Source organism: Hibiscus syriacus, unplaced genomic scaffold (assembly GCF_006381635.1).
Source record: "Hibiscus syriacus cultivar Baekdansim isolate YM2019G1 unplaced genomic scaffold, ASM638163v2 tig00110503_pilon, whole genome shotgun sequence".
In the NCBI taxonomy this organism is placed as follows: Eukaryota; Viridiplantae; Streptophyta; class Magnoliopsida; order Malvales; family Malvaceae; genus Hibiscus; species Hibiscus syriacus.
Window position 1 is genome coordinate 6,059,299 of NW_024062764.1, and position 144,179 is coordinate 6,203,477.

Genomic DNA, 144,179 nt, shown 5'->3' on the forward strand with positions numbered 1-144,179 from the left:
GAGCAAGAAGTCTAGCCTTGTTTCTCACTATATTACCACTCTCATCAAGCTTATTCCTAAATACCCATCTAGTACCTACAGTAGATTTATTACTAGGCCTTTCAACTAATGTCCATACTTTACTTCTCTCAAATTGATTTAACTCTTCTTGCATAGCCATAATCCAATGTTCATCATTTAATGCTTCTTTAATATTCTTAGGCTCTATGCATGAGATAAATGCAACATAATTACAAATACTTCTAAGAGAAGATCGAGTTGTTACCCCTTTTGATGGATCACCTATAATTTCACCATCCTTGACATAGTTGTACTCTCTTGGATAAGATACTTCCCTTTCTTCAATGGTTGGATTCTCAAGAGGATCATGAGTTTCCTCATTTTTTCGTTTCTTCTTTTGATGATGGTTCTCCAACGTTATGTCTAACGTCATTTGTATTTATAACACCTACATCATCATTCACACAAGAATCCTTCCTCGGAAGGGGATTATTATCGAAAACAACATGTATAGACTCTTCTTCCTTCTTCAACTAAAGTTCTTTTATTAAATACACGATAGGCTTTAGAATTTAAGGAATAAGCCAAAAAAATTCCTTCATCACTTTTATCATCAAATTTGCCAAGGTTTTCTTTACCGTTGTTTAAAACAAAACATTTACATCCAAAAGGATGAAAATAACTAATGTTAGGCTTTTTATTTTTGAAAATTTCATATGGAGTTTTCTTTAAAATTGACCTAATCATTACTCGATTTACAATATAACAAGCGGTATTTGTGGCTTCCACCCAAAAATATTTTGGCAAATTATTTTCACAAAGCATGGTTCTAGCTATTTCTTCTAAAGTTCGATTTTTCCTCTCAACAACTCCATTTTGTTGAGGGGTTCTAGGTGCTGAAAAATTATGGCTAATACCGTTAGAGTTACAAAATTCAGTAAATCCAAGATTTTCAAATTCAGTTCCATGATTGCTCCTAACACTAGTTATAGAGTAACCTTTTTCATTTTGGATTACTTTTGAAAACGTGATGAATTGTTCTAATGCTTCATCTTTAGTATTTAAAAATAGAACCCAAGTATATCTAGAATAGTCATCTACCAAGACAAATGCATATTGTTTTCCACCCAAGCTAGTAGTTCTAGTTGGCCCAAAAAGATCTAAATGGATCAGTTGTAAAACTCTACTAGTTTATACATCAATAATGGATTTAAAAGAAACTCGCTTTTGTTTTCCTTTAGCACAAGCATCACAGATTTTATCATTATCAAATTTAAGCTTAGGCAACCCTCTTACTAGGTCTCCTTGAATTAACCGTTGCAAAACACTCATACTAGCATGTCCTAGTCTCCTATGCCATAACCAACTATCATGTTCATCCTTAGCAACTAGGCATAAATTTGTCATATCAAAAGAATCTAAATGCACCATGTATATGTTTCCTATTCTATGACCAACAAGCATAATCCGATTAGATGCAATGTCAATGACTTTACAACCATTAATTTCAAATAAGACATTGAATCCTTTATCGCATAGTTGACTAATACTCAATAGATTATGCTTTAATCCATTCACATATAAAACATTTTTAATTTGTATGGAAGAGGTATTACCTATTGTACAAATACCTTCAATGTGACCTTTTGAATTGTCTCCAAAAGTCATTTCTCCTCCATTTTTGGCGTTAAGCTCAATGAACTGGCTTTTGTCTCCGGTCATGTGTCTTGAGCATCCACTATCAAGGTGCCATGAATTTGAATTTGTTTCCCGTGCCTTGTAGAAATACTCATTTCCCTACAAACATAGATTAATTTTTGATTTTTGGTACCCAAATTCTTTTGGGTCCATATTCATTAGTTTCAAAAATCCTAGTCCCCTTAGGTATCCATTTGTGTAGGATATTTTTATCTTTAGTAGTAATGAGTTCTTTAGGAACCCACATACTTCTAACGATTTTTCTATTAGAGGTTCTTTGGGGACCTCTATGATTGTAGTTTCTAAAACTTTTTCTAACAAAGTTGGATTTTGAATTTCCACCTTTTTCAAAATGTTTTGTTCCAACTTTATCAAAAGAAGTTTTAAGATCATCAATTTTCTTTTGATGATCATCATTGATCTTTGAAAGTAAATTTTGCAAATCTAAATTTTTCTTTTCAAACTCTTCTAGTTTGATTTGCAAATCTTTGATTTTACTTTCAAGATCGTTGTTGGTTTTGGATATGAGTTTGTTTTCATTTTTCAATTTTGAAACATCATTTTTATATTTTAAAAATAATTTCTCATAATCCAAAGCCAACCCATTATATTCCTCTAATAACTTATCATAGGATAAATCATCAAAATCGGATGAGTTAGAGGTTACCTTAGAATCTTCCCCAAATGCCATCAAGCACAAGTTAGCTACTTCTTGTTCCTCCTCATCGGAACTTTCTTCATCGCTCCATGTAGCCATATGAGCCTTGTGCTTATTCTTTGATTGACCCTTTTTCTTTAATTGTGGGCAATCATATTTGACATGCCCTGGCTTTTTGCATTCATAGCAAATGATTGGGTCCTTCTCTTTCGGTTCATTTTTGAGGCCTTCATTTCGTTTGAATTTTCTTCCTCGATAAGGTCTCATCATTTTTCTGAACCGTTTGGCAAACAATGCCATTTCCTCGTCATCGTCATCGTTATTCGAATCACTCTCATCTTTTGTGGATTTGAAAGCAACTCCAATGTTTTTCTTCTTCTCCTTCTCCTTTGGTGTCTCGTCAATCTTGTCGAGGTCCACCTCATCTTCGAGCATCATTTCATGAGTGAGGAGTGACCCAATTAGCTCTTCAAGAGTTAAGGACGTTAAGTCCTTAGACTCGATGATTGCCGTCTTATTTGATTACCACAATTTTGGGAGGGAGTAGACTAACTTCCTCACAAGCTTTTCATTTAAAATGATCTCTCCATATGATTTGAGACCATTGACAATCGTTGAAAATCTATTCGTCATAGCTTTGATATCTTCATTTGGTTTCATCCTGAAATTTTCATAGCTATGCGTTAGAATACTAATTTTAGATTTCTTTACCTCATCGGTACCTTCATGAGTGACTTGAAGTTTGTCCCATATTTCTTTGGCGGTTGTACATGATGAAACTCTTCCGTATTCATCTGGTCCAAGAGCACAAAAAATGATAACATTCTTGTCTCTCCTTCACTCCACAACCTTGGATGAATGAGAGGTTTGATGTATCATTCTTCTACAGCATTCCATGCTCTCATGTCACTTGCTTGAATGAAATACATCATTCTATTCTTCTAATAGGCATAGTTAGCTCCATTGAAGAAAGGAGGCTTGTTGACGGGCATCGAGTCGAGACCGGAGTCGAAGTTTGAAGCGGAGGCCATTGATGACTTTGATTATCGATGTAACTCTTCCCGAATCGACTCAAGAGGTGATTAAACCTTCAAATGAGTTAGGCTCTGATGCCAATTGTTGAGTTAATCGATTGACGAAATTGGCCAAGAGGGGGGTGAATTGGCAATTAAAAATTTGGTGTAAGCTTTTGCAGAAAATTGAAAGAAATTGCACAACGATTTAGAGTGGTTCGACTTTATCAACCAAAGTCTACGTCCACTACCTTAGCTATCCACACTAAGGATTTTCCAACAAATTCACTAATTTGTTCTTTCTTTTGAGGCCAAAGAGATAACCTTACAACTCCCTCAAGAATATACCCCAATTCTTGAGAACACTCTTTTCTCAAAGAAAAATACAAATTTACAAACTTACAAGAAAAACCTCACAAGGCAAATATGTTTTCACAATTCTAGAACAAAGAAAGAACACTCAAGAATAAATACAATTGAGCACAATAAGTGTTCTTGAAAGCAAAATGAATATTGAATGAAAAATAGGCTTAAAATGCTCAAACTTGAAGTTTGATGCTTTCTCTTTGATTCTCTCTTGATTCTAATTGCTTGATGTTTCTTGTTATTGATCAATGGCTTCTAAGCTTGCTTAAATACACCTTGAATCACTTCTGAACGTTGGGGATAATTAGAGAAAATAATAAAGCCGTTTTAGTGTGAAAATAATTAATAAAACAGTTTGGAGCGTGGGGGGAATCGGTACCCCCTATGGGGAATATGTTCCCTAAGTATAAAATTCAAATATTTTGACCGTTATACAAGGGGGGAATCGGTACCCCCTGGGGGGAATCGATTCCCGAGCATACTGGAATTCTCGGAGCCAAACCATTCGGGGGGAATCGGTACCCCCTTGGGGGGAATCGGTTCCCTCTGAGCAATCTAGAATTTTTGGCTTTGAAATGGTTCGAAATACTTTGTAAAATTATTTTGAAATTGTTTTAAGATTAAAATTTAATTTTACACTTTGAGTAAGGATTAAAAATGATCTTTGAAAGATTTGGAGTAATGTTTTGATATTCGAATAATTCTATCGAATATACTTAGAAAAACATTTGGAAAATCTTAAAATTCATTTAACTTAATTTGTTATATCGAAATATCAAAATGTTTTCAACAAAACCCTATTCTTGATGACCTCAATCTAGGCATAGTGGCACCGGAGATACAAGCCACTCATTTCGAACTTAAACCGGTGATGTTTAATATGCTGAACTCTATTGGCCAATTTGGTGGTACACCCAATGAAGATGCTAGGCAGCATGTGCGTGCTTTCCTTGAAGTATACGATTCATTTCGACAACAAGAAGTACATGAAGATGTGCTCAAACTGAAGCTTTTTCCTTACTCCCTACGTGATAGAGCAAGAGCTTGGCTCAGCGGAGTTCCTTCTGGCTCAATGGAGTCATGGGCAGATTTATGCAAGAGTTTCCTACTCCGATATAATTCGCCCAATATGAATACATAGCTTCGGAATGACATCACGAGTTTCCACCTAGGAGATGATGAATCAATGTACGAATGCTAAGATAGGTACAAAAGTCTACTTCGCAAATGTGTTAACCATGGATTTCACGATTGGACGCAAGTGGTGATGTTTTACAATGGAGTCAACGCACCAAATCTAATGATACTAGATGCCTCAGCAAATTTCACCTTACTAGACAAATCACCCAATGAAGCTTTTGGCATCCTCGACAGGATAACAAATAATGATTATCAATTTCCAAGTGCAAGATTGGGAACTGGCAGAAAAACATCAATAGTATATGAATTAGAAGGTAAGGATTCGGTAGCAGCTCAACTTTTAGCCATAACCAATATGTTGACAAATTTGCAACGTCCTAATGAGGTAAGAGAAGTCAAGGTGACCAATAATGTATGCCTATTTTGTCACAGCCATCATCATGAGAGTGAATGTCCTGAAAACCATGAGTAAACCAATTTTGTTGGCAACTACAATTGGAACAATAATAACCCCTATTCGAACACGTACAATCCTGGTTGGAGACATCACCCAAATTTTTCAAGGAGTAATAAAGGGAATAGTAACAATCAAGCCACAAATTACAGGCCACAACAAACTAATTCTGACCATCAACATTTTTAGAATAAGCATCATCAGCAGCCCTGGCAGAATAATAAAGGTATAACTTCTTCCTCCAACACTAATTCAAATACTAATTCCTTGGAGTTATCATTGTAGGCATTCATGGCCTCGACAAAAGATTTCATGGCTTCCACAAAAACCTTGATGCATGAACATTTTGCAATAATTAAAAATCAAAGAAATTTGCTACAAAGCCAAGCAACGATTTTGCAAAGCCATAGTTCATCTCTCAGAGCGTTGGAGAATCAAGTGGGACAAATTGCTACGACATTACATTCTCGCCCACATGGAAATCTCCCTAGTGATACTGAAGTCACTAAGCATCATAGGAAGGAGTAATGCAATGTACATATGCTAAGGAGTGTAAAATAAGTCGACCAAGATGACAAGTTTGGGGGAGAACACCTGAACAATCCTCGCCAAGGTGTAACACAACTGGATGATCAATCCAAGAATGTTGATCGATATGAAGTGCCTGAAGAGAAGGAATGAAGTTAAGGCTCAGAAGAGCATCGAACGGATAATAAAAAATTCATGGTCAAGGCCAGCGATTACTCAGCACCATTAGCAGTCGATGTGAGACCTCTACCACCGTTCCCTCAACGGTTGAAGAAGCATGATGATGAAATCCAGTTCAAGAAATTTGTTGATGTTCTGGATCATTTGTATATTAATGTGCCCTTACTTGAATCCATCAAGCAAATGCCTTCCTACGCCAAGTATCTTAAGGAAATTGTTATAAAGAAAAGGAAGGTAGAACGTGTCGCCACGACAACATAAATCTATTCAGCAGTAAGCAAACTCCCACCAAAATAAAAAGACCCTAGCAGTTTTATAATACCATGTTTGATTGGTAATGACTTTATAGGACAAGCTCTTATTGATTTGGGATCAAGTGTAAACTTGATACCAAAATCCATATTTATGAAGCTGGACGGATATCACGCCCATCCCACCTCGGTCATCATACAGTTGGTTGATCGGTCTTTTGTGCGACCCAACAGCAGAATATAAGATGTCATAGTAAAGGTGGATAAATTCATATTTCCAGTTGATTTTCTCATCCTGGATTACGAAGCCGATGAAAACACACCAATCATTTTGGGAAGCTCATTCTAGCCACCGGGAGAATCCTCATAGATTGTGAAAAGGGAGAATTCACCATGAAAGTAGGCGAGTAAAGCGTCACTATCAATATATTCAACTCTATGAAATACGTGGACGATTCAGAGGAATGTCAATGCATTAACAAAATTGAAGAAAAGGAAATCCTTGGACGAGGTGAATCCCTAAGGCTCGATGAATACAATACTTTGTACCATGAACCCACAACCGAGATACATGAAGTAGAAAACTTTGGCCCAGACGAACTATTTTAAGAAGACGATCTTGAAAATCATCGCCTCGACAACAGAAATCTGAGCAATGAACACCCAGAAAATGATACCAATATAAGATGCGGTGGAAAGACAAGGGACCAATCAAAACTTCTTCATAACAAATCAGGTATGAAATTTGAACCCTTAGAATATGAAGAAGTTAAATCTCATGAGTCATCTTCACAACATGCACCGAAATTGGAACTTAAAACTTTGCCATCACATTTGAAATATGCTTATCTAGGAGTTGATGAAACCCTACCAGTGATAATTTCTGCCAACCTAACCTTTGAACAGGAGAGTAGTTTGTTGAATGTTTTGTCACAGCACAAGAAAGCTATAGGATGGACGATGGCAGACTTAAAAGGAATTAGTCTGACCATATGCATGCACAAAATCAATCTCGAAGATAGCCACAACACCTCGGTGGAACCCCAAAGACGACTCAACCTGATCATAAAGAAGGTAGTCATGAAGGAAATTATAAAATGGCTGGATGCGGGAGTAATTTATCCTATATCCGATAGTTCATGGGTTAACCCGGTGCAATGCGTACCAAAGAAAGGAGGTGTGACCGTGGTTAAAAGCGAGCATGACGAGCTCCTCACCACAAGAACAATCACGGGATAACGCATATATATGGATTACATGAAGCTCAACAAAGCCACAAAGAATGATCATTTTCCCCTCCATTTTATCGACCAAATGTTGGATAGATTAGCGGGAAAAATATTTTACTGTTTCCTTGATGGATACTCGGGTATAACCAAATTGCCATAGCACCCGAGGACCAAGAAAAAACAACTTTCACGTGTCCGTATGGTACCTATGCATTTAGACGAATGTCGTTTGGACTGTGTAATGCTCCATCTACATTCCAAAGATGCATAATGGCAATCTTTTCGGATATGGTGGAAGAGTGCATGGAAATATTTATGGACGACTTCTCCGTTTCGGGTGATGATTTTGACCGATGTCTTGACAATTTATCCAAGGTGTTGAAACGTTGTGAAGAAGTCAACCTAGTACTGAATTGGGAAAAATGCCATTTTATGGTAACAGAAGGAATAATGTTGGGTCACAAAATTTCATGCCATGGCATCGAAGTCGACAAAGCCAAGGTTGATGAAATTGCAAATATTCCCCCACCTATTAATGTGCGAGGTGTACATAGTTTCCTTGGATATGCAGGCTTCTACAGGCGGTTCATAAAAAACTTTTCACAAATTTCTAAACCCTTATGTCTTTTTCTTCAACAAAATCATCCATTTGAATTTACTAATGATTGTTTGCATGCTTTCACAGATTTGAAGAAGAAGAAGCTTTCGGTAGCACCAATTGTTATCCCACCAGACTAGAATAAACCATTTGAGCTCATGTGCGATGCTAGTAACTATGCAGTCGGAGCGGTGCTAGGGCAACGAAAAAGTAAAATCTCTCATGTTATCTACTATGCAAGTCGTACTCTTAATGATGCACAGGTTAACTATACCACCACTGAAAAAGAACTCTTAGCAGTAGTATTTGCATTCGATAAGTTTAGGCCATATCTAATAGGCACTAAGGTAATTGTGCACACAGATCACTCTGCCATTAAATATCTGATTAATAAAAAAGATGCAAGACCTAGACTAATTCGGTGGATAATACTATTGTAATAATTTGATTTAGAGATCAAGGATAGAAAAGGTATAAAAAATCAAGTGGCAGACCATTTGTCTAGGCTAGATAACAAACATGATTGTCCTGACATCACAGAAATTAAAGAAGATTTCCCTGACGAGAAAATATTATTTGTCACGGTTGCGCCATGGTATGCTGACATTGTTAACTCTCTTTTTAGTGGTATTGTTCCTCATGATTTATCTAGCCAGGGCAGAAAGAGGTTTCGACATGATATGAGACATTACTACTGGGATGAATCGTTTCTATTCAAGCAATGCAGAGACTAAATAATCCGAAGATGCATTCCAGAAGAAGAGCAGCAAGATATCCTACATCAATTCCACTCGTCTCCATATGGAGGGCATTTTGGTGGAATGATAATAGCAGCAAAAGTGCTTCAGTCTGGATTTTATTGTCCAACCCCGTTCAAAGATGCGCATGAATTATACAAGTCATGTGATAGATGTCAACGAACAAGAAACATCTCGAAACGGCATAAGATTCCATGGTAAAATATTCTGGAAATCGAACTATTCGACGTATGGGGAATAGACTTCATGGGACCATTTTCCATATCTTTTGGGGATTTGTACATCCTCTTGGCAGTAGACTATGTATCAAAGTGGGTTGAAGCCATTGCTACACCTAAAAATGATTCCAAGATGATGTTAAAATTTTTGCACAAAAATATATTCACTCGATTTGGAACACCACGAGCTATCATCAGCGATGAAGACACTCATTTCGATAATAAATTGATTGCCAAGGCACTAAAATATAGAGTACGACATAGGATTGCTATGGCGTATCACCCTCAAACGAATGGACAAGTCGAAGTGTCTAACTGGGAAATTAAACAGATCCTTGAGAAAGTGTTCAATCCAAGTCGAAAAGACTAGTCGCCAAAGCTAGATGAAGCATTATGGGCTTATCGCACAACATTTAAGACACCGTTGGGAATGTCACCATTCAAATTGGTCTATGGAAAGGAATTTCATCTGTCGGTTGAACTCGAACATAAAGCCTACTGGGTCATCAAGAAGCTAAACATGAATGCTCAACTTGCTGGAGAAAGAAGACTTTTAGAGCTTAACGAGATGGATGAATTCAGAGCACATGCATACAAGAATGCCCGCTTATACAAGGAGAAAACAAAACGATGGCATGACAGAAAAATATTACAGAGGCAATTTTATTCTGGACAACAAGTTATGCTCTACAATTCACGCCTTAAGTTATTCCCAGGCAAGCTGAAATCAAGATGGTCAGGACCGTTTATCGTTCACCAAGTCTATGACAATAGAGCAATTGAAATTCAAAACCAAAACGATGGTTTCATCTTCAAGGTGAACGGACAGAGACTCAAGGAGTACAAAGAGCCCCAGTCATGCACGACAAATTGGCATCGTTGGCACATGATGCCCAAGAGTTTGCTCTATTTTCTTAAACAAAATTTCGTTGCCTAGGTAACAAAAATTTAAATTTTGTATATAAATAAGTTAAGTTATTTTCTACTTTAATCCGTTTTATTTTATTATTTTCTTCTTTCTTATTGTAGGCAAGCAAGGAACATGTCGCAGCATGGGGAGTTGAAGCATGCATGAAAGAAAAAACCCTAGGGTACATGGTTTTGGACGCAGAATAAAAAGGGAAAGAAATCTTTTCTCCCCCTTTATGTCCAATCATATATTTCTTATTTAATGAGAAATATTTTCCCCACCATGAAAGGACTAAATTATCCCGAAACCACCCATTACTTTCCAAAAAAACAAACTGTTTAATAACTTCTTCTTCTTCATCGTGCCTCAACCTCTCATCACTAAGAAAGAAAAAATGTTATTCTCTTCCCATTGTCACCATTGATATTAACCAAAAAAAATGGTAAGAACAAGGAAAGCCCCAGCCCCAACACAGAGTTTCGAACGTTTCCAAACAGCCGAAGCAGAAGCAGAAGCACGCTTCAAAATTTTTCAGAAACGTCAAGTCTATTTGGAAGATGGATTCGTCTTTCCCACCGAGGAAGAGGAGTCGTTTGGACTGGAGGTGATGGACGTGATAAAGAAACATGACTGAGAGAAGTTTCCTCGCAATCCCAAAGCCGTAGCACCGACGATGGTACGATAATTCTATGCCCATCTCGAGGATCCGTCTAACCACATAGTTTATGTTCGAGGAAAGCTTATTCGATTTTCCCCCTCTGCACTCAACCGATACTTTAAGTTGGGAAAAGTGGAGGAGCAGTACAAGCGATTTGTGGAAGAGGCCGATTAAGAAACATACAGCGGCGTACTGCAGGATCTATGCTTTGGGTGGGCCAAGTTTGAAGGAAAGACCCCCATGAGGAAGAGAGTTGATCGCCGAGCCCTAAAACCAAATGTAAAGTTATAGAACCACTTCCTCAAGGGCAAGCGTATGCCCACGTCTCACAACACCACTTTCCTCGTGAAGAGATTGATGCTCCTGCACTCGATCATTTACAGGAGGAAGATCAACATGGGTGAAATTATCTTCGAGTAGATCCATGAATGTTCCAAGAGGAGCCGAGGTAATCTATTGTTTACAAATCTGATAACCACACTGTGCAAGAAGAAGAAGGTTCTTGAGGATCACTTCGAGGATTACATTAAACCAAAAGAGGGTATTACCAAGAAAAAGGTCACTGAGCTGATGAGTTTCAATGACGATGACCCACAGGAAGGTTTGGAACGAGGAGCAAAAATGGTTGCCACTGCTAAAATGGCCGTTGTGGTCATGCACACTCGAGAAATGTGTGAAAAGATCGGTTGCCTGAAGAACCACATAGAAATTTACTTCGAGTATGTCAAGGCTAGGGACATGCAACTCAACGCATTCTTCAAGGAGTTGCTCCCAAACAAAAATATCAGACTATCGACCTTCCCCGCTGTTATCAGACGGGAGCACATTCCATGCCTCGACATCACATGCACCTCCAGACGTTCCCCCAAAAGTACCCGTTGATGTGCCACCACTAGCAACTCAAGTACCACCTGTATCAGAGGAAGGCCAAGGCGACACAGAAGAATTCCTTAGCTCACCATCATTCTCAACCACCGAAAGCAGTGATGATACTCCACCCCACTTCTTCACTGATGAAGATTTCACACCAGAACCGAAGTAACCTGAGCATGATCCTATTCAGTCCCCTATTCGACCAACATCGCCAGTCCCAACAGCAGCTACTAGTCCAACACCAGTCCCAACACAACCAACTCCTACGACCGAGCAATCTAGTCCAGCACAAGCCTCGTCCAGTAAGAAGCACTACAAGAGAACCGCAGGTCGTATACTTCAGCCATCTCCCTCGCCAACTGCAGTAGACTCTGGGCTTGATTATTGTTAGGAATGAATTAGGGATGCCCAATGATGAATGCAAAATTTTATTGCCTAGGCTAGAATTATTGTTAAGATTGTCTAAAGAAGAGAACCAACCCTAGGCTTGATTCCTTGAAATGTATAAACACGATTGTAGGTTGTTTTTGCTCTAGGTAATCTGTAAAATTTTTAGGAAAGAACTTTCTATTTGTCGAGACTTCAAAAATATTCTAAGGGTAAAGTGAAAACTCTCTAGTGTTTAAAAACTTGAAAACTCGAAAATACGAAGGGACACTCCTCTGTGCAAAGGCATGAACAAAAAAAACTCCAAAAGAAATTAAGAGTAGCCAAGGTATATTAGTGAATGAAAGTAGTCACATGATGACTTTGCCCGACTATCTTGGGGGTGGAAGGTATGCTCCCTTTCACCTAGAGTGTGGAACGGTAGGTGTGATGAGTTGACTCCCCTATAAAAAAATGAATAAAGAGAATAAAAGTTGATAAATAACTAGGAGTATAAACTAAGCCTGATGAATAATTTGTTACCTTGAAAAACCAGGAGTGCTTACTTTAAGTTTTCTAATTACCTCTATGCATAGACTGGTTACAATCACGCACACAAAATAGCAAGGGATCCCGACTAGGGAATAAACTTGACTGATATGAATGTCAACATGTTGAGGCCAAACAATTTTTGCTGAGGGCTGAAATCTCAAACCATGTGATTTTCTTAAAACTGCTTTGCCATGACAATTTTAATTCTCTTCTAGCTGTTATCCATTGCTTGAGGATAAGCAATAGCTTAAATTTGGGGTTGTGATAACTCCGTAAAAAGACTTAATTCCTACTCTTTTCACTTAAGTTATTGCTCATCTAAACAAAGTAGGCACTGCATTTTTAGTTGCATTTAGTTGCATATAGGTTATATTAGCCTGTGGTAGATAAAGTTTTGCTTAGGCAAGATTTATTTGGTTTGACTGATGCTGCTGAAGAGAAAGGGTTGTTTGGGTTGTGTTTGTGCAGGAATCCTACAGAGGAAGAACATTTCAGTCGTGACAATGAAAAAGTGCAAAGGCCATCAGAATAGATGAGAACGTGAAGAGCAGATTTATCTCGTCGAGGCAAGATTTATTTGAGAAATTCTGAAGCAGGTGTGGCAAAACCGCCTATGTCACTCGTCAGCTGGATGACCTACTTTACGTGCAAGCAAGCCTCAATTATTCTGACAACCGCAAGCCACCTTTCCTTTTTAAGTATGGGCAATTAATAAAGGCTAGTTAAGGAAACTCTAAAAGTAGACAAAGACCTAGGAGATCTTTCCTTATAAATAACTAGCCGTAGCCGCAAAAAAAGAAGGCAAGAAAGAAGAGATAAGAGCTTTACCTAAGGCGTGAGCAAGCAACTGCAGTGCTTTCCCACTGTCTACCCACTAACTTTCCTTGGTGTCCTCCATAGCTAGATGATAGTAGAGCGGTGATCAGGCCTCGAGAGAGGGTGATCACCAAGGCAGGCACAGTGCTGATTAAGATTGTCGCGACAGAGCCCCCAGTTTTGGGAGTCGTTCTTTCTTTTTTTTAACTCTTATTTTATTTGGGGTTATATTAAACGTTAAATCTTGGATGATCTTTGATAGCACCATGAATGCTTTACTTGCTGTTAAACTTTGTTTTGCCTAAACAATATTTTTATGTTTATGAATGACAAATTATGTTTCGCTTATGACTGTTTTGCTCATAGTTTAAATATTTTACCTTAGCACTGTAAGAGCATCGAGAGATAGCCTTAGGTTTTGGTAAAACATGTCTTGGCACTGTAAGAGCATCGAGAGATAACCTTTTAACTAGATAAGTGGTTCTTAAATTCGAGAGAATTAAGATAGATCAACGTGAGCAATGGAATGAATCCAAGATGGTGAAGTTCTAACTTGTTTGCCTTAGAGATAAGGAGTGAGTTTCAAACGATTAAAAGGGATAGATGCTAGAGTAGGAGAGACTATGTCTATAGTTAACGCCGAGAGGTATTGTTGTAGCAACATTATAATAATCAAGTAATCCTGTCGGGCAGCTTTAGTGAGTCATAATAATTCATTCTAAACTGAGAATAATTGGTGTCAAGACAATAGTTTAGCATAAGTGCTCTGTAACACGTTTGAATATGTGAGGTTGTTTGCATTATATTTAAACCACCACTTGTTTTGTTTTATCAGTTTGTATAGTAAGTTTGCCTCGACCAAATTTTCTGAAATCATTGAATCATTTTTCTTAGTTCATTAATATTAGTTCTTGGGATAATACTTAGTAGGACTTAGCTTGTTCAATCCCTGTGGAGACGATACTCACTCACTACTATATTACTTGCATCGATTGTGTGTACTTGCACAGATTTGCTTGTCTTAGCATATACATTTACAAGCGATCAAAAAGTATTTATGTGGGAATCATATTTTTGGTGAGAAGTTTGTGTTAAAAGCTATAAAGCGATAAAGTTCAGTATTGAAATTGGATAACTGGATCGAACCATAATTTTAAAAAAATTTGAAGGATGTTATAATATGGTTGGAAATATTATTCTCGTATTTTAGATTAAATAAATTTAGCTCAGAACAGTGGAATTTTTAGATTTGATCGAATAGTGGAAAAATAGCGACTAAAATGCAATTTTTTTTAAATTGCATGGCCAAAGTGAAAAATCAAAGCCAAGTTGATTTATATTTGACCAAGGAATATTTTAATGGAGAATATGACAATTGCATTTGGTAATTATTAAGGTTCATTAATGGTAAAAATGGAATTTCTTAAGAATTGAATTTTAAATTCAAATATATTAGTTAAATGCCAATTGTATTAGCTATTAAATACTAGAAAAATCAAGATAAGCAACATATTTTCATCCATTTCTCTTCATTTCGCCGAAACATAGCTACCAAGGCAAGATTTTATTTTTTATTTTTGAAGTCATACACTTGATTTTTAGATTAAGCTATTAGATAGAGAATTAATCTACATGAAATTCTCTATCATTTGGTATAAACATTGCATGGTGAAGATGCTTGTGTATTGAGATTGAAAGTTAGGGTTTATGTAGGGTTTTATGGTTTTGAAGAACTGATTAAGGATTTTTATGTTTTTGATGTTGGAGATTGATTTTCAAGCTTTTGTGATGTTTAAAATCAATTGTAGAGTGATCTAAAGTATTCGATTATACCTAAGGTTTTAAGAGATTGGTTGATTTTGGTTCAATTTGATGTTGTGATGTTTAGTATAGCATGAATTTGAAGTAAGGAAGTTGAATTCATGCTTGGAATTGAAAAAAAAAATTGCCCTAAAGTATTGCATAGATTCGGCCACTAGGGAAATTTAGGGGAAAATATTGAAAAATTTCCTATGGTCTAAAATGAATATTAGAAGTGTTCTATGTGATTTGGAGATCAATTTGGAAGCTTGAATAAAAAAAGGGCTAATATAAAAGTTTTGATAATTGTGGGACATTATTGCAAGAATATGATATTTGGAAGGTTTAATGCTGATTTTTAATAATTTAAATACTGAAAATTTAAGTTTCAAAGTTGATTGGAACAAAATTGCAAGTTTGGTAAAGTTGAAGGTGGAATTCGAAAGGTCTCACTAATATAGGGACTTGATTATAAGTTTTTAAATGTTGGAGTATTGTTTTGAGTATTTTATTAAGGTTCTGGAAATTTTATGTAATAAATGGGAAATGATCATAATGGTGAAGAGCTATTATGAATTTAATGAAAAAGTTGAGGTGAATTTTAGAAAGAATTCAAAATTGGTGGCTTAATTATGTATTTAGCAAATGTTAAAAAGTTGATGGTGAAATAAATATTCATGAAATTTAGTAAGTGTTTGTGAGAGGTTTGAATTTATGATGGGAGTATAATTTAGTTATATCGATTAAGTATTGATTTTCAATTTTATAGACTTTTATATTTTTAAGTTTAGATTATATTAGTTCTATACTAACATATAGTTTGAATAGGTTATGTTATTATAAAACGTTGTCATATCACAATAAGTCTAGCGATTCGAAATAAAAGGGAAAAGCACGTGATTAGAAGTATCTCGTAAAAGGTTCGGTAGTGAGAAAAAGGTGAGTGCAGTTTATTTATTTAATTATTATGATCGAGGACGACTTGCGATAAGTCAACCTCATATTATTTTCCAATATGATTTATAAAGTTTAATTATGGAATATTTTCATAATATTTTATGTCAGCTTTGTGGATGATTTAGGGTATGATATTCATTACAATGAATTTTAAACTTTTACAGTTATCAGAAGTTGATTTATAAATGATTTTATTGTGGTATATAAGCCCATTGTATGTTGCATTGAGAGTTGTAGGTACATTTGACATGTCATTAGTTGAGTACTTTTTAGTTATCAGATATCAGTTCAGCTATGGTACATTCGTGTACCTTATGATCAGCACTGTTGGTGCACATGTTATGATCGCACTGAAGTGCATCATATCTCAGTTTTAGTTATGAGTGTCATTGTGATGTGCCTAGTACGCACTTTACTCACGTACCTTATGCTCTTATAAATATGCATTGGGCTATGAAAATGAATATGAACGTTTTGTATAGTTTTCATTTGACAGAAAGCATGTTATTATTAACTTATCAGATATTGTTTATCAGAATTTAATGAGTTCATGAAATAAGATGAATTTCAGTTTACAGTGAGAAAATTGACTTGGATATGTTGGTTTGTCAGTTTAATGTTTTATTTAAAAAAAAAATTATATTTATGACATTTTCATGTTTTTTCTCACCTTAGCTTATTACTGTCTCAATAAATTATACTTAGCGTGTGATGATTTTCATGCATAGGTTCTAATAGTGATAAGAACGAGCAATGAGGAGCCTACCAAACATCTTTTTGAAAATCATACTTATCATCAATATCAGTAAGACATCTATGATATTACTTTTGACTTTTAATGGCATGTATAATTATAACAGTAATTTATTTTTCATATTTACTTTTAATTGGTCTGTAATCACGGGCGAACCTTATAGGTTGCCTGGGGTATCCCAGGCAACCCCTCAAAATTGTAACTTAGTGTTAATTTTTTCCCAGGCAATCCCTCAAAATTGTAACTTAGTGTTAATTTTTTCTATTTTTTAATTAATATAATTGCTACCCCTAATATTACTCCAGGCAACCCCTCAAAATTGTAACTTAGTGTTAATATTTTCTATTTTTTTAATTAATACAATTGCTACCCCTAATATTATGTGTAAATGTTACTCTTTATTATAGGAAAAATTAATATCCTATTTAAAATTAAAAAAAAAGATCAAGCCCAAAAAACAAACCTTAAGCCATGAATCAAGCACCTATTTTCAGTTTTGTGGGAATTGGGATTTGGGATACGGCAATTGGCAACATATTAGAAAGGCTATGAAAACTAAAAACCTCGATTGAATATTAGAAGGGTAAACCGCCGACAAGGGTTGAGGGCTGTGGTCTTGTGGAAACTCAACCCATCTTGGAAAGGCAAGGCTGCAAGGGCTGCCTCACTGCCTTCCTGTGCGATTGAACTTTGAAGGGGAAGCCGATTGAACTTTGAACTTTTGAAGACAACAAGTTGAACTTTGAACTTTTTACCTTTTTCTCCAAATATACAAATGAGACAAGTATGTGTACTTTCTTTTATCTTAATTTATTCTTTACATTAATGATTTTATTATCTTTCTCACTTTGTCTTCTTTCATTCATATTTAATTTTTTCATGTTTAACAATAAAGGTAGTAAACTGTATATAATATTGCTTTGTTATTTGAAATTGATTAATTCATTAAAATTAGGTTTTTTTGGTTTGATGTATTAAAATTAGGATATTACAGTAAAGTAGTAATTCATAGTTTATAATTATTATATGTTGAATTTTTAATATTTTAATCATTTTATTTATTGAAATATTTAATTGTAGGGTTCTATTGGTAACTATTTTAAAAGGAAATTAGATGTTGGTGATGATGGAAGTAGTGAAGAATCTTCTAAAAGAAATAGCTCAAATGAAGTTCCACAAAGACCACAACCTACCATTGTGTCACCTACTCCCATGGCTTCCATTCCAACAACTATTAATATGAATGATCTTCTTTCGGATCCGGCGGATAGACCAAAAATTACATCTTATCATCCAAATCAAAAAGATGAAATAAGAAGGGCATATTGGATTAAAGGACCATGTCAACCAAGGGGTCATACTTTTCCATCAAAAAAGATAGGTCCTAAGCTAAGATGCTTTATCGTTGAATGGTTTGATGAATTTGATTGGTTAGAGTATAGCATAAAGGAGGACAAAGCTTATTGTTTATGTTGCTACTTATTTGGAGATATTGTAGGACAACAAGGTGGGATAGATGCATTTGTGACGGAAGGATTTAGCACTTGGAGTAAAAAGAAATCGTTATATGCTCATGTAGGTAATGTTGATAGTTTACACAACAAAGCATGACAAAAGTGTGAAAATCTAGTGAAAAAAATCAATCTATTAGTGATGCTCTTCATAAGCAAACTGAACATGAGAAGAGTAATTATGAAATTCGATTACGTGCTACAATTGTCACTTGTAGATTTTTGTTGGAAAATAAGTTACCGTTTCGTGGCCATGATGAGTCGGATGACTCCATTTCCAAAGGGCTTTTCATTAAAACATTATCTTTGATTAGAGAACACAATGAGAGTATTTATAATGTTACCTTAGAAAAGGCTCCGAAGAACGATAAATTGACATCTCCAAAGATTCAAAAAGATATTGTTGAATGTTTTTCAAAAGAAATAATAAAGTCCATTTGTGATGAAATTGGAAAGGATGTGTTTGCCATATTAGTTGACGAGTCTAGTGATGTATCTAAAAAGGAGCAAATGGCTATGGTTTTGAGATATGTTGATAGACTTGGAGTTGTTAAGGAGAGATTTATTGGAGTTGTTCACGTGACGGATACATCTTCTTTGACTCTTAAAGCTGCCATTGATTCCGTATTTACTGACAATAAATTAAGCATGGCTCAGGTAATATGTCATATTTATTTGATTTATATTTTAATTATTTAATTGAATCTTTATTTTTATATATTAAATCTTTTATCTATTATTTGAAATAGGTAAGAGGGCAAGGTTATGATGGAGCAAGTAATATGTGTGGTGAGTTTAACGGTTTGAAAGCATTGATCTTAAGAGATAATAAGTCAGCATATTATGTACATTGTTTTGCTCACCAACTTCAATTAGTGATCGTGGCGGTTGCAAAGAATCATGATGGTGCTCATGAATTCTTTGAGCAAGTAGCTTTGGTGGTTAATGTGGTTTGTGCTTCCTGCAAAAGAAAGGATATCATACGAGAGAGCTACAAAAAGAGATTGCAAATGGAAATTGGTATTGGTGAAACTGAAACCGGAAGAGGGTTGAATCAAGAGCTTTCTCTAATTCGAGCAGGAGATACAAGATGGGGTTCCCATTATAAAACAATCATAAGTTTGATGAATTTGTTTCCTGAAGTTATTGAGGTGCTTAAATATGTTGAAGAGGACGGCTCAACTTTATCTAACCGAAATCAAGCGTACGGTATTTTATCATATTTTAAAACACTTTATTTTGTGTTTTATTTACACTTGATGTTGGAGATTTTAGGTCTCACAGATACCTTGTCAAGACATCTTCAAAGAAAAGATCAAGATATTTTGGAAGCGGCTTCATTGGTAAGAGCAACAAAGAAATCATTGCAAACTTTAAGAAATGACGGGTTTGGTTCAATTTTAAAGAAAGTATATTCTTTTTATCAAAAACATAGCATTGAAACTTTGGATATGTCAGAATATTATGTTACTCCAAGAAACCGTAGGACCAAGATTACTAATCAGCATCATTTTGAGGTTGAGATTTTTAACACGGTTTTGGATATGCAAATTCAAGAATTTGGGGATCGATTTAGTGAGGTAAGCACCGAATTGCTAGAAAATATGGCGGCTTTAAGTCCTTCTGATTCATTTTCTAAGTTTGATAAATCAAAGTTGTTGAAGTTAAGTGAGATGTACCCAGATGATTTTAGCGATTCAGAAAGGACATATCTTCTTGGTCAACTTGATATCTACTATCACTCTTTGCTACATGATGACAGATTTGCTAACTTGAATGGAATTGCCGACCTTTCTCGCTTGATGGTGGAAATAGGGAAACATCGTTCTTTTCCTTTGGTCTATAGGTTATTAAAGTTAGTTTTGGTTCTGCCGGTTGCAACTGCAACGGTTGAAAGATGTTTTTCTGCAATGAAGCTTTTAAAGACAGACTTGCGCAACAAAATGAGTGACGATTTTATGAATCATGCCCTGATTTGCGCAATAGAAAAAGAAGCACTTTTAGATGTTAAGATTGAAAGTGTAATCAATCGCTTTCAAAAAATGAAAACACGAAAAGGTCAACTTTAGAATGTAATTTTTGGACATTTTATTATATTTATAGATATCGTAGTTTTTAAAAAAAAATTATAAAAGTTTTTGTGCAACCCCTGAACTTTTATCTTGGGTCTGCCACTGTCTGTAATAGTAGACTATGACCATTTTATTTTGCTTAGTTTAGTTTTATCAGTATTTATGTATGAGTAGAATATATATATATATATTAAATGACTTATGAAAATACACAACATTTTAATCACTATTTGACAAATAGATTTATTTTCTACGACAAAGTATTAATTTATAAATTAGGATATTCGAAAAATAGTTTTAAAGTATAATAAAAGTGTTTTAAAAATGGAAAAAAAATTAAGCATTTCAGTTCAGTGAATGTTTTTTTAAGTTGATGTGATATCTATGATTCATATTTCGAGACGTATACGGGTTATGTGTATTACATTAACGTTCAGTTGAGAATATTGTCAATTTTTTAACAGAAAACGAGTTTGAAACATAATGAATAGTTGAGTGATCATTTTGTAACTTTTAATAGTTGAGGGACTCAACAAAGCAACACTCTATAGTCGAATGATCATTTTATAACTTTTAATAGTCGAGAGTCTTAATAGAGCAATACCCTATAATTGATGGACCATTTGTGTATTGAACCCTAAAATTAATATATACTTTTAGAAAAAAAATATTCCTTTGATATATACACTTAGAACAAAATTCTTAAGTTGGTACGTAGTATTTAAAAATTATGGAAGTCATGACTCGTATCACTTAACTCTTAATGATATGATCATTTTGATCGATCAATATTATATTAATAATTTATTTGTGTGTTGAGCTAGTTAATAGGTATGGACTTGAATTTTTTTTTATCGAATTCAAGTATCAATTTGAGATTAAAAATATTCGGATACCAATTTTATATATCAATCTGTATAAGAAGCCATCAAATAAAAACATACCATAAAGGGAAAAAAGGGTCAGATTATATGTGTACATGTACTATGTATAAAGTTGTGAATTTAGTACACATGTTTTAATTTTATCAATTTTAGTCCTAGTAATTTTTTTAGAACTTGAGTTTCCAATCTTGTTTAAACTAAAATAGAGACCATATAATTAAATTAGGACTTAAAATTTTCAAATTAGAGAATATGAACTAAATTTACAACTAACATATAATATAAGAACTAGTGTCATAATTTAATAAAATTTACAATAATTATCAGAATCAGAATCGAAATCGAAATCTCAAAATACAAAAAGAAAATGGACTAAGAATAACCAAATTAGTAAATTTTAACCTAAAGAAAACCAAACAAATAGAGCCCAATGGTAGAGAACAAACGGACCAATAATAAAGTCCAATTTGATGTAGATTTTTTATATATATTTTTTATTAAAAATTTATTTCCGCCTACCATAGTTTCATAAGTTTAAATTCGTCCCCTAAAATTTTACAAATTCATGTTCTTTCCTTATAACTTAAAATTTTACATCAATCCTATGGTTATTGATATCTTCGTTGTGATGGATTGGGCTTGTAAGGGCATCTTATTCCGGATGATGATATGGGCGCGAGGGAGGGGAATTAAAATTTGTGTTACGACTTGATGTTTAAATCGACAAAGATAAGAATATTAGATAGATTAGGAGAAGAAGAAATCGATGATCGAGACGAGAGTCATACTTGAAGATTTATACTTAACGTTCGGTTTGTTCGAAGGGTTATTCAACTTACCATCATTGATTGTCTGTCCGACTATATAGATAAGTTGGCATATTTGATATGATTAATGGTCAATTTATTAACAAGAATGTTATATCTTTATAACTATTTCTTGTGTTAGATGATTTAACTCTCAATTTAGTTGAATATATATATATATATATATGGCATGATCCGTTTATACTATGTAAAACTAATAAGTTTTACACTAATTTATAGTCATTAGATTTAAATAAATAAATGGATAAGATTTAATTAAAATTAGTTCAAAGTTTTCAAAAATAATTTGAAGTCCATTAAACTAGAATTTGAGCACAAAACTAATTTTCTGGGTACGTAGTACTGATACTGTTCTTACAGTATCGATACTACATGAACAATACCGATATTGTTCACGTGGTATCGATACCAAAGGTAAGAGAAGTATCGATACTCTCTAGGTAGTATCGATACTACCAATTGTTTTTCATATAGCTCAAATTTCATAATGCAAAATAAGTACTGATACTCAAAGGAGTATTGATACTACTTTACATAGTAATGTCGATACCATGAGCATAGTATCGATACTGGTCAAGCCCAACAGCTAGTTGATTTAAAAATTATAAAGGAAGTACCGATACTCATTAAAGGAGTATCGATACTCCCTGTCCTGAGCAATTTTATTTTACAGAAAAATATTTCTCAACAGCTCCAAATCATCCCTAATGGCTAGAAACAGCCACAAACTCATTCCAACTTATAAAAACAAGTTGAAGACACTTCAAGAAGGTTGGAACACCTATCCAAGCAATCCACATCAAGAGAAAAACTCTTTCACTCTTTATTTTTCCTTTTCTCTTATACATATTTGTGTTTTGAGCTTTATTGCAAATCTTTTATTTGTTTTTAGTGAGCCTAAATTCTTGTAAACGCCCTACCTTAGATAGGTTTTCTTGTTTTCATCTTTTTACCTTGTAAAAGGGGATTGGTTCTAGCTAAGCATGTGAAAAACTAGGGATTGTTAAGGTTATCTTTTGATCCTGTAAAAAGAAAGAACAAATTAGTGAATTTGTTAGAAAATCCTTAGTGAATAGCTAAAGTAGTGGATGTAGACTTGGTTGAGAAGTCGAACCACTATAAATACTTGTGTCAGTTGTCTATCTTTCTAATCTCTTTACTCCCTAATCTCAAAAACCAATTCAACCTCTCTTGGCAATTATTCAGTTGTTCAATTGAGTTTCATCGACAATCCCCAACAATTTATTTATTTAATTATTTACATGCATTCCTTATAAAAAAACATGAAAATAATTTATGGAGGGTTACATGGAAGTAGTGCCAAGATCATCCATTCACATTCTACTTCATCTTCGTTATGGATAAGAAATTAGAAGCAATAGAGAAGTCTCAAGGCAATTTACGATATCAAAAACGAGATAAGTTAACCGCACTGCAGCAGAATACGAGAAATCAATGATTAAATTCCCAACAAGAAGTATTGAGTCAAATGACTGAAGTGTTGGTTGCAATGGCTATTAGCAAAGAGAAAACGTCTGTCGAAAGACATCGGTGTTATTACATTGACTCACCAAGGTTGGCAAACCACCCAGAGGAATCATATTTGAATGAGGGGAAGAGTTTCGCTAATCCCGAGCAATTTAGAAGAAAACTTAAGCAGTTAGAAAGATTGGTTGAAGCGATGGAAATTTATGAGGCTTCCCACAAGAATCTAGACGCAAGAGAGCTCAGCCTAGTCCCCGACTTGATCATCCCACATGAGTTTAGAGTACTTGGTTTTGAAAAATATGATGGTACTAGTTGTCCTTTGATCCATATGAAGATGTTTTATAGGAAGATGAAATGATACTTGAATGATGATAATTTGTTGATTCATTACTTCCATGGCAGTCTTACTGGATCGGATGTGATATGATATAACTGCTTGGGTAAAGAACAAATTAAGTCATGGGTCAATTTGGCTAATACCTTTCTAGAGCAATATAAATATGTCAAAGACTTGGCTCCAAATTGTCAAGATCTCCAAGAAATGAAGATGGAAGCTACTGAAAGATTTAAAAAGTATTCATTAAAATGGAGGGGCACAGAAGCTCAGGCACAATCTCCTATGCCGAAGTAAGAAATATCATACATGTTCCATAGAACTCTTCCAGCCCCTTTCTTTGAGTTAATGCTTGCAAATTTAACAGAGGATTTTAAAGATCTTGTGACAAATAGAGTGTTAATACAATATGCGATTACCAAAGGAAACTTGAAGGTCAACTCCAAATACTCAACCAACCAAAATTGGGTGAACGAATGTCATTTTCAGAGCCATCACAATCATAAAAGAAAAGAGTCAACTAGTTACCTGAATCAACCAAAGAAAGTCCCCTAAGTAAGAAAAACTCTAGAGGTGTTCCAAACACCCATATCAGATTTATTCCCCCATTTGATTAAAGGCCGATGCCTTACTCCGAGATTGATGAAATTAATGGAAAACCCTTATGGTCATATCAATGATGAAATAAGTGTTTTTGATTTCCACATGGGAGCACCTGGGCATTTTATAGGGAAATTTGGTCCATTGATGAAAGAGATAGAGATGCTCGTCAACATTGAGGCGTTAACTTGAGAATTGGTCGAACAGTGGATGGCTAACTCAAATGGGGCATCAAAGCGCTAGACGGAGCATTCGATTAAAGCAAGTGCCCTAACATCAAATGGACGACAAGGAGCAATCTGGGATTATTATATGAATCAGTTGCTTGTCCTATGTGGGGATTAGTTGCACTTTGCATGAAAGCAAAATGATTTGTTTGAATATGTTTTTATGTCTTTCTTTGTTTTTAGGACATTTTTTAAAATTCTAATTGAATAAACATTACTCCTTTCAGACTATGGGCAATGAAACAAATTCATTTTTTGAGTTCAATGAATATAATAGACTATTCTTATAGTCATTGACAAGAGATAAGATTGAACCATTGCAAAAATAATAATCCTAATTACACTTCAGAGATTACACCCGAATGGTACACCTATCTTCTTGTAGGATTGAACCTTCTCCTCGTGTGATAAGAGGTACAAAGACAAGACATTGAGGTATGTATAGGGGCTGACAAAATGAAGTAACTTTCGCGTATGAAGTTGTGAAACTAATTAGACTACACTTGTATTGAGGACGTTCGATGACAACCATACTCTTTTCATATGGAATGATGGAGTATATAAATTTAGTTTAGGTCAATTGCTTGGAAATTGAGCTTTAAGGATGAAATTTCCTGACTTTCACTAACACCCAAACTATAACAAATTCTTCTTGACGAGCTCAAGAAATCTTAAAATCAAAAACTCAGGGAAATATTGAAAACCAATCTTAACTTTGTTGGGGGCACTCCGCTGAAAGTATTAAGCTGCTAATCTTCAGAGGTAATGTCTGAAGCAGCTATGGAGGTAATGTTTGAGCTTTATGAAGTGAGTTCCATTCGAGTTGTCAAGTCAAATACTTTCTGACACTTGAATCCTCTAATTAGGGGTATTCCTCTAAAGTAATGGGCTATATCAAGAGCCCTAACTTTATGAATAGGTTTACATTCAGATCATGATACTAGTCTCTATGTGTAGAGATAAATCTCCTAACAAAATCAAAGTGAATACAATAACACCAAACTTAATGAAGTATAATTTAAAGAAAGGCAGTAAGGCCTAAAGTAAATGTGAATTGAAAAGAGTTTCAATGAAAGGTGGATTAAGGGATTTGAGAAACATTTGTTATAGTTAACTTCACACAAGCACTTGAGAACTTTGTTTTTAGACCGATATTTCGATACTGCCTTTACTAAAGAAGTCTTTAAAGCTTGGACAAATGGATGATTTCAGAGAATCGAAATGGAAGTCTTCTAAAAGGTCTAACAATTTAATATGCTAGTTTCTTCATTTTGTCTGCATTCGATTATAATGCTAAGTCAAGATAGGGGGCATGTCATGATGCTTGTGAAGTCTAAGGAAAGAATGATGTCTTGATGATTGAAACCTCAAAAAAATAAGAAGCCAAACTAAAGCCAACCCGTTGATCTTAACACTTGTAAAAAGGCTATGATTTTTGAAACAAGATAAAATTCTTGATTTACTTGATATTCATTGAACTATTGATTTGTTTTAATTGTGAGCCTAAAGCGAGGGGCAATATTTTGCTTTCTAAAATTCTTTATTTCTTATAAATTCCAAAAATAGAAGAAAGAAAACAATATTTCCAAACATAACAATCTCTAGAGAACGAAAGAGGTACTTGAAGTTGATAAGGCTCATTCTGCCTCAAACGACGGGGTGGGACAATAAGCAAAAAACCAAGTCAAGTAAAATAAGCTATGCAAGAGTAATGAAGACAATCTTTGATTTTCAAACGAAAAAGCCTGAAAGGCCAAAAGACTCAAGATCACACTTCTCACAAGTGAGCCTCACCACTTGAAATGCCAGGGACAAAAGATGAAACAAGAAGAGCTCATCCTAGAAAGTAAATCACTCATGCTTTAGTTGGCAAAAGAGCCCAGAAAAAACAACTCTGATATAACAATTAAGTTAGTAACAGAAAGGGCATCATGACTATATACCGGACCATAACAAGAATTCAAGAAAGAAAACAATTCTTCAAGACATGGTATAGAGAGGATCTGATGACATATAATGATCAGATTGCTCCCCATAACATGCAAGCCTAAATTTCTTACTTAAATCGAAGGTTTGATTTTTATTTAAACCGAGCCCAAACTCCTTCCATTCCACACTAAAACTTTTTGAAATTCAGGGAAACAAGGCCATCTCATCCCACTAAAGCTCGAATCCCGAAATACCGACTCCGACAAGGCTAGGACTCTGATGACAACCTTATGACCGAGATAAACAAGCCAAAATTTTTATTTTTCGTCTTTTTAAAAAAACGCACATGCACCCAAATTAAAAAGATGGAAAATACCTTAAAACATTTTGGTATTGTGTTCCTTTTTTTGTATTGATTTGTTTCTTGGGTTTAAAACACCCATGTTTAGGGATGGACATGGGTAGGGTTTCGACCAACCGACCCGGCCCAAAAATTTTACGTCCTTCACCCGACCTAACTTTTTGAGATAAAATTTGAACCCGATCCGACCCTACCCGAAATAATAAAAAATATTATTTTTATTCAATAAAAGTAGTGATTTAATTGAAAAAAATAATATATAAAGGGGTACTATTATAATTATTCCTAAATATTTAAGGTAAAATTATATATTTTTCGGGTCGGGTCGGGTTAGGTATTTTTACCCTAAACCCGAATCTGACCCGTCTTGAACATCACCTTTAAAAAATCTCCCCGACCCGAACCTGATTTTTTTTAAAAAAAAATCCCGACCCAATCGGGTTCGGGTCTCATGCCCATCCCTACCCATGTTGTTAAAATAAAAATGGAAATCTAAAGTTTTGTTGTTTTCCTTTTGTTGTGGTCGAAAATGGAAACGAGGAGTGGTTCGGCTCGATAATCGGCGACGCGACTCGACTAGGGTGAAGTGCAGCAACGCGATGACATGGCTCGGCTAGGTGAATCCGACAGTTGGGATAAAGGGGAGGGAATTAGGGTTTTAGGGCTTGATGGGCTTTAGGGTTTTTCTAATTCGGTTTAATTATTTGTACATAATAACAATAATTTGGTGATTATGCATATGAATAGTCGAATGATTATTTTATATTTTTTAATAATCGGGTAATTATTTTATAACTTTAGCTATGAGACTCAATAAAGTAATGCCCTATAATCTTAGGATTATTTGTATTCTTTACCCTTAACTTTTGGATAAACTACGTATTTAATATTTAAACTATCAATTTTAGTCTATTTTAGTACATAAACTTTAATTTTTTTTTAAAATCATACCTAACATTTAGTTTTTATTTCATTTTAGTGCTCATTCCTTAAAAACTTAACGTGTTTATTATTTAAACTATCAATTTTGGTCCGTTTTAGTACTTAAATTTTTAATTTTTTCAAAACTTAACGCTAACTTTTGAACGGGGTATTAAAATGAAACAAAAACTAAAAATTTTAACGACAAGATGCGAAAATGAAACAAAAACTTAACATCATGTATGTTTTTGAAAAAAAAATAGAAGTTTAGGTACTAAAACTGATAGTTTAAGTAATAAGGTGTAATTTACTCTCCAACTTTTTTTAATCAAACAATTATCAATTTAGCTTAGGATTGATGAAATGTCATTTAAAAATAATTACATAAACCAACCAAATGATTTGGAAAGTTTGAAAACAAAATTATTGTGGAGAAAAATAAAAGAAACAAAGCTGAAAGAGAGGGAGAAGGAGACTTAGGAATGAAAAGAGGAAGAGTTGGACCGATAATTTGGGCAAGAAACCAGTGAGAAAATTTTATATTTTTAGTAAACTAAAGATTTGGAATATAACCAACGATAATAATCAAATTCACAAGCTTTTAGCATATAATTCATTTAATTTTCATCTCAGACAAACTCCCAAAATCTGAAACCTCTCAGATATAGTGGTCTCCTCTTATTTTTTCCACTTTTTTTCTCACTAATCTGTGCTTAAAACTTGGCTAAGCTTAAGGATTTGTTCTCTTTGACTTGCCAAGATTTTGGATATCTTTTATTTTGTTTATTTATAATGGAACATTGTGGATTTTCTTGTGTGATATAAAAATCTCTTTTTTAGCTTTGGGTGTTTCTCTAAATGCTATATGCATTCTTGGGTTTTCCTTTGAATCCATAATTTTCTCCGGAAAATTTGTGTTTGAATCATATATGGAAGGTAGTGAAAACAATGGCTCAAGAGGAGCAAATTACTAATAGTGATAGTAATAGCAATAGTGGTAGTGGGAACAATATTATTGATAGATTCTCCAAGAAACAAAGGCCTAATGGCTCAACTTGAGAAGATTAGGATTGAAGAACAACAAAAGGAAGATGGTTCGATTTCGCCTTGTTCGAAATCACCTGTTGTGATTTCACCGCCGAGTGATACTTCGGCACCGACACCGGTGTCGTGTTTTCCTTTGCCTGTCCCAAATTCGATGTTTAGAACGTATTTTTCCATGAAGAACACCGATGTTTTCGGTACTGCAAACACTGTTCCATTGAGCTGAAATGGCGGCGGTAACAGTCTGAATAAATTGTGGGGTTCTTGTGATTGTGAGTATAATAGCATTGAGAGAGAGTGTTCTGTGTTGGATCCTGGTTTGAGTTTGCCTGGCTTGATGCAAAAGGCACCTTCTCCGATGGTAAGAATTATCGATTTCGTGTCGTTGTGATCGGTACATTGCTGCCATTGGTGATAGATTAAAGAATTGGGGAATTGATGAATGCAGGTGAATTTTTCAGCAAGAACTTCATCAACATCTGTATTGAATTTTCAGATGGAGCCCCCTTCAAACCAAAGCCATTATGGAAATTGTACACCTTATTGCCTGAAGATGACAAGTACATATGCTCAATTTGCCTTCTAATGTTCGAAAATGTATAGCTTTTTCGATATTCGTTTGGGATTTGTATTTAGCACCTGCAATCGATTCTCTTATTCTTAGACTACACAGTGAATATCCTATAGGGGAATGATTTATGCTGGGATTCGAACTTTAAATTTGTAGGACCCCTCTTTAGTGTGTGAATTTGGTTACAATATATTGTAGGTGGTTAGCATGAACCAATTGATCCTGCGATAAACTTATCCTCGAAATGTAGTATCGAATAGGCCCGGGATTTGTATTTAGCATCTACAGTCTATTCCCTTATTCTTATATTACTCGGTTAAACTTATCATATAAGGGAAATATTTATGTTAGGATACGAACTTTCAATTTGTCGGATACCAATTTTTTATAAGTGATTGCATGAACCGATTGAGCTAAGTTTCTTGTTCGATTAGGAATGCATTATTCTCTCTCTTTTAGACCTTTGATGTTGTGTAAATTTGGTTACAATAAACTGTAGGTGGTTGGCATGAAGAGATCGTATCCTTTCTCTCCAGATAATGCTCCAGCTTCCCCTATCTACAGCAAGTATCCTCCCACTTTTCATTCTATCAATGGACAAGTCGAAGCGGCTTCAAGTAGAAATGGTAGCGCATTCAATTTCGAACCCGGCACCCTGAGTTTCAGGTTCGATCGAGGTTTCGGATTCAAATCCCGACTTCACTTTCTCTAAGTTCCTTTCCCCATTTTTTATGTTTTATTTTTGCATCGTTTTTCAGTGAAGGACCTTCATGTTCAACCTCAAATGTGGAATAAAGGTCCAAGAGAAGCATCAAACAAAATGGGGTCTCTGATGGAGATTTTTCTCACACTATCACCTCCAACAACCACGCCGATGTGTTCGAGCTCAAAATTCAAGCACCCTTCATCGATTTTATCCTATTACAATTGTGAATTGCCCGACCTCGAATCATTAGCCTATCAGGTGAGCTTAAACAACAGGTTACAATCTATGTTTTTCCGTTAAGTCTTATTTGTTTTTATGTTTCCTCTTCATTTGCTCATGTATTATCTCGTGAACGTGTGAAGGCAAGCTTCGAAGATCCGATTGTCCAGCGGCAGTCGTATCGACCTTATTACAGCTTCATACCACCAGCACTGGTGCAAATCGACAGAGCAAACACAATATCCATGACCAATTGTAAAAGTGAAGTAGGACATGCTGATCTCGATTTGAAGCTATGAATGTCATTTTTCTCGGTACAGAAGATGCCACGGTTCGAGAAAATGAATAGCGTTGCAAATGTCGAAATTCGAAATTCAGATGATATTAGATTTTCACAGTAGGATTACATGAACCGATGAAGCTATACGTGGGCTGTGAAGCCATGTGATGTTTAAAAGGAGAGATCAAATTCTCTTGTGCCTTAAAGTTTCCCTTGTACGATTGAGCTTCAAAACAACTCATTTATATTTGTTGTGTTAATGTGTAAATCAATTCAATAAATCACATGATCTCATTAAGAAATCAAATATAAAATTATAAATAATTATTTATATGGACCTTTTGAGTAACCTTATAGATTAAAAGAATGCTTAATGGTTACTTTTACACCTATAGTAAACCAAATTTATCATTTTCGCTTCTATGATTTTTTTGCAACAATATAACTCTTGAAATTGTTTACGATGTTCATTCTAACCCTCGAAATCTGTTAGTCAATTTTTAGATCAACTAATATTATTGTTATGGCTTAACGATAACGTGATCTTTATTAAATAAATAATAAAATATTTAAAATATTTACTAAATACAATGATTGAAAAAATCCCAAAAAAAATTGATCTAATCTCTTAATCTAACTAAAATAAATAATAAAATTTTAATCATTGTATTTAATAAATATTTTAACCTAATCCCGTAATCCACATACGCAAAAGACTCACAGTTCTGTTAGTCAAAACGGTCAACGGACTTCGAGGGTTTAATCGATGCAAAAAGAAAACCATAGGGGCGAAAATGATATAAACGTGGGCAACCATGAAAAGAAATGCTCTTACAAGAAAAGGCAAGGTCAAACACAGTTCCATCCCACAGCTGAAGGAACCTAAATATTATGAACATTTGAAAGATAATCTGAAACAACTCCAAAACTTCGAGCCCGAAAATCGCACTGCTTAAGAAGAGTATATATCAATGTATTCGCGAAATGCAAAAGAATGCAACAAAATAACAAACACCACAATGACAAACCTCCATACGAATATATATTATTATGTGATGGCCATGAGAAAACATACAGTACCCAGAGCTGCAGTAACCTTGGATGATATTTACATGGTATGTAGGTTAGCTTCTTCCCAGGAGAAACAAAATTTGGGGAAGCAATTCGAGTAGGAAACAAATTAATGACCCTTCCAGTCGAGTATGCCTCGGGAGAAGATATGATATACGGTAATGCTCCTTCCTTGGTACTGTAAAAAAACCGAAATCATTCCGAAGGCTGCTTAGTCATTGAGAGAGAGACTATAAGAGAGCAGAGGCACAACGTATCGAATTTACAGTGAAAAGAAACTTCTTTGCTAGAATCTATAGGAACCATCACTCCATCTCTGTAAACGAATTCTGGATCCAAATCGGCTTGTATGTTTGGAGAAGTGGTTCCTACAGAGTGACAGCTACATTGTGTTGGAATAACTAAACCATCTTCTGAGCTTTTGCAACAGCATCTACTCCATTCCGGACAGTTTGATAAGTTACCATGATTTTCATTTCTCAGGTTTTCATCAAATTTATTGCTGCTACATCCAGTACCATAAACTTTCCTGACAGTTGAAAGAAGATCCATAGACAGTAATGCAACTGTATCATAAATATCATCTACTGTCCAATAGTCATCACCTAATTTCCATTCCTTGCACAGAAGCTTTTGCATCAAACCAAGGAGGGTATGTAGGCAGCCAGAGCAGCAGCGGTAAAAGCATGTAGTTTCGGGTTCAGCTGGAAGAGCAGTTCCATTCGAAACGAAATCGGGATATTTTCCTTGTTCATGATCATCAGGCTTGCCAAGTTCAGGTGTGATAGTGGTCTCAATTTCAGAAGCATTAATGCGGCTGCAAGTTTTCCCAGAACCAGAGAACGTTACACTGTCTAGTTCATCTGAACTACAAAATCCATTCTCAGAAAGAACATTTTTGCTCGGTGCGAATCCGTTACACTGTTTTGAAGACCGAGGATCTCCCACAAGCATAGGATTTCCAGTATTTACTGAACCACTTGGTCTGGGCATTGTCCTGTTATGCTCATCTACACAAAGCTGATCATTGGCCAAAGAACGGTTACGATGCTCCAGTGAAATAGTATTATCACAGAGACTTGCACTCACTACATCTTCTTCCACCGCAGCAACTTCTACCTTGTGACTAGGAACACATTCATCAACCATCTTGTTCAAGTCAATGGAATCTTTATTTTGAGCTGTTAATTCTCTCTCAACCATTCGACTTCTAGTACTTTCTGATGCATGCAGACTATTTGTCGCATTCTGCTCATCTACACAAGCAGTTGGTTGGTTGGCTGGAGAAGAATTAAGATGCTCCTCTGAAATGGTATTACCACTGATGCCTATCCCCTGCCCCTGCACAGCTTCTTCGAGAAGTTCAACTTTTTCTTCGTTGTCATCCTTCTTGCTTAAATCAATGAAATCAGTATTTTGCACAGCAGATTCCTTGGTGTTTACACCTGGACCTTTGGATTCAGGGCAACTTCTTGATCTATCCATATCATTCACACATGTAGAATAACTACCTTGAGATCCGAAAGCATTGGGACTTGCTGCTTTTATTTGAAGATCTTGATCTAAACTGCAAATGAATCAAATCTTTTGTTAGACTATATATGAACCCGTATATATGAACCCCAAACATACAAGTGTAACAAGATTAGTGTACCTCTGCAGCGAATAAACCCAGTTGTTAACCATATCTTCCAAATAAGCAACTTGAGACAGAATATGAACATACTGATATCTATCTTTTCCGCTGTTAACTTTAGCATTAATCCACCCAACTAGTAGCTCAAGAACCTTCCGCACCTCGGAGGAAACTTCTCTAAGTGATGCATATAAGCCTTTGTATGCTGTTAAACCAACTGCAACCAGACCTCTGACCAAACCAAATTTCTCTTTGCTTTTAGTGTTGCTGGAGCCACATGCAACCGTTGCCTTGTCAGGTGAGTTGGTGGCACGAATGATACAAGAGTTGAATGGCCAGCCCTTCCAGGGGCCACCAATTTCTGCAGAAGGACCCACTTTAAGTTTTGATGTCACCCAGCAAAGCTCTGCAAAATGCGGACATCGCAAAATTTGATAGCCAAATGAAGATATTGCCAGCATCAAGTTTGGTTTGCCCTTCAAATTTCTAATGTTGGCTGGTGGTGCCACCTCTGCCGGCACTGTGATGAACAAATCACCACAAGATTGTGAACCAACTTCACGAGCCAAATCATGAGATGTGTTATCAGTTTCTGCAGCTGCAGGGGTTTGGACAGAATTTTTTCTTTTGGAATCTTCATGGACGTGAGACTTTTGATGAATTAAATGAACAAAATATTGAAGGATATCCCTTGATAGCTCTGCAGCAGATAGTTTGATAACCATATCATGGTTGAAACTCTTGCCGAGATGCACTGTAAATCTTGGTACTGTGTGCCCTAATGTAGTTCTCTGACTGCAATTTGGTAGATCACTCTTAAAAAATTCCCTTACTCTATTGGGGAGTTCCATGTGGGGAACTTCTGAAGTAGCCTGCTTGCAGATGAGAAGCATTAAGATTTAGACATGCTTCAAAGAGATGATAAACAAGAGAAAGGGTCGGAGGGACAGAGAAATGTATGTTAAGCGAAAAATCTGATTGAATAAGGATCATACTGAAATACCAACACATTTATAACAATTGACTTGCCAATGTCATAAATCAAGTGAAAGGAACACGGCATGAAGTTTCAAGCCCCATGTTCCGAGTCTGTGTTTTAGTTTTAATCAGTCAATCCATCCATGTCATTTTTAGAGAAAAAAGAAGCTATACCCTATTGCTTTCTCAAATGAAAGTAAGTCAACTGTCAAACTGAAGAAATTTTACTTGATAGAAAGTAAGTCAGAAAAGTGCAAAGCAACCCAAGGAACTCTTGAAGAAAATAGAAATAAAAATCAGATATCCAACAAAGCAAAAACTACGTTCATTCCAAAGCTCCACAGGTAGAGCGTAGCTACTCAAGCAAAAAAATAAATTATTAAATCTTGAAAAGAAATCAAGTAATAAAAATAACTCGTACCAAGATTATCAAGGATGTAGAAGCACAAATAGATTCCACATGCTCAACAAATGAGCTCCAGGTATGTGAGACACTTTGGACAGCATTTGTACCCTCTACTGTTTCTGCAAACTCAGATTGCTGCTCCTTTCCAACAAGTTGAGGATCTTCCTCCATCGGTGCTTGATCTAACACTGAATATGAATTGCTCTCCTCGGAAACTTGATTAATGGTCTCTACAGCCCACAAATCTATTCTTGGCATAAACACTACACTTGATCCCATGCTTGCACATTTCACTGACATTGAATTTCAATAGTTAGCAAGGATTTCCCAACGAGTTAGATCAAGTAACCCTTTAGTCTAACATTCACAAAAGAGGTTTCTAAGGTTAAAACACATGGCGTGAAAAGATAGAATAAAAGCAGAAAGCATGACGCAAGAAGCTGAATATTGTCATACATGCTCAGGAAATCCCTTACAAGCCAATCCACTATCTGTTACAAGAGGAAAAGAATAATAAAGAAATATTCCTATTACAGAATCACTAAGCAGCCTAAACCACGATCCAAGGAGCATACAAGGAAAAAAGGTGGGGAAACACATGTAAAAGGCAGAGGTCAGCATCACATAGAATATCCCAGGTTAGTTAAAAAGTTAACAGGTGGTACCAAAGAACTAATACTGCCTAGAACATAATGATAAAGTACGAAAAACATACTCAAAATTTCAGTTACTCCTTGAATTAAGTCACCATGCCCTTCTTGTGCAATTGTAGCTAAATCGACTTTTTGTATTTCAACATTCCCAACAAAACAGTGAAGAAGACAAGAAGCAAGATGCTTTTGGCCAGACCTTGGACAGCCAGCAATTAATATTCGAAAACCCATTTTCCTTTTTGAAGTCAAATAAGTATTTTGTGACAAACTAGAACTGCCATTACGCAATATTGGATGTTCAAACTTGCCAACCTCATCACTAACATCACCTACAAAAGCATCATAATTCTGTCCAACTAGCATCCCAGCACATGATAGCCTTCTCTCTATCTGTTTGATAACCTCTCCTTCCTGAAGAAGATCCCGAACATGCAACCACCAATGATCCTTGGACAGTCTCTTTTCATGCAATGTGGATACAATCACACTCTCGATCACACCACAAGCTTTAGAAAGAACTGGTGGCAACCAGAGGCGCTCATCCAAATGAAGAGAAACAAGCAAAGTGGATAATGGTTCTAACAAACAAGGAATGAGATGCGCAGGAAGAGGAGAGGCAACTAAATCTTGAGCAGCCATTCCAGCTTCTCGACGTGAGCAAGGAGGTGGAGAACATGACAAAGCTTCCACCCAATCCCTTTCCTCAACTCTGACAGTAGGAAGAGGAACACGTTTAGCACCCGGAGTTTTCTCTTCGGCAGCAGACAAAATTTCGTGCAAAGGAAAATTCCTCTTCAGGGCAATAACAGCTGCTTGAGTACAAAGGGCCTGTAAATCTGCACCAGCAAACCCTACAGTCTTTCTTGCAACCCATTTCAGCATAGATCCAGTAACTGGTTTCGGCCATTTTTTAGTATGAAGTTCAAGGATTGCAGCCCTGTCTTCCATTGATGGCAGTGGAAAATAAATCTCTCGGTCAAATCTTCCAGGCCTCCTCAATGCAGGATCAACAGAATCAGGGCGATTAGTTGCACCTATCACCACCACTGAGCCCCGAGACTTTAAACCATCCAACAGAGCAAGCAGTGTGGACACAACTGAACTATGTGTCTGATCTTGCTGCCTTGTCCGTCTAGGTGCTAAGCCATCTATCTCATCAAAAAATATTATTGAAGGTTGACACCTCTCAGCAACCTGGAACAAGAGCCTCAGCTGACGTTCAGCATCACCAACATATTTCCCTAAACAATCAGCACCTTTGCGGGCAAAATATGCAATCCGCTTATCCCCACGAGCACAAGCACCAATCAATGCTCGCACTACAAGAGTTTTACCTGTTCCAGGATATCCATGCAAAAGGACACCTCTTGGTGGTGTAAGGCCCAGATTATCAAAGAACTCAGGATACAACAGTGGTAAGATAACAACTTCCTTCATGCACCGGACAACATCCTGCAAACCAGCAACTGATTCCCAACCCTCAAAAGATTTCCCACCATCAGACTCTGAGCCTCCAATATAGACAGGTGCTATTCTTAGCAAGTCTCGATGAAGTCTCTTGCCCTCTCGTTTCAAGAACTCTTCATCCTCACCACAATGCTCCAACCATTTTTCTTCTGCTTCAATATCCTTTCGCCATGCATCATTTGATACCTTCCTCATTTCCAACTTCATTTTCTTAGCTTTCATTTTCCTTATCTTGGCTAGATATTGAATTCCTTGAGGTTGAAAGAGATGTCGATGATCAGTGCAAGCTATGAGAAATTTACGATGATCAAAGACACAACCATTAGACCTTGCACAAGGCTGCAAAAAATAGAATGTCAACAATAAGAAAGTAACATGAGCATCTTCATATTTCTCCAACAAAAATTGAAGCAGGGGAATCCAGGAGGATGTATTAAAGGGGACTTCTTTGAACAAAAGATACCAAGACACATACCAAGTGGTATGTTTTAGGACACCGGTCAACACGACATCCAATTGTTGCTCCTGGCCTCCCACATCTGGTGCATTTTAATGCTCTTCCTCTACAAAGGGCTGCTCTAACATTTTTTAAGTGGCCCAAGCCAGCAAAATAAACCTACAAAAAGGAACATCAGAAAATGGGGATATGCATACGTACAGAAAGGTGAATGTTGTTAAAAGGGGAAGATTCAAGAAAGAAACATTAAATGGACAAGAAGCTATTGTAAAAGACCATGACAATGTTGTATCAAAAGCCAAAGCAAGCTACAGGACCAATAGTGGATTCCAAAATGCTTACAGAATCCTATAGCAGACCGAGTAGGAAACAATTATTGATAAAATAAGCACTATATGTGTAAATGCATACATATATTGGTAGGAGTGGAATCATATCACATACAAGCTCACCAATATCAGGAATAAGTTAAGCTAATAAGAGGGGAGAAATAAGGCTCACCTCAGGACTCCATACAGCACACTGTTGATGAACCCAGATTTGAGCAATTCCATAACGATCATTTATAGGACCCAGGAGACGACCAAGCCACCCAGGTTCATCCCCAAACCCATCCCAAATGTCATAGTTAGGTTCCTCAGAAGCTGAAGAGCTGTATGTTTCGTTTTCACTATCACCTGCATCATGAACCAGCTTCTTTGGGGGTCTGCCGTCAGTTGCACCACCACACAAACCACACCTTCTGCCTTGTTTGATTCGTGCCTTGCTAATTGTCTCAGGAGTAGCTTGATTTGACTCCTCTACCTTCATATCTTTATCAGAAACCTCCAACAATCCATTATCTTTTGCATCATGAATACCACCATCTTCAACTTCCTCTGGAACATTATATACTTCTACAACATCCTCTCTGTTTGCTCCTCCATCCTCACATTCCAACTGTTGATCTTGTTTTTCCCTTGGCTCCACTCTTTCAATTGATTCAGTTACCTTAGCATTTTCAAGGCCAATGCAACCCTCCTCGGACTGCATACAATTTGAAACTTCTCTATCTTCTTCTTCAACCGTATTAACCAGATTTTGATCCAACCTCTTATTTAAGTGACTGATTTCACTCTCCAGAACAGGAACATTCTCGGCAGCCTCATCCTCCCTACGATTTTCATGACTTGTTTCACTTTCTAAAACAGGCTCACCATCCACTTTTCCATCACCTTTAATTTCTTCTTTTTCCAACTCTCTTTCTTCTTCCATGAGACAGATCTCAACCTTATCTTTACTCTCTGAACCACTCGCTGCCTTAACCCTCCCCAGCCTCTTGTATGTGACAATCATAATTTTCCCATCATTCATTTCACCCTCCTCTTTCTCTTTGTCTTCCTCCTCCTCTTCGTCGTCCTCCTCTTCTTCTTCTTCCTCCTCCTCTTCTTGAACCTCCTCCTCCTTTTCGTCCTCCTCTTCTTGATCCTCCTCCTCTTCATCCTCATTCTCACCTATATCCTTAAAGAGCTTCCTCTTACTCGAAAAATCTCTCTCCTCAACCTTCGCTCTAAAACTCGATTTCCTTCTCCTTGTCCTCAGCCTTGATGTCCAACTCCCCAGAGTCTGTACCTCCCTAGTCCATTCCTCCTCCTCCTTCTTCACACTTCCTAAAGACCTCTTCCCCGGACCGGACCTCCCATTCTTCCCAACCTTCCGCCTCTTCTTCGGCGGCATAGGCGACACATCCAAAACAACAGGCGCTCTCCTGACCCGAGAGCTCCTACGGAGCTCCAAGTCCACACTCTCCGACCCATCAGCACCATCCCCCTTATTCCCTTCTCCATGGTTCCTATTATACTCGTCCTCACATATTGCATCTAGTCTCTTACGCTTCGTTTGAAGCCTAGCACCCGTTTTTTTCCCAGAATCCCTCCGTTTCGATGAAGAAACCGAGGTCGGCGTTAATTGCATGACCAAAACTTCCCCCACAAATAATATGAACAAAAAAATTATTGATCGAAGAGATATAAACAAATGGGCATTCAACTAATAATCCATATCCCAGTTTTTCCTCTCAATTGGGTGCTTCAATAAAACAATGATACTTGAAGATAGATACAAATCGTTGGAACTCGGTACTTAACTCACCAGGGGATACGCGGAATCGGACCGTTCCGATTTGGAAATCGAAAAGGAAGCGAAACCCACTAACTAAAATCGCTTATAAATCAATTGAGGAGATTAAAAAGAAGAAGTTGCGTTTAGAGTTTGCTTCAGAGTTTTTGGGGTTCCTTTTTTCTTAAGGTGAAGGAGACTTAGGGCTATCAGGTTTTAAGAAAAATATACCGAGACATTTTATTAAGTAAATTAATAACATCCACGCGCATGGGAAGAGCGTGATTTAATAAAATTTAATTCGAAAAAATAAGATTGGGCTGTTGAGTTGGTGGGGTCAAATTCAAAGTATATAAATACGTATAAAAACTATATCAAGGTATAAAATCACCGATGCATCGAGAGAGTGCTTTGAATTTTTAAATTTTCTTATATTTTATATTTTTTATTAATTATTTAATTTTATATCCTAAAATTTTTAATATAACTTTTAAAATTTATACACCATGACACATTTATGTGTCTATGCATGTATAAAATTAGATAAATACATCAATATATATATAGGTTATTATCCACTTATATATTATAAAACATAATTTTATATGTTTCTTTTACATTTTTTACAAGTAAAAATGGATAATTTTCTTTTGATTAAACTAAGGTGATTACAAAATAGCATATGTTCTACACATTCTTAATCATTTGACAATGACCACTCAATTATTTTGTTGTAGTTATTGATGCTCAAACTCGTAACCTATAAGAATAACCCTAAACCCTTTAACCACTAAGATAAGTTGGTTTATACTAAAAAAAATAGATAATCGTGATTAAAATTTGGATTAACTACATTATTGATCATTTATTTTGTGTTTTGTCTATGTTTCCTCACCGACTTCAATTGATTTGAAAAAACACAATATATGAACACTTTTGTTTTCATTTATTTAAGATGTGGTTACCATGAGTTAATTGCTGATAAATAGTTTGGTATAATCACACATTTGGTATATGTTATTTGCATATTCTTTCAAATTAGTCTTACTTTTAATAAATTAAAATAAAATTAATCTTCCAATCGAATAATACCATGTGTCACTAGTGCCACTAATAATTAATTTTTTTTTAAATTGAGTTAATAATAAAATATATTTAATAATTTAATATAAAAAATATTTTGTACTTAATATATATATTATGAAGTTAAGTATTTATACACTAAGAAAGATAAAACCCTAGCCACTCTTTCACTCCTCTCTCATTTTTTTCTTGCAATTTGAGCTATTTTCTGTAGATCAAATCAATTTTTTTCTTTGATTTTGTTTAGCTAACGACAACACCAGTTTTGATACTGATTGTCGATCGTCGGTTGTCTTTTCTCTTTCTTTTTTTAGTTTTTATGAATAATTATGTCTTTATGATATGTTTATTTATGCCTTTGTAGCACGTTTATATATGTTTTTTAGCAGTTTTCAAATTTTTGGCAATTTTTTTGTTTAATTTTTTTTGGGGTTGGATTTGACATTGCCATGACTGATCAAGATGTCACTTATTTGTTATCATGTTGATCTTCCCTACTTTGGACCCTCGGATTAATTAGGATACGCGTTTTGCATTCGTGGATAGTTTTCTCATGTTGCTTGACTCTGATTTGCAATTTATCAGTGGTCTTTCAATAGCTTCATCCCCTTTTGTAGTTTGTTTGTTGATTCAGTCATATTTGTTCATATCTTTATTTTGTTCGAGTATTTTGGTTAAGTTTTTTAACCTTTCCTTCTTTGGTCCTTATATGATCTAGGTGACTAGTTTTTGTATCATAGGTTATAGGAAAATGTCCTAATTATAATTTAGTTTACGCTTACAGTTATACTTGTAAATCTTCATTGTAATTTTAGATATTTTCTACTTTTAATAAAACTAGCGGCTTTCTATAAAAAAAAAGTATTTATACACTAAGATATATATATATATATTGTGTTGTCTATTTTAAATTAAGCATTGGCTTTGACTAAATGGTTTTGATACATGCTTGATTTCCCAAGAGAGCCAAGTTTAAATCTCCCATTTGGCTTTGCTTTGTTTCTATTTTCAATTAGGAGTGTCACCCTCTAATTGGTAGAAAAATAAATATATTAAATTAAAATAAATTAAGATAAACCTAAATCCTCAAATCGAATGGTGACACGTGGCACTCGTGACACATGACATCATTCGATTGGATGGTTAAATTTATTCCAATTCATTAAAAATATACTAAATTGAGAGAATATGTAAATAACAGAAATCCAATATGTGATCATATATTTTCGATATTTCCCTATAACATTGAAACTAGTCACTTTATATCGTATAAGAACTATATGGAAAACAGCTAAAAGACTCGAACAAAAAAAGTTATACAAGCAAATTTGATTGCTTCGGCAAGTGAACCACAAAAAGAGAAGTAGTTATTGAAAGACCATCGAGTATCATAAATCAGTGACAAACGTCATGAGAAACTATCCACGAAATCAAAATCACATATCTAAATTCAATCTCAAGGTTCATAACAAGGAATGTCAACAAGATTACAAATATATGTCATATTAATCAGTCGTAGCATCGTCAAATATCACTCTGAGAAAACATAAATAAAAGAACGATAAAGAAAACGAAAAACGTGACACAAAGACATATATTGTACCGGTTGTTTTCATATTGTACCAATATCAAATATTTTAAGTTTTATTCTAATGAACTCATTAAGTGATCTTAGTTGTTAAATGAAATATTATTCTCCCTGGAAGTGATAGATTCAAGTAATTACATACGATTATTTAATTAATATGATTAGATTGTTTCGATCAAATTCATTTAATATTTTATCTACAGCAAAACTTATGGGCATGTATCAATTCATACAATATTTTTATTATATTTTTATCCACTAAGATTATTTAATTTGATGAATTAAATAAAAAGAAAAATATTTATAAATGAAAATAATATAAAAGTTTATATCACAAAATTAGAGTAAGAAGATTGAAATATAATTTTTACAAGTGATAAAACAACCATAATCTATACCTTGATCAAATAAGAGTGGGACATACGCGCTCCATTGGCGAGTGGGAATGTTCGTAAAATTGGTGGGTTTTCATTTATCCCCAAATTTTGCTACCAAAAAGGCAGAAGTTGCCGCCAAAAATGTTGGACTTGTTTTTGATAGATTTTATATAATTTTTTTTGGGGAAATTGCCAAATTTTTGGGACATATATAATCCTTTGAAACACATAGAAAATATATGTAAATTGAGTTTTTATTCTATTGATATTATTGTTGTTATAATTAGGGACAGTTCAAGAGTAGAGATGATTATACGTTGAATCAAATTTTTAATTTACCCAAACTCGATGAGTATAACATCTCTTAATCTATCACTCAACTTGATTTGCCCATGTTTAGAGAAACTTAAATCAACTCGAAATACCACCTGACGCAAATATATATGTATAATTCTTATTTTTATTCGATAAAAGAAAGACCTAATTAAAAAAGTAAAAGAAAGAATATTATAACAATTTTTTTAAAATATATAAAAATAAAGGGTAAAACACTCAAATGGTTCCATGACTATAGGGTATTGTTTTATTAAGTCCCTCGACTATTAAAAGTTACGAAATGATCATCCAACTATTCATTATGTTCAAAGTCATCATTTTTTCGTGTAAAATATTGGCAGTCATCTAAGATGAATGTTAACATGATGACTGAGATAAGATATTCGTTTAAGATTTCGATATCAGATTTTATCATATTAAAATCACTAGGTTAACGTTCAACTCGGAATATTGTTGTTTTTTTAATGAAAAAAGATGAGTTTGAAACATAATGAATAGTCGGATGACCATTTTGTAACTTCTAATTGTCAAGGGACTCAACAAATAACACTCTATACTCAGAGGACTATTTTGTAATTTTTAATAATTGAGAAATGTAATAAAATAGTATTCTATAGTCGATGGACCATTTGTGTTATTTACCCAAAGATAAATATATCATTATTCTCCTGTCATATATTTCTCATCGTCCTTAATGGAGAGTGCTCGTATTCACATTTATTTTATTTAACTGAAACACATTCAATTTAAAGATTTGAAGAACAAAATCATTAAATTTGATTTCACGGATTAAATAACATCAATTCAGTTGATAAAAAATAAAATTACAAAAATAATAATATCTTTAAAAATTATAATAAAAAAATCGTTAACAAAATACAAAATTACTGAAACGCCATTCACATTTGGTATTTTCACTTTGAATTTGGACTCCTACTCGGTATTAAAACATTCATCAACAATATCATTATTCCTTAAATTTGTATGGTTTCTGCCTTAATCAGAATTGTTTAGCAAATCCCAAACTATTTTCCACTAAACAAACTGAAAAATGTGAAAAAAATTGATAAAAAATCATTCTTCGATAGTAAATTATAATATATGACAATAAAATTTAACCTCTGAATTCTATCGATTCGATAATTCTCTACATTAAGAAGGGGAATAGTGGAAGTTCCCAACATGTAATATCCAACTCAAGGAGAACTTGAAACACCTTCTTTTTGAATGCTCAATCGATATGATTCTCGTCGAAATTCGAGATTCGTCTCAGCTGCAATTCTCGTAACCGTACCGTCTATAAACATATGCTGTTTATGTTACTTGAACTCATCATTTCTAAGGCACGGAAAAACATTGGGACTTATGTAGAACTGCAGAAGAGAAAACGACGATTCCGAACTTTATTTTTACTCAATGTTTGAAAGCTACTCTAACCATCATCAATCTGCATATATAGAAGTTTAATTTGCTCGATTCGGGCTTCGACATCATTAACAACATTGTAGATATCCGTTTTTGTCCGGGTCGAAATTATTTTTTTATTATTTTATTTTATTTTACAGATTAAAAGTGACCCAATGGTCCAACCAAAACAAGCCTTACAGCAGGCCCAAATTACAAAATCCTAATGGCACATCATGTTAGTACATTCACTAACCTTAACTTAGGGTTAGCCAGCTACTGCCGCCGCCGCCGCCAAGAAAGAGAGCCACTACCGCTAGAACACTCGTTCGGTTTCTCTCGCCGCCTTTAATGTCGCGCTGCCGCCATTTTAGCCGAATCACCCCTGTTTCAAAATCATATCAGAAAAATAAAAAAAATGTCAACAAATCAAGCCTAATCCCAGAAAATTCGAGGCATTCAAAGCCCCGATTTTCCTCACCTGTTGCCCACACTCCTATCCCTACAACCTTGTCCCTATTCTCACCAAACCACAAGCATGCATCAACCATAAAAGAGAAAGAGAAGAACATATCAAGGGGGTTTTAGTTCGAAATGGGGTTTGAAAAAAGAAAAGAAAAAATAGAGTAAAAAATTTTTGAACCAAAAGGAGAGGAAAAAAGGAGTTTTACCACTTGAGTTCGAACACCTTCACTTCGCCGGAGACGAGATGACCTTCTGGGCACCAAAGGTAGCCCTTCTCTCTTTCGGGTTTTATTATTTGGGGAGTGAGAGGAGTCGAAGTAAAATTTTGAGCACTCGTTTTGAATCAAGGTTTTAAGGGAAATGGTAAATGGGGATCATCAGCTCCTCGCCGGGGCCGGCCATGGGTGATCGGAGAAGTTATTTCTTCTCTCGGTCAAGAGAGGAAAAATGAAAAAAGAGGGAGAAAAGAGAGTGAAGGCGGAGGGGAAGGAGAAATGAAATGAAAATAGGGGTAACCAAATGCTATAATAGGGTATATATCCCATCCAAAACGACGTCGTTTTGGAAGCTAGGTTTTCCTGAAACTAGCGCGTGGGCTAACCACACAAGGGGTCATCCGAATTTTGTAAATTAGCAATTTGGTCATTGAATGTAAACTTTGCTTAGTGGCTTTTGAACTTTGAATTTTGTTGGCTTTATTACCTTATATGTAGTTGATGTTATTTGGGTAAACTACTTGAGTAGTGTCTTAAGTTTTTGAAGTTGCATTTTAGTCCATATTTAGATTTTTGTGTTTCTAATTTTCCCTACTCATTTTGTGCGTGTTATATTTCAATCTTCATGTTAATTTTATGGATTATTTCTATATTTAGTCCATGTTATTTTATACTCTTTGCCTTTCGGCCCTTTATGCTTGGTTATTTTATGTTTATGTTTTTACACTTTGATACTCTGATCATTGTTATGTTTACATTCTTGACAAAGAAATTCTTTATTTTAGGGCCTATCATGTTCATACTCTTGCATTTAAATCCCTTTTATTCAGTATCGGCATACAGAATTTGCTTCATGTATATCTGCTTTGGGTGTTGTTTAAAATATAAATATTTGTATATTGCATGATATTTTATACCTTTGGTGATTCTATTTTGAACGATTAAGCATATGTATCCATATATATAAATATATGTATATTATATGTGTTGCGTTTTAATGTTATATTTTTTATTACTTAATATGTCAATATGTCCCATGTTTTATGCAACCTTTTTTTATATATGTAATAAAATATTAATTTATGTATATGTTAATGTATGCCATTTTATTAAGGATGAGATTATGTATGTTATTTTATTTAGCATGTGTTATACTATATGTATATATGCATTAATTATATTTATTATATATGTCCCTCCCGTATATATTATATTATATCTACGTATATATATGTTAAAGTGTTTATTTCCTTTGTATGTTCATATTAAAATACGTATGTATATTGCATATATGTGTGTATAGTTTTCATGTACTTTTTTTGATGTTATATTAAATATTAATTTTTAAAATACCATTTGTATATTACATATAAATATGTATGTAAATATATTTGTTCGTACAAATAGGTCTAGGGTTTAATTTGAATCAATTTGTATGATATCTTTATAAGCATTACTTGGATTCGAATCAAATAATGGGACTAAAGGTAATATCTTTTTATATTAAGTTCACCGTAAGTGATTGTCTTAACGAATAAGATGGCACTTCCAAAGGCTTAAAATAAAAGGGTACTCTATCAAGCAAAACAAATAAAATTGATTTCATTTAAAATTTGGGATTGAGAAAAATATTATGTTCTTTTAGTTAAATTCACCGAGAAAAGACTATTAGATCGGATCTAAGGTCCAGTCTCGACGTCTTTAAATAATTGAACATCCTTATTCTCATCAAAGGTTGGTAAAATAATTAATTAATCGTATTTGTTTGATATATGTATTTAATTTTCGTCTTATTTTGTATGCATTTAAATGAGATCTCAAAATAAATTATATTAGAACATATAAGTTTTATTGCAATGACAATTAATTAATTAATTTGGTACCGATTTAAGGCGTTGTGGAGTTGTTAATTCTTTCCCACGTGTCGTAACCGGTTTTCGCTCGAGCATGAATATTCCTTGGCGGAAAAGTATATAAATGAATAAATAGTTTTTAATGAAATGTTTTGGAGTCGCCATCGGCCTTTTGGGTTAGGTAGGTCGAATACCTAAAAATTATCTTTTAAAAGAGTTTTTAAGAAAAAACTATTTAAAAGATAAATTGGTCTGCGTATAACCAAAAATTCGTTCTTTTTAATAATAAAAAGGGATTCGTGGTCGGTTACGTTTGGAGAAGGATTAGCACCCCCACAATGCCCAAAATTGGTACCCGTCGATTATAAATTTCTCTAATAATAGAATTTAAGAATTCGAATATAAATTTAATTTGTATCCTCTTATTACAGATTTATTCGCATAATTTTAAAGAAAAACATATATTATATATTTTTTATAAATTACTAATAAAGTATTTAATTATTTAAAAATATCAGAAAATGACATCTAGTTGCTTTAAGACAACTCATTTCTTTAATATTAAAAAATAAATAAATATTAAAAAATATGATAATTTTTCCTAAAAAATAATTTAAATAAAACTAGATTAAATATAATATTTTATTTATTTAAAAATATCATAAAATGACATCTAGTTAATTTAAGACATCCATTTTCTTAATATTTAAAAAATATATGAATATATTATTATTTAATCAAATATATATGTATATGACTAAAATGAAAATAATAATAAGATAATAATTAAAGTAATAATTTAAATATATTGAAATTAAAAGGGTAATAAAAAAGTAAATTTTAGAAAGCAATTAAAAAATGACTAAAATAGAGAAAATTAAAACTATAAGATTAAATTACAAAATATAAAAATTAATGTAAATAATTTGAAATATCATAAAGTATAAGTATTCACAGTATAATTCAACCACAAATATTAATACGAGGTTAAAATAAAATTAATTAAAATTATAAGGGACTAAACATGGTATTTACCTTAATTATTATATATAATGTTAATGACTAAATTATAAATAAAATAAAATTGAAAAGCCGAATTAAAACATATAGAAATTGATTTCAGTGACCAACTTGTAAAGTTACAGACTTGGAGGGACTGTGGAAAGGGTTTTTTTCACGTTGGAAATTACACATGCACTCCTCCCCCAAAACGACGTCGTTTAGGGAGGGTATTAATACCCGTTTAACCGGCCCCTTTTGGGCCATATTTCTCATTTTTCCTTTTTTTTCTCTCTCTCTAAGAGGGAGAGATGAACATTCTCTCCTCATTCTCTCTAGAAAGCTCCCACCAGAGGGAGTTCCAGACATCGGTCGGCGGCCGTATATCGGCATTTTCTACCGCCGTAACTAAAATTTTTATCCAAATCGAAGCCCGGTACTCCCTTGTCTCAAATATGGCCTCCCTTTTACCTAAATATCCCTAGATAACTCTAGATCTAAAAGAAACCTGTAATACCCCAAAAATTTAGGCAATGACCAAAATGAAAATTTGGAAAGTTTGATGGTCAAAGTAGAAAATTTGGAAAAAGTTTAGGGAATTAAGTGATAATTTCCTAAAAAGAATTTTATTCCATAAACAGATGATTTACTCTTGAGAATGGAGTTTTTATAGAAATCATATTTTTTTTGGATTTGGAATTTTGGTAAAGAAAAATTAAAAAGGGTCAAAGCCGGTAAGAAAATCGGTATTTCAGATCGAATTGGAATTTTACAAAAATTTGAAGGATGTTATAAAATGGTTGGAAATATTATTTTAATATTTTGGATCAGAGAAATTTGGTTTGGAATTGTGCAAATTTTCAGATTTAATCGAAACAGTGGAATTTAGTGACTAAAATGCATTTTTTGGAAATTCAAGGGGAAATTCGGAAATAAAAGTCAAAATAATTCATGTTTAACTTTGTAATATGATAAGGATTAGATGGCTTGGTTTTATGGTGATTATAGAGATTCATTAATGGCAAAAATGGAATTTCCTATGGTGTTGGATAAAAAAATTATATGATATATTATTAAGCATGTGTTAGATCTATTATATCATAAAATATCAATCATGGAAGAGCAATTTCAGCTTCTTCTTCATCCAAGACCGACACCCCCAAGCTTGCAAGGTAGGTATTCTTGTTTTGAATTTTGAAGCAATCTTGTTGAGAGTTAGACTTCGGTGTGATTAGGAAAAATGTTATACGTTTAATTCTCTACATTTTGACATGAATATTACTAGAGTTTCATGTTCAAGTTCATCTTGAGTTGATGAAGGGGATTTTGATTCTTGTGTTTTATGGTTTTGAAGAATTAAGTGATTTTAAAGAATTGATTGTAAGAATTGATGAAGAACCTAAGAATGAAGTTAAAGAAAACGGTTTGGATTTTGAATCTGACAGTAGGTTCGAATATTCACCAGAAATTATATAAAAATAATTGAGAGTTTATTTTTATATATTTCTGTTCATATATCGATCTAGTTTCGTTTAAAACAAACGGGGATCAATTTTAAGGTGTATTCAAAAATATATGAATTTTTAACCAAGGAAAGGTCAGAAAAATCGAACAACAGATTCTGCAAAACAGATTCTGTTGATCAACTTTGAAAATTTACCATAAATTGTACAAAATGAATTAGAAAGATTTATTTATATGGATATATTCATATCCGAGTCTAGTTTTCAATGGAATAAACATAATTAAATTACAGTGTGTATATGAATACATAATACTGATTCTTTAATGGTAGTGCGAGTTGTCTGAATTCTGGAAAATTGATGGGTTATTGTATAAGTGTTGTATAATTGATGTATTGTGCTGGAAATTGTTGTTTGGGAATTGAAATGAGTGTTAGATGTGAAATATGATTATTTTTGGAAGTTTGAAAAGATTTATGGTTTAAGTACAACATTTGTAGAGTTGGAGTACTTAAAGATAATTATGATTTTGTAAAAGCACTTGAATGGAAATAGTCAATGCTGGAATTATTGGTATTAAGAATTTAAGTGGTAAAATGGTGAAGGACCATTTTGAGTAAATTGAAAAAGTTAGTTCCAATATTAAAAAGAATTAATAAGTGTTAAAGTATTTGGTGGTGAATAGTTTGAAGTATGTTATGGAATTATTTTGGGATATGTTTATGTTAGTACAATACTAACATATATATCATTATGAATTTGTAATTTGTACAAATTATGATTGATTTGCGATTGAAGCAAATCAAAAGGGTTTATTGTGGAACAATAGTGAGGATCATATTTTGGCAAATTTATAAAGTGTCAAGGTGAGTGCAATACATGCATGAAATTATACATGGATGTTTTATACACCATCAGGAAGACTTGCGATAAGTCGACCTTGTTTATATCGGCATGATTTTATATCATTTTTATAAATTGACATTGATATGTCAGAGCATGAAATTAAAATGCATTGATCATGAAAAAATGTGATATTTTACCATGAATGTTTTCAGGTATGAACTGCCCAATGTTAAATTTGATAATATACTTTGCTATGGATGGATCGAATAAAATAGACTATATGCCCAATTAAGTCATTGAGGGACAGGGTATAGTTGGCATGCCATAGAGTATAGCAGCTGCAGGTTTATAATACACTTCGGTGTATATGGTGGGCACAACCTTATGTGTAGCACTACGGTACAAATATTTCTCGAATACCGAGGGTCCTCAAGATTTAATATTGGGATATTGACTATGGATTATGTTTTATTGGTTAATAAATGGTAACCATGCAAATAAGCTTATGAGCTTACGAAATAATGGCAAGTATATTGGAAAAATAAGCTTACGAGCTTATGGAATTTAAATGGTAAGTATTTTGGTAAAATAAGCTTACGAGCTTATGGGATAAATGGTAAGAGATTTTATATTATTTTGATCATGGTAAAATATTGGATATGTTAGTAAAATGATTTTATGGAAATTTGATTTTTGATATTAAAAATCATGCATGAATTGTATTGCACTGTTAAATGTTTTAATTACCTCACTAAGTTTATACTTAGCGTGTGATGATTTTCACTCGTAGGTAAAAAGCCAATAGTGGATTATAGAGTTCAAAGTGACATCAAGCATCGAGAGGTATATTTCAATATCAGTAAGACATCCTAAGATGGAATTTGATTTTAGATAGTGGCATGTAATTTGAAAATGTTCAATTTATTTGTTGAATAAATTTTGGAAATTTTTATAGTGATGAAATGTTAATTTTTATGAATTTATATGTAATTTCGGGAGTTACTGTAGCGTATCGATGCATAATATTAATTCGATGTTTTGATGTATCGATGCACTGTTCACGTTACTGTAGCGCATCGATGAACTGTTCATCACTATTCATAAAAATCTTTTGTTTTAAATTTATTATAATGAAACAAAATTTATATGATATGATATTTTTATAATATCAATTACCATTTTAAAGAGAATAAATTTTAAATCACCTTTTGAATTGGGAAAATGGTTTTTTGAAATACGAGTGACATCCTTAATCTGTATAGGTATAAATATACGGGTTATGGGTGTTACAAAACCAAAGGTTTTTGCCTTCGACGTTTTTGGTTTTCCGACTTCACATGGAGACTCCGATGACCGTGGTAAGTCTTCTATTCTTTTCCTCTTTGTTTTTCTTTTGGAATGGTTGCTGCTTGTTGTGTGGTTGTTTTTTGTCGATTGTGGGTCTTGATGTTGTTGTGGTTCTTACTCCTTTCCTTTTATTTTCTTCTTCTCTGCAGGGAATGGCCATTTATAGGCCTCATCGATGTGGCTCTCGGACCAGTCACAAGGGTGGAAGCCTCGGTGAGTTACCAAAGCTATGCTGGTAACTCACCATAGGGCATCAACGTGTGTGGCTTTGTGGCGCTTCTAGAGGTTTCTGGCGAGACGTCATGGCAACGGGGCTTTGACAGTGGCAGTGGCAGCGAAGGCGACGGTCGCGTGGCGCTAGGGTTATGATACCCTAGGGTTTTCATCTGGAAGCATCAGGACCGTTGGATCTGGAAAGATCCAACGGTTGAGAAGAAAGTAGCTGGAAGCTTAGATGGTGCTGGGCCTAGACCGGGTTAGGCCTCCAGGTCTGAAGTAATTGGTCGGGTTTGTAAATGGGCCTCAGTATACTGTTGGGCTTTGTAATTATTTATAATTAATAATAAGAATAAGAATAATAATAATAATAATAATAATAATAATAATAATAATAATAATAATAATAAAATTAGAACACAAATTTAGTGTCTACAGTTACCCCTCTTTGCCCATTCTTGTGTTAACAAGAATAGGGCAAAGACGAAAAAAACAATAAATTTTTGTTCAGTTGACTTCTCTTTATTAAGATAAAGTTATTGAATCCTCAAGTGATGGATTTGAATCTTTGCTGATCTATAGAATTCAAATCAAGAAAACCTCGAAGACTTAGTTTCTTAGTTGTCAAGGAACCCCTTTGTTAGGCTTAGCTTCCTTTAACAACTCTTTTGAGATAATTAATAAACCCCCGAATGCTTGGTTTCTAAAATCTCCTTTGAAAACATCCTACATTGAAGGTCTTATGGATGGCCTAAAGGACTTTAAAAACATCTTGCACTGAAGGTTTTATGGATGACCCGAAGGCTTTTTGAAAACATCCTGCACTATAGGTCTTATGGATGACCCGAAGCCTTTTTGAAAACATCCTGCACTGTAGGTCTTATGGATGGCCTGAAGGACTTTTTGAAAATATCTTGCACTGTAGGTCTTATGGATGACCCGAAGGCTTTTTGAAAACATCATGCACTGTAGGTCTTATGGATGGCCCGAAGGACTTTAACATCTTGCACTGAAGGTCTTATGGATGACCCGAAGGCTTTAACATCTTGCACTGAAGGTCTTACAGATGACCCGAAGGTTTTTTGAAAACATCCTGCACTGTAAGTCTTATGGATGACCCGAAGGACTTTAACATCTTGCACTGAAGGTCTTACAGATGACCCGAAGGATTTAAGTATCATGCTTTAAAGACTTACAGATTCAAGAAATAATTTACTGAGTAAGAAACTTTGGAAATTGTTTTCTTACTATTCAACAATTTCATTTTCATAAAAGATTAAATGAGAAACTTTGGAAATCGTTTTCTCATTTTTCGAAATAACTTGTTGATTGGGTAACATGCCCTATTTCAAAATAATTCTTCATTTATGGATTACGACCATCTATTCTTCAGATGTTTGCATCTCCTAATGTGATTTGAATTCTACCTTCCCTTTGTAAGGTATTTTCCATCATGAATTTTTTTTTTCATACGAAGACTTGTAAAACTTCATATTTGAATGCAATCAAATGTATCAATGTAATGCATTATCTATTGTGCAAATGATGTTCTTATGAATGCATGAATGTTGATGCAATCTTCATTTGACTTCAAAGTGGTGAACTTGGTCTTCCTTCACTTGATCATTTATTTCCAGGGTTACATTTGGATATCAGTGTAGCAACTTATGCTATATTTCTGAAGAACCATTTGATCAACTTGTATCTTTGTGTCTTCTTTGTTTCATTAAAGTCTTAGAAGAAATGTTTCATTTATGAAACTCTGACTGTAATCAGAATCATGACCTAGATGTCCCCATTTTTATCTTTGATAACATCAGCTTTCTTCGTCTGGACTTGTGTAGAAATCCAATAAAGCTTTCATCTTTGAAAAGAGAATCTATCATCTTTGAAGAATGTAGATGTAGTTATGCCCAACTCAACAGAGATTAATTAGGAGATCAGTGTCTATTCTGATTTGACTCTTGAAACACATTAAAGGAGGATTTATCCTAATTCCTTTCATGTCTCCACATCTAATTGGATCTCGAACAAAATCATTCAGACCATATCATGTCAAGATGTTTAACAACATCCTATTGTTTAATCTTAGTTGGTTCCACTAGTTTCTTGTTATTAAAATTCCAGCTCCCTTCCGTGGAAAGAAATCTTCATCATATATCACTTCAAACCTTGGGGTTGAAGAAGTCAAACTTCATCTCGGATCAACAAATGAAAACACCGTATGATGGTAACATTGGTTCAGTACCATAATTACTGGTTCGTAAAACATTTGACAACACATTCATCCTTTTCTGTGGTTTCTGTACAGATGTTCATAAAACATTTGACAACACATTCATCCTTTCTTGTGGTTTCTGCCCAGATTTCTGGTCAGTGAAACTCTTTGTATAGTGTTCAGAGCTTTTGTATGGCGTCACTTAAGAATGAAGCTCAGTGGGAATACCAGTGGGATGCTTTAACTGCCAGTATCAAATCACCAGAATAATACAACTGTATGCTGAACAAAGCAATTATGTATAATCAACTACACTGTCACTGTTTTACCATTTTCATTTTTCATAGCTTTTTGTTTCATTGGAAATATTTGCTCAAATAAATGGTCTTTCCATAAGATGATATAGGCCTTCAGCATGTCCCAACATTTGCTAATTCAGACGTTCAAAATGCGCCAACATTTTTGATTCTGATTGAAATGGGCTTTCAGCATGCCCCAGCATTTGTTGAAACAAACGTTCAAAATGTGCCAATATTCCAATTTCTTATTGAAATGAACTTTCAGCATGCCCCAACATTTGCTGATACAAACATTCAAAATGCGTCAATATTCCAATTTCTGACTGAAATGGGCTTTCAGCATGCCCTAACATTTGCTTCTTGCTAATATGAGTTTTCAAAGATGCCAAAATATTCATACTGATGTGGGCCTTCAAAATTCCACACATGGATTATTTCTGTCGAAAATGGGCTTTCATCATGCCCAAACATTTGCTGATATGAACGTTCAAAATGTGTCAACATTCCTATTTCTTATTGAAATGGGCTTTCAAAATGCCCTAACGTTTTGCTTCTTGCTAATATGAGCTTCTAAGAATGCCCAAATATTCATATTGATGTGAGCCTTCAAAATGCCCCACATGGATCATTTCTGTTTGAATTAGGCATTCAAAATGCCCCAATATTCTATTTCTATTTGAAATGGGCATTCGAGATGTCCCACATGGATCTGTCTGAATTGGGCCTTCAAAATACCCCAACATTCTAAACTGTAAAGCTTACTCTCAAAGTTTGTTTGATTTGAATCTCATGATCCCCATGAGGTCCAATTTTGCCAATGCACTGTTATGGGTACTTGTGGCTTTTGTAATATCCCAAAATCCGACTAGTGACTAAAATGAGAATTTTGAAAGTTTTGTGCTCAATTTTGAAATAAGTTAAAGTTATGGGATTTAAGTAAAGAATTCTGATGATGGATTAAATAGCATAGATGGATAATTAAAGGGGCAATTTAGTCTTTTTCAGCTTAAATGATATTTTTTCCTTTTAAATAAGAGTTATACACATGGGTTTTGGGAGATTTCTGGAAGCCTTCTTCTTGCTCTCTTCTTCTTCTTCCCGTAGCTCAAGCTTAAAGGTAAGTTTGATTTGTAGCTGTTAATCTCTTGAATTTATAAGTTGGTTTTGAATCTTTGGGGGTTATATAAGCTTAAGGAAAGCTTATATAAGCTTAAGGAAAGCTTATACAAGCTTAAAACATCAAGAATAAAGAATTGGAAAGGAATTTCTATTAAGAGTTTAGAAATAAACTCTTTATATATAATGGTTTTTGAAATTCTAAGGATGAATTTGACTTGTTCTCAACTTAATTAAGAGAATTAATGGAATTGAATTTAGAACAAGTAGAAAATTTAGTATGATTCTTGAATTCCACATGAAAGATAGAATTTTGAGTTTAAAGAAGTGATTATGGAGTATAAATGAGTTTAAGTATGTATATGAAAGTTAGGAATATTGAAGGAGGTGAAAGATGAAGAGTTGAGCTGAAAAGAGAGTGAATTTCGTGCTTAAAATAGAATTTTTGGGTTATGTGCATCGATGCATCTTCAATGTGTATCTATGCACTCTCAAATAAATGAACATCAAATGCAATTAGTGCATTAATGCATAAGGAGTGCATCGATGCATCCCCTTAAGAATAAAACATCGAAGGTGATTTGTGTACCGATGCATAAGTAGTGCATCGATGCACACGTTAAGGAATGCATCGATACACTGTAGAGTGCATCGATGCATACCTTTATTAAAAGATGAAAATAGTTTTCTTTTAGCCTAAGAATTGATAGTTTAGATTATATTAATTAGTATACTGATATGCATCAATATATTACTATGTAGATTCAGAGTTTAAACGAGTTCCGGAATCATTGACAAGTAAGATCGATTCAGGGGAAAGATAAGAGATTGGTATTGACTAGTGAGGCCAAGTGAGTGCATACTAGTGATATATACTATTGAATAGAAATAAGACTTGCGATGAGTCTATTTCCTAGAGTAATATGCATGAAGTCATGAACATGATTATTTGTTTGTCATAATTATATGTGATATATGTGATTATATGTATTACATTAATTGTATGTATGCATGACTAAAGATATTGATATGCTTTGTACATGCTATATGATTTGTGTAAAACACTATTATGTAATAATGGAAGAACATGAAATAAGTTCTATGATAAAGACATAAAGAATGAAATGAACATGTGACATAAGCTACAAGTTAATGAATCATTGATATATATATATATATATATATATATATATATGAACATAAGATAACCAAGTATAAGTCATATTATATGGTATAAGTGATTACACGAGAAAGGTTAAGAGACTCTATGAGGATAGTATAAATTTGAGGGTATAAACATAAGTAATTATACATAAGTTATATAGGGAAGATTTATATACTTAAAGGAAACTACGGGTTATGAGTAATAAAGTGAATAATTAAAAACTTTATGAAAGAGTATTAAAGAAGTCATGGAAATTGAACTAAATAAATAGATAAAACTAGTATATAGATGATGTATGTGAGTGAAAGGGGAAGTGAGATAAGATAAGTAGAAACTAGGTATAGGATAGAATGAGACTATTTGAACTGGTGGTATAAATTTTATAAAGGATGACTTAGGTAAACTCAATATATGATACAATTATAGAGCATTACTATACAAATTATATTAAAGAGTATATATGAGTATATGAGTAAGTTTATATGTTAATGATAGGACATATAAGATTATATAAATGTATGATAATATGGAAAGTGAACTAAGTTTAATGATGTTGAACCATATGAGTAGAAGTTATGTGATTATAAGTAACATGATTACATGATCACAAGATATGATACGTGACATGAGATATATGAAAGAGAAAGTATATGTCATATGAAATATTATATGACTATGTGATTATATGAAAAAGAATACAATTATATGTGATAAGCTCTGTGATATGTAAATCATATGAAAATGTTCTACGTGTAAGTGAACCATGTGTCTATATGTATATGTGATATGTGATTTATATGACAATGAGCTATGTGAAAGAATTATGAGACTATGTGTATAGGTGAATGTTTGTTAACATAAATATTAATGCCCATGTTCTGTGACATGAGAGCTAGAGGTATAGTTGGCATGCCAAGAGTCGAGGGTCTACGCGGTCCTTCGGGACATATATGTATTCTTTGGAACATAAATATATAATCGATTTAAGTTTGACCAGAATCCCCAATGGAGTCGCCAAGCTATCGTAACCGGTTTTTGCCCGGGCACGAATATTCCTTGGCAAAAAAGAGTATAAATGAATAAATAGTTTTTAATGAAATGTTTTGGAGTCGCCATCGGCCTTTTGGGTTAGGTAGGTCGAATACCTAAAAATTATCTTTTAAAAGAGTTTTTAAGAAAAAACTATTTAAAAGATAAACTGATATGCGTATAACCAAAAATTCGTTCTTTTTAATAATAAAAAGGGATTCGTGGTCGGTTATGTTTGGGGAAGGATTAGCACCCTCACAACGCCCAAAATTGGTACTTGTCGATTATAAATTGTCTCTAATAATATAATTTAAGAATTCGAATATAAATTTAATTTATGATCCTCTTATTACATATTTATTCACATAATTTTAAAGAAACCATATATTAAATAATTTTTATAAATTACAAATAAAGTATTTATTTATTTAAAAATATCAGAAAATGACATCTAGTTGCTTTAAGACATCCTCTTTTTTTAATATTAAAAAATAAATAAATATTAAAAAATATGATAATTTTTCCTAAAAAATAATTTAAATAAAACTATATTAAATATAATATTTTATTTATTTAAAAATATCAGAAAATGACATCCAATTAATTTAAGACATTCCTTTTCTTAATATTAAAAAATAAATGAATATATTATTATGTAATCAAATATATATGTATATGACTAAAATGAAAATAATAATAAGATAATAATTAAAGTAATAATTTAAATATATTGAAATTAAACGGGTAATAAAAAATTAAATTTTAGAAAGCAATTAAACAGTGACTAAAATAGAGAAAATTAAAACTATTAGATTAAATTACAAAATATAAAAATTAATGTAAATAATTCGAAATATCATAAAGTATAAGTATTCACAATATAATTCAGCCATAAATATTAATACGGGTTAAATTAAAATTAATTAAAATTATAAGAGTCTAAACAAGGTATTTACCTTAATTATTATATATAATGTTAATGACTAAATTATAAATAAAATAAAATTGAAAAGCCGAATTAAAACATATAGAAATTGATTTCAGTGACCAACTTGTAAAGTTACAGACTTAGAGGAATTGCAGAAAGGGTTTTTTTCACGTTGGAAATTACACAAGCACTCCTCCCCCAAAACGACGTCATTTAGGGAGGGTATTAATACCCGTTTAACCGCCCCTTTTGGGCCATATTTCTCATTTTTCCTTTTTTTCTTTCTCTCTCTAAGAGGGAGAGATGAACATTCTCTCCTCCTTCTCTCTAGAAAGCTCCCACCGGAGGGAGTTTCGGTCATCGGCCGGCCACCATATATCGGCGTTTTCTGCTACCGTCGGCCACCGTACATGGTGGCCTTAACTAATTTTTTACCCAAATCGAAGCTCGGTACTCCCTTGTTTCAAATATGACCTCCCTTTTACCTAAAGATCCCTAGATCACCCTAGATCTAAAAGAAACCGAAGGTTTTTACCTTTGACGTTTTCTGTTTTCCGGCTTCACGTGGAGACTCTGATGACCGTGGTAAGTCTTCTCTTCTTTTCCTCTTTGTTTTTCTTTTCGAATGGTTGCTGCTTGTTGTGTGGTTGTTTGCTGTCGATTGTGGGTCTTGGTGTTGTTGTGGTTCTTGTTCTATTCCTTTTTTTCTTCTCTACAGGGAATGGCCATTTATAGGCCTCATCGATGTGGCTCTCGGACCGGTCACAAGGGTGGAAGCCTCGGTGAGTCACCAAAGCTATGCTGGTGACTCACCATAGGGCAGCGACGTGTGTGGCTTTGTGGCGTTTCTGGAGGTTTCTGGCGAGACGTCGTGGCAACGGGGCTTTGACAGTGGCGGTGGCAGCGAAGGCGACGGCCGCATGGCCCTAGGGTTATGATACCCTAGGGTTTTCATCTAGAAGCATCAGGATCGTTGGATCTTGCCAGATCCAACGGTTGAGAAGAAAGGCGGCTGAAAGCTTAGATGGAAACCCTATAAGGGTTCTGATGGGCCTGGACCGGGTTGGGCCTCCAGGTTTGATGTAATTGGGTCGGGTTTATAAATGGGCCTCGGTTTACTGTTGGGCTTTGTAATTATTTGTAATTAATAATAATAATAATAATAATATTTATAATAATAATAATAATAATAATAATAATAATTGGAACAAAAATTTAGTGTCTACACCACGCATAACTGAATCCTGAACTCAATTTTTTTGTAACGCATATCGTAAAATTATTGTTTTAATTAAAATTAACATTTTATTAAAATGACATTTTTGTGTGTCCAATCACACCCTAATCAAATATTGATGGCGACTCCACGAATCGATTTTATTGTTTTTAAATCGAGTCCCAAATTATTCGAGACAAATGTTGTTTTTACAAAATCCCGATTTTTTTAATCGACACACCATATTTTAAAAGGAACATGTCGACAGACTTACTCGTGTTCTTTCTGCTATTGAGCCTGACCAGATTAGCATTGTAAATCTGAATCCGGGACCAATTATTTAGCATTGCTGCTGTTAGTTCATGAAATACAGACATTTTCATAATGATTTTGTTGCTAAAGACGACCGATAATGCATATTGATTAGGTTTTGATGACGATGAAAAATACGGTACCAAAGTAAATTTTTTAAATGTTTAGTTGCAAAATTGATACACCAAAAAGTTAAGTACCTAAAACAATCGTTTTATATATTAATATTTGTCCCAAAATAATGTCGCTTTATCAATGTAATCACGTCATTTGAATTTTAACGATCCAATGACATAATTGAAGTTAAAACAAAATCTTAATATTATAATTAATGAAATTGAAAATTTAATGATATAAACTATGTAACACCTAAAATTCAATGATATTTAATGTAGTTTACCCTATTATTTATAAAATTTCATATTTACCGTCCGGATTAGGATCCAAATTTTAAAATAAATACATGAACTAAAAACGATCAAATTAAAATATAAAGTGCAAACTTTTATAAATTGAGTTTTTTGTCACGTTATAAATAAACTTTTATATAGATGCAAAACAACATCGTTTTAGTGATTTTTTTTAAAATGAAGTTGTTTTAACGCCTTTAAGTATTTAACGGTAGAATAAAAAAAACACAATATATTAAGTTCAGTGAGGAGATTTAAAATTTTTAAAGTTTAGTAATCAAAATATGAGAAAATAAGCTTTAGTGATGAATTTTGTAATTTATCTAAATATAAAATCTAAATATTTACATAATACAAGCACTAATCGTGGAGTTTAACCATTTTCTACTACCACTTGAAAAGGACAAACACGAACGCAACAAGGATTGATCTTCCATGATTTCACCATTTCCAGATCAGAAAAAGAGTCCCAGATTCGGTGGCAAAAACAGAGTACGAATCTGCGTTAAATACAGTAGAACTCACGAAAAATGCCCAGCAAATCCAAGACCAGTTACTTGGTCAAATACTAAGCAAAAACGCAGGAACAACCGGTTCCTCCATGGCCAAACCGACAAGCAGCTCTTCAAGAAGAACGTACCTATTTTTACTTATGAAGATCTCAAGCCTTACGTCGATCGGATTGCTAACGGGGAGGCTTCTTCGGATATACTTTCAGCTGAAACCTTCGTTGGGTTCTATCAAAGGCATGGGATTTCTTTGCTTTTTGTGTATCTTTTACCCCTTTGGTTTTTTTTACTCACTAATCTATCACCTGTTCGATTAAATGCAGCAGTGGGGCGGGTGGGCAGCCGAAGTTGATTCCTTTAACGGCTGAAAGCGCGGAGAGACTCGCAATATCCGGTCACTTGCAGCGGTCTCTGATGATAAAGTAAGGAACTTCTCTCCGATTATACTTGAGTAATAATATAAAGTTGTAATGATAAAGGTAACCTCTGACGTCTGGCTCTTTAGTTTTTTAGAATATTGGACAAACTATGCGTTTAATATCTAAACTATCAGTTTTATTCTGTTTTAATATTTAGACTTTTAATTTTTTCAAAATCATATCTAAAGTTTAGTTTTTTGTTTCATTTTAGTATCCCGTTCAAAATTTAACATTATTTTTTGAAAACAATTGAAAATTTAGGTACTAAAACGGACCAAAATTGATAGTTTAGGTGCTAAACGCATTGAGTTTTTAATAGCTGATACTAAAATGAAACAAAAACTAAATGTTAGGTATGATTTTGAAAAAAATGAAACTTTAGGTACTAAAAAAATAAAACTAATAGTTTAGGTACTAAATGCAATAGTTTACACAAAAATATTTTGGATCTCATATTTTATTTTGGAACAAAAAGTCTTTTTATAAATGAAAATTGTTAGGTAATAAACTATTAATACTTTAAAATAAAGCCAAAATACTCTAGAAATAAATAATAAGGATTAAAATGATTATTCGATCAAATGTTTGGTACTTTTTATTCTAAAATAAAACATTGGGGGTTAATGCTCAGCAAAAGAATAGAAATGAAAATAATTGTTTTGGTAAACGTTAAAACTAATCTAATTATAAGGAATTAAATTTTAGGGGTGAAATATTCATATTCATAGATTGAATAAAATGAATAGTTATCATTTGATAAGGACTTAAATGTACTATTGCCTCATAAAGTATGTCATTTATATCGAATTGTTTCTTAAAGTATTTTTCGAGACGTTTTGTCTCTTAAAGTTTAAATCGTTATCTTATTTACCCAAACAGTTAATTTTGTTAAAAACAACAATGATAAATTATATATTTAGCTATTCAACTATTTTAATGGTTTTGTTTTGGTCACCCAACTATTTTGTTTTTCAAAACCATCATGAAACTTAAATTTTCAAAAAACTTAAGTTTAGTGATATTTTTGAAAAAAATATAGTTGGGTGACCTAAACAAAACTATATGAATAGTTGAATGACTAAATATATAATTCACACTATTTTTTTATAAATATTTTAGGACAATTGAGGTAACAATTTAAACTTTAGTGGACAAATATGTTAAGAGACAACTCATGATAAAAAATGTATAATTTAGAAGGCAATGATACATTTAAGGCTTGATAATTTTGCAAACACTCAATTTGATGGGGTTTTTTTCTTTCTTTTCATTCTGATATTTTTGTCAAAGAAAACAATATAGATGGACTCTATTTCCTCACTTATATTACTTCTTTACTTTGGGTGTATGAAGTTTGGAAGTTTGTGTTGATTTTGAAGAATAACATTTACTTTCTATCAGTATGATATACCAATCGAACAGGGGCAGACCTAGAAAATTTGTTTTGTGGTATAAATCATATAAAAAAATTTTGGAGTGGGAAAATTGAGTATTAAATTTTAGGCCTGTAAATGAATTGAATGAATACAAACAACTAAACGAACAAAATTTTTTGTTCATTCATTAAGAAATATAGCTTGTTCGTGTTCGTTCGTTAAAACGATAAACAAACACAAACGAACGAAATGAACACACACGAAAGTAAATTAACATAAACGAACAAACATAAAGTTAATTGGGTTTATAATAGAGAAGTGTTTTTTCTTTCCAAATAGTTTTAGGATTTATATTTTCTTTAATTGATTTGAGTACTTTCTATTTGAGTTTATAATTAATTAGATTTTAAAATATTAATGAGTTTAAGGTTTAAATTTATTAGATATTAATATTTCAAACGTGTCTAGAGATTGAGCTAAATATAAATGAACGAATATAAATGAATGAATATAAACGAACAGATTATTGAAAGTTCACGAACGTAAAATGGATGAACAAACTCTTTGTTCGTGATCGTTCATTTAATTAATGAACTTTCACTAGTGAATCCGAACGATATTACTTCTATGTCAGTGATTTCTATAAGGATACCAAATATCATCCTGTGTCCTTTTATTATTATTATTTAGTCAATATTAACGATATTATTTTATAGCGGTACTATTTTCGAACATTATCAATGGATTGAGCATATGACACATTGTTATGTTCATTTACAGGCATGTTGGGGACATAAACCAAGCCGTGTAAAAGAATGGAACTTATGTTTGCCAAACCGGAGGTTGGAACTCCTTCCGGCCTCAAGGCAAGCGCTGCCTCCACAAGATTATTCAAAGGGAGTAGCTTTAGAGACATGTTGCCTAAGCTTTACACAAGCCCTTTCGAAACCATCTTTTGCCCGGACACCAAGCAGAGAATGTACTGTCAATTACTTTTCGGTTTAATACAACGAGACGAGGTCGTCAAGATCGGCTCGGTCTTCGCGTCAACGGTCCTCAGGAGTATCAAGTTTTTCAAAAACAACTGGAAAGAGCTGTGTTCTAATATAACGGGTCGAATAAGTGATTGGATCACCGACTCGGGATGCTGGAATGCATCGTCATCTATCGTGAAGCCTGATCCGGAATTGGCCGACTTGGTTGAAAACATATGTAGGTGTGAATCATGGCATGGGATCATCAGAAGGCTATGGCCCAAAACGAAATACGTTGCTGCCGTGTGTACAGGCGCTATGATGCAATACACTGCAGAACTTGAGTTCAATTGCGGAGGACTCCCGTTGGTGTAGGTTTATATGGTTGCTCGGAAGGTGCCGTTGGGATCAACTTAGAACATCTATGTAAACCTTCAGATGTGTCATACACATTTCTCCCCAGTGGAGTTTATTATGAATTCGTTCCGGTAAAGGAAGAATGTGTTACGGAAACTCGATATCAGGCCGAGTTTAGGGGTGTGTCACACAACGACTCCTTAGAAATGAAGAGCATCGATGAAGATACCGAACCTGTTGATCTTGTAAATATGAAGCCCGCTCGATGTTTTGAACTACTTGTTACAAGTTCTACAGGTAAAATTTCCCACAGCTTTTAACCCATAATCCGAACTTAATACTAACGCATCGGATAATGATCTAATGTTTTTAGGACTATACCGATATAGAGTCGAAGACGTTCTTATGGTGACCGGTTTCCACAACAATGCACCTCAATTCCGATTCATGGGGAGGCAAAACATTGCTCTAAGTGTCGACATGGAAAGAACAAGCCAAGCAGATCTATTGAAGGCAGTGATAGAAGCAAAGACACTTCTCGACCAGCTCGGGTTCATCTTGTCGTAGTACACTAGCTACAGTGATACATCTTCAACACCAGGCCACTATGTCATGTTCTGGGAGATTAAACCAAAAGAAGGCAACGAGCTCGACCCGAAGGTAATGGAAGAATGTATCTCTTGAATCAAAAAGCCTTTGCATTTTACCTATAGAATGTATAGGAAAGAGAACATAATTGCAGCATTGGAGATTAGGGTAGTGGAACAAGGAGCTTTTGAGTAGTGCTGTAAAGAGCTGACCCGACCTGTAAAACTGACTGAAATTGACTCGAGTCAAAACTACTTTTAACATGCGTTGTAGCGATCCGAAACCGACTCGAGTCGGAACTAGTGTTTACCTGAATCCGAGTTGGACCTGAAAATTGTGGATCTGAACCCGACATGAGAACAACCTGAACCCAAATTGAACCGAAAAAAATGATACCTGAACCCGATCTGCATCCGACTGATATGAACCCGAACCCGATATTGACTTGGTAAATAACTGGTATTACCCGACTTGTTTTCAACCTGACCTATGATGAACCTGACCTATTTTTAACATGACTTGTAAATGATCCGACTTGTTATTGACCTGATCTGATATTTACCTGACTTATATATTACCATGGATGAAAATTATAAGATTTTAATAAAATTATGAGTTTTTGAGTTTATGATATAATTAAAAAATTAATATGATTAATTTTTAAATGTTATAATAAAATATTTATTATGATAATTCAATTAATAAATATACTTATTATATAAAATTATTTAATAAAATTAATAAAATTATTTAAATGTAAATTATATAAAACATGATTAATAAAAATATTGGCATTGAACAATGATTAAATGTAAATTAATATAGTTTAATTTATGTAAATTATATAGTTTAATTTATGTAAAGAAAAATAATATTAATAATGTAAGTATTTATTATGTAATTTATATTGTCATTTTCAATGTTTTTAAAACTAGACCGAACCTTGAACCGGTGAAGGTATTAGTTCACTAGTTCAACCGGGTTCAACCGCGGTTCAACCGAATTTTATATAAAATAATTTTTTTTTAATTTTACATAATATTCAAAGCAATATTAATATATATATATATAACACTTTTTTATGTTTACAATATTAAAAGGTATAAAAATATCACAAGTCATAACATATATAAGTTAAAAACATAAAATCAAGTGAAACAAAAATGATTCAAATAAACTACAACAGAATATTTAAGGTAAAACATATTAAATAATAAATATAATTATATAACTATAATCAAAAAATAAATTTGGGGCTGAAAAAAAGCATAACAAACGATGTCGTTTGGTTTAATTTAAAAAAAAATATCACATGGCTAAGAAACATAGAAGAGCATCCCAAAAGTCTAAAGAGAAAATATGAGAACAAAACAATCCTACATGGCTAAGAAACATAGAAGAGCATCCCAACTGATTTCTATAAATACTAGAGGTAATTTGACATTCAAAATCATTGAGCCTTTTGGTGAGCACAGAGCGAACTATTCTTTCGCTTCAATTGAGCTCGAATTTCAGGCTTCAATCGAGCTTCTAAATTTTTTTTGAGTTCGAGCATTTTCGAGTTCAAGTTTCAATATTATATTTCGAGTTTGAGTTGAACTTGATAATTTTTAGCTCGTGAGTTTTTGAGTCGAATTGAGCTTACTTTTAAAGTTTTCGAGTTCGAGTCGAGCTCAGCAATACTCGAGTTCGACTCAGCTCGTTTAACAAATGATGTCATTTTGTTTAATTTTTTTTAAAGAAAAAAAGAGAGCCGCCGGTTCAAACTGATTTTGCCGGTTTTCAGCCGGTTCACCCCGGTGTTGCCCGTTCTCAGCCGGTTCTACCAGTTCTGTGCTCATCCGGTTTTGGAAGTTAACCGGACCGGACAGGCCACCGGCTCACGGTTCAACCAGTCGAACTGGCCGGTCCGGTTTAATACAAATAATTTTTGCAATGAAATGATAATTAATTTGATAATAAATGAATATTGGTATTGAACGTGATTAATTCTCTAAAATACAAATATAAACTATACATTCTAATTTTTGTAAAGAAAGATTATCTAACAATTATAACATATATAAAACATAATATAAAACATAATATAAAAGATAAATTTAACTAATAATGATAATTTAAATAACATTTGATCTAAAATTTGAATAACATTTGAGTTATTCAAATTGAATACAATAAAATAAAATAAAATAAAAACAATTTTTTAAGTTCTCAGATCTTATAACAAAAATTTTATAAGGCTAAAAGCCTAACTTTACTACTAAAAATTTCTTCATCGAACTTTTGTATCGAAATAGCTATCAACATTGTTAAATTACGGATAACTTTTAAAGTAACCAACATAATTTAACATGAGTAACTATTTCGAAAAAAATGACAGTTTCAACATGAGTAGTGTGTTACATATTGCATATTATATATGTTACATAACATATACTATATAGTTTGCATCTTAGTGAGTCCATATTAAATAGACTAGCCCATTTTTTCCTTTTAAATAATAAAACCCAACAACTAGTCCATTAAATTGTTTTTCTCAAGGCTCAAATATTAGCCCATGTACTTTTTACAAATATAAATAAAAAATAAAAATCCTTAATGGTGCGTTTGGTTCGCAGAGTATAAGATTACCAGTGAGAATAAAAGATTACCAGGGAATAGGATTACTGAGAATGTTGTATTTTGTGTTTGGTTAGTTTAGCAGGAATGTAGATTAGCGTGTTTGGTTAAAATAATAAAAGATTATTAGAATGTATATTTGACTAAATTGTCCTTATTATATATTTGTTTTTTTAACAAGTTGAAAATATTTATATATTTTCTTTAAAAAAATTAAATTCATAAAATTTATATAATTTTTTTTTTCAAAATTGAAAATATAAAAAGGTTTAATGAAAGGGTAAAATTTTATTTTAACCCCTGAACTTCATATAAAATTTTAATTATAGATTTTTTTTGTAAATCTAAAATAGTTTAAGGATAAATTTGTAATTTAACCTTCGTAGAATTTTTATTATTCAATGACAGAATAATGATATTTTTGAAAGAAAAAAAATTTAAGGGCATTTTAGTCCAAAACGCCGGTAATCCAACAATACCTAAGGAAAGGGAGGTAATGACATTCCCAGTAATATACCCAAAAAAATCCACTATTGATAATGTAAGATTCCCGGGAATTACATTCCCGGCCAACCAAATGGGGGAATGTGGATTCTATTCCCATAAAATCTCACATTCGCCCAACCAAACACACCCTAAATACATGCTCTAGCTGCCAGTTTTGCCTTGGGGGAAGTTTGCTTTGAAATTCAAAAAGACAAAACATTTAATTTGGTTCATCTTTTGAGGAGTCCATATCACCAATCCAAGGCAAAAGAAACACAACAAATCTACACCTTTGATGAGCTTTGATCCAAGGGTAGCCATTTCTTGGATCCATGTGGACCCTTGGATGGGAAATTTAATCTAATGGCTCCCATTAAGCCATGTCATCAATCCAAGTGCACCATCAAGGACTAATCTAATATAGTATAGTTTATAAACTATATACTATATTAATATAAATTATAGTTAAGATAATTAACATTAATATAAACTATAGTTTATAAATTATATATTATAGGTTATAAACTATATAGTACACTAATATAAACTAGGTTACATATATAGTTTATATAACATATAAATAGATTGTATATATACATATACTATAGTTTAGATATATATATAGTTTATATATACTATATATAGTTCATACATACATGTACTATAAGTTACATATATAGTTTACATGTATACATAAACTATAGATTACATATATTAACTATTTTTTATAGACTATAGGTTAATGTTACATATATAATTTATATAAACTATTGTTTACATAAAGTATATATGAATGATCAATTGTGTCTATACATATATAGTTTATATAGTTTAGGGTTTAGGGTTTCTATAAACTATATACTTTATTACTTTATATAGTTTAGCATAGTGTTTCTATAAACTATATAAGTAATTTACTTTATATAGTTTATATATATATATATAGGTTATATATATAGTTTATATATACTATACATAGTTTATACATACATGTACTATAAGTTACATATATAGTTTACATGTATACATATAATATAGGTTACATATATTTACTATTATTTATAGACTATAGGTTAATGTTACATATATAATTTATGTAAACTATTGTTTATATAAACTATATATGAATTATCAAATGTGTCTATAGATATATAGTTTATAAAGTTTAGGGTTTAGGGTTTTTATAAACTATATATTTTATTACTTTATATAGTTTATGCATAGTGTTTCTATAATATATATATATAATCTATAGATTACTTATATTAGTTATACATACATATATATACTATATTAATATAAATTATAAATTATAATTTATAAACTATATACTTTATATAGTCTATACATATATAGTTAATATATATATATATATATATATATATATATATATATATACTATATTAATATAAATTATAGTTTATAAACTATATACTTTTTATAGTTTATACATATATAGTTTATATACATAGTTTATATATATAGTTCATATAAAAATAATATATATATATATATATATAACTTATAATAATTATATTTATATATAATATAATTATATATATATAGTTTATATATAAACTTATATTATATTAATATAAATTATATACTTTAATACTTTATATAGTTTATATATTGTTTACACATAGTTCATTAATAAATTTTACAGTTTATATATAAACTATATAATTTTTAATGTAAACTATTTATATAGTAATATATATACTTAATATACTATATATATAAACTATATAAATAAATCTTATATATTATATATTTATATATATAAATTACATAGTTTATTAATAAACTACATGTAAACTACATATAAACTATATATATTATATATTTGTCTTTATATATATATATATATATATATATATATTATAATTTTATTTCAATTTTTAAATGAATGCAATTTACTATATTTTTCATTATTTCTTCATATTTTGCATTTATTTCGATTTCATCCTTTTGTGTTTTTTAATTTATTTCATTTTTAAGTCTTTCACTTTTATATGTATTCAATTTAGTCCTTAACTTTATAATTTCATCTTCATTTGGCCCATTGTTAGTTGTTATTTATATTTTTGTAACTGACCCATAACTTTTTAAATAGGTATAATTTAGTTTTTTATATTAATTTAAACCATACACTTTAAATTTACTTCGATTTGGTCCCTTACTTATGCGTGTTGTTTAATTTATATTTTAAAATTTTATTTGTAATTTTACATTTCTTCAATTTTGTCCTTAAATTTATATTTTTACAAAATTGATCCATGATTTTTTTGTAATTTACTCGAAATCATATACAATTACAAATTGCAGTTCAACAACCACGAAAGATGATAAAATAATTAATCCAAAAATAAAAATGACCAGACCTGAACTCAATCCGTATCCGGTAAACATCCGACCTGGATTTTATCTGTCAATGATGTGACCCGATCTGAACGAGATCTGACTAAAGTCCACCTGAACCTGAGTTAATATGGTCTTTATCTGCTTCGGATCTGAACTGTTTTGACCTGAACTGACATCGATCTGAACTGAAAATGACCCGACCTAAACCCGATCTGGATCTAGTGTCAAATCAACTTGAAAATGACATGAACTGATTTGACTTGTACCGGAAGGTAATGGAAGAATGTAGCTCTTGAAACAAAGATTCGTTGCATTTTACCTATAGATTGTATAGGAAAGAGAACATAATTGCAGCATTGGAGATTAGGGTAATGAAACAAGGAGCTTTTGAGGCACTAATGGATTACTTTCTGTCCCAAGGAGCTTCTTTGAGCCAATACAAGACTCCCATTTGCATGAAATTTGGGGAAGCATTAGAGATATTGGATTCTAGAGTTATAGCAAAGTTTTTTAGCCCTAAAACTCTATGATTTATATTATGGCTTATGAATTTCCATGGAAATAATCCTACCGACAGATGCCGATGACAATCCGATCAGTCCGAGTCTCCATCTGCCTCAACCCCATGTTACTAACGTCCTCTGAAGCTTACCTACTACATGGACTTGATAACACCTTATCTGCTACTTAATCAACTGTCGACTCTATCAATCCGAATTAATTCTTAATTATCAAAGCAGCTGCCTCGGTCGATAATCCCATCACTGAGTTGGCTCCACACGAAACAAAGATAAGATTACCCCATTTTTCTACTATATTTCGGAATGTCTTTTGGTTCCATGCAAACGTCGAGATACCTTTACAAGACATCAATGCAGGGAGCTTCGATACTCAATCTCTTCCGAGCAAATTTGCACCTTTGCAAACTATTTTTCAAGCGAACATATATTGTTCTTCAAAACTTTATCCGTATTTGATTCATCTTCGAAAATGATTAAAATTGCTAATTCACATACTCTCGTGATTTTCGGACATTGAATACCATCCATATGCATACATTTATTTTCTACTTTGCTTCTCTCACTTGGGATGGAAGAATCGACAAACACTCCATGGTTGTCAAAGAAGATGAGAACTCTCAATAAGCTCCATGTTTTGATTTCTTTGTTCTATAAATTCGAATTATAAATTATAACCATGTTATTATTATCGGATTTGTCCGATACAGATACGACTAACAATCTATGATCTTCGAACCTACGATGTAGTTAAAAAAGAAGCCAGTTCGAACGCATTCTGCAGGGAAACGAGACGAGAACAATGGTTAGATGAAATGAGTAGTGAATCATATGAAATTATTTTACTTGATTGCATTTGCAGTAAAGAGGCAGTAAGATTAGCAGTCTCCAGCGCCAAAGTCGCGATCACAGGCTGTAGCTTTGCGCCGACAAGAAGAACAAACAACGCATGAAGTCTACAAGAAGAAGACTGTTTGTTTTTAATGTCTGCAGACTGTAAAAATAAACTGAAATATAAATAAACTAATTTTTTAAACTTAAAAGAGTTTTGCAATACTGAAATTTAAATAATTTTAGTTTTACAATACTGAAATTTAAATAATTCATACAACTACAATAATAATTTTTTTAAATAAATCAATCTATATTTTGCATTAATTACTCAACAATTTCATCTCGTAGCTGAGTCATATATTTTCGATCCGCTGCAGAACCATGTCCTTCAGGCTCGTCTTCATCATCAACAACACGCACATTGGTATTTTGAAACTTTACATTGAGTTGATCATATTCATTAAAGAACTCATCGCTCAAATCCTCTTTTCTTATAAAATTATGAATTGCGAAACATGATATGGTCTTTGAAGAGGTTGGAAGAATTTTGAAGACACAAGGCCACGTATGCGTCAAAAAGAAGACGCGCAGACGTTTTCAGAGCTACTGTCTTCTAAAAAATAAACGGTCAACGAAGCTTAATGTCTACGCGTGGTCTACACGGAACAGACATAAAAACTTTAAAGATATTTTTTTAAAAAAACAAACAACAAGATTAGACCCTGTAACATAGACCGTAAATGCCAACAGAAAAAGGCAGAAGACTTCACAGCAATCGGAATGAGTGCTATCCAGAAAAACCGATTAGACCCTGTAAGAATGGAAAGTAGCCAATGAATCATGAGTCCAATGACTTCGCGCAACGACCTATAAAGTTCATGCAGGAAACAAGATTTACAATGTACGACACCTTTCTCGTTGAACAGCATAAAGGCGACTTCAAACCCCCAGAGCGGACCACTGCAAGATAAAGCAAAAAAAAGAGTATATAGAATAAAACAACCCCAGTAGGAGCAAAAAACAGACTTTTCGGGACAATTCGACATAGAAAACAATGAGAAAGTTCTTTATGAAAACATTACTTGCCTAACACCAACAATACGTTGAAATTCTTCCTCCATCGAACAAATCATATAGCTATGAAAATCTTACTTTGGCGTCAGGTTGTGATTCTGTCATGAATACAGAAAACAAAAGGTATAAACATTCATAAGTAATACATACAGGTACCTATAGCACTAATCATGCAGCTCAAAACTCAAAAGAATATCTTGCAATGGACAAAGAATTCATCATAACTTTGTGATTACATGGAAAATTTGATTGTTTTGTCAGACTGTAGTTAACACATACCATGATGAAGCCCTTACGGAGAGTCAAATAGTCGGCATGAGCGACCGAATACCCGGATTGCTGGGAAAACATTTCTGCAAGTTGAAAATATGAATTGAAGGCAATTATACAGATAACTGATCTGTTTTTCAAAGTGAACAAAGCAAGAAGAAATGCTTCATACCTGTCTCCCAGATAAGAATACGACTCCCGGTCCAAGTGTTCGATGTGTGGTTTATGAAAAAAGCTGTTTGTCTTTGCTCTTTCTGAAACAGGTAAATTACAATCATCATTCAATATCTAATAAAATTTTGAAAAAGAATTGTACTCAAAGGGTATGTGTCTAACATGGTGGAGGATCGTATCCCCATATCCGAACCTGTCGACGATATACCATCGAACATACCATTTAGTATATCGTGTTGACCCTTAGGAGCTTCATCCTCCCATGCTCTCCAACTATGAATCTACCAATGTAGCCCAGAAATACTTAACATGACAAAACTAGTATGTAGTACATACTTTAGCAGTATTTTACACTCAAAAGTCTAAACCTTCACAATTGCAAGTCACATTGTTAAGAAACTGTATGATACATGCGCGATTGCCATGACGAAAAATGAAGCGATGCAACTGCTCGAGACTTTCATACGAAATAATTGGCTCATGGTACTGAAGAACAGAATCGTTTCGAGATGTTAGATCGAGAACGAAAACAAAATAGCGAATGCAGATTCAATATAGAAATTTGTTACATGCCTCTTCATAGGAATTCCTGTACATGCCATTCAACATTCTCCTAAATAAGCGGAAATCAGAAGCCATCAAAAACTTACGCTCCTCGGAAGGATCATCATCATCATCTTCAAGTCGTTCGTTGATCTCGGACCTCGTACATGGTATAAAGGTATCATCGTAGAACTTCGACGGAACCTAAATATCGGCTATAATGCTCGAGGTTTCTGTTAGGAGTGATATGAAACCGAGCCGCATCAACTCTGACGACAAAAGATTGTCATTCAAACGCCAAATCGGAAAACAATCATCGGTTGCGTCGAAATATACGAGAAAGTACCTTGTTTCCGCCGCAAGCAGAGGTTTCCAATTAGTTTTCCTTAACCACCGAAAAAATTAGTACAAGATGTTATAAGAATGCCATTAACAAACAGTCCATAGACATAATTCCTAAACCCTAAACCTTAAATCATCAATTCGAAGCTAAGAACCGGTTTCTCACCTTGCTTAGGCGGGGAATCGAACGTTAGACTATCACCAATACCGCAACAAAAACAGTAGAACAGACCATGTTGGTGTTAATGCCAATGATCTCATTTCCTTATCATTCTTCACATCTTCTTCTACCATTTTTTAGTACAAGTGTACAACCCTAGTAAACCCTGCCTGGAAAATTTATTCCACTAAATCTTCAAAAACAATATGAACGCTAAAATCTGTTGGGAATTTATACGCTAAATAACTAAAGCACCGTCGACGTAAAATAAGACATGCACAAGAATACAAGATATGAGATTTTATGAGGCTTAGCCGATTCGGCTGTAAATCTTCAACACACTCTTAAACTACACAGCATATGAACACTTGAATCAGGAACAATTAAGGATGAAATTGAACTTACACAGACAAATTAAGGACCCAAAACTTTCAAGACAGTTAATCTTTCCAACCACTTCTTGTCACTCTCTCTCAAGTTGAACTTTCTTTGTAATAAATGTTCAACTTTTACACTTTAATCATCAGCACGCATGCGTTAACTTTCTTAAGATCCAAGGTTCGAATTTTAATATTTGAATAAAACAAACTGGGTTGAGAACTTAATGAGCTACGGAATTTCTGCTTCTTGGCTTCATGGAGAGGAGAAAATAGGTTAATTGTACATGCAGTCCCTTTACTCTGAACTTTTTAAATTTAGTCATTATGTTTTTATTTCAAGTGTAAACTATACGAGTAATCACTTTCATTTAAGTTTTGTATAATTTTTCTCACTGAATTAAAAAGAATATAATATTTGATCACTTTTGTTTTTATTTCATTAAGATGTGATCATATTCATTTTTATTTAATCAAGATGTGGTCAGTTATCTTATCGACTTTTAAATGTCTAGTCATTGAAAGTGAGGAAATTAAATAAAAGTGATCAAGTCTTAATTAAATAAAAACGAAAATGACCAAATATTATATATTTTTTAATTTAGTGAAAAATAATATGTATAACTAAAACGAAAGTGATTACTTATTTAGTTTATCTTATTTCAATGAAGATTAGTTTTTCTACTTGTCTTATTTAAAAATTAAAACTTAATCGATAATTTTTTGATGAAATTTTGTTAAAATAGAATATATGATTTTAAGATATTTAAAGTTTTTTTAGTTCAATTGGTAACAAATATTCAAATTTAACATAAGTCAATTAACAACTTTATTAGTTTAAATTTAATTTTCAAATCGATCAATACTAAATTTTAAGAAATAAAAGTAAATTAATTAAATTTTAAATTTTCAACGAATATGGGGTGGAATTTTTTTTGAACGGAAGCAACTAATTTTATTCAAAATAAGAAATATTCCAAATTACAATAAAGATTTACAATTAAAATCGTAAATTAAGCACATAATTAAGATAATTTCCTATAATCATTCAAACAAAACTAGTAACTTAAGATCATAAGGACCATATGAGGAAATATAAAAAATATAATAAAAAAACTCGAATAAAAATAGATACAAATAAATAATTATTATTTTTACATGCATAGTTTACATTAATAAAACATAAAAATACAATCGGAAATTTAAATATATATTATGATGAAGCAATTGGTGGGCTTCATTAAGATGGAAGTTGATCACAGATACCAAGTCAATTGAAGAACAACATTGGATGAATTACTCTCTAAAGTAACTTGAGACCAGGCGATTTTCACCGCAAGTCGAATGCCGTGTGTGATCACTTGCACCTCAAATAGTAGATGGTTGTTGGAAAAGTTGATAAATTAGTAATTTTGATGTATATTTTCTAAGGGTAATGGTGAAGATTTGAATAATAAATTTATTAATTCATATTTTATTCTATAAGATCTTTATAACATTATCTCATATGCTCAAAACAGTTGAGTGTGTAACATCCCAATTTAAGGGTTAAAATTTAAGAAATTATAAAGTGGTGAAATTAATTGGAATTTTGGAAGGAAATTAAGGATTAAATTGTAAAATTTCAAAGTTTACAGACCATTTTAATAAGTGCAAAAAGTTCAGTGGCTAAACTCATAGTTTAACCATTTTTCTTTACGAGAGAATTATAAACTCTCTCCCCGTGTTTTAGATGGCATTTTTCTAGTTTTTCTCTTCCCTCAACCCCTCTTTGAACTCCGATTTACTCATCGTCCGGCGTCCGATCGACGAACCGAAACCACCATCGTGTTCGTTGTCGATAGAGAAACAAAAACCCTCAAACCTTTCGTCGTGAATCATCGTCGTTCGTTGTTAATTTCATTCGGAAGTATCGTCGGTAATAACTCGATTTCAATTGGTTTTTCGTCGATTCACGACGATCCGATGATCCGTTTATGACACCTCCCGCACCATCGTGTTCCTTGCATTGTTCTGAGTCCGCCAGTGTCATCCTTGGTCTCCGTCGACGGCGGCGCGTGAGGAGGTGAAGCGGTCAAAGTTTCCGATTTGTTGAAATCGAGCTCTCCGCCGTTCAAAATTGTAAACCGAGCTTTGTAAGTATCTCGAAATTGCTCAAAATAATTTTTAGGAATTTTTCCGGGAATTTTCCGACACCATAGCACTGTTCACGCGCCGCCACTGCGCGTGGGGAAGAAAAAATGACTGGTTTGACCGGTTTTGGAGCTGTTTTAATCGGTTTGACCGGTTCCAACCCGACCCGTTTACCCGTTGACCGACCCGTTGACCGTTGACCAGTGGTGACCAAAACTTTGACGGGCTTTGACCGGGCATTAAACGACCTTTGACTTTGACCGAGTTTACCTATCCTGACATTTTTCGACGTTCCAAATCCGATTCTGCAGTCCGTTTTTTGAAATTCGGACTTGAAGGCCTTGAAATTGGCAGTCAAACCCGTTGACTTTGATTTTGACCAAAAATTCCAAATTTATGAAAAGTCATATTTTATGCTTTCGACGTTCTGAATCCGAATCCGAAGTCCGTTTCGCCAAATTCGAACCCGGTAAGCTATTTTTCACTGATTTATCATCTGATTCGATCCGTTTATCGTAATTAAGCTCCGATTTTGATATAATTTATGTTGATATGTATCTGAGGAATTATTGGAAGTTGAATTGAAGATCAAAGGCGTTCGAATGGAATTTTTATAGTCGATCAGTATTACACGGAAATCGAGGTAATACTTACTACCTCTTTATGCTTTATGGAACATGTGAATATTAGTAAATGCATGATTAAGATAATGTTGGTCTCATTTGTGTAGCTAATTAGTTTCTACACTCGATCTGAATATGGTAAAAGGGTTCAGTAATTGATTATGGTTCAGATGACTTTTATAAGAAATTGAGTAATTGTTAGAATTAAATTACAAGTTCTGTGCTTAGTGATAAAGAAATCAACCTGGATTTGTAACTTATAGTTTATTTCATCAAAGGTTAAATGTTAAAGGTACTTGGATGAGAAATTATGCGAATACTCCAATAGGATAAAATTACGAAAATACCCTTATGTTATAAAAAGATAAGATTTGACTATGGAATTTGGATAAGAGGTTTTTAAAGACATATTGATATGATGAAGCTACTGATGTGCATAAGAAATGCTAGTGTTGCTTGGAAAATTTGGATAACTGGTTTTTAATGCCAAAAAGGGTTTACGCAAGATGCTAAAAATTTGTTAAGGAATAATTTCAAGATCAGAGAATGTTCGGCAAAACAATTGACCATAGGATCTTTAAATTATAATTATTTTCGTTAAGAGCTAATATCGAAATTATCTGATTTGGAAATTATGAAAAGCCCCTGAGAGGTAAAATAGTCCGAGTTGACCCTGAATGAGAATGTACTTTGAGGATTTATACTTAACTCGATTAAGTAAGAATTTGATTGTTAAGATCGTGACTTAGTGCAGAAAATTCTTGATATTCCGTTGGTAAAAATCTGAGAAGGCACTTGACCCGAAAATATCTGAGTTACAAGTAAATACCCGAAGAACAATTTATCAGGGTGCTCTTTTATCAGAATTGTTCAAAGGGACTGAAATAGATGATAAATTGAAATTAAATAATAAGACATGATGGAAGGAAATGATTGAAATACATCGGATCTGTAAAATGACCAGAATACCCCTGTAATAGAAATGACCCAAGAATATCACCAAGCTCAGGAATGATGAGATATCCTTGAGCTCTGTAATGATTAGAATAAAACTGAACACCAAAATGACCAAAATACCCTTATGGCCTTTACTAAGTAAATATCGTGGATTAATTAAGTAATCCAAATAAGCATGGGTGTTTGACTACCTTTAAAAGTAATAGAACACAATTTAAGTGAGTAGATCAACCCTAAAGCTATATCAATACCTGAATGGCATAGATATTACTGGAATGCGTGTTCGTTTTCTCAAGTGTGACTCGATGATAAATTTTGGAAGTATTAAGCTTAGCTCAACTCTGGATCGCATTCAGTACTAAGAATTGGACGTTTGTTCGACAAATCAACTACGAAGACCAAATTGAATGGAACGGAAGTACAACATGTGTTTGAAATTTAGGAACGTTTGAATTACTCTGGAAAATCCCGAAGTAACTGGAATGGACATGACTGTTAAATGAACTAGGTAACCTCAATGATTGAGGATTAAGTAAGTAAATTGAACAAGTCTGGAAATTCTGATGAGTTTATAAGATGTACTCTCCTTATGGAACATGAACTACAAATCAAGCATGTCAATATTTCATGATATCGTGAAAGCTTGGAAATGAAATAAAGACCATTGGAAGATCTATTCAGCGGTGATTCTGAAGATGATCTATGGACAAGAATTTGTGGTATTAAAGAGTAAATACCCTGGAAGGAAAATGAATTGACCAGTCGACATAGATTATTAAGATTCTGAATCTTCGTTCTCAATTTGTTCGATTATCCGATCAATTGACATGGATTGTAAAGGATTATGAATACCTTCTGATTACGTACAACTTCTAAAAAATGTCCGAATAAGATATGATCCTGATAATTCACATTCTGAATAACTAATGATTTCGCCAGTTAATGAACTTTTCCAATAGTGATTCTAAATTCTGACATTTTATCGGTATACTGAAGATCCATGTTTCTATGCCTGCTAAGATTATCCAGTACCTCTGAATAACATATGTAAACTCTGGTGTGTTCCCTAATCATATAAATATTTTATCTGATTTTCGACTTGAATTCTGTTCTGATACATGACCTGAATTCTGTTCTGATTTATGATCTGGATTCTGTTCTGATATATGTTCTGAATTCTGTTTTGATTTCTGATATCTCCGTTTACGGACGGAAAATGTTTAATTGGGGGGGTTGTTGAAGGAAGTATTTCTGTAGGTTCCTCGGCTTTGTGCTCAGGGCCTTACAGGTTGTGTGTGTTGGGTGTATGGTTCTGGGGAACCTACACAAACAGATTGTGAAAGGATGGAGGTATATATATATATATGTTTTAAAAGATATGTATCTTTTTACTGGTTTTACGGGAACACACTAGAAAACCTATTCTGATCTCCTAAACTCAATCATCCAAAATATTTCTCTGAACTGAAAGCTCATTGTTCGTTACCATCTGAAATATCAGTAGGATCTCTGCTCAACATAAAAATCTGTAAATGTTTAGAAACAATAAGGAAATATATATTTATTTGTATATGCACGTTCATCAGCATCATCTGGTAGTTCTGTATTACTGAGCTTTTCAAAGCTCACTCTATTACTCACCATTGCAGGTTAAAAGAATTGAACCAATGCATCTATTGACTGCAGTAAGGAAGTTCTTCCTGCGTTGTTTGCAGAGTATGGTACATGTGATTAGGGGACATGTAATTGTATTTTGTTTTATATACGAGTCTGAAAATATGTTTTATTTCTACATACTGATAAATCATTATATAAGTTACATGTTTTAATAAAAGTTTTAAATTTTCCGCTATTTTTACAGTAGGTCGCTCCGGTGGCCCTAATGTGACACTCCAGATCGGATAGGGTTACCCGTATCGGTCTGAGGGGGTTATAGAGTGATGAATTAGATATCCATGTTCAAAGTATGATACTTGTAAATTGTGTTGTGTAAGAAAAATATAAAACTAATATCCCACATTAGTATGACAAGAAGCATGAGATTGATTTATATACACCAACTCACTTATTAACATTTTAGTGACATGAGTTGAAATTGTGCCTCACACGCAAGTGTAAGGGTACAAATCCAAGTTCGTCAAATCCATTGGGTTGGGGACGCACCTCCATGATGTGGACAATGTGATTGTTCGAATCAGTCGGGCCCTCCAAGAACCTACAAATATATACTCATTATGAATAATTAAATATTCAAAATTAAATTAAGTTATAAAAAAATATTCTAAATTAACATGACTAACGCGCCCTCAATGGTTAAGAAACTTATTATTACATGTTAAGGTTTCGAGTTCGAGCACCACAAATGCTAAATGTATGAACATTCATTGTTAAATGATTAAGAATATTTGAACATACATTGTCTTATATTTACCCTAAATATATCATAAAAAATATTCTAAATTAAAAGATATTATATAATTATTTCTTTTAATTCAAATATTAATATGGTATATATGTCAGTTCACGAATATATATTCGAATAAATATAATATTAATTGATTTATACAGTTATGCTACTGTAAACCTTCCAGATTAAAAATAATTCAAAAGAAATCTTTTAATTTTTAATTTTTTAGTTTTTAATGATAAGCTCAAACAAACTATAGTTCATGATTTTACAGTTACACTATTATATGTGTACACTGGTTATCTTGTTATTATATTTCGAAAAATAAACGACCAAAAATCTCAAACATCGGCACTTGAATCGTTCGAACAGAGATATAAAGCTTCATAGTGAACCCAATTTGATTTTATCGTCTTGATAATTACTTGCAATCTTCCCAAATATGTCATGTTAAATTGTGATAAAATAGATTTCAACTCACATTCAATGTCTCTCGATGTGCTATAATGTTCTATCATTATTCTATTAAGAATAAAACCTTTATTAGTGTTGGCGTTGCTTATCGTTCATTATTGATAGTGGTGTTTATTACACATTCTTTTTCGAGTTATCGGAATATTATTATTTTTTGGTCGACAAAATATTTATTATTATTAATAAGGAACTCAATTGTGAGGCTCATTAAAATCCTCCTTTCCCTAAATAGATGAAAAGAGTATTCACAAGGGAAAAATATAACACTGCAACAAGCAACTCATGAAAACACGAACAAATCTAGACAAGTATTGGATTATTTTTTTTTTAAAAAAAGCAAGTACTTGTATTCAATAAACAAAGAGAAAATAAAATAAAAGTTCAATATGAAAGAATCGATACAAAGGTTCAAAACAATATAAAGATGATGACAGTTAAATAAACGTTAATTTAAGAGATGAAATTATAAAAAAATGAAAAAGGATTTTATAAAATATCAGGGAAAAGCTAAGATTAAATACTGGGAGGAGCAAATATGCTTTATAATAAAATAACAAAGGTGGAAAGCAACTTCCCTCTCATCGGCTAGCAGAATAACATTAGTCAAATCGGTACTCACGACCATTCCATACTATACCTGCCAAAAGGTGTCTGCGATGAAATTGAAAGACTAATCAAAGGCTTCATTTGGGGCAAAACCCAGGACAAAAGAGGAGTGCACCTTGTTAACTGGGAAACGCTATGCTTACCCATCAAAGGAGGACAGGGTTTAAAGCACCTTCAAGTGCAAAACCAGGCATTCATTATGAAATTGGCGCATAAATTCATTGCTCGGCCAGAGCTACTATGGGTCCAAACCTTACGAGGAAAATATAAAATTGAGGAACAAATTCCCAACCCACTACCGAAACGAAATGATTCACACCTTTAGAGAGCCCTACATACCATATGGCCGGATTTTATATCAAACATCTCTTGGAATGTAGGCAATGGCGAATCTGTGAAGTTCTGGAATGACAATTGGCTCCGAAATCTAGGACCCCTTCGAAATTACTGTTCTAATTCCAATGATCTTAACAATAATCCCTCTACTGTAAGTGAACTAGTTACTGAGGAGAAAACCTGGAACTGGAACATTTTAATGACGCTATTTCCCGATAAAATCCTACGAGCACTTGAAACTTTCCCTCCGCCAATTAGTTCCAGAATGAGGGATTCACCATGATGGAATAAAGCTGAAGATTGCAGCTTCTTGGTAAGGTTTGCTTGCAAGGCCTTAACATTGGATACTGCATATCAAGGAGACAGAATATGGGATATTATCTCTAAAATCCCAATCTTGCCTAGAATAAAATCGTTCCTATGACCTCTGTGCAAGGATCGTCTCCTCACTAATGCAGAACAAACCAGACGACATATGGCTATGGATACGAGCTGTGACATCTGTGGATTCATACTAGAAGATACCAACCATGTAAACCAAACGACATATGGCTATGGATGTGAGCTGTGACATCTGTTGCAATGCCCTGAAACACGAGTCAGTAGTTTGGGTCAACCTGAGACCTTTAAGTCAATTCAATTAGACTTCCCAAGATAGTTGGACCAATTTATATAGGTATTGGGCTTAAGTAAGGCCTAAGAGTTAAGGGTAAGTGATGATTTTAAGTAGAGGTAAAAAGGAAAGGGACCAAAAATGTAGTTTACCCATAGTTGGTTTTAAAGGTTATAAACCCCCTCATTTAGCTAGATTTCACGGGAACCTTCCACCAAAAATATGTCCCATCTTTCCTCTTCTCTTCTTATTTCTTCTTCATTTCTAAGAGAAAACAAAAAGATAGAAGTTTCTTGAATCCCAAACCTAGTTTGAAGAAACCAAGGTAAGAATCATATCCCTCGTCCCTTAAGCTTCATTTCAAACCTTTAATCTTTAATTTTGGGTAAGATTTTAGAAAATGGATTTTTGGGAGTTGAGAGAAATCAAGTGTTTTAAGCTTGTTTTTGGGTAGATTTGAGTTGTAGGAGTTGTATGTAAGCTTAATCTAACCTCTAGTTGAGTAGTAATCCATTTCCTTGCTTGGTTTAGTTAAAGAGGTGAAAAAGAGTTTCAAAGCAAAGGATGAAGGTAAGGTGAATCCTAGTTGACTCAAGAGGAATTTAGCAACTAAGAAGGCCAAGTAACACACTTACAGTTTCCTCGTATCAGTTGTAGATCATTAGAAATGAGCTTTAACTAGAAAGTTAAGAGTTTAGCTTGAGAATTATTATTGAAGCTTGTTTAGTTTAATGGTAGATTACATGATTTATGTTATAATCATGATATAAAGTCTTATTTATACTCCTTGTAATCACATAAGACTTTAAAGAATGTTTGGAGACCTCACTAGGGTCTTTGTGATTAAAATATAACATTTTTTTTATATGTTTTATGACTTCTGCAGGTAGAGTATCGATACTATAGAGATAATATCGATACTTGTTCTTTGTTTTGGGCAATTTCATGAGTTTTTGGGTCATAGTTTTGAAAACCCCAGAAAGTTTTGAAATTGGGCGAACAAAATGTTTAAAAGTATCGATATTTATATAAAGTATCAAAACTTTTACAGGAGTATCGATAGTCTTGGGCTAATATCGATACTTTCAGTATATTTTGGTCAAAACGTTGCCTGAGAGGCCCTAGACCTATAGTATGACCATAAATGGGATCGAATAGGTGTAAAACACTAGAATAAGTTCTATAGAAGGTGTTTAAAGTTGGCTTAAAATGGATGAAATAGCTATAGGGATATTGATACCTTAGGTAGGGTATCGATATCACCGAGAGGGTATTGATACTATAAGGTCATTATCGATACAAAGGGTATGGTTTGAGCTTTAAAGCACGAGTAAGTGTAGAGGCAAGCGCGATATTGTAACGTTAATGTTGATACCAAGGTTGAGAATTAGGCTTTAAGTCAAGAGAAAGTATATATGTAAGTGAGATTTCCCAAAAGCTTATAAATACTCTCAAATTAGACTACAAGTAAGAACATTGATTAATGTTTAATTCAATCGTAGAAACGAGAATAAAGTAGGATCAAATAAGACTAGCGTTGTTTGAATGCTCGAGAAAATGACCAGGACACCCGAGTTCCTTTAGAAAAGATAGCAAAGTCGAAAGTATATATTCAGTCCAGAAATATCCTTAGGGACTGCGCAAGGCACTTTAAGCTGACTAGTTTGGGCGCAAGGTCCGATACTCAAGGAGTAGGCTAGTCGAGAGTGTGGTGTCCGATGTAGAGATTCTGGGGACCAAATTCTTGGTAGACTAGAGGGGTGTGTGAGCTCCGAGATGCAAAACCCTCAGCCGCACCATAATGTCTACCATAGAGTAGAGAGTGAGTACACAAGTATACTCACTAAAACAAAACATAACAGATCAAATCAGTAGACCATATAGTAACAAACTTGATAGCTTGAGCATTTCAGTGTTGTACAATTAGTATGATTTAGCTGTTAGTGTGGTACTGAGCTAGTTAGTTCAGCCTTCGGATGTTTCCTTTGGCATGTTAGTATATCAACCGTTTTGAGAAGATTTATAGTGACCAAGGTCCAAATCAACTGCAGAGCAGAGTACATCATCCAGATTCTTAAAGTGCATGTATATTCATAAAACCAGTTGTAAAGTCAGTTATGAGTGAGTCTATATATTTTTTTAAAAGTATTTATTTATTTTGAGATCTCTCTGACGTAAAAAGTTTTTATTATATTATTTTATGGTTGGTTTTTATTAAAATGGTTACCTTAAAGTCAGAGAAGTATAAGAGAAAAAGATGGTCAGCCACTCCGGTGGTTTTGTGTGGCATCCGGATTGGGCAACTATGTGTCGTAGTAGTTTAGGGTGTTACATATGTGGATTCATACTAGAAGATACCAACCATGTATTGAGACACTTCCCAGTAGTTGCATCAACATAAGAACAACTTATACCGCTAGATGTCACAACCAACCCTTCGAGGGGAAAACTGACTAGTTGCAACGAAGGGGTTTTTGAAATGATTTTGAAATGAAATATTTGGAGTCACCACCCATCATTTTTATGATGCGATTGGAACACCAAAAATCGGGTAATTTTAATAAAACATTTTATTTTATCAAAAAATGCCAAATGTGGGTATGCAAAAACTAGAAATCAGGTTTTGGAGTCGGTTACTCGTGGGGAAGGATTAGCACCCCACATCACCCAGAAATTAATACCTTGTCGATTATCTTATATTTAAAAAATTAGATATTTTAAGTTTGAGATTTTATTTAATTTTAAAATTTATTATGGATGCAATGTTTAGAAAATGGTGTCAGTTTAAAAAACATGATATGAGGTTTCGAAAAAGATATTGACCTATTTCGGGAATTACTAGTAGTCACCCCTGAACATACACAAAGGATATACTATTAACTCCCTAATAAGTGAACATTTCCTTATCTTTTTGAAATCAAATGCAATCACGCAACTGATTATTTGAACCTAATTACTAGGTGAATTAATTACGACTTTCATAATTTAAAGTGTCAAATTATGAAATTTAGAAAACCTAAAGAACTAGACCTAAAAATTGAGTCTCTAATATTAACCCTAATTGATTTTAACTAATTATTACATCAAATAATTGAAATGGTCCTCCGGGCATGTTAAATGCGGAAGCCAATTCAGATTACTCATTAAATTAAATGACTAAATTGAAACCTATCCTAAAGTGGATGCCCTAATTAATAACCTAATTATTTATGTAAAATGAATATCTAATTAAAAAAGTTCAAGGACTAAATTGTGAAGAATCTAAAATTTAGGCTCCAATCATTCACCTAATTAGTTATGTTAAAAGAGTATCCAATTAAAAAATTTCAAGGACTAAATTATGAAGAATCTATGTTAAGGTTGTAATTATTATTATTATTATTAATTATTGAATTGAATAATTGAAATGTACCTTAGTCCATTTTAATACGAGAGCCAATTTAAATTATCGTCCAAATTAGAGGATTAAATTGAAATCTATTCTAAAGTAAAGGCTCTAATTAATAACCTAATTATTTATGTTAAGATAAACATCTAATTAAAAGTTCAAGGAATAAATAGTGAAAAGTATAAATTTAAAGTTCTAATTATTAACCCTAATTGATTATTTAACCAATTATCGAAATCAAATAGTCGGAATAGTCCCTCGAGTATGTTAATGTGAGGGCCAATTCATATTACTCCCGAAATTTAAAGACTAAAATGTGAGATATCTAAATCTAGGAGTTAACCTTGAAAAAAATTAAAACTAAAAAATTAACCTTAAAATCTAATAAATAAAAGAAAAAAATAAATTGAAAATAAATTCAAAGTATTACATGAATAAAATTATTTAAAAGTACTAAAATTAACAATACAAATTCAAATATAAAAAAACTAATTAGCAATTTACAAATTGAAGGGATTTTATTAAACTAAATTAATATTAGGGTTAATTAATTACAATTAATCTAGGGACTAAATTTAAAAAAAGAATAGTTCAGGGACTAAATTCAAATCTAATTATACCATTTTCAAGATAATGAAAAATTAGAAATAAATTTAAATTAAACTTGAAAAATATGAAATTATAATAATGATCTAAATGCAAAAACATGCCTAATTAAAGGGACTAAAGCATGAATTTTTCATTTTAATGAGCCTAAATACACTAACAATTAAAAAATGAAAAATTGTGAAATTAGGACATTGTAATTAAGAAAATAACGAAAAGGGCATTATATGTGATTAAAACGTAAATAAACGGCTAAATTTTAGTGGCTTAAAGGTAATTAACCCTAAAAGTTATAATATTTATACAAACTTATTGTTTCTAAACCTAATTGTCGCCTCCTTTTGTTTCTTCTAAAGGAAAACCCTAAGGGTTCGTTTGGTTCACGGAATGTAAGATTATCAGTGGGAATAAAAGATTACTAGGGAATATGATTACTGTGAATGTTGTATTTTATGTTTGGTTGGTTTAGCAGAAATGTAAGATTACCGTGTTTGGTTAAAGGAATGAAAGATTATTGGAATGTATATTTACCAAATTGTCCTTATTATATATTTGTATAATATTACAAGTTGTAAAATATTTATAAATTTTCTTTAAAAAATTAAATTCATAATATTTATATAATTTTTTTACAAAATTAAAAATATAAAAAAGGTTTAATGAAAGGGTAAAATTTTATTTTAACCCCTGAACTTCATATAAAATTTTAATTATATATATTTTTTTTGTAAATCTAAAATAATTTAATGATAAATTTGTAGTTTAACTTTCGTAGAATTTTTATTATTCAATTACAGAATAATGATATTTTTGAAAAAAAATAAAAATTTAAGGGCATTTTAGGTAAACAATACCTAAGGGAATGGATGTAATGACATTCCCGATAATATACCCCAAAAAATCCACTATTGGTAATAAAATATTACCTGGAATGACATTCCCCGGGAATGACATTCCCTGCCAAACTAAACGGGGGAATGTGGATTCCATTCCCGAGGGAATCCCACATTCCCCAATCGAAACGCCGTCTAAGGGTGCGTTTGATTCACGGAATGTAAGATTATCAATGAGAATGTAAGATTACCGGGGAATATGATTATTGAGAATGTTGTATTTTGTATTTGGTTGGCTTAGCAGGAATATAAGATTACCGTATTTGGTTAAAGAAATAAAAGATTATTGGAATGTATATTTAATCAAATTATCTTTATTATATATTTATTTTTTTAACAAGTTAAAAAATATTTATATATTTTCTTTAAAAAATTTAAATTCATAAAATTTATATAATTTTTTTTTACAAAATTGAAAATATAAAATGATTTAATAAAAAGGTAAAATTTATTTTAACCCCTTAACTTCATATAATATTTTAATTATAATTTATTTGTAAATCTAAATAGTTTAAGAATAAATTTATAATTTAATTTTCGTAGAATTTTTATTATTCAATTACAAAAAAAAAGATATTTTTAAAAAAAAATTAAAGAAAAAAAGATATTTTTAAAAAAAAATTAAAGACATTTTAGTCCAAAATACTGGTAATCCAATAATACCTAAAGAAAAAGAGATAATAACATTCACGGTAATATATCTAAAAAAAAGTTACTATTTATAATCTTATATTACCGGAAATGAAATTTGTGAACCAACTAAACAGTACTTTACTTTCCGACACCGCGCATGGTGATCGGACCGATGTCAAAACCAACTAAAACAAATTCTCTCTTTTCCTTTCTAAACCCAAATCAAAGCCTAGAATACTCACATCTCCTCCCTAACTCGTCCAACAACTCTCGGCCGCTTATTCCTTGGAAAACCGATGCCGTGCTCACCATCGACAACCGCCAACGGTGGCCGATTAAAACCTAAATCGAACCTAAAACAACCTAGGGCAGAACCCAAACCCCACCTTTTGTTTGCAATCCCAAAATGAAACCTAGATCTAGGATAACCCTTCTTTAACCGACCAAAATGGCCTTCGATGCTTCAGCTTCTTCTCCCGATGATCCCAATTCCGACGAGACTCGACGCTCAGGTAAACAAACACTCCTCCTTTTCCTAGTTTTGTTTCGAAAGAAATTGCAAATGAGGTAAGAAAAAATTGCTACAAAAATATATATATGAAAAAAAGAGAAACCTTCAAAAATAAATCTGCTGTATTGCTTTCGTAAAAAGATGAAAGAGAAAAGAATGCTCGTCGTATTCTTTCGAAAATGGGTTCCTTGTTACATTACTTGGTATTTCTCCAAAAATCTGGTGAGAGAGTCCCCTTAAAGATCTCAATCTTGGGTTTTTATAACCCTTCATTTTTTTTACAGACTTCCATAGTGAAATTTTTTAAAAAGGACCGATCTGTTTTTTTTTGGCCTTGCATGTCACGTTGACGAGGGATTCCTACTGACTTGGTGAGCTGGAGGCTCTTGAACTCAGGACAGCTGTGTATGCGTGGAAGTTGCTAGAAGGGAAACCAGGGGAGCTGGCATGAGGCGGCGGTTTTGCTTGAACTGGCTAGGGTTACACAGTTGTTGTAACTATTTGGGTTCATTTGGGGCAAATATGTGATTGGGTTAAATGTATTGGGTTTGAATAGTTGGATTAATTGGGAAATGAATATGGTTTGTAAATGATGGACTGGGCATTTGAACTTAATGGACTGATTTGGTCTTTAGGGATTTGGGCTTATGAGATCTTGGCACAAACTGTCAAAGAAATTGTTTGAACCATGTTTCGTTTTTAGCTTCGTTCCCCACATTTACAATAATTGAAGTCCAACACTGGACCCACATTTGAATAACGCCGAATTAGTCCTTCAACGTTCATGCTTAATTTGAAAACCGTCACTTCTCATATATTAATTCCTTAACACCATCGGAACATCTTGGAAATTACCTCACCAATAATTGCTTCCAATTCAGGCTAAATTAACTGGACAGAATTAGGGTACAACACCAGATAAACTCAGTACATTTCTTCATGGCAATATACGGACTTGATGTTAGAGTTTGACTCGAATTCAAAGTGATACAAATTAATATTTAAATTTGTGAAAGTAAGAATCCTAGTTTGATTAAAATTATATAATTTCATTAAAGTAGATATCTACTTTATTTAGTTTTCTTTTGTAATCAAATATCTATCCCTATAATTATATACCAAGGGTAAAGAGTTAGATATTAAGTTTTTTCTTTCACCAAAATCCTCTTGTAGTTTATTCATTCATATTAGTGAAATTCTTCTCTTCTGATTATGGTTTTTTCCCTTTTGGGGTTTTCATGTAAAATCTTGGTGTTCTTTTTCCCCTTTTTTTGATCATGTTTATTTGTTTTCCAATAATCGTTCCGATATTATGACAAATTAGTATTAGAGCTTCAGGTTCAAGATTATGACAATAATAAAGTATTATATTTCGATGTTGGATCGAAACACCATGTTCTCTTTGTGGCATGTGAAGATTCAGAATGTCCTTGTACAATTAAACTTATATGATGCATTGAAATAGTTTGATAATGAGACATCGTCAGATTGGATGAACGAAGAAAAGCGAATGGATTGTAAAGCCCTATCTCAGATCCTTTTACACTTATCAAATCAAGTTTTATAGGAGGTGTTGAAAGAAAAAAAAAATGACTGATTCTTTGTGGTCGAAATTGGAGCAACTATGCATGCAGAAATCGTTAACCAGTAAGTTGCACTTAAAGAAACGTCTTTATTCGCTCAAGTTGGTGGAATGTTCATCTCTTGAAATGCACCTAACTGCATTCAAGGAAACAATCTCTGATCTAGAGACTTTAGAAGTGAAGTATGATCAAGAAGATTTAGGGTTGGTCCTCTTGTGTTCACTGCCTCATTTCTACTCATCTTTTAGAGACACAATTTTGTGCAGTTGTGAAACACTCACTCTTGAGGAATAATACAATGGCCTGCACTTGTTTAATAAGATGAAGCATCTTGTGGTACATGGATCGACTAGCTTAGACCATGAAAGAAAAGGCGAGCGTTCTTCTTGTAATGAAGGGAGGGGCATATCAAAATCTTCTAACCAAGGTAAAACCTTGTCACTTTTGCAAAAAGAAAGGTAATGTTAAATCGAACTGTTACAAGTTACAAAATAAAATTAAGAGAGAAGCTAAAGAGAAAAACTCCGAAAAATCTAGTGAGGTTGTTCTAGTAGAGGAGTGTGATGACAGATAACTCCTAGTTGCGGCTGTAGACAACTCTATAACAAGTGATGAGTGAATACTTGCCTTTGGTAGTAGTTTTCATATGACTCCTAATCTTGACTGGTTTGCCACATATAAAGTTGTATCTACATGTGATGTATTTTTGGGAAATAATGTCTCTTGTAAAGTCACAGGTATTGGCACAATCAAGATTAAGATGTTTGATATGATTGCTTGAACACTTGATAATGTGATATATGTTCCAGATTTGAGTAGAAATCTAATTTTGTTAGGTACCCTTGATTCAAAAGGGTACAAATTCTCCAGTGAGGGTAGAACTATGAAGATTTGCAAGGACTCTATTGTTGTGATAAAATGGTAAAGAAAGACTGCCAAGTTTTATGTTCTATAGGTTTCAACAATTTTAGATAATACAGCTGATGTTTCATCTCCCATGTTAATAACGTTGTTATTGGTAAAAACGTCTTGACTAAATCTAGCAAAAGAAAACTTTTTGTTGAACAAGATAATCACAGACATAACAATTATGTGAAGCAGAAAAGAGTTCAAATTCGTGGGCATAACGAATTTGAAGATAGAATTATCATTGATGATTGGGATTTTATTGTATATGATATTTCCCATTGTGATACATTTATGAGCAAAGTTGGCACTTATGATAATGATGTCGATGTGAAGGCTAAATCCAACCATAAAAAAGCTTGGATTCGATCGGTATCCATTGTTGAAGACTACCCCTTTGACGGGTGTTGTGGAAGAGGTGAAGAACTTGTTCGTTAAAGTGAAGACTCACTTTTTTGTTGAATTTGAGTGTCTCATCGAATTTGAGTGTTTTTATCTCGAAACCTTCACACTTTCAAAATTCACGTCAATGTGAAGATTTATTAGTGTTTGACTCAAATTCAAAGTGGCACAAATTAACATTTAAATTTGGTAAAGTAAGAATCCTAGTTTGATTAAAAGTAGATAACTTTATTAAAGTAGATTTATACTTTATTTAATTTTTCTTTGCAATCAAGTATCTATTTATATCTATCCATATAAATAGATACTAAGGTAAAGGGTTAGATATTAAGTTTTTTATTTCATCAAAATCCTCTTGTATTTTATTCGTTCATATTAGTGGAATTCTTCTCCTCTGCTCATGGTGTTTCCCTTTTGGATTTTCCACGTAAAATCTTAGTGTTATTTTTTCCTTTTTCGATCATGTTTATTTGTTTGCCAATAATCATTCCGATATTATAACACCTGGCTATATCAGAACTTGACCTGGTTAAATGCAACATCGCTAATGATTAAACAATGGAACCACCTTTTTAGCACCATCTTATTGAGCCTGTGGGAAAAACAAAACAAATCCATGTTTGACCCTGAAATAGTAGAGCAGGACACTGTCATCGAGAAAGCAAAACGCATTGTTCATGAAATCTCAAATTCAAGGAGCTCACAGTTAACTAGGAGCATCAGGCAGATCCCAAGCCCCTCCACATGGAAACTACCTGATCCACAATGGTGCAAAATAAATACAGATGGAGTAAGAAAAACAAACACAGGTGAAGCCGCCTGCGGAGGTATTGCTCGAAACCATACAGGTCAATGGCTACGGGGATTTACCAAAAAGTAGGTACATGCCCAGCTCTAGCAGCAGAACTATGGGGAATATTCAAAGGTCCCTGGGATGCCGGGGAGAAGCTCGATGCCATAGAAACGGACAGCAGCGAAGCCGTGAAATTATTACAGGAAGAAGACACGGACGGCCGACCACTTACCATACTACAACATATAGCTGAACTACGTGAAAGGGACTGGACAACCACGTTGACTCATATCCCACGAGAAATCAATGGAGCAATTGATGTCATGGCAACACAGGCATGGACCCTTCACGATAATCTTCATAGATTCACGCAAGCACCGAATACTATACGGTCTATTTTAGAAGCAGATAGGATTAGCAGTCTATATTAGTTTAGCGTATTTGCTCCCTTTACAACCCAAAAAAAAAAGGTTTATTATGTATTTTAATTTCAATTTGAAAGAGATATAATAATTTTATTTTATTAATATTTAATTTAAGAACAGGTTTAGGTACTAAAAATATTATTATACCAAAAAAAAAAATCGAGAGACAACGCCTCGCACCTTTTAAATAGATTCGTCTTTATAAAAAATCATCTTTACATTACAAAAACTAAAATTAATTATAAATTGAATAAAAAGTAAAAAGTAAAAGGTTAAATTATGAATTTAATACATAAACTATCAGTTTTGATCCGTTTTAGTACTTAAGCTTTTAATTTTTTCAAAACCATACCTAATGTTTAGTTTTCATTTCATTTTAGTACTCACCATTAAAAACTTAAGGCGTTTAGTACCAAAACTATCATTTTTGGTCCGTTTTAGTAACTAAACTTTCAATTTTTCAAAACTTAATGTTAAATTTTGAACGGAATACTAAAATGAAACTAAATTAAACTTTTTAATGGTGGTGTACTAAAATGAAACAAAATCTAAACTTTAGGCATGATTTTGATAATTTTGAAAGTTAAGTACTAAAACGGGTCAAAACTGATAATTTAAGTACTAAACGTGTAATTTACTCAAAATAAAATTGAGCTTAATTTGTGTAATCGTGTTTTTTAAATTTATAAATCATAAATCGTTAGAACACTCCAATACGGATCAATATTTGATTAATTGATTATTATTATAGTCAGACCTAAACAGTAATTAACGATCCATCTTTTGTCTGAGCGACGATAATCTAAGTACTAAAACAAGAATTATACCAAAAAAATACCTAAAAAATAGACAAAAAGTTGACATGTTCCTCGCCATGTTTCCCTCCCGACCACACTTTGAAGTTACCATAATGTTAATTTTTCTTCTTTTTCACTGTTTCTCAAAGAAATTTTTTACTGTTTTATCATTGTTATTGTTACTGAATATTACCATAACACCCATAGGTTACACATAGACAACTATATACACACACATTTTGAAAATCAAATCTCTTTCCCTTTTGTTGTGAAATGGTTGGCCGCCGTTAAACCATCGTTGCGAGAGACGGAGACAAAGAGACGACCATCATCATCATCGTCGTTATCGTCAACGTGCTACATGGGGCGCCGTCTCTTCAAATGTTTATGCAAGTGTTCGTCGTCGGTGGACGGATCATTCAACCGAAGAGGCAATGGGGAGATTGACGATGCAACAATGCCGCCGCCTTTGGCCAACGGGCCGGTCCTCGTGGAGTTGTTCTCATCCCAAGGATGTTCGAAGGCGCCGACGGCGGAGTTGTTGTTGTCAAGGCTAGTGAGGGGAGATTTCCAGCTGGATGCGCCGGTGGTGGCATTGTCTTACCATGTCGATCACACGGGGTGGAAAGACCCCTACGCCTCAGGCAATTGGAACGTAAGACAGAAGGCTTACGTTGAGGCGTTGAACCTTGATGATGTGTTTACGCCTTGGATCGTGGTTCAAGGTAGGGCTCATTGTCCGGCTGATGAAGAAGACGCTTTGTTATCCATCATTGCTCATGCTCCCAGGTTCCCTGCTCCAAGATTCAAGGTTTATTTTTCTTATTTCTTTACTTTTCTTTGGTCAAATTTTTAAGAGTTAATTTCATCATACATCTTTGATCATATTCTTCTAAAAATTTATACATCAAATGTTTATTATGATACGAAAGAAAACATATTTTAAACACGTTAATTAAAATGTGATATTTTTTTAACATATGTGATTTAAACTCATAAACTTACAAGTTAACAGTTTAAAATGAAATGACACGATTAATATGATACTAATACTTTAAGATTCAATTGCAATATCTTAAAATTTAAATTAATTTAGAATCTAAAACAGAATTTGAGGACGTTTGATACATGCAATATATGTAACAGGCTAATTTCCAAAGGCCGACATCGGAGACCTTAGAAGTAACCCTAACCGGGGCACTAAGGTACAAGGTAGACAACAACGTTGACAACGTAATGGTGGCCTTATACGAGAGTGGGTTGGTTAATGAGTGCCTTTCCGGAGAGAACAAAGGCAAGGTGCTTTACAACGACTTCGTCGTACAGAAACTCGAGAAGTTGTGCACCGTCGACGACATATCCGCCAAGAAGACGCTCTCAGTCACTGTCACTTTCACTCTTTGGGATGGTTTCAATAGCAGCAAGTCTTCCGTTGTTGTCTTTGTTCAAAACATTTCTCAACAAATTTTTGGTTCCCAGTACTTTCAACTGCCTGATGATTTATGAGGAAAAGTTGTTGGAAAAAGGTTCTATTGAATGGTGACAAAAATGTTGTGTTTTTCCCCTTTATCTTTTGGGTATTTTTGGGTAAACTGCATCAAATACCACCAAACTTTAGTTGATGTATCGTTTATACCACTAAACTTTTAATTTTGTCAGTTATACCAATGGATCATTAAATCATTAATGACACGATGACATGGAAGATGACTATCGACATAGACACCTCACCGAAACGACGTCATTTTGACCTTTCTGTTAACGATTTATCGAGCCAGTGGTATAATTGAAAGAAAGTCAAAGTTCAGTGTTATAATTGGAAAAATTGAAAGTTCAATGGTATAATGACATATCACCTAAAGTTTGATAGTATTTGGTGTAGTTTACTCTTTTTTTAAGGCAAAACAATGTCATATGAAATCTTGTTGGAATGAATGACATAATTCACTCGACAAGGATTGTGGATATTTGGATTCCATAATTATTTCTTCAATAAACAGTATTTGTAATTTCCCCCAAAAGAAGATATACCTTAAAACCAAATCAACACTCTAATTCACATATTTTCTTTAGTTTTTTTAATCGTAGAGAGTTATTAAAAGATAATATTTATTTAAAATTCTTTTAATCTATTAATTACATATACTAAACCTATATATATAATTATTTGAGTATATTTTTTTAGAAAAAATAATATTCCTTTTTATTCATGAGGTCATTAGTTGAATTATTTGTTTTTTTTGGTATTGTATATTGTTCTTATATTCTTATTCATGGTTATTTATTTAAATCGAAAAACAAATATAAATAAATATAAGGGTAAAGTATACAAATGATCTATCGATTATAGGACATTGTTTTATTGAGTCTTTTGACTATTAATAGGTGTAAAATGGTCTTTGACAATATGACGCTACTTTGTTGAGTCCTCAAACAAATTAAAGTTACAAAATAGTCACCTGACTATTCATATGTTCTAAAATTATCATTTTAGTTAAAAATTGATGCTCATCTGATTAGGATCTTAACTTGCTGACTAGGATATGATAAAATCATATTTTATATATGTCTACTGGCACAACCGTTGCTTTCAAGTACTGACTTAGTGACATAATAATTTAAGAAGTGCTTGACAACATAATATAAACGAAAAGTCGATCTACAAAATACAACTCAAACGATTCTTGTCATAACCATTTTTTATAGAACAAATTAATTTAAAAATAATTATGACTTTATTTTGGAAAATGTGAATTTTTATTTAAAATAATTATGGTTCTATTTTGGAAATTTTGGATTTTGGTTAATTTGAAATTTAGAGTCGTTATCGACCTTTGGATTAGGTAGGTCTAATACCTAAAAATGTCTTTTAAAACAATTTTAAGAAAAATCATTTTAAAGACAAAATTCGGTCTACGTGTCACCAGAAATTCAATATTTTTTGGATTTGAGAGTTGATTACACGTGGGGAAGGATTAACACCCCACAACGCCCAAAATTAGTACATATCGATTATACGCTGTCTAAGTAGTGGATTTTTACAAATTCGAATTCAAAATTCAAATTAGGATCCTTTTATTTCTATGATTTTTAAAAGAATAAGTGAATATAATTTTAAAATATTTGACTCGGTGAAAATAATTTAATTCACTCGATTTTATTTGAAAAGGGTGTCCCCCTACTATGTGGATTAGAAAATTGAAATCCAGTCATATTGAACGTAATTTCGTTAACCCACGATGCAAGACAACATTGCTTTTGGTCATTTTAGAAAAAGAGAAAAAAAAAATGCATAATTCTTGGATGCAACAATTATAAATGACATGTACAAGATGGATGAAATATTCACATATTGTAACAAATAAATAAATAAACCCAAAAAAACAACAACGAGATACTAAGATAAATAAACACACAATAAATATTTATTTATTAAAACAATTTCATATATATAAAAAGATATCTTTAAAATGAAACATTTTTAACATAGAATGCAAACAAATATTGAATAATAATAATAAAATATTAACTTTATTCTAATAACCCTCGAAAGAGCACTCCAAATTTTGGAGGTTTTCCATAGGTTAATCGAATAAGATGAGAACTCTTGTTGGTTACACAACTAAAATAGCATAAACATAAAATATATGTATAATAAAAATATAATAAGGAATTAAATTTAATAAAGTATAGTAAATGTACCTATCATACTATATTAATATTAATATTTAATATTTAATAAAATAATATAGTCAAATATACTTTTATATATAATAATAATAATAAAAGAATAAAAGAATAAAAAATAATATAATACTATGAAGGTTAAATATATAAAACAATAAAATTAACTAAAAAGCTAAATTAAAGGAAAATAGAAATAACAGGGACTAAGGTTGTAAATAAACCCAAATATCATATATAATTAATTAAAATAAAATCTAAAATGAGCATAGGCCAAAATGTAAATATGAATATATCACAAGGTTCGAAAGGCAATAAACTCACTTCATTTAATGGTTAAAATAAAAGGATTACAAATTTAAGAGGACCTAGAATGCTATTTCCCCTGGTAGCAAAACGCGCGACTCCCACCCCTTGAAACAACGTTGTTTCACAAGGGTTGTATAAACCCGAAGTTAAGGCTAAAAATCAACTAAGCCTTTCATTTTAACTTGTTTCAGAAATTTGAAAGATAGAAACTCTCTCTAGCTCTCCTCACAGGGAAATGCTGCCGTCCGTCGGAGCGCTTCACTACCACACACGGTGACCGGAGGTGGTCCAAAATGTCTCGCATGATTCACCTTATCATGCCAAATCCAAAAATGACATCACTTTTCCCAAAACCGAACAATAAACCCTTGATCTAGGATAATACTTTTCGAAATCTTGGAAATCCGGTGACTTTTAGGCTACCTAGAGTGCTTCGAACAAGGTAAGAAACATCCCTTTTTTTTGTTTTGATTATTTTTGTTATAATCATTCTCTCTCTGATTTTTTTTATGTTTGGTTCTTACTCTCTTCGATTTTTTTGGTTGTTGCATACTTATATCTTTGAATTTGCTCTTGTGTTACCACGAAAAATAGGGTATAATTACGCTATTAACAATCCCAAATTTGATCTCAGGATTCTTTGTTTGTTTTATTTGAAATATAAATTCAATAAAAAAATTTATTGAATTTTTTGTGCCTCTTTTGACTGATTGATGTGTGTTGATGGCCCGTTGAGGTGACGGTGACGACAGGAACATATAGTGGTAGTTGTGGTAGGAGCAGACAATGGAGACCTATTTTCTTGGCAACAATAGAAGGGCTAGGCAGCGGCAGTATGTATTAGTCCTAGGGTTAGGATGAAGTCCTAGGGATCACATTATCTGGGCTAATGGTTGGAAGGGTATAGAGGATGGGGTGATAGGATGGAAACCCTAGTTGCTTCCCTCGGGTTTCCTTTGGGCCTATTATTTGGGCCGTTGGTCTGGGTCTTGTGTTGTAATTAATTTGGGCTTGGTATTGTTGCTTGAAAAATGTAATTAAATAATAATAATAATAACAAATAATAATAATAACGATGATAGATAATAATAAATAATCAAATAATAATAATAATAAATAATAAAAATAATAATGATGATGATAATAATAATAATAATAACAAGAATAGGGCAAAGATAAACAAACAACGAGTTTTTGTTTGGTTCCACCTTTTACATTGAATTTTGATATTGTCTCAAGAGAGACTAAATATGATATTTATCTCAAGGGAGATATTTTCATTTCAAAATTCCGCTTCAAGAGAAGCATTCTAAAAAAGGGTAGATCTTTTTAAGAGAGAAATTTTAAGCAATGCATAACTTGTTTCAATAGAAACGATGTCGATGCTTTGGGTTTCGAAAGAAACTATCTCAAGCGAGACAAAATTAGTTTTAAAAGAAATTATATCATGTGAGATAAAATTTTTGCTTTTGAGATAAAACTGCTTTGAGAGGAAAATTTTGTTTTGTGTTTCAAGAGAAATTGTCATAAGCAAGATGAAATTTTGCTTCAAGAGAAGCAATCTCAATGGATACAATCGATTTTTGTTGACGGTGTTGTTCCTTTATGATGAGGAACACTAGCCACATTTGAATGACTATGCATCTGAATACAACATAGTTCATTCTTGTTGAGGAAATTTGATTGCCTAGAGATAATTTGATGCTGGAAACGACATTCCTCATTCACGTTGAAGAGAATCTGGTCGCTTATGATGACATTGATGTTGAGGAGGTCTAGTCAGTGGACGACATGGTTCCTTCATGTTAAGGATGTCTAATCGTATTTGGGTGATTATGCATTAGAAGATAACACTATTCCTCCTTGTTGAGGAAATCTGATTGCCTGAAGATAATTTGATGTTAGAAATGACACTGATCATTCACGTTGAAGAGAATCTGACCACATTTGGGGTGATTTTCTCGATGTCAAATTTGATTCTAAAATTACTCCATGTTTAGGAGGTCTAGTCAATGTATGACATTGTTCCTTCATGTTGAGGGCATCTAGTCGTATTTGGGTGACTGCGCATCTGAGGACAACAATGTTCCTTCTTGTTGAGGAAATCTTATTGCCTTTTGATGTTGAAAATTACACTGCTCATTCACGTTGAAGAGAATCTAGTTGCTTATGATGACATTGCTCCTTCATGTTGAGGAGGTCTAGTTGTCACCAATCATTTCTTTCCTGAAAGTCTTGTAAAAAGAGTGCATGATGCAACATGGGGTATCCCTTATAATTCGTGGTAACCAATTTGTTTATTGCCTTTAATTTGCCTTTTCTGTCTTGATCGCAGAACCATGTCTTTTACAAAGATCGAATGATTTGATTGATTGAGATAAAACATGGGGTATCCCTTATAATTCTTGACTATTGTCAACTTGTTCTTCTTTCCCCCAACAATTTCCCCCCAAAATTTTGGCATTTCTTGCCTTAATTATGATATCATGCTTCTATGTATAAAAGACATTTATCAATTGCCAAGATCTATTTTAGGGAGATTGTATTGTTTGAAGATGTCTTTCTTCATTTTTTATTTTTTTAAAAGGTGAAAAAATTTGATGAAGAAGTTTTGAAAATGCTTTATGAAAGAATTTTAAATAATTTTGATAAAGTTTTTGAAAAATGATGCCCCTTAATTTAGGTTCACAATTGATAAAAATTACAAAACAAGAGTTCATTAGATATCAAAGAATTAACTACTCTTTTAATTTTTTTTAAAGTAATGACTCTTTGACAAGTGTCAAGGGTTGCTGGGTTGATTTTAGGTTGGCTTCCTAAATTCTATGGTTTTTGTCATTAAGTTTCCTTCTTTGTCTCTATCCATGTGAACATTGTGACACGCCCCTTTTTCGTTGCTCAACATTTTAGTCGGATGCGGACAAAATGATACAACTAGCATACTCAAATTTCAGACCTTTTAGAATACTTCTATTTTTGTTCTCTAAAGTCTTCCATTTGTTCAAGATTCACAGACTCCTTTAGTAGAGGCAGTGCAGAAATATCGATCTAAAAAAATTTCTGAGTGTTTATGTGAAGTCGACTATAACATGTGTTTCTCAATTCCCTTAGTACATCTTCATTGAAACTCCTTATTCATCTAAAAAATAGGCTTTTCCTTCTGCTTGAATTTATTAAATTTAATTTCATTTGCCTTTATTCGGCGTAGCTGAGAGGTTCATCTCATCAAAAATTCTTTGGCTTGACAACCCCAGGGAACAAACACCAAATTTCCAGGTATCCAATCAATGTCATGGTTTGAAAGTAACATATTCATAAAGCTAGGGCTTTTGAGTTACCTTTATAACCAATTGCTTTAGTAGAATAGCTAAGCTTTATTGTATATATAATTATATATAATTACATTAACTTCTTGAGTATACAGATATAATTTCTTAAGCCCATTGAGAAGAACCTGTTATAGTCTGAATGCCGTTTAAGGTAAGAAAATCTCATTTTAAAGTTCAATTCCCAAGCAACTGACCTAAACTAGATTAATCTACTCCAATATTCCCTTTGTGAAGATTAAAATCCTTATTGAACGTCCTTAATAAAAGTAGACACCAATCAACTTTTCAACCTCATATGCAAGGTGTCCCATTTTGTCCACTCCTAAACATACCGAATATCAAGCCCTTTGATCATCTCTTTGTGAGAGGAGAAGGCTATTTTGGCTCATGCAATAGAAGACTATGATGTTTGGGTATTTCATCTGGATTAGGATCAAAGATCATTATTTTAAGAGGGTTTAATCTTGCCACCTTCCAAGAGGCCATAACTTTGATTCTCGAGAAAGCATCAAATTCAGTTGATATTTAAAGAATTTCAAGATTAAAATTTGTTCATTGCTCATTAAATTAGAAGATAAAATTTTATTTAACATGTTCAAAAAAGTCTAGTGACTTACAAACTTGTAAACATAAGAGAACGAAAGAAAAACAAATTCAGACAAAATGATATGTTTTTTATGAAAGTGCAACAAAGCTTTGTGGTGGATGCAACAATTTCATCTTAATTCATATCAGAATGCCTTATTACTTAATAGACTTGACTTAATCAGACTTGAGATCTTTTTCAATTCTTTGTTGTTTGTTCTTCATTTGTATTGATTATGTCAGCTTCAACCTGGCGATTGATTTCCAACTCTTAGACAAAAATGGACGAATTGTTGGAATCAAGCTCTGTAACTCCACAAAATAGAAGGATTTGTTCTTGATGTTTGAATTTATTGCACCTTCAATAGAGTGCCCTTAATCTTTGGCATGATGCTCGTAGGAAACCTTCTCATTATACCAAATTAGATATGGGGGCCTCATAGGTTTAGCATAGTGGTGCACAATCAATCGAGCTTAACATAACTTGGAATATGCCTCACTGCACAATATTGAAGAAAGATCGAATAAAGGCTTTTCAAATTTCATATTTTCCTTATTATCCACTAGAGAACTTGGTAAATGGGATAAAGGAGATTTTAAAGATTGATCTCAAAGTTTTAGCTCTTGAATCACAGTTCAGGGCTTATCAGAGTATCTGGATTGAGGAATTTTTCCCTGGTTCTCTATCTTCTAAGGCTCATTGGTAAGTTTCAAGTTTTTGGGGAGTTTAGGTCTTTCATTTTCAAAGCACAACCACTATGTGATAAGAATTTAAACCTCTAATCTTAAAACTCGACAATGCTATGTGGAATGGCTGGCAACCCCAGAGGGAAATTCGCATGGATCCTTGACATGCTGCTCACTTGATTGGCCATAATTGTCTGCTCTCGATGGGATATGCGTTAAAAGATGAGTCTTGAAGAAAAATACAATAAATATGAGTAAGACCAAGGGATAGGGACGAGTAGTGGATTCATATTTTTATTCTTTAACTTCCTTAATTGGCATTTGAACTTCCTCTGTGTCTACATTTTTGGAGTGAGACTCGTCTTTGTTGCATTTTCACTCATTATCATTTTATTAGTTTCTTTTAGGAACCCATCTAGTTTTTCATGTTGATTTAAGCTATTTCTCACCTCAATAGCCGTATTTTCTCCAGCTAATATCACTTTAACCTTACCACCATCGCTCATATATTCATTCAAATCCTTCGCCTCTTCTTGCATGATAGGATCCTCTAATGACCTCTCGCCATATATCACTATAGTCAACATATTTATCACTTTAGACATTTGATCTCTTGGCTCATCTTGAAACATTTTTGCTTTAATGTTCATCTGTTTTTGAATCCAGATAAGTTGTTCCTGGAGTTCCTCGATTCTCTTAACATGTGTTATTATCTCATTCATGGCTCTAGACCTTTTGCTAGGAACAACTTGGAGGGATTTAATTCCTTTAGAATTTGTGTCACTGAATCTTGTACATGTTATTCCCATGTTTTCATGAATAATGCATGTAAAAAACAAAAATGCGATGCAGATGAAAAATTCAGAGACGTAAGTGCGAATGGAATGCAAAAAGGTATTGATCCCAAAGATGAATATCATAGAACAAGTTTCATTATAGACAAAAGTCTTCATTATTCAAGATAATTCATTTTCACAGACATGCTTTTGCTTGGTTAAGATCTATAGTAGGTTGATGCTTCAACTTGTATCTTCATACTTGAAAAATATGCCCCCTAAGCTCTCTACGACCTTCTAGACTTGTATAGAAGCTCTATTCAGAATATGACCCATCTCGAATGATGCCCCTGTGGCATTAGGGTTGTACATTAGGTCTTGATGATTAAGGTGTAACAACTGTAGGCAAGATTCTGTAGTTGCATCATTGTTTAGATCAAGTGATCATGTCTCAAATCTTGAAGGTTGTTTTATTGGTCAACTTTGAAGTGAAATTCCACTTTGTTTTATCTAAGGTTCAATTAGCGAACAATACATGTCTGTGTATGTGACTACTTAATGATAAACTTTTTCTCTATTTATGAAAAATTTCCAATTAGAGAGTCATCTTCAGATCAACACCTTCATATTATGCTATGATGATGATATAATACAAACATGAAAAAAATGACAAAAAGTAAATTAGAAAATTGAATTAGTACATGTAAAATAACCAATAAAAATAAAAGTGTTATTCAAAGATAAATATAAAACCTACCCCATCATTGTATATACCCAAACATACTTTTATTAAAATAGCAATCCTACCCATAAATATTTTCTACCGACATGATTTCTTTCAAAAAATTAATATTAACCACATGGTATCTAGTTCACATGTTTTCATTCGAAAATAGAATTATTCTAAGAATTTAAAGAGTAAAGGTATAGAGTTTGTCCTCCTTTGTGTACACCTATTAGGATGACTACTATCGGACAGAACTTCAACATGTCTCTACCTAAGGTGGCAATTTTATGGTTCATTATATGTATGGTTTTGGTTCTAAGATAATAGAGGTACTCGAATTGTCCTTGATGTCGGTGCACCCTTGGGCTATCAATCCTCATCCATTATAGACTTAAGAGAATCGAGTTCAATTTGAGGAAGCACATTCCTTATGTCTACACGGAGGGCTGTTGTAATACCCCAAACATCATGTTAGTGACTAAAATATAAGGATTTAAAAATTAATGATTAAATTCGATAAATTGAAAAGTTCAAGGACTAATTTGGAAATGTCTTTCTAGGACTTATTATTAAAGATGGAAGAATGAAAGGGTATATTGGTCTTTTTGCATGAAATGAATTTAAAATTCATTTCTAAACCCATTTAAGCATGTGAGGAATTAGAAAAGGGAAAGAAAAGTCTGGAACTCTTGGTTATTTTCTCTTCTTCTTGCTTTTTCCCGCGAACCTTCATTTCCAAGGTGAGTTACTTTCAAGTTGGTTGTTTCTTGAATTTTTGAGTTGGTTTTTAGTCCTTGGGTGATAGAAGCTTAAGGAAAGCTTAAAGATGATCAAAACCTAAGAAATTGAGAAAATATGATAAATTAGGAAAAGGGTTTTTTGAGGAAAATTATGAAATTTGGTTAGTAATTGGATTTTAAAAGCATATTTGACTTGTCAAAAATCTAATTAAGGTGTTTGAAACATTAGAAAGGATTAAGAACATGTTTGATTTATGGGTATGATTTTTAGTTTTAAGTGTTCTATAAAGAAATTTAGATATTATAAGGGGATTTATGGAGGTAAGTTAGCTAGGATAATTGATAATGAGTTTGAGGGTATGAATGGAGTTAAGAGTAAGAGATTTAGGTGAATTATTGGTAAAATTCGAAGTGAAATAAGTGAAATCTGGGTAAGGGTATCGGTACTGGAAGAACAATACCGATACTATAAGGTTAAAATTGAAGGAAAGAGTTTATTACGATGAACAATATAGATACTGATTGAAGTAGTATTGATACTTATATGGGGGCATCGATACCAAGAGTAAGGTATCGATACTATTATTGAGGATAAAATTCCAGAATGCTAGAATGGTATCGATACCGAAGTAGGTATCGGTACCATAGAAGTCAAGTAACAGTACTATGGGTAGAGTACCAATACTATTCAGCATGAAATTTTAAATTGGGTGGTTTATTTCGTTTATAGAAATACACATTTTTTAATCGTTATTTGAGGTTTGTTATTTATTTTTGATACGTTTATGTGTAGATTTGGATTTAACGTGTATCGAACAAAGTGACATAATAGATAGATTGAACGAAAATTAAAAGGATTTGTTTAGAACTTACGTAAGGCAAAGGTGAGTGCATCTTATTATTTTATATTAGATATGAGGAAGGCTTGTGATAAGCCAACCTCGAAGTTTTCGATCGAAAATAGTTTTAATTCTTTTATGCAATATTTTTTATAATGTTTTATCTAAATTATATTTTTAAAGTTATGTTTTGATTTTTAATTGTACATGAATGTGTTATATGCGAAGATGCTCTATGTGAATATGATTTACATGAATGTGGTCTATGTGAATAAAACACATGATGAATAATGAAATGTGAAATAATTATAAGTTAAAGCCCAAAATATATGTATGAGAATTAGAGGTATAGTTGGCATGCCAAGAGTTGAGGGTTCTACGCGGTCATTCAAGACAAATTTCTACATGGTCCATCGAGACAAATTCTACGGGGTCCTTTGTGACAAATCTATATGGCACTTCGGTGCATATTCTACGTGGAACTTTGGTGTAAATTATATGAGCAGTGGTGACTGCATTAGTGCACAACCTCAATGTACTCAAATACCTTGAGGTGGCGTTTGGTTCGTTGGAATCCCTTGGAATTAGGGGGAATTGGAATCCAATTGCTCCACTTTCCCATGTTTGGTTCAAGTTTTCAAAGGGGGAATTAGAATCCAATTCCATCAAGGGAGGGAAAGTAAATTCCATCCATAATATGATGAAATTGAAATCCTTTGGAGGAGGGAATGTGAAATTTGACCATACAACCCTCATCAATCTTTTGGTATTTGGGTCGGATTTTTTTTAAAAATTCCGAGATTGGTCAGATTTTTTTTAAAAAATTTCAGGTTCGGGTTGGGTTTTTTTAAGTTTGATATTCGGGTTCGGGTCGGGTTTTTTTAAGTGTAATATTCGAGTCGGGGTCGAGTCGGTTTTTTTTTTAAATTTCGGGATCGGGTCAGATTTTTTTTTAAAAAATTCGGGGTTAGGTCGATTTTTTTAAGTTTGATATTTAGGTCGGGTCGGGTTTTTAAGTGTGATATTTGGGTCAGGTTTGAGTTTAGGGTGAAAAATACCCGACCCGACCCGAAAAAATATATATAATTTTACCTTATATATTTAGGAATAATTACAATAATACCCCTCTATATATAATTTTTTCAATTAAGTCACTGTTTTTATTGAATAAAAATAATTTTTTTATTATTTCGGGTCTGGTCAGGTCGGGTTTATAATTCATATATTCGGGTCGGGTCGGGTCGGGTGAAACTTTATTTTGGTCGGGTCGGGTCTCGGGTGGAGGTTCTCTTATTCTCGGGTCGGGTCGGGTGGACCAAAAACCCAACCCAACTATTGAAATGAATAATCAATCAATAAAATGAAAATTTAATATTTTTTAAATTTTTATAATATATTGCTACATGTAAGTTATAAAACAAACTAAAATTAAGCAAAAAATAAGAAGGGCAATTCTGTCATTTTACATTATTGAAATAAAATTCATCTGACATGTCTGCGAACCAAACAAAATATGGAATTGGATTCCAATTCAATTTTCTGCCAACCAAACAGGATTCAGATTCAGATTCCAATTCCTATAGATTCCAATTCATTCACAGATTCCAATTCTCTCATAAACATTCCAGCGAACCAAACGCCACCTGATTTCTCAATATTATGCGTTGGGCTCTTTAAACAAATTAATATGAATTGAACAATATATAAGATTATAAGTATGTGTGTGAAATATATATTGGTTTCTATCAATAAGTTTTCTTGAAAATGTTAAGCAAATGTTTTATTGTTTTCTTTACTCATTATGCCTTACTAAGTCGATAACTTAGCATGTGATTGATTCACACGTAGGTTCAAAGAGATTAGGAGATTAAAGCTAGGAAAGGATATCATACACCTGATTAAGATCAGATCAGAACAATTTGAACTGTAGGTCTCTTATCATTTTGTAATTTTGTTGGCATATATTATAAGGTTTTTAAATTGTAATGTTCTGATCAGTTTTGTAAACAAACTATTTTACATTTATGTAAATTTATCAAGTATTCAGTTTCATTGTGAATTATTAATTTTCAATAGAAAATTTGTTATTAGGGTTTCACCACAAAATTAAAAGCAAAAGTTTAAATTTTAAAATAGTTTTACTAGAATCAAGTTTTGAAAAGTCAATGCGACACCTCAGATTCGTATTTGGATCGGGTATGGGGTGTTATATTTATTGATATCAGAGCTAAGGTTTAATTGATTTTAAGTTCGAAACGAAGAAGTGTATGTTTTAAAAAATGCACATGCCAACGAAAAGTTAAAAATTCTGATATGATAGGATAAATTGTATGATGTCCTTATTAATAGAGTTAGTGATTATATCTTAATAGATGTCGGACTACAAGGGCTCCTGAAGTGAACTGGGAGATGAACATGATGGAAGTAGTAATTCATCTGCCCCAGTTAGACAAGGTGAAGACCAGGGATATCAGGGAGTGTTTATGCAAGATCAAGGGATCTTTTTCCAGACGTTAGACGCGATTGTGACACGTTTCCAACTGTCTGCTCCCTCAACTCCTAGGATGAATGTGGAAAAGGATCTTAAGAGTCTAGGAATCCCATAATTTAGAGGAGAAGCTGAGGAATGTCTCGTTGCTGTGGACCTTGGGTTAAATGACATTAAGATTATACCAGAAGATCTCCATTGTTCTAAAATGGAAAAACTGGATGGAGTAGTCTCATTACTACGAGGACAAGCATAAATATGGTGGACTAACGTGACGATGAGAGCTATTAGGGACTAGGTGACATGGTCGTTCTTTCTTGAAGAGTTCAAGAACAAGTATATCGATGATCAGTTCATCCATCAAATGAAACAATAATTCATGAATTTGAAGCATGTGAATCACATTGTGTATGAGTACGAGTGTGAGTTTAATAAGTTAAGCAGATTTGTAGCTGAATTGGTCCCAACTGAAAAAGATTCGTGTGACTAGTTTGTAGAAGGTTTATGCCCCAGATTGAAGGAGTTGTTGTTAGAGCTAAACCTTTCTACCTTTCAAGAGGTGGTAAATCGAGCTAAAGCATTAGAGCAAGCTCAAAATTAAAGATATTGGGAGCAGAAGACCCAATGGAACAAGAGATTAGCTGCCTCATCGAGTGCATCGTAATCGAAGAAAAGTTGAGGTTCGGGGTTTTAAATTCAATCTAGATATGAATCAGCTGCATACTCAGGTAGATGATCAAATCCGGTGAAAATTAAACAAACTCAATCTACTGAATCAGGAGCTGGAAGGCCAAGTCAATGTCAGCATTGTGGCAAACATCATAGTAGTATATGTCGAATGGTCTCCGAAGCATGCTTCAGATGTAGGGACACGAGACATTTTATCCGGTACTACCATTAATGACCGGAGAGCCTGCACAGTCTGAGAGATATGCTACAGTACCTCATAGAGGTAGAGGACGAGGCAGAGGAAGAAATCAATATGAGTTGACCACCCAACCTGAAATGCGCTCGACTGCTCGGGTCTACAACCTTAAGACAAATGAAGATTGTAATGATCCTGAGATCATTGAAGGTACTTTTCCTTTAGTTGATAAACATGTTTTGGTTTTGATTGACCTGAGATCAACTTATTCTTATATTAGTATTTAATTGGTGAGAGAATTGAAAATTCAATTAGAAGCTACAAGTAATGATGTGATTGTTACTAACTCGTTAGGACATAGTGCTCGGGTTAATCAATTGTGTCGAGGGTGTCTCATAAGGATTAAGGGAATTGAATTCCCTGCTAATATGATGGAATTACACTTTGACTAGTTTAAAGTTATTCTAGGAATGGATTGGTTATATCGTTACCATGCCAATGTCGATTGTCGATTGAAGCAAGTAGTTTTGAGAAGTTCTGATGGATCAGAAGTAATTTTGGTCAGCGAAAGACTTAATCCATTAGCTAATGTGATATCAGTGATGTCGACTAAGAAACTAATGTTACAAGGATGTCAAATTTTCATCGCCAATGTGATCGATACTTGAATTAAGGAGAGAAGACTGGAGGACATTTCGATGATCCGAGAATTTCCAGACGTATTTCCAGCCGAGTTACTAGGATTACCTTCTGATATAGAGGTTGAGTTTCAAATTGAGGTTATGTCGGGAACATCACCAATTTTGATGGCTTCTTATAGAATGCCCCCTAAAGAATTGAGTGAATTGAAGGCTTAGTTGTAAGATATTTTGGATAAAGGATTCATCAAACCTAGTGTATCACCTTGTGGTACACCAGTACTATTTGTAAAGAAGAAAGATGGTTCGATGTGTCTCTATATTGATTATCGACATCTCAATAAGGTGATAATAAAAAACAAGTATTCTCTCCCAAGAATCGACGATTTATTTAATCAAGTGAAGGTAGATTCAATGTTCTCCAAGATTGATTTACGCTCTATCTATCTGAAGATTCAAGAAAATGATATTTCAAAAACGACGTTTAGGACTCAGTATGGCCATTACGAATTTGTAGTAATGTTGTTTGGGTTAACTAATGCACTAACATTGTTTATGGACCTCATGAATAGAATATTTCAACCATATCTAGATTAATTTGTTGTTGTCTTCATTGATGACATCTTGGTGTATTCAAAGACAATGAGAAACAGGATGCCCATCTGCGAGTGGTTCTTCAGACACTTCGAGATAAGAAGCTTTATGCTAAGTTGTCTAAGTGTGAATTTTGGTTACCTGAAGTAGCATTTCTGGGTCATGTGGTATATGAACATGGGATTCGGGTGGATCCTCAGAAGATTAAGGCTATTATAGATTAGGAAGTTTCAAGAAATGTTTCTAAAATACTGAGTTTCTTGGGGTTTAGCTGGATATTATCAAAGATTCGTAAATGACTTTTCGATGATTACCTCTCTTTTGACAAAGTTATTAAGAAAATATGTGTCATTCATTTGGACGGACAAATGCCAGGAGAGTTTTGAAACTTTAAAGAAGGTTCTAATAAAGGCTTCAGTGCTAGTGTAACCAGAATTGGGCAAGGACTACACAATTAATAGTGACGCTTCTTATAATGGTTTGGGATGTGTTTTAATGCAAGATGGAAAAGTAGTGGCCTATGCTTCGAGACAACTTAAGCTACATGAGAAAAATTATCCAAACGCGTGATCTTGAGTTAGCAACGATGGTATTTGCACTGAAGATTTGGTGCCACTATTTATATGGTGAGTATTGTTACATTTTCACATATCACAAAAGTTTAAAATACTTGTTGAATCAAAAAGAGCTAAGCATGAGACAAAGGAGATGGATCAAGCTACTTAAAGACTATGATGCTATCATAGACTACTACCCAGGAAAAGCAAATGTTGTAGCTGACGCGCTTAGCCGAAAGACTATTGCAGCTTTATGTATGTTAGATGTCCGACTTGTGTTAAAGGACAATGGTGCTCTTATGGCTGAATTGAAGCTAAAGCCTTTATTGTTGGATTGAATAAAGCAATTACAAAGAAAAGATGATAAGTGTTTAATAAAAATAGAACAAGTGGAAAAAATGAAATTAAGGATTTTGAGGTAAAGTCAGATGGATGTTTATATTACAGAGATAAAGTTTGTGTTCCAAATGATGAAGAGTTGAAGAAAAATATATTGCTAGAAGCTCATTGTAGTCCGTTGACCATGCATCCATGAGGGAACAAGATTTATCAAGATCTAAAAGGGCGATACTGGTTGCCATGCATGAAAGAACTATTACAAAGTTTGTTGCGTAGTGTCTAATTTTTCAACAAGTGAAAGCTGAACATCAAGTGCCTTTAGGACTTTTACAACCGATTTCCATTCCTCAGTGGAAATGTGAAAGAATTACGATGGATTTCGTAACGGGATTACCATTGACACTAAATAAAAAGGATTCTATATGGGTAATGGTGGATAGATTGAAAAAGACAGCCCACTTCATTCATGTTCAAACTAATTATTCAATAGATAAGTATGTTGATCTATACATCAAGGAGATAGTTCAACTACATGGAGTACCAGTTTCCATAGTTTATGACAGAGATCCAAGATTCACTTCGAGATTTTGAAAATCTTTACATGGAGTACCAGTTTCCATAGTTTCTGACAGAGAAGTATCTGCCTCTTGCACAGTTTGCGTACAATAACATATATCAATCAAGCATTAAAATGGCACCGTACGAAGCGTTGTATAGAAGAAAATGCAAAACGTCGCTTAATTGGTATGAATTAAAAGATCATGACATTCATGATCCTGATTTGGTTAAATAAGTAGAAGAAAAGGTTCAAGTGATCCAGTATAACCGTAAAATGGCAACAAATAGACAAAAGTCCTACGTGGATTTGAAAAGAAAGAAGATTGAGTATCAAATAGGAGATAAAGTGTTTTTGAAAGTTTCTCCATGGAAGAAAGTGCTTTGTTTTGGTTGAAAAGGAAAACTCAATCCTAGATTCATTGGACCATATGAAATTATAAAGAGAATTAAACCAATGGCATATTAGTTAACATTAGCACATAATTGGAGAATATCCATGTTGTTTTCCATGTTTCAATGCTAAGAAGATATCGATCAGACCCTTCACGCATCATATTGTTAGAGTATGCCTAAAGACAAATCATATGATGATTGTAATAATACATTTATTTACTGATTTTATTGAATAAAGGCATTGCCAATATTGTTTTCAGTTATATGTATGTGTTTAACATTAACTGAAAGATAATAAAGTCCATATAATAACATTATTAAAAGATCCGTAGTCAAATATTATTATGGGCGTGGACAATAATAATACACTTAAGACTAATATGTTATTGATTGATGACAAGAGGTTGTCATTGACATAGAGATGTCAAAATTGATACGTAATTATATTGTTAGAGAACAATGTATTGGATTGACCCATCATGAGCATATGTCTTGGATTATTATGTAACGGTAATAACATTACTCATGGTGATGACTATATGTATGATCCTCAGACTTGAGGTCAATGTCATCCCAACATATATTGTTATATGTTTTGAAACAGTTAAACATGCTCCGTAACTAGTTGCACTATAAAGACTGTTATTGAATATATCTCGATATATGTAGTGGGGTATATATGGTTAAGATAAGATTTGTCCTTCCTACATAATAGGAAATATATCACAGGCCACTTAATTGTGTGAGACTAGAATTGCATGGTCATGCTCGAATAAGTTGATATGTAATATCACAAATTATTCGTTAATTATAGTTTACTCTAGATATCAAGAAACAATAGATGGGCTATACGAGTGTGACTATTCTAAGACTTGTGCCTATTCTAGATATAAAGAAATGTAATACATAAAAGAGTTAATTGTGAAGATGATATGTAAAATCATAATTTCTTGTAACTTAGGTGACAATGATATATTGCTAGATGTCACTCATTGTATGTAATATTAGAAATTTTCTAATAATTACTACTAACGTTACAAGAACCTACAGGGTCACACCGTAGGATTGAAATGAGCAAACATGCACAATTTGTTGTATGTTACTAAAATATATCTAGAGTTAAGATATGTATATTTGATATACATATTATTTTAATTATCCCAAATATAGTAAGCATTAAAAGAATGTAATTTAGATTACAACTCTTTTAATTGATATATAATTCGAAATAATTAAATAGGTTTTTAAATAAACATTAAAGATTATAATTCAGATTATAAGTCTTTAATTTATATTTAATTTTAATTAATTAAATAATATTCTATTTACTAATTCGAAATAACTTTAGAAACCCTAAGATGTTAAGGTAATTGATATATTTAAAGGAAGTAAGGTCTAGCAGCCGTTTTTCTCAAAACCGATTTTGGGAAAAAGAATTTTTTTCTCTCAATCGGGTGAACTAAGTAGAGGCCGAGACTTGGTTTCGTGGAGGCTTACGATTCGAACCGTTCGTGGTCACAACTTCTCGTTGTTGTCTTTGTTGTTTTTTAAGGAACCCGTTGTAAGTATTTGCATCCTTTCCTCCCAATTTTGGTTTTATGTACTTGGATCGCTGGTGAGACCGTAGAGTTTTGTTACCATCGAGTTTTGTTTCCGCTGCGTTGTGGGGTGCACCGACAGTCCCAACAGTGGTATCAGATCCACTTGTACGATCCGAATTGATGTAATATGTATGAAATGCATGTTCTAGTTTTATCATTTTCGGCAAATATGCATGATATCATTGTTTGAATCGATAACCACAACGATTAATTTGTTAATTTGTTAATTTGTTAATCTGTTTTTCAATCTATTTGTTGCTACAAGAATTTTACGAAATCCATATGTCAATTGTTGACATGATGATCCATGGGAGTACAATAGCAGATCGCGTTTGGCAGTTGAACAAAGGTTGTTCCGATGCAATAAGAAACCTCCGGGATTGAAAATTCCAAAAGCATGATTCTGTTGATAAGTGTTATCAAATCGTTATAGAAACGAAAGTACTATTTTTTAAAAAAATATTTTGAAGGCCCCTTGACCCTTCATCAGCAGTACAAATTGAAGGCCCATATTAATATTTTTAACAAAGGCGTAACAACGTGTATATATATGATATGTTTGTTTTGCACGGTGTTTGACATGCATGGTTATAACCCTTGTTCAATTTATAATGGTTTAATTTGAAATACGGTCTGCAAATCGTGCCTTTCTGTACATCAATTGTATTTCTCTTCTCATCTTACTCCCTCGTATGTAAAACAAGTTTCTTTTAAAATTGTAATCCTATGAAGATTCACAAGGAGTAGAAGAATGGCGAGAAGATACCTAGAGAGCAGTCATAGGCTTTAGGGTTTTTTGGTTCTCTTATTGGCTTGGGATGGGCCACCTTAGTCATTGTTTTTGGGCTATAACCATTGCATCTTATTTATTGCTATATCTGTTATGTATATAATGCATCAAATGATAAATAAGAATGAATGTTGATGAGATCAATAAGAGCCTAATATTAAAACGAATATTGATGAGATAATTATGCAAATCATTCTTTATAATCTAAGTTAACTTAACTGTCCAATATTTACCCTCGTTAAGGCTTCGATCGATATTGTGTGGGCTTTGCTAAAGCATTGGGACACAAAATCTATCTTGGTTAAACGTGAAGAATAAGCAAGTGATATTCACCGGTTGAGATATTGGTAATAACTTAGCTAGGTTATTCTAATAGGATTAGAAACCTAGAGGTTAAATATTTGGATAAGTCATGAGATGACTTGAACAAGAGTTGTTCACCAAAAGGAGGAGTTACATGAGAAGTAACTAGTAAAGTGTTACATACCTAAATAATCACTATCCTAAAAGAAAAGCCAAAGTTGATTTAGGAAATTGATGTATTATGGATCCTCACCCACTAGAAATTTTTTTTGATTAATTTTTTTGAAATTAAAACAAAGAGTGTTTTTAATTTTGAATAAAATAGTGGGAATAATTTGTAAGTAAAGACCTATTTATAAATTTTAATTCGATAAATTTACTTACTTTAATATTTCCATTATTGTAGATTTAATGGAAAACAACACTTTATCACTGCGATCGCTCCTTGAGAAGGATAAACTTAATGGCATAAACTTCCTTGACTGGTTTCGTAATTTGAGAATTGTTCTCAAACAGGAAAGGAAAGAATATGTCATTGAAGAACCTGTTCCTAATGAACCGGTAGCTAATGCTTCAAGAGCTGACAAAGGCAAATTCAAGAAACATATGGATGATATGTTAGATGTTGGATGTCTAAAGCTTGACACTATGACTCCTGAGCTTCAGAAGCAATATGTGGACATGATTGCATATGAGATGATTCAAAATCTCAAAGAAATATATGAAGGGCAAGCACGTCAAGAGAGATATAAGACCTCTAAAGCTCTATTTCAATGCAAAATGGCATAGGGAACTCATGTCATCAAGATGATGGACTACATCCAAACGTTGGAAAAGTTGGGATTTCCTCTCAAAGATGAATTGGCTACCAATGTCATCCTGCAATCGTTGCCAGATAGCTTTAGCCAATTTGTCCTTAATTTCAACGTGAATGAAATTAACAAGACTTTGCCATAGTTCTTGGCATGTTACGAATTGCTGAAAGTAACATGAAAAAGGTTGGACCTAAGCCCATTATAATGGTCCACAAGGACAAAGGAAAGGGAAAGGAAAAGGTAATGGCAAAGTCCAATGGCAATGATAAGGCCAAACCGAAAGGGAAAAATGCAATGAAACCCAAAGGGGGAGTTAGCAAGGAAGGAAAATGTTTCCATTGTGATAAGACTGGACACTGGAAGAGAAACTGCTCTATTTACCTTGAAGAGGTCAAGAAGGCAAAAGCAAACAGAATGTTTGTTTCAGGTATTTATGTTATTGATGTTAATTTGTCAACATCTACTTCTTGGGTATTAGATACCGATTATGGTTCTCATATTAGTACTTCTGTACAGGGACAACAAAAGAAAGGAATCTGGCTAAAGGATACGTAGACCTACGAGTGAGAAATGGAGCAAGAGTTGCTGCATTAACTATAGGGACAAATGTTTTATCTTTGCCTAGTGGACTTGATTTAAATTTAGAGGATTGTTATTTTGTTCATAGTTTGACTAATAACATAATTTCTATTTCTTGTTTGGACAAGATTGGTTTTGAGATTATTATTAAGAATAATTGTTGTTCTTTTTATCTCGATAATGTTTTTATGGTTCGACACAATTGGTTAATGGTCTCTATATTTTAGATCAAGAAAACACCATTTATAACATAAATACTAAGAGATCAAAAACAAATGACTCGAATCAAACTTATCTTTGGCATTGTCGTTTAGGCCATATAAGTGAGAAACACATATCAAAACTCCATAAAGATGGATTTTTAGATTCATTTATTTTCGAACAATATGATGTATGTGAATTTTGCTTGTTGGGAAAAATGACTAAAGCTCCTTTTAATAGTAAAGGTGAGGCAGCAAGTGATTTATTGGGCTTAATACATAGTGACGTATGTGGATCGATGAATACACAAGCCAGAGGTTGATTCCATTACTTCATTACTTTCATCGATGATTTCTGTCGGTATGAGTATATTTATCTTATGCACCATAAATCTGAAGACCTTGATAAGTTTAAGGAATTTAAAAATGAAGTACAAAATCAACTAGGCAAGAGTATTAAGGCACTTTGATCAGATCGAGGTGGAGAATACTTAACCGTAGAGTTTGATGGACTCCTAAAAGAATATGGGATTGTCTTAAAGCTTACACCACAGAGGAATGGAGTTTCTGAAAGAAGGAATCGAACACTGTTAGACATAGTTTGATCGATGATGAGTTATAATGATCTTCCGACTTCTTTTTGGGGACATACACTTGAAACAATCGCTTTCACACTAAATCATGTTCTATCTAAATCGGTTCAAAAGATACCATACAAGATATGGACTGAGAAGCATCCTAGTATGTCTTTTATGAAGATTTGGGGTGGTGAAGCTTATGTGAAACATCAGATGTCTATAAAGCTCGACCTTAAATCTCATAAGATATTTTTTGGATATCTTAAAGAAAGTAAGGGATACTATTTCTTCAACCCTAACGAGAACAAAGTGTTTGTCGCTCGAACATGAGTTTTTCTCGAAAAAGAATTTCTTTCAAAGAAATGGAAGGATAGAAATATTGAACTTGAAGAAGTTCAAGAACAACAGATCAATGAACCTGAAGTTGAGCATGTTTCACAAGTTGTTGAGGAGCATTAAATAGATTTAGAAACACAACCACTACGCAGATGCATAAGAGAACGCCGTGCTCCTAAGAGATTTAGATTTTTTGTTACTGCACATGGAGATGTTCTTCTTATGGATCAAGATGAGCCCAGGACATATCAAGAGGCAGTGTCTATCCTAGACTCTAAGAAATGGTTTGAAGCATGAGATCTGAGATGGATTCCATGTCAGTAAACCAAGTATGGACTTTAGATGAACCACCTGAAGGGATTAAACCTATATGGTGTAAATGGGTTTTAAAGAAGAAAACTGACATGGATGGTAATGTACAAACATACAAGGGACAATTAGTAGCTAAAGGTTTTCAACAAGTTCATGGTGTAGACTATGACAAAACATTCTCCCCTGTAGTTATGTTTAAGTCCATCCAGATCTTGCTCGCAATAACTGCATTCCATGATTATGAAATCTGGAAAATGGATGTCAAAACCGCTTTCCTTAATGGAAAACTTGAAGAGGATGTGTATATAACACAACCAGAAGGTTTTGTCATTATAGGAAATGTTGGAAAGGTTTGTAAGCTACAGAGGTCTATTTATGGACTAAAGCAAGCTTCTCGAAGTTGGAATCTTCATTTCAATGATGCAATCAAAGAGTTTGGTTTTATCAGAAATGAAGATGAGCCTTGTGTTTATAAGAAGGCTAGTGGGAGCATTGTTTCTTTCCTAATCTTGTATGTAGACAACATACTCATCATAGGAAATGATATACCTACTTTATAGTATGTTAAGACTTGGTTAGGTAGTTGTTTTTCTATGAAAGATTTGGGTGAGGCAACTTATATCTTAGGAGTTAGGATCTATAAACATAGATCAAGACGACTTTTAGGTCTGAGTCAAAGTACATATATAGACAAAGTGCTGAAAAGGTTTAGTATAAAAGAATCCAAGAAAGGATTTTTGCCTATGAGACATGGAATTTCTCTTTCGAAGGAAATGTGTCCTTCAAATCCACAAGAAAGAGAATGGATGAATAAGATTCCATATGCTTCAGCTATTGGTTCTATCATGTATACCATGATATGTACTCGACCAGATGTATCGTATGCTTTAAGTATGACGAGTTTGTATCAAGCAAACCCTAGTGAAATTCACTGGGTTGCGGTTAAAAATATCCTTAAGTACTTAAGAATAACTATGGATAAATTTCTTGTTTATGGAGGGGAGGAAGAGCTTAGTGTAAAAGGTTATACTGATGCCAGCTTCCAAACTGACAAGGATGACTCACGATCGTAATTGGGTTTTGTGTTTTATCTTAATGGAGATGTTGTAAGCTGGAAAAGTTCAAAGCAAGACACAATAGTTGATTCTACAACAGAGGCTGAATACATTGCAGCCAGTGAAGTAGCAAAAGAGGTTGTTTGGATCAATAAGTTTATATTGGAATTAGGGGTTATTCCCAGCATATCAGATGTTGTAGAACTCTGTTGTGACAATAATGGAGCCATTGTATAAGCAAAGGAACCCATATCTCATCAACAATCCAAACATATTCTTAGGCGCTTTCATCTCATTCGGGAGATCATAGATCGAGGAGATGTGAAAATATGCAGAGTACACACAGATGACAACATTGTTGATCCCTTGACGAAGTCTCTTACATAGCAGAGGCATGATCATCACACTGAGTCACTCAATATTAGATATATGAGTGATTGGTCTCAGTGCTAGTGGGAGATTGTTAGAGTATGCCCAATGACCAATCATATGATGATTGTAATAATACATTTATTTACCGATTTTATTGAATAAAGGCATTGCCAATATTATTTTCAGTTATTTGTTTGTGTTTAACATAAACTTAAAGATAATAAAGTCCATATAATAACATTATTAAAAGATTCATAGTCAAGTATTATTATGGGCATGGACAATAATAATACGCTTAAGTCTAACATGTTATTGATTGATGACAAGGAATTGTCATTGACATAGAGATGTCAGAATTGATACATGATTATATTGTTAGAGAACAATGTATTGGATTGACTCATCATGAGCATATGTCTTGGATTAATATGTAACGGTCATAACATTGCTCATGGTGATGACTATATGTATGATCCTCAGACTTGAGATCAATGCCATAACAACATATATTTTTGTATGTTTTGATACAGTTAAACATGCTCCATAACTGGTTGCACTATAAAGACTGTTATTGAATATATCTCGATATATATTGTGGGGTGTATATGGTTAAGATATGATTTGTCCTTCCTACATAATATGAAATATATCATAGGCCACTTGATTGAGTGAGATTAGAAATGCACTGCCATGCTCGAATAAGTTGATATATGATATCCCAAATTATTCATTAATTATAGTTTACTCTAGATATCAAGAAACAATAGATGGGCTATACAAGTGTGACTATTATAAAACTTGTGCCTATTTTAGATATAAAGGACAAAAGGATGTAACACATAAAAGAGTTAATCACGAAGATGATATGTCGAATCATAATTTCTTGTAACTTAGGTGACAATGATATATTGCTAGATGTCACTTGTTGTATGTAATATTAGAATTGTTCTAATAATTACCACTAACGTTACAAGAACCTACAGGGTCACACCCAAGAATTGAAATGAGCAAAGATGTACAATTTGTTGTATGTTACTAAAATATATCTAGAGTTAAGTTATGTATATTTGATATACATATAATTTTAATTATCCTGAATATAGTAAGTAAGCATTAAAAGAATGTAATTTAGATTACAATTTTTTAATTAATATATAATACGAAATAATTAAATAAGTTTTTAAATAAACATTAAAGATTCTAATCAAATTATAAGTCTTTAATGTATATTTAATTTGAATTAATATTTTATTTATTAATTTGAAATAACTTTAAAAACCCTAAGACGTTAGGGTAATTGACATATTTAAAGGAGGTAAGGTTTAGCAGCTGTTTCACTTCAGTCGTTTTCTCAAAATCGATTTTGGGAAAAGAAAATTTTGCTCTCAATCGGGTGAAATAAGTAGAGGCTGAGACGTGTTTTCGTGGAGGCTTACGATTCGAACCATTCGTGATCACCACTTCTCGTTGTTGTCTTTGCTATTTTTCAAGGAACCCATTGTAAGTATTTTCATTATTTCCTCTCGATTTCGGTTTTACGTACTTGGATCACCGGTGAGACCGTCGAGTTTTGTTTCCACTACGCCGTGGGGTGAGCTTACGGTCCAACAAATAACACCATAAGAAATAGAAGTCCAATTTGATCTAACCTATGAGGAAGAACCAATGCAGATTTTAGCACATGAAGTCAAACAACTAAGGGACAAGACACTTCCGTTAGTTAAAGTTCTTTGGAGAAATCACAAAGTGGAAGAGGTTACATGGGAACGTAAAGATGATATGAGAAGACAATTTCTTTATCTATTTCTGCAGTAAAAATTTGAGGATGAATTTTCTTAAGGGGGAGAATCGTAATACCCCAAACATCAAGTCAGTGACTAAAATATAAGGATTTAAAAATTAGCGGTTAAATTCAATAAATTGAAAAGTTCAAGGACTAATTTTGAAATATTTGTCTAGGACTTCTTATTAAAGATTGAAGAATGGAAGGGCATATTGGCCTTTTTGTAGGAAATGAATTTAAAATTCATTCTAAACCCATTTAAGCACGTGATGAATTAAAAAAGGGAATGAAAAGTCTGGAACTCTTGGTTATTTTCTCTTCTTCTTCCTTTTTCCCGTGAACCTTCATTTCCAAGGTGAGTTACTTTCAAGTTGGTTGTTTCTTGAATATTTGAGCTGGTTTTTCGTCCTTGGGTGATATAGAAGCTTAAGGAAAGCTTAAAGATGATCGAAAGTTAAGAAATTGAGAAAATATGATGAATTAGGAAAAGAGGTTTTTGAGGAAAATTATGAAATTTGGTTGGTAATTGGATTTTAAATGCATATTTGACATTTCAAAGGTCTAATTAAGGTGTTTAAAGGATTAAAAACATGTTTGATTTATGGGTATGATTTTTAGTTTTAAGTGTTCTCTGGAGAAATTTAGATATTATATGGGGATTTATAGAGGTAAGTTAGCAAAGATAAGTGATAATGATTTTGAGGATATGAATGGAGTTAAGAGTAAGAGATTTAGGTGAATTATGGGAAAAATTCGAAGTGAAATAAGTGAAATCTGGGTAAGGATATCGGTACTGAAAGAATAATACCGATACTGGAAGAACAATACTGATACTATAAGGTTAAAATTGAAGGGAATAGTTGATTACGATGAACAATATCGATACTGATTGAAGTAGTATCGATACTAATATGGGGGTATCGATACCAAGAGTAAGGTATCGATACTATTATTGAGGATGAAATTCTATAATGCTAGAATGATATCGATACTGAAGTAGGTATCAGTACCATAGAAGAGAAGCATCAGTATTATGGGTAGAATACCGATACTATTAAGCCTGTAATTTTAAATTGGGTGGTTTATTTCGTTTATAGAAATGCAAATTTTTTAATCGTTATTTGAGGTTTAATATTTATTTTGGATACGTTGATGTATAGATTTTTATTGAATGTGTACCGAACGAAGTGATATAATAGAGAGATTGAACGAAAAATAAAAGGATTTGTTTAAGACTTACACAAGGCAAAAGTGAGTGCATCTTATTATTTTATATTAGATATGAGGATGGCTTGCGATAATCCAACCTCAAAGTTTTCGATCAAAAACAATTTTAATTCTTTTATACGATATTTTTTATAATGTTTTATCTAAATTATCTTTCTAAAGTTATGTTTTGATTTTTGATTGTTCATGAATGTGTTATATGTGAAGATGCTATGTGAATATGATTTACATGAATGTGGTCTTTGTGAATAAAATACATGATGAATATTGAAATGTGAAATAATTATAAGTTAAAGCCCAAAGTATATGTATGAGAATTATAGGTATAGTTGGCATGCAAAGAGTCGAGGGTTCTACGCGATCCTTCGGGACAAATTTCTACGTGGTTCATCGAGACAAATTATACACGGTCCTTCGGGACAAATCTATGCGGCACTTTGGTACATATTCTACGCGGCACTTCGGTGCAAATTATATGAGCAGTGGTGACTGCATTAGTGCACAACCTCAATGTACTCAAATACCTTGAGTTCTCAATAATATGCGTTGGGCTCTTTAAACAAATTGATATGAACTGAACAATATATAAGATTATAAGTATTGTGTGTGAAATATATATTGGTTTCTATCGATAATATTTCTTGAAAATATTAAGCAAATGCTTTATTGTTTTTTGACTCATTGTTCCTCACTAAGTCGATGACTTAGCGTGTGATTGTTTCACACATAGGTTCAAAGAGATCAGGAGATTAAAACTAGGAAATGATAACAAACACCTGAATAAGATCAGATTAGAACAATTTAAACCGTAGGTCTCTTATCATTTTGTAATTTTGTTGGCATGTATCATAAGGTTTTTAAATTGTAATTCTCTGATCAGTTTTGTAAACAAACTATTTTACATTTATGTAAATTTATCAAGTATTTAGTTTCATTGTGAATTATTAATTTTTAATAGAAAATTTGTTATAAGGGTTTCACCACAAAATAAAAAGCAAAAGTTTAAATTTTAAAATAGTTTTACAAGAATCAAGTTTTGAAAAGTTAATGTGACACCTCGAATTCGTATCTGGATCAGGTACGGGTTAGTGTGTTATAGCTACTCACGAAGATCATAAGGGCATGTACTCCGGGAGTGATTCACTAGTTTGTGCGGAGGGTTATTGTTGTGTGTTGTGAGTACTATAAAATTATACGCAATTAATGTGCAAGTATACACAATTGAACAAGTAATATAATGATGAGTGAGTATCGTCTCCACAGGGATTGGTGAAAATTTATGAGTTTAAACAAAGCAAATGACCACTTTATCTAAGTATAGTTAACGTGATGGTATGTATTAATGAAAATGTCACGATAATATTTATTGGTGGGGATGGAATGATAGTGTGATGTGGTAACAAAATGTCGAGACAAAACAAATTGTGTGTAGTGAAATAAAGTGAAAATATAAAGGAAAAACAAAAAGGTAAATACTGGATTTTACTAGAATGACTTGATAATCCTCGCACAACAAGCTACTATGGGAATGAATGATAGGAATCACTTAGGAAACTTAATTCTAACTTCTCAAGATGATTTCACTTCTCTGTTTTACTTGCCCGCCATAGTTTACTAAAGATGCGCTATCTCTAGTCAATGGACTCAACAGGTTGAGAATGCCATGGCAATACCTATTGGCGTTAGCAGATGCAGGGATCCCATCAGTGTAACAAAATATGTCACGATAATACCATTCAATATTCATAGTAATATCTACCCTCTCGACCGAGCACTAATCCTTTTAGTCGATTGAAATCCTAATCTTATGTTTAAAGGTGGATTAGGGTTAGTTACTATCTAAAACCCATTACTTATGTTAATCCTCCTTAGTTTCTCTCAAACACTAAATATGGGCTCTTAGTTTCTCTCGAACACTAAGTATTTTCCTTAAGGAATGTCTACTCTCATAGCTCCTACAACCTTAAGACGTTAACACCATAAAAAAATAAATAAAATCATAGAAAAGAATAATTATCCATTAAAGAACTTAATCATCCATTGTGAACTCCAACCAAATAAAGCTAGTTCATTGTGGGGTTCGAATAATCTAAGAAATAAATCAATAAATCCATTCGTTCCTTGTAACCTAAATCAAATGAGAAATAAAAACAAATAGGAAGGAGGAAAAAGCCTTTGGCGTACACTATTGGAGCTCTCCTCAACCACCACGAACCGCTTTAGCTCGCTAGATCTTGTCGGACACTTAGCTCATCACTCCTTAGAGCTCATTAATGGAGGAAGACAACTAAAAATGGAAGGAAGAGACAGTGGAGAAGATGAAGAAGATGAGGATTTTTCTGCTGGAGTGTGTATCTCTTTCTCTCTTTCTTGTGAGGTGTCCTTTAATAATAAAAATATCCAAGGTGAATCTTGGGATTTTGTACTCAAAATTCCCATCATACCCCTAGAGTCATATTTCATGTGTGAGGTTTATCTTCAGAGGTGACAGTGGTCCCCAACATGCGGTTACAACTATCAGACATGTGCCTTGCCAATTGTCCTTTTGTGAAATATCTTTTTATCTTTTTTTGCACCAGACATGCCAAGGTATTTCAATTTGCTTCAGCAAAGTGTGATGTCATGATAATCCTTCTCATCTCTCCCTTTTTGCTTGTTATTTCCTGCACATCACTAAAAACCACAACTTCCTCCTCATACAATACCTAAACAAAATAAAATAACACAACCACCACAAAAACAATTATATGAAGCTACATGCATCTAAAATGAACTATATGAACCCTTAAACAAATAATAACTTAAGTGAAAAAGTCCTTAAAAGTATACTTTTTACGGAGTTATCAGCTATTCACGAAAGCATTAGCGACTCACGAAAGCATTAGCGACTCACTCTCACTTAGTGGGACAGAGCTAGGGTATAGAGCTTATGACATGCAAATGCATATGATGTGTGTGAGGAGAAACTCACAAACCTTTTAACAAAATAAAAAAATCGAGATTCATTTTCAAAAACCTTAACAAGTCTGAAATCAAATATTAGTATAACTATTTATAAAAGTAAAAATGATGCATGATTATGAAAATTAAAATTAAAAGAATTGTAACTTAAATAATGGTTTGAATTTGTAAAATTACATCCACTCGGACAACATATAATCGAATAAAGCATGACTCTCAAATGTCCCAAGCGAAGTCGCCAAACTATCATAACCATTTTTATAAAACAAATTAATTTAAAAGTAATTACGACTTTATTTTGGAAAATGTGAATTTTTATTTAAAATAAGTATGGTTCTATTTTGTAAATTTTTTTAATTTTGGTTTAATTTGAAATTTGGAATTGCCTTTGACCTTTGGATTATGTATGTCGAATACCTAAAAATTTCTTTTAAAACAATTTTAAGAAAAATTATTTTAAAGACAAAAATCAGTTTGCGTGTCACCAGAAATTCATTTTTTTGGATTCGGGAGTCGATTACGCGTGGGGAATGATTAGAACCCCCACAACACCCACAATTTATACCTCTCGATTATACGTTGTCTAAATAGTGGAATTTTCCAAATTCAAATTAAGATCCTTTATTTCTATGATTTTTTTAAATGAGTGATTCTATTTTTAAAATATTTGACTCGATGAAAATAATTTAATTCACTCGATTTTATTTGAGAAGGGTGTCCCTCTACTACGTGGATTAACAGAAATTGAAATCCATTCATATTGAACGTAATTTCGTTAACCCACAACGCAAGACAACATTGCCTTTGGTCATTTTAGAAAACGAGAAAACAAATGCATGATTCTTGGATGTAACAGTAATAAATGACATGTACAAGATGGATGAAATATTCACGTAATGTAACAAATAAATAAATAAACCCAAAAAATAATGAGATACTAAGATAAATAAACACACAATAAATATTTATTTATTAAAATATTTTCATTATGTAAAAAGATATCTTTAAAATGAAACATTTTTAACATAGAATGCAAACAAATATTGAATAATAATAAAATATTAACTTTATTCGAATAACCCTAGAAGGGCACTCCAAATTTTTGGAGGTCTTCCATAGGTTAATTGAACAAGATGAAAACTCTTATTGGTTACACAACTAAAATAGCAATAACATAAAATGTATATAATAAAAATATAATAAGGAATTACATTTAATAAAGTATAGTTAATGTACCTATAATACTATATTAAATATTCATATTTAATATTTAATAAAATATAAAATAATATAGACAAATATATATATATATATATATATATATATATATATAAGACAAATAATGTACACACATATATAAAGTTTAAATATATTAAAAATTATCCTTTTCTTACGCATGCCTAAGCAAAATATAACACACACACATATATATATACATGTAATAATAAAAGCATAAAAAATCATATACTACTACGAAGGTTAAATATATAAAACAATAAAATTAACTAAACACTAATTAAAGGAAAGTAGAAATAATGGGGACTAAGGTTGTAAATAAAGCCAAATATCATATATAATTAATTAAAATAAAATCTAAAATGAGCAGAGGCTAAAACGTAAATATGAACATATTACAAGGTTTGAAATGCAATAAACCCACTTCAAAATAAAATAAAATAAAAGGATTACAAACTTAGGAAGACTTAAAGTGGTATTTCCCCTGCTAGCAAAATGTGCGTCTCCAACACCTTGAAACATTGTCGTTTCGCATGGGTTTTATAAACCCGAAATAAAGGCTAAAAATCAACTAAGCCTTTCATTTTAACTTGTTTCAGAAATTTGAAAGAGATAAACTCTCTCTAGCTCTCCTCATCGAGAAATGGCCACCATCCGTCGGCGCGCTTCACCACCACATACGGTGACTAGAGATGGTCCAAAATGTCTCAGATGATTCATCTTGTCATCCCAAATCGCAAAACGACACCACTTTTCCCCAAAATCAAACAATAAATCCTAGATCTAGGATAATAACCTTTCGAAATATTGGAAATCTGGTAACTCTTAGGCTTCCTGGAGTGCTTCGAACAAGGTAAGAAACTTCCCTCTTTTCTTCTTTCTCGTTTTTTTATTTTTGTTCAAATCATTCTCTCTCTGAATTTTTTTGTGTCTGGTTCTCCCTCTCTTCGAATCTCCCATTTTTTGTTTGCTACATGCTTATATCTTTGAATCTGCTCTTATGTTATCGAGAAAAATAGGGTATGATTACCCTTTTGACTATCCCGAATTTGATCTCGAGATTCTTTGTTTGTTTTAGCTGAAATATAAGATCAATAAAAAAATTATTGAATTTGTGCCACTTTTTACTGATTGATGTGTGTTTATGGCTGGATGAGGTGACAGCGGTGACAAGAGCAGATTGCGGCAGGGGTGGTAGGAGCAGACAGTGGCATTACGTTTTCTTGGCAGCGGCAGTAGGGCTATGTGGTGTCAGCAGGCATCAGTCCTATGGTTAGGATGAAACCTAGGGAACACAACATTTGGGCCATTGGATCAAGCATAAATCCAACGGCTAGAAGGGTCTAACGGTTGGGGTGGTAGGATGGAAACCCTAGTTGCTTCCCATGGTTTCTCTTCTTTGGTCCTATTATTTGGGCCATTGGCCTAGGTCTTGTGTTGTAATTAATTTGGGCTTGGTATTGTGGCCTACAAAAATGTAATTAAATAATAATAACAATACTAATAATAATAATAATAAATAATAATAATAATAATAATAATAATAATAATAATAATAAATAATAATAATAATAAATAACCCAGACAAAAATAGGTGTTTAGAGCTACCCCTCTTTGTCAATTCTTGTGTTAACAAGAGTAGGTAAAGATAAATAAATAACGAGTTTTGGTTTGGTTCCACCTTTTACATTGAATTTTGATATTGTCTCAAGAGAGACTAAAGATTATATCTATCTCAAGGGAGATATTTTCATTTTAAAATTCTGCTTCAAGAGAAGCATTCTAAAAAATGGTAGAACTTTTTAAGAGAGAAATTTCAAGAAAAACATAACTTGTTTCAAGAGAACTGAATGTCGATGCTTTTGGTTTCGAAAAAAACTATCTCAAGCGAGAGAAAATTAGTTTCAAAAGAAATTATCTCATGTAATTTAGAAATTTTGCGTTTGAGATAAAACAGCTTCGAGAGTCAAAATTTGTTTTGTGTTTCTGATAAGCAAGATGAAATTTTGCTTAAAGAGAAGCAATCTCAACGGATACAATCCTTCATGATGAGAACAACTTGTCATATTTGGGTGACTGTACATTTGAGGACAACATTGTTCCTTCTTTTTGAGGAAATCTAATTGCTTTTTGATGTTGAAAACAACACTTCTCATTCACGTTAAAGAGAATTTGGTCGCTTATGATAACAATGCTCATTCATGTTGTGGAGGTCTAGTTTTCACCTATCATTTTTTTCCTGTAAGGCTTGTAAAAAATGTGCATGATGCAACTATTTTGAATGTTTCAGAATAAAATTCATATGATGTTTTTTTATCTTATTGAAAATTGATCTTTCAAATTTTTCCTCATAAGAGGTGAAAATTTTCTTATATAAGATAAAAGTTCAAAAGAAATTTTAAAAGCATCCTTGTGAGAGGGAAATCAAAGTTATTATGTTGTACGAATGTTTGATGCATAGATGCAAATTTCTGTATGTCCATGCTGATGAATGTTTTCTTGATTCAATCTGGGAATTAAGACTTCATTGCTTCTTTTTGAACAATCTTCTACCATAGAAGATGAAATTTCCTATTGTCTACTTTGATGGCTTTGGTCCCTGCACTATTTAACTTGGGTGACCAAGTCCCTTTACTTTTTGGCATTGGTGGCCAAGTCCATTTACTATTTGGTGCTTAGTTGTGTTATCCAATTTGCTTACCACTGCCTTCAATTTGTATTTTCTGACTTGATCGGAGAACCATGTCTTTTAAAAAGGTCGAATGATTCGATTGATTTAAATAAGACATGGGGTATCCCTTATAATTTTTGATTTGTGCCAACTTGATCTTTTTGCCCCTAACAAATTTTGCCCCAACATTTTGGCTTTTCTTGCCCCAGTTCTGCTATCAAGCTTCTATGTCTTAGAGACATTTATCAATTGCCAAGATCTATTTCAGAGAGATTGTCTTGTTTGAAGATGTTTTTCTTCCTTTTTAATTTTTTAAAAGATGCCAAAATTTGATGAAGAAGTTTTGAAAATGCTTTATGAAAGAATTTTAAATAATGTTTGATGAAGTTTTTGAAAAATGATGTCCCTTACTTTTATAACCAATTGCTTCAGCGGAATAGCTAAGCTTTATTGTATATATAGTTATATATAATTACATTAACTTCTTGGGTATATAGATTCAATTTATTAAGCTCATTGAGAAGAACATGTTATAGTTTGAGCGTCGTTGAGGGTCAGAAAATCTCATCTTTAGAATTCAATTCCCAAGCAACTAACCTAAACTAGATTCATCTACTCCACTATTCCCTTTGTGAAGATTAGAATCATCATTGAATGTCCTCTATAAAATTAGAAACCAATCAACTTTGCAACCTCATATGTAATATGCCCCATTTTGTCCACTCCTAAACATACCTGAATTTCAAGCCCTTTGATTATCTCCTCGTGAGGGGAGAAGGCTATCTTGGCTCCTGCAATAGAATGGTATGATGTTTGGATGTATCATTTTGAGTAGGATCAAGGGTCATTGTTTTACGAGGGTTTAATCTTGTCACCTGCCAAGAGTCCATAACTTTGATTCTCAAGAGAGCATCTGTTGAGAGTTTTAATGAAGCTCAAAGATCAACCGAATATTGCCAAGACAGTGTGAACAACCATTTTGAGATTAGGGAGTAAGGAGAATAAAAAGATAGGAAAATTTTCACAAGGATTTATAGTGGTTCGACTTCTCAACCAAGTCTAAATCCACTACCTTAGCTCCTCACTAAGAATTTTCTATAAAATTCACTAATTTGTTTTTTCTTTTTGCATGATAAAGAGATAAAATTTACACTCCCTAGCTCATAGGCTGAGCTAGAACCAATCCCTTTTTACAAAAGGTATAAAAGAAGAAAAAAAAATAAAACTTCTAAAAAGGAAGGTGTTTAATAAGATTAAAGCTCACAAGAAAACAAATAAAATATTTGAATGAGCTCAAAACACAAATTTTTACAAGATAAAGGAAAATAAGAATAAAAGCTCTTCTCTTGTGTTTGATTGCTTGGATATGTGTTCTAACCCTTCTTCAAGTTCCCTCAACTTGTTTTTATATGTTGGAATGAGTTTGTGGTTGTTTCTAGTTGTTGGGGATGATTTGGTGCCATTGAGGATTATTTTTCTACAAAATAAAATTGCCCAGGACAGGGAGTATCGGTACTCCTTTAATGAGTATCGATACTACCTTTATAATTTTTAAATAAAATAGTCATTAAAGACCATTGTGCTTGACCAGTATCGATACTATGCTCATGGTATCGATACTACTGTGTAAAGTAGTATCGGTACCCCTTTGGGTATCGGTACCTATTTTTCATTTTGGAGTTTGAGCCGTTTAAAAAACACTTGGTAGTATCGATACTACCTAGAGAGTATCGATACTTCTCTTACATTTGATATCGGTACCACATGAACAGTATCGATATTGTTCAAGTAGTTTCGATACTATAAGAACAGTATCGATACTACGTACCCTGAAAAACAATTTTATTCTCAATTTCTAGTTTAATGAACTTTGAAAACTTTGAACAAATTCAATTAAGTCAAAAACATTTTGCCTTAATTTTTTATATCAAAATATTATAAAACATGGTTCAACAATCTCCCCCTTTTTGATAAAACAAAAAAATTGAAAATTTATTTTTGGCAAAACTCCCCCTTAATAAAATATTTCATGAAAAAGAGAAATATTTGGAAAATATTAAAGCTCCCCCTTTTTCATTCTTGAAATTAAATTTTTCAAACTCATACTTCTCCCCCCTTTTTGTTATATAAAAAATAATTCAACTTTAAAGTTTAAAAATAATAATGGAGAGTAAGTGGTAAATTTTAGCATAAAATCATTTGAAAAATCAAAGCTCCCACTCAATAAAAGCATTCGAAACAAAAATTTGACTTTAAGAGCATGACACTTAAAACATATTGAATTTCAAAAAAGATGAACAAACATGTTAGTAGCATATGAAATTCAATATATTCAAGTCTAATAAACTTTATGCAATACCAATTGTTGAATTTAAGTGCATGAGTATAAAGCTATCCAAAAATGTTATGCATTTTTAAAAATTATATCAATTGTTAGAGAGAGATCATTTTCAATAAATCACTTTCATAAACATTTAAATTAAGGTAAAAAATTAAAATTTGTAAAAATAAAGCATTAAAACCAATTTTGACCAAAATTCATTATAATGAACAAACATTTATGAAAAATCATTAAAACTTTAGAAAATGTTCATCACAATTGTTTTTAACATACATGAGATAGAAAATCAACACAAAATCATTTAAGTTCGAAAACTCATGCATGCATACAACAAATAGGCAGCCAATTAATAAAAACAAGAAACATTAAGCTTAGAGGTTACACATTCCTTTTCAAGTATGGCTAGAGCATTTGAATATCTTCACATTCATCATCATTGCTCTCACACACCTACAAGAGACATTTAATTGGATTTTGGTATCCAAATTGCTTTGGATCCTTGGAAGTTAGTTTCAATGTCTCTAGTTCCCTTAGGAACCGATACTTGTTTAATTTTAAAAGATTTTCTTTTCTTTATGGTACAAGTATGTACATTGTGAGCATTTTGCCATTTTTAACATAGGTGAATTATTTTTATAAATGATTTCTTTTTCTTTTGTTAAGCATTCAATCTTAACTTTTAATTCAAGATTTTCTTTTTCCAAATCCTCAATTTTTGTTTTTGAAAGCTCAAAATCATTTTTAAAAATTTTATTTTACTTTTCAAAATCCAATTTTGTTTTCAGGAGAAAATCATTTTCAACTTTGAATTTTGAAATCAATTTCTTATATTTTGAATTCATGGTCTCAAATTCCAAATACAATTCATCATAGACAACTTGTAACTCATTAAAAGAATAAGAATTTGATTCACTAGAGCTAGAAGTTACCATTGAATCTTCTTCGATGACCATGAGGCATAGATTGGCTACTTCATGTTCATTATTAGAGTCATCTTCATCACTTCAAGCCGCCAGAAATGCCTTTTTTTACTTGATCCATTCTTTTTTAGGAGGGGACAATCATACTTGATGTGCCTCTTTCTTTGACATTCGAAGTACATCGGGGGACCCTTTTTTTGCATGATTCATGCTTCACTTCCTTAGAAGTCATGAATCTCTTGAACCTTTTGAAGAGCTTGACCATCTCTTCTTTTTAATCATTGTCTCCATCCACTTCTTCACTTGTGTCTTGATTACTCTTATTGGTGTACTTGAAGGAAATGTCTACCTTCTTCTTCTTCTTGCTTTTCTTTTCTTCTTCTTCTTCTTATTTTACCATCAACTCATGATTGAGAAGAGAACCAATAAACTCTTCAAGAGTGAGTGTCTTTAGGTTATTAGCTTTGATGATCACCGTCTTCTTGAATTGTCAAGACTTTAGAAGAGAATAGATCATCTTCCTTACAAGCTTCTCATTAGGGATAACTTCTCCAAATCCTTTGAGACCATTGTCAATCAGGAAAAAATCTATCTGTCACAACTTTGATGTCTTCATTCGGGTTCATCTTGAATTTCTCATAACTATGGTTGAGAAGACTAATTTTCGTTTCCCTCACTTCATTGGTTCCTTCATGAGTGACTTGGAGCTTGTCTCATATCTCCTTGGAATATGAACAAGATGAGACTCTTCCATATTCATCCGTGCCTAATGCACAAAATAGAATATGCATAGTCTTTGCATTGAGTTGGAACTTCTTCTTCTCTCCATCACTCCAATCATCCATATCATCAGTTGGGATGGAGTATCATTTTATAATTGAGTTCCAAGATCCTATATCATTGGCTTGAATGAAGAGCATCACCATATTCATCCAATAGGCATAATTTTCTCTATTGAAATAAGGTGGCTTGTTGGCCGGTTGATAGTCTTCAATGTAATAGGAATCAGAGGTTGAAGTCATCTTCTCGGTTATGTCGGGAATCGGTAGAGCTTCTTCAAGGATCATCTCAAGGTTGTTAAACCTTCAAATGAGTAAAGCTATGATACTAATTGTTGGGATTTTTGATGAAGCTCAAAGATCAACTGAATATTGCTAAGAGGGGGTGAATTGACTTTTTGAGATTAGGGAGTAAAGAGAATAAAAATATATGAAAATTTGTATAAGGATTTATAGTGGTTCGACTTCTCAACCAAGTCTAGATCCACTACCTTAGCTCTTCACTACTAACAAATTCACTATTTGTTCTTTCTTTTTTAAGGATAAAGAAATAACCTTTATACTCCCAAGCTTTTCATAGGCTAAGCTATAACTAATCCCCTTTTACAAAAGGTATAAAAGAAGTAAACAAGAAAACCTATAAAAGGAAGGTGTTTACAAAGATTAAAACTCACAACAAAACAAATAAAATATTTGCAATGAGATCAAAACACAATTATTTACAAAAAGAAAAATAAGAATAAAAGCTCTTATCTTGTGTTTGATTGCTTGGATAGGTGTTCTAACCCTTCTTCAAGTGTCCTCAACTTGTTTTATATGTTGGAATGATCTTGTGGTCGTTTCTAGCTGTTGGGGATGATTTGGAGCCATTGAGGATTAATTTTCTACAAAATAAAAATGCACATGACAGGGAGTATCGATACTCCTTTAATGAGTATTTGTACTACCTTTATAATTTTTAAATAAACTAGTCGTTAAAGACCATTGGGCTTGACCAATATCGATACTATGCTCATGGTATCGATACTATTGTGTAAAGTAGTATCGGTACCGCTTTGGGTATCGGTACCTATTTTGCATTTTGGAATTTGAGCCGTTTGAAAAAAAACTTGGTAATATCGATACTTCTTTTATCTTTGGTATCGGCACAACAAGAACAATATCGATAATGTTCATATAGTATCGATACTGTAAGAATAATATCGATACTACGTACCCTAAAAAACTATTTTGTGCTCAAATTCTAGTTTAATGAACTGAATTATTCTTGAAAACTTTGAACATATTCAATCAAGTCCAAAAACATTTTTACTTAATTTTTTATATAAAAATATTATAAAACATGGTTCAACAACATCTAATTTAGTTGATTTTTAAAGAATTTCAAGATTAAAATTTTCTCATTGCTCATAACATTAGAAGGTAGCATTTTATTTAAAATGTGTCAAAAGAGTCTAGTGACTTACAAACTTGTAAACATACGAGAAAGAAATAAAATCAAATTCAGACAAAATGATATGTTTTCATGCAAGTACAACAAAGCTTCGTGGTGGATACAAAAACTTCATCTTGATTCATATCAGAATACTTCATTACTCAACAGACATCTGGGTGCTTGACTTAACCAGACTCTAGATCTTTTCCTTTTTCATTTCTTTTTTTGTTTGTTCTTCATTTGTATTGATTATGTCAACTTCAACCTGGTGATTGATTTCCAACTCTTTGACAAAAATGAACAAATTGTTGGAATCAAGTTCTATAACCCTATAATATAGAAGGATTTGGACTTGTTGTTTGAATTTATTTAACCTTTCAATAGTGTGCACTCCAGCTCTGGCATGATATTCACATGAAACCTTCTCATTATACCACATAGTATATGGGGCCCTCAGAGGTTTAACATAGCGTGGCATAATCAATCGAGCTTAACTGAACTTGGAATATGCCTCACTGCACAGTAATGAAGAAATATTGATCTTTTCCTTATTATCCACTAGAGAACTTGGTAAAGGGGAGAAATGATATTTTAAAGATTGATCTTGAAGTTTTAGCTCACAGTTTGGGTCTTTTCAGAGTATCTGGATTGAGGATTTTATCACTGGTTCTCTACCTCATTAGGCTTATTGGTAAGTTTTAATTTTTCAGGGAGTTTAGATCTTCTATTTTCAAAGCACAACAACCCCTCCATGATAAGACTTTGAATCTCTCATCTTAAAGTTTGACAATGCTATCTGGAATGGCTTACAACCCCAGAGTGATATTCGCGTGGATCCTCGATACTCTGCTCACTTGACTAGCCATAAATGTCTACTCTCGATGGAATAGGCGTTAAAAGGCGAGTCTTGAAGAGAAAAGACAACAAATCTAAGAACGACCAAGGGATAGGGATGAGTAGTGGATTCTTTCTTTTATTCTTTAACTTCCTTAACTAGAATTTGAACTTCTTCTATGTCTCCTTTTTTGGAGTAAGACTCATCCTATGTTATCTTTTCACTCATTATCACTTTATTATTATCTTTTAGGAAATCATCTGGTTTCTCATGTTGATTTAAGCTATTTCACACATTAATAGCCTCATTTTCTCTAGCTAATACCACTTTAACCTTACCAGCATCGCTCATATCATCATTTAAATCCTTCGCCTCTTCTTGCACTATAGGATCCTCTAATGACCTTTCACCACATATCACTATAGTCAACATGTTCATCACTTTGGACATTTGATCTCTTGACTCATCTTGAAACTTTTTTACTTCAATGATCATCTCTTTTTGAGTCTTGATAAGTTGTTCCTGGTGTTCTTCGATTCTCCTAACACGTACTATTATCTCATTCATGGCTCTAGACCTTTTTCTAGGAACAACTGGGAGGGTTTTAATTCCTTTATAATTTCTTTCATTGAATCTTCCACAAGTTATTCTCATGGTTTCATGAATGATGCATGCAAAAAATAAAAATGCGATGCATATGCAAAATTCAGAAACGTAAGTGTGAATGCAATGCAAAAATGTATTGATCCCAAAAATAAATATCATAGAACAAGTTTCATTAGAGACAAAATTCTTCATTATTCAAGATAATTCATTTTCATATACATGCTTTTGCTCGGTTTAGATATATAGTAGGTTGATGCTTCGACTTGAAAACTATGCCCCTTGAGCCCTCTATGACCTCTAGATTTGTGTAGAAGCTATATTCAAAATATGACCCATCTCTAATGATGCCCCTCTAGCGTTAGGGTTGTGTATTAGGTCTTGATGATTAAGGTGTAACAACTGTAGGCAAGATTTTGTAGTTACATCGTTGTTCGAATCAAGTGATCATCTCTCAAATCTTGAATGTTGTTATACTGGTCAACTTTGAAGTGAACTTTCTCCTCGTTTTCTCTAAGGTTCAATTAGCCAATAGTGCATGTCTGTGTATACGACTACTTAATTGATAAAAGTTTTCTCTATTTATGAAAATTTTCCAATTAGAGAGTTATCTGCGGATCAACACCTTCGTGTTATGCTATGATAATGATGTGATACAAAAATGGGAAAAATGAAAACAAAAATAAATGAGAAAATTGAATTAGTACAGGTAAAATAATCGATAAAAATAAAAGTGTTATTCAAAGATGAATACAACACCTACCTCATCATGGTATCTACCCAAACATACTTTTATTAAAATACCAATCCTACCCAGACATACTTTTTACCCACATGATTTATTTCAAAAAATTAGTCCTAATTGCATGGTATCTAGTTCACATACTTTTATTCATAAAGAAACTTATTCTATGAATATAAAGAGTAGAGGTATAAAGTTGTTCCTCATTTGCGTACACCTATTAGGATGACTACTATTGGACATAATTTCGGCATGGCTCTGCAAGGTAGCAATTTTATGGTTCACTATATGCATGGTTTTGATTCTAAGATAATGGAGATACTCGAATTGTCCTCAATATCGGTGCACCCATGGGCTACGAACCCCTCAATCCTCATCAATTATAGACTTAAGCAAATCAAGTTCAATTTGATGAAGCACATTTCTTATGTTTACACGGAGGGCTGCTCACGAAGATCGTAGGGACATGCACTCCATGAGTGATTCATTAGCCTGTGCAGAGGGCTACTCACAAAGGCTCTAACGGCTCACTCCTACTTAGTAGGAAAGAGCTCGGGTATAGAGCTTAGGACATGCAAATGCACATGATACGTGTGAGGATAAACTCACAAACCTTTTGACAAAAAAGTCGAGACTCATTTTCAGAAACCTTAACAAGCTTGAAATCAATGAAATCAAACATTAGTACAACTATTTACAAGACTAAAAATGATGCATGATTTTAAAAATTAAAATTAAAAAGATCATAACTTAAATAATGGTTTAAATTTGAAAAATTACATCCATATGGACAACATATAATCGAATAAGACCTGACTCTCAAATGTCTCTAGCAGAGTCGTCAAGCTGTTATAATCATTTTTTTATAAAACAAATTAATTTAAAAATAATTATGACTTTATTTTGGAAAATGTGAATTTTTATTTAAAATAATTATGGTTCTATTTTGGAAATTTTGGATTTTGGTTTAATTTGAAATTTGGAATCGCCATCGACCTTTGGATTAAGTAGGTCAAATACCTAAAAATGTCTTTTAAAACAATTTTAAGAAAAATCATTTTAAAAACAAAAAGCGGTCTGCATGTCACCGAAAATTCATTTTTTTGATTCGGGAGTCGATTATGCATAGGGAAGGATTAGCACCCCCACAACGCCCAAAATTGATACCTCTCGATTATACGTTATTTAAGTAGTGGAATTTTCTAAATTCAAAATCAAAATTCAAATTACAATTCTTATATTTCTATATTTTTTAAAAGAATGAGTGAATCTATTTTTAAAATATTTGACTCTGTGAAAATAATTTAATTCACTCGATTTTATTTGAAAAGGGTTTCCCCTACTACGTGGATTAACAAAAATTTAAATCTAGTTATATTGAACGTAATTTCGTTAACCCACGAAGTAAGACAACATTGTCTTTGTTCATTTTAGAAAATGAAAAAACAAATGCATGATTCTTGGATGTAATAGTAATAAATGACATATTCAAGATGGATGAAATATTCAAATAATGTAACAAATAAATAAATAAACCAAAAAAATAACGAGATACTAAGATAAATAAACACACAATAAATATTTATTTATTAAAACAATTTCGTTATATAAAATAATATCTTTAAAAAACATGTTTAACATAGAATGCAAACAAATATTGGATAATAATAAAATATTAAATTTATTCAAATAACTCTCCGAGGGGCACTCCAGAATTTTGGAGGTCTTCTATAGGTTAACTGAATAAGATGAGAACTCTTATTGGTTACACAACTAAAATAGAATTAACATAATATATATATATATATATATATATATTGTTAGAGTATGCCCAAAGACCAATCATATGATGATTGTAATAATACTTTTATTTAACGATTTTATTGAATAAAGGCATTGCCGCTATTATTTTCCTTTATATATATATATGTGTTTAACATAAACTGGAAGATAATAAGTTCATATAATGACATAATTGTTATTATTAAAAGATCCCTAGACATAGAGATGTCAAAATTGATACATGATTATATTGTTAGAGAACAATATATTGGATTGACCGACCATGAGCATAAGTCTTGGATTATTATGTGACAGTCATAACATTGCTCATGGTGATGACTATATGTATGATCCTCAGACTTGAGATCAATACTATCCCAACATATATTGTTGTATGTTTTGATGCAGCTAAACAAGCTCCGTAATTGGTTGCTATATAAAGACTGTTGTTGAATATATCTCAATATATGTAGTGGGTGTGTATGATTAAGAAAGGATTTGTCCTTCCTACATAATAGGAAATATATCATAGGCCACTTGATTGAGTAAGACTATAAACGCATGGTCATGCTCGAATAAGTTGATATGAGATATCATAAACTATTCGTTAATTAAAGTTTACTCTAGATATCAAGAAACAATAGATAGGCTATACAAGTGTGACTATTCCAAGACTTGTGCCTATTCTAGATATAAAGGACATAAGGATGTAATACATAAAAGAGTAATCATCAAGATGATATGTCGAATCATATTTTCTTGTAACTTAGGTGACAATGATATATTGCTAGATGTCACTCATTGTATGTAATATTAGAATTGTTCTAATAATTACTGCTAACGTTACAAGAACCTACAAGGTCACACCCTAGGATTGAAATGAGCAAAGATGTACAATTTGTTGTACGTTACTAAAATATATATCTAGAGTTAATTAAATATATGTTTTAATAATCCCAAATATTTAATTTCAATTAATTAAATATAGATTTAATTAATTTCAAATAATAAAATCCCTAATATGATTAGGGTAACTTGGATATAAGAGGATTATTAAATTCCAATTAATTAAATATAGATTTAATTAATTTGAAATAATAAAACCCTAATATGATTAGGGGAACTTGGCTATAAAAGGGTGTGTTAGGTCTAGCAGCCGTTTTACACAACACACTCAAAACCTTCAGCCGTTTTCTCTCAAAAGGAGTTTTGGGGAAAACAAAGATTACTCTCAATCGGGTGAACTGAGTAGAGGCCGATACGTGATTTCGTGGAGGCTTAAGATTCGAACCGATCTATACCACCAGTATTCACTGTTGTCCTTGCTGTTTTTCAAGGAACCCACTGTAAGTATTCGCATCTCTTCCTCCCGATTTTAGTTTTTCGTACTTGGATCGCTGGTGAGATCGTCGAGTTTTGTTTTCGCTGCGCCATGGGGTGCGTCGACGATCCCAACATATATATATATATATATATATATATATATATATATATAAGGAATTACATTTAATAAAGTACAGTAAATGTACCTATAATACTATATTAAATATTCATATTTAATATTTAATAAAATATAAAATAATATAGATAAATATACTTATATAACAAATTATATATATAACAAATTATATATATATAAGACAAATAATGTACACACATATATAAAGTTTAAATATATTAAAAATTATCCTTTTCTTACGCGTGGCTAAGTAAAATATAACATATATTTTATATAATATAATATAATATACATAAATGTGTGTGTGATAATAAAAGCATAAAAATATATAATACTACGAAGATTAAATATATAAATCAATAGAATTAACTAAACATTAAATTAAAGGAAAGTAGAAATAACGGGGACTGAGGTTGTAAATAAACCCCAATATCATATATATTTAATTAAAATAAAATCTAAACAGAGCAGAGGCCAAAACGTAAATATGAACATATTACAATGTTCGAAATGCAATAAACCCTTCGAAAAAAATAATATAAAAGGATTACAAACTTATGAGGACCTAGAGTGCTATTTCCCCTACTAGCAAACCTTGCTGCTCCAACCCCTTGAAACATCGTCGTTTCACATGGGTTATATAAACCCGGAATAAAGGCTAAAAATCAACTAAGCCTTTAATTTTAACTTGTTTCATAAATTGAAAGAGAAGAACTCTCTCTAGCTCTCCTCATCGGGAAACGACCACCGTTTACCGACGCGCTTCACCACTATACATGGTGACCAGAGGTGGTTCAAAATGTCACAGGTGATTCACCTCGTCATCCTAAATCTCAAAACGATGACACGTTTTTCCCAAAATTGAATAATAAACCCTGGATCTAGGATAATAACATAAATCTTGGAAATTTTGTGACTCTTTGGCTTCCTGGAGTGCTTCGAACAAGGTAAGAAACTTCCCTTTTTTCTTCTTTCTCATTTTTTTTTCAAAACCTTCTCTCTATGATTTTTTTGTCTGATTCTCCCTCTATTCAAATCCCCCATTTTTTGGTTGCTACATGCTTATATCTTTGAATCTACTCTTGTGTTACCGAGAAAATTAAGGTATGATTACCCTTTTGACAGTCTCGAATTTGATCTCGGGATTCTTTGTTTGTTTTATCTGAAATACAAAATCAACAAAAAATTTATTGATTTTTTATGCCTCTTTTGACTGATTGTTGTGTGTTGATGGATGGCTGAGGTGATGGCGGTGACAGGAGCAGACAACAATAGTGGTGTCAAGAGCAGATAGTGGCGATGCAATTTCTTGGCAACGGCAGCAGGCTAGACAGCAGCATGCATCATTCCTATGGTTATGATGGAAACCGTAGTTGCTTCCTATGGGTTCTCTCCTTTGGGCCTATTATTTGGGTCGTTGGCATGGGTCTTGTGTTGTAATTAATTTGGGCTTGGTATTGTGGCCTATAAAAAAATGTAATCAAATAATAATAATAATAATAAAACAAATAATAAAAATAAATAAGAACGTTATCGATGCTTTGGGTTTTGAAAGGGGTTGAACTTTTTAAGAGAGAAATTTTAAGCAAGACATAACTTGTTTCAAGAGAAACGATGTCGATGCTTTGGTTTCGAAATTAGTTTCAAAAGAAATTATCTCATGTAAGATAAATTTTTTCTTTTGAGATAAAACTGCTTTGAGAGGAAAAATTTGTGTAGATACTCGATTTGTCCGGGGCTAAGTCGGAGTAGACCCGAAGCAATGGTGGGCTTAAAGAAGAACCCAAACCAGCTTGAGGCCCAATTCAAGTCCAATGATCCTCAGCAGAATAAACTCTAGTCCATGTGAAACCTGGAAAGTAAAATGGTTATAAGGAGTTAATAAACGTGAGAAGGAAGTTAACAAAAATAGGGAGCCATTATTGGTAGTGGAGAGGAGTACGATATTGGGGCAATTAAAAAACTGTAAAGAGTCAGTTTTAGAATGGAAATTAACCACTAGAAATGAGGGGATATATCAGTTGATACAGCCAGAAAAGGGGGTTAACGAAGAGATTGGAGAGGATTAGCAGAAAGAAAGAGGAACCGGAGACCATCATAAAAAATAATTAACCGAGCGAACAGAAAAGGACCTTCTCCACTAATTCTTTGTTTTTACATAGAAAAGTAACAAACAAAAAAACATTATACAAGAGAGGTATTTTCCTCCTGATCCTGTTCGAAGATCAAAGGAAACAACCCCATTTTTCATCGAAACAAAGCAATACACGGAATCAAAAAGGTATTTATTTATTTATTTTTATTTTCTTTTAGTTTCCATTCTCAATTGCTTCCATAATTTTCTTGTGTGTTCATGTGTTTTGAACCGAAACCAAATCGAAATCATAAATGATATAGCTTAAATGTTTACCTTAATCGTGGTTTGCTTCGTTTTGCCTCCTAGTCGTCCGAGTATATACCATCGAAACAAGGGGTTGTGTTAGTTGGAGTAAGATAAACATGTTCCTTATTAAAATAAGAAGAGGTGGGTTTTTATAATTTACCTTACAGTGTGTCGGGATTGTTGTATGCGGTCAGAGTTTGGAGTTTCACGGCGGTGTTCATGGGAAGAGAGGGATAAGATCGAAGTTTGGTCTAGCGCCGAGTCTAGGTGGCCGTTGGATTTTGGAGTCATATTGGGTAAGGAACGGAGTAGAGGTGGCCACCAAGATATGGTGGCCGAGCGGTGGTCGGTGTCTATTCCGTTGGTGATGGGCGATGGAGCGGCGGTAGATTTCATTCTCTGGTGTGGGCAGTGTGCGAAAAAGGGGAGTGAGGGAAATTAGAGGTGCGGCTGAGTGATAATATAATTTAGGGTTTTTTTAATTAGGTTAAATATAAGAACTTTGGGGTTAATTAGTGTTTGGCCACCGTAACCTTAGGGGCAAATTAGGTTTAAGCCCTTTCAATTTAGGCGCATATTTGCATAGTAGTCCCTTGTTCCTTTTAATCTTGTGATTTTTTTTTCCGAATGTGCAGGCACTATTATGTTATTTTGCATTTTATTTTAACTTAAACTAAATAGGATAAATTGCATATAGGATCTTAGTTTATGCATATATTTATATTTAGGTCTCTGATTTATTTTTTATTTGTATGCTGAATTTTACTTTTATTTAAATTTAGTTAATTTTTAATATGTATATATATATATATATTAATTTATAGTTTAGCATGTCATGTCATGTCTTTATTTATTATATTTGAGTCACATTTGTACATTATAAGTTAGTATACATGGTTTATAATTTTTTTTTAAATTTAGAACCATATGTGTATAATTTTTTGTATGTCACATTGTATGATATTTTAAATCAAAATGCTTGTTTAATTAATTTTTGCATGACATTCTTTTTGCATAATTTGTATGTTACCTTCATGTGCATAACTTAATCCCTATTACATAATTGAATTAAGGGTAATATCCTTTTAATTTAAAATTGTTTAAATGGCTCTTCTTAACTCACTAGAAAGTTATTTTATACGATTTTAAATTAAAAGTGTATCCCATCAGTGACACCTAAAACTTTGATTCATCATTTTAAAATTTGAGGAATGAAAGAAAAAGAAATGTTTGACTATTTAAATTTGTTGATAAAAGGTCGTTACAACTCACATACGATCTGGTCTCGATATTTTTAAATAATCGAATATTCTTTATCTTTCTAATGGCTTGGTAATTTTAATTTAATTTATTTTGGTGTTGTTGAATGATATAAAATTCACATTTTTGTTGTTTTAAGGGATCATAAATCAAATTAAACACATATTCGTAAATTTCATCGCAAAGACATTAATTAATCGATTAGGTACCGATTTAGGGCGCTGTTGGGACGCTAATCCTTCCCCACGCGTAACCGACTACCGAACTCTTTTCTAGTAATCTAGATTTAAATTTTTCGTTTTAATTAAAATTAAATTTTTATTAATTTTTTTTATTAAAAATGACAAAAATGTTTTTGGGTGCCCAATCACACCCTAATCAAAGATTGGTGGCGACTCTTCGAACAGTTTTTTATCGTAAAGGAAATCCTATATTTTTCGAAACGATAGGTTTTCTTAAATCACATATTTTTTTTAAAAATAATTTAACCAAAAGAGAATGAATTAAAAATAATGTGGTTTTTAAAATCTTGCATCTTAATGAAAAAATTGTTTCGACAACTTGGCGACTCTGCTGGAGACTTTTTTTAGAGAGTCAGGTCGATAGTCGATTAATTAATTGTCTTTGCAAATGAAATTTATAAGTTTGTTTTAATTTGGTTTTTGATCCCTTTTTTTGTTGTTAACTTTTTTTTTTCATTTTAATTTGTAATTTGATTAACAAATAAATAGTTGTACTAATATGTGATTTACATGTTTCAGCTTTTTGACCTTTACTTAGTCTGTTGTTTCTTTTGATCGAGGCAAATGATTATGAATTTCCCTATAATTGTTATAACCTTTTGATACTTAGAGCCTTCTAACTGGCTCTGTCCCGTTAGGTAGAGGTGAATGCTACGCTTACGTGAGAAAAAGTATTTTTCTCCGCATGGGCTTTAGTAAGTAACCTCTGGGGTACATGCCTTATGTTTATGAGCGAAACATTGAGTTTCCTCGCATGAACATGGGGAAATGCATCCTCTCAAATTGAACTCGATTTGTTTTAAGCCTGTAATGGGTGAGGATCGAAGGTCTGGCAAGCCCAAGGGGGCACCAGTAAAGGATAATTTGAGGACCCTGTTAGTGATACCGAAACTCTGCCTGTTTTAAATCGAATTTCTATCTGTGGTTCTTTTTAAGTTTTAAAAGGGAAACTCATTCTAACTTTTACCTTGATTTTATCTATTTTGTTGCAAGAAGTATG

The 144,179-nt window shown here is 33.0% G+C and overlaps 4 protein-coding genes and 2 pseudogenes across 4 annotated transcripts; 4 read left to right on the forward strand and 2 right to left on the reverse strand.

The window, feature by feature from the left end:
• Positions 1-11,083: 11,083 nt before the first annotated feature.
• On the forward strand, positions 11,084-20,357 carry LOC120129786 (zinc finger MYM-type protein 1). The gene is made up of 5 exons (XM_039147203.1): positions 11,084-11,107; positions 11,152-11,310; positions 17,858-18,352; positions 18,463-18,945; positions 19,038-20,357. Exons 1-5 carry the CDS (start codon positions 11,084-11,086, stop codon positions 20,355-20,357), a joined length of 2,481 nt encoding a protein of 826 aa, XP_039003134.1.
• An 11,317-nt stretch (positions 20,358-31,674) lies between these two features.
• On the reverse strand, positions 31,675-39,712 carry LOC120129590. The gene is made up of 6 exons (XM_039147055.1): positions 37,921-39,712; positions 37,438-37,578; positions 35,558-37,301; positions 34,858-35,135; positions 33,477-34,330; positions 31,675-33,389 (listed from the first exon to the last, which is right to left on the reverse strand). The coding sequence occupies exons 1-6, from the start codon at positions 39,370-39,372 to the stop codon at positions 32,018-32,020; spliced, it is 5,841 nt and encodes a 1,946-aa protein (XP_039002986.1). The 5' UTR covers positions 39,373-39,712; the 3' UTR covers positions 31,675-32,017.
• An 11,712-nt stretch (positions 39,713-51,424) lies between these two features.
• Positions 51,425-70,623, forward strand: LOC120129788 (annotated as a pseudogene).
• A 727-nt stretch (positions 70,624-71,350) lies between these two features.
• LOC120129789 lies at positions 71,351-74,142 on the reverse strand (annotated as a pseudogene).
• A 17,930-nt stretch (positions 74,143-92,072) lies between these two features.
• On the forward strand, positions 92,073-92,680 carry LOC120129790. The gene is made up of 2 exons (XM_039147204.1): positions 92,073-92,283; positions 92,337-92,680. The coding sequence occupies exons 1-2, from the start codon at positions 92,073-92,075 to the stop codon at positions 92,678-92,680; spliced, it is 555 nt and encodes a 184-aa protein (XP_039003135.1).
• A 1,120-nt stretch (positions 92,681-93,800) lies between these two features.
• On the forward strand, positions 93,801-95,009 carry LOC120129660. Its single transcript, XM_039147112.1, has 2 exons — positions 93,801-94,282; positions 94,618-95,009. The coding sequence occupies exons 1-2, from the start codon at positions 93,833-93,835 to the stop codon at positions 94,975-94,977; spliced, it is 810 nt and encodes a 269-aa protein (XP_039003043.1). The 5' UTR covers positions 93,801-93,832; the 3' UTR covers positions 94,978-95,009.
• The last annotated feature ends 49,170 nt before the right edge of the window (positions 95,010-144,179 follow it).

Bases quoted from the DNA above. Each gene is read 5' to 3' on its own strand.
- LOC120129590 (XM_039147055.1), bottom strand. From the start codon at position 39,372: ATGCAATTAACGCCGACCTCGGTTTCTTCATCGAAACGGAGGGATTCT. The intron at 37,579-37,920 runs GTGAGCCTTATT...TCCTTTTTGTAG, and splicing joins GTGCTGTATGGAGTCCTGAG to GTTTATTTTGCTGGCTTGGG. The intron at 33,390-33,476 runs GTACACTAATCT...ATTCATTTGCAG, and splicing joins TGGGTTTATTCGCTGCAGAG to TTTAGATCAAGATCTTCAAA.
- LOC120129786 (XM_039147203.1), top strand. From the start codon at position 11,084: ATGAATGTTCCAAGAGGAGCCGAG. The intron at 18,353-18,462 runs GTAGGTAATGTT...GAACATGAGAAG, and splicing joins AGAAATCGTTATATGCTCAT to AGTAATTATGAAATTCGATT. The intron at 18,946-19,037 runs GTAATATGTCAT...TATTTGAAATAG, and splicing joins ATAAATTAAGCATGGCTCAG to GTAAGAGGGCAAGGTTATGA.
- LOC120129660 (XM_039147112.1), top strand. From the start codon at position 93,833: ATGGGGCGCCGTCTCTTCAAATGTTTATGCAAGTGTTCGTCGTCGGTG. The intron at 94,283-94,617 runs GTTTATTTTTCT...TATATGTAACAG, and splicing joins TCCCTGCTCCAAGATTCAAG to GCTAATTTCCAAAGGCCGAC.
- LOC120129790 (XM_039147204.1), top strand. From the start codon at position 92,073: ATGTTTGACCCTGAAATAGTAGAGCAGGACACTGTCATCGAGAAAGCA. The intron at 92,284-92,336 runs GTATTGCTCGAA...ACCAAAAAGTAG, and splicing joins AGGTGAAGCCGCCTGCGGAG to GTACATGCCCAGCTCTAGCA.